The following is a 103,465-nucleotide window of genomic DNA, read 5'->3' as shown; positions in this document are numbered from 1 at the left end:
TTCCGTTTTATTGGCTATTATCGGTAAAAATCAAATACCAGCCGGAGGGGTCGGTTGTCTTTATGTATTTTTGGTAAAATCCGTAAATGCGTGGTGAATTGCAACTGGATTCCTTCATGCTCTTTTTGGTCCGAAACTCGATGTTTACATTGCTGTGCCATCCGTCAATGAAACTGTTGATTTTTTTGAAGACTTTGATGGTTGGGTTTTTTGTAAGTTTTGTATACGTATTTTCGTCCACAACAGGTTAACCATTTTTCGTGATACACACCAGGCTCCATAATTACCTACTGTTTTGCTACCTTTTTCCGATTCCAGGACACAACGGTCCCTGCGAACGAATTTTCTTTTTGTTGAATCTTTTTTTCCGCGTTGGGTATTTTCATTCATCGACCAGTTTTTTGATATTTTGAGACAAATCTTAGTGAAGTGACGAGCATGCTTGGTTTCACTCTTTTGTTCTTTGAATGCTCATTAGGCTGTATTTCGTCAAAAAGGCAGAATTCGAACAAATCATATATGAGGCACTTACTCTATCTCTACGCACTAAGCAACTAAATACTCTAGGGGTCTTCACATCGAGCTCGTATACGAATACCCAGCCGTAAACTGTGTATCTTCCATTACTCGTCAATGGAGGTGAGTATTTTTACGGCTGGGTATTTGTTTACGAGCTTGACATGAATACCCATTCTATCTCTACAATTTGTCCGCACATTGTATTGTTGAAATTGCCATGGGTACAGTGTAAAAGTCAGGCCAAGCTTGTAAAACCGGAAGAGTTGCCCAACAAATAATTGGGCTGAACAAAACAGCTAATAATTTTAAAATAGCTGAATAAAGTCTGCATACAGGTGAAACGGATTGCCACAACGCTCAGGTTGATTTATCAGCTGAACAAGCAATAAATTCAGGTTCAAAAAAAAAACTTATGACATACTCCACGTCATTATTTAATTGTTGGCTGGTTAAGCGCTGTTTCAATTTAAAAAATAGCTATTAGACAACATCAATTAAACACTGAACAAACTGGTTGACACTTCTTGACACTTAAGGCCCAAACACAATGGATACGTTGTGGCTGCATTTGCGGTAATTTGACAGTTAGTCCATACATTTTCTGTCAAATTAATGTCAACGCAACGCAAACGTATCCATTGTGTTTGGGCCTTTAGTGTCTTCTGTCTAAAAGCCTATCATTTTTTATCCGGTGTTCAAAAGTTTATAAGATATTTTAAAAAGCGAAACGTATATGTACTACCAAACGTATATGTAGAACTGCACCGAATGATAAAAAATATACCAAGCAGAAATAAGTCAGTATGTTACTTTAATTTAATTCCTGTTAATTGATTTGAGTACGATGAAAAATTTTAAAATAAAATCAATGGAGCCGATGGGCATTATTTCTGATAGCAGAGCAAATTGGAAATAACTGAATTTACAATGTATTTTCCTCGTCATTCCTCGAGTTTGTAATGATTTATTTATGTACTAAAATATCTATTCAGTATTAATATTGTGTGTTCTGCCACAAATGGTGACATTATTTGTACGCTTTTTTATATTATTAAATGTTATTAGCTTTCGCAGTTAAGTTAATGTAATTGTAGGAAAATTATTAAACCTACTTGTCAAGGAGAAAAAAGGAATAAAACGAAACTTAAAATAAACTTAAAACTATCTTACTGACTATGAATTGAGCTAATCGTTGCAATTGAGGATTGCAACGGTTTTTGTCGGAATTTGTTGATAATTTGGCTTGACATATTCTCTAATGTTTCTACATTAGTGAGCCTATGTAGCTCGTTCGTGCTAAACCAGGGAGGACGCTTCAAAATCATTTTCAAAAGTTTATTCTGAATCCTTTGAAGTGTCTTCTTCCTGATTGCACAACAACTTGTCCAGATGGGAACTGCATATAACATTGCTGGCATAAAAATTTGTTTGTAAATTAACAACTTATCCTTGAGACAAAGTCTAGAATTCCTGTTTATAAGAGGTGTAACCGGTGCGGTTGCAATTTCAGCATCGAGTGGAAATTTACCTAATTTTGGTACTACCGCGGGAGAGTGTATGAGTAAAAATTACCCTCATTTAAACACCCCCGCAGCGTGTACCCAACATGACAACTGTCACCACTTGCGCTGAATATCGTTCACATAAGTTTGTTTATTTTCGTTTAAATTCGTTCGTTTTTCCGTTTGTGAACGATATTGTCGCGTTAGATAGGTTCGATAATTTTTATGTCATGTTTGTAGAATAATTGTTAGGGATAGATAGGCCGGTATTTTCCTCTAGCTGCGAAAAAGTGGTGCTGAATTAAGTCTCGGCGGGTTTGTTGTGGTCGGCAGCCATCGCGGGATAGTTAGTTTAGCCTCGACTACGGGAAGAGACACACGCGGCGTTCGTTTGTTGTGAAGTGCGCGTTTGTAACTGTTGTTTTTGTTACAGTTTGTGTCTCTAGTGAAAATAAAGAGAAGGTTGTTCCGCTTTATAAGACCAACGAAGGTTGTTCCGTTGGCCCGTAGATCGAGTGTTTGTGTACGACTGTGTTTGGTGTTGGCTCGCCGGTTAGGGTAAGCTAAATTTCTCGCTACCCCGGCTAATTGTAAAGGAGCAGAAAAAACATCAGCCCGCCGACGACTGCTGCAGGAGCAGCTTGGAAGCAACACCAGACGACCACAACTGGAGATTCCCGCCACCAACAGCTAGAGGAAAACGGAAAATCGATAAGTTTTTAATTTATTTATTTATTGTTTGGTTTTAGTTCTTGCATTCTAGCAAGAATCTGAAAGTGCATAGAGGTACAACTAATAATTGGCGCACAGCGCAAAAACCACACTGAAAAAAATATTTTTCCTAAAAAAAATATTTTTTTCTTTTCGAATGTGGGGTACCTCTAACAAAAATTGGATTTTTGCTAGAATTTTTGCTACGCAAGTGGTGAGGTTTCTTCCGCAATATTGTTCGCGGTCGTATTGTTTATTTATTTTTCACTGTTATTTATTTTATTTATTAAATATTTATTGTATATATTTATTTATTTTTGCTTTCCGAATCGGTGGGTTTGCGTTGGTTTTGGTGGAACTGCCAGACGAGTTGTAGAAAGCTTGAGTCTTTCCCAGTTAAGGTGGTTGCCAACCCTAAAATTTTCCGATCCGATTCGAAACATTTTTTAATTCAGCTCAAATTCCTGAAATATAAGGGAATCGTTAGTGGGCGGAAAAAATAATACAAAGTTTCTTACCGTGTCGATACTGAATGCTTTGTGCTTTCGAGTTCTTTTCCGGAAAAATCGAGAGAATGGCGATGATCGTGGAAGAGCTTAACAGAGCTTATTGGTTGATGCGGGTCGACCATTTGCATTTCGACGAGCTAGTTTTTGAGTTGAGCTCGCGGAATGTTGTCATCTCGGCTGATTCGGATCCATCTGGGGTTCAGCGGCAGCGTCGTTTACGGGGATTGTTGGCCGAAGAACGGTCTTCTCCGGTGGAACGCTTGCTGAAGAAATGGAGATCTGCCTTGGGAAGTTGAGTTCCATTAAGGAAGATCTCCGTTATAGATGCCCAAACAAGGAGGTTTACCGAACAAGGTTACTCCATCTGGGGTCTCGACTCCAGATAATCCAAAAATATACAGCAGGGGAGGTCAACCAGGAAATTTTGGGTTTGTTGGCGGAAGTTGGTGCTACATATCAAGAACATTTTGATATGTCAGCAGTACTTCCCCCAATTGAAAATACTGGGGAAGGTGGAGCAGGTTTGGGAGATTTGCTGGGCACGATCGTGCCACCAACACAAACGGCACCCATTTCCCCGCAAAGTGTAGGATCTGGTCCGCTCGTAGGAGAAGATGTTGGGTCTGTCTTGAGCGAGTTAAGGGACGAGATTCGACTTTTACGTCAGCAATCCCAACGAGATAAACCTCTAGCGGCTGAGAGGTCTGATAGCCTTTTGGAAGCTACTCAGACGCTAATGGGCGGGATTGCTTCACTGAACACTATTGCTACAGTTTTGCGAAAGACGGTTCAAGAAGTTGTCTCACTTCGTGAATCCGTCAGTGAACTTCGGGCGCTGGTACATCCTAAACCAGCTGGCGTTCCCGGGATTGATCTGCAGACCGATCTGGACGAAAGACGTGAGACGAACGAAATCGACAAGCCAGTAGAACCGGAAGTACATGATCCACCACTGGCGCCCACATTGAACCAAACCGTGGTGGAAAAGTTACTCCTGGACTTGCTGAAAGATCGATGTCCGTCACTTCCGATTGAGAACACGAAACCAGCTTTACCAGTCATTCATTCCCAGGCCCCAAAACACCATGGGAATGGAAGGTCAAGCCCGACAGGTGGACGTTTTCCTTTGCCCAATCATACGGGTAATGAAATACCATCCTGCTCGAGCTACCATTACAATCGTCGACCACAGCGTGTTTCCGATTGGAAAATCGAGAAATACGCTGGGACAGATGATGGGCTAGGACTGAATGAATTTCTGGACTCCGTTGAAAATTATGCTCAGTGCGAGCAAATTTCAGAGGAGGAGCTGTTCAATTCTGCAATGCACCTACTCACTGACAATGCTCTTACTTGGTATCGGGCTATGTGAACGCAGAACAGGCTTTACAACCGGAACCATTTGGTTTGTGAGCTTAAGGCAAATTTCGTTCATCCGGAACTTGACGCCGCTCTCAAATCAAAGGTTTCCCAGCGCCTGCAGATGCGAAACGAGTGTTTCCTGGATTATTTCCAGGAAATGGAAAAAAATATTTCGTGCCATGACGGTTCCCATGACACCGAGCGAATAACTCAACGTGCTCAAGCGGAACCTCAGGCCGGACTATAAGCAAATACTAATTTCGAAGCCAGTTAGTACGCTTGCAGAATTGATGACTTAAGGTAAATCGATTGATGCGTACAAAACACCGATTTACCAAAAAGTGTTCGGTTCTCAAAAAGAAGTCGCTGCTTATTCGGTAAATCCGCCGGTTAACCCCTCGAAAAAGGACCAACCAAACAGAAAGGGAGGTGGTTCGAATAACAGCCACGTTGAAACCAAAACATTTTGGAGCAAAAATTCCCAAAAGGATAATTTTGCTTCCAAAACGCCGTCTGAAAACACGAAGTCAGGTGTTCAGACGGAAAAGAATCTTGTCGAGAGAAATTCGAAACCGGAATCTAAAAAAAACCGGTGATTTGTCTCGACTATCTGGTGGAACAGCATCGACCTCCTAGTCTCGGAGTCTGTTACAACTGCGGTGGTACTGGACACGAACATGAGGCGTGCAGAAATCCAAGACGAGTCTTCTGTATTTTGTGTGGATTCAAGGGTTTCGATGTCTCTCGCCGTCCCTACTGCTTAAAAAACGGGATTCGTACCAACTAAAGTCGCAGTTGTGTAAGGATGTGCGCCCCATAGAACGCCTAAAATTAGACCCCCAAATTTACAACAGTTTTCGACCTGCTCATGATGAGGATTATCGTGATCCGTTGTTTGTTGAAACCATCATCCTCGATGATCCGTCCGATAATCGTCCTTTCGTTTATGTCGGAGTACATGGCCATTCCTTCAAGGCTTTGCTCGACAGTGGTAGTAATGCCACCATTATCACCGAAAAGTTGTACCGAAAGTTTTCCAAAAGTCCATTGAAAGGTTTGGAAAGACCAGTTGAACTTCGTTCAGCAAATGGACAGACCTTACCGATCCTTGGACAAATATATCTTCCGTACACTTTCCAAAACAAGACAAAGGTTATTTGCACTCTTGTAGTGGAGCAATTAACAGTTTCTTCAATACTCGGTATGGACTTTTGGCGCGCCTTTGGAATAATACCCGAGTTGCAAACTTGTGCTCTGTTGAGCTCAGGTTCGGAACGGGACGAAGAAGTAGAGATTGATGCTCCGAGTGAGTCTATACTTACTCCGGAACAGATGGCCTGTATCGAACAGGTTAAGACCTGTTTTCAGGCTGTAGTGCCCGGAAAATTGAATACGACCTCGCTAACAGAGCACAGGATCGTAATTAAGGAAGAATTTCAAAGTGCCGCGCCTGTTTGTCGATATCCTTAATAAATGAGCCCAAGAAAACTGTCTAAAGTCTGGGAAGAAGTCGACCGTTGGCGTTCTATAGGTATTATTGAAGAGTCAGATTCCGATTGGTCTTTGAATATTGTCGCGGTGACCAAACCAGACGACTCTATTCGGCTTTGTCTAGATGCCCGGCCCCTTAATAAGCGTACAGTACGTGATGCATACCCTTTGCCTTATCCCGGGCGCATTTTAGGAAGCCTGCCCAAAGCCAAGTACCTGTCTACAATAGACTTGAAGGAGGCTTTTCTCCAGGTTCCTTTGGCTAAGGGCAGTCGTAAGTTTACTGCTTTCAGTGTGCCCGGCAGGGGTATGTTCCAATTTACTCGTCTACCCTTCGGTCTCGCTAACAGCCCTGCACTCTGGCACGTCTGATGGACCAGGTGTTAGGACGAGGAAAGCTGGAACCGTACGTTTTTGTTTACCTCGATGATATCATCGTGGTAAGCGAAACGTTCGAGCATCACCTGCAGTTACTCAAAGAAGTGGCCAAATGTCTGGCCAGAGCCAATCTGACGATAAACCTGGCTAAACCCCGTTTTGGGGTTTCAGAGTTAAAATTTCTTGGCTATTTGTTGAATCAGGAAGGTCTAAAGGTCAATCCTGACAAAATTCAGCCGATACTCGATTACGAGCGGCCGGTGACGGTTACTAAACTGCACCGATTCCTTGGAATGTGCGGTTACTACCGGCGTTTCATTGATCGGTTTAGTGAGGTAACCGCACCTTTGACAGACCTCTTGAAAACAAAGGCCAAGAATATTGGCTGGAACTCCGAAGCAGAACTCGCTTTCCTGAAGATAAAGGAACTTTTAGTCACTCCTCCAGTGCTTGTCCCGCCAGATTTTTCGAAGGAATTTATTCTGCAGACAGATGCCAGTGACACTGCTGTCGCGGCTGTTCTGGTGCAACAACATCCAGAGGGGGAAAAAGTGGTAGCTTATTTTTCACATAAGCTAACCACTCCCCAACGGAATTACCACGCTACCGAAAAGGAAGGTCTGGCGGTGATCATGGCGATTGAACACTTCCGAGGTTACTTAGAAGGTTATCATTTTCGACTTGTCACTGATTCATCAGCCATTACCTGGATACTGAAGACCAAATGGAAAACCAGTTCGCGCCTGAGTCGGTAGAGTTTGGAACTACAACTCTACGACATGTCCATTGAGCACCGGCCAGGTAAGGACAATGTCGTTCCGGATGCCTCATCCCGGGCTGTAGCAGCCATTTCGGCATTGTCCACTTCAGACTGGTATTGTTCCATGAAGTCTAAAGTTTCAGATAATCCTGATGATTACCCTGACTTTAAAGTTGATGATGGTAAACTTTTCAAATACGTGGCCTCGAAAAGTGTACCATTCGACGGTTTAGTTGGAAATTGGTCCCAACCCCCGAGTGTCGAGAAGAAATCGTGCAGCGTACTCACGATGAATTGCTTCATGTGGGATACGATAAAACGATTCACGAGGTTCAAAAACGCTATTTTTGGCCTCGTATGGGACCAAAAGTTCGCGCATATATTCGCCAATGTGGGACCTGCAAAAAGATAAAAGCACCATTTACCTCAGTCCAACCCGAAATGGGTCAGTCACGCACAACCGGTGCACCGTGGCAGATGATTCCGGTGGACTACATAGGCCCACTTCCTCGAAGCAAACGGGGCAATCAACACTTGCTAGTCGTCCTCGACGTCTTCAGCAAGTACGTAATGTTGACCCCCGTTCGAAAAATTTGCAGCGCCTCACTTTGTGCGATCCTTCGCGAACAATGGTTCAACCGCCATGGAAGTCCGGAAATCTTGTTGAGCGATAATGGTTCGACGTTCATCTCCAGAGAATTCAGCCGATTCCTAAAAGAAACAAATGTTACACATTGGCTGAATTCGAGATATCATTCGCAGGCTAACCCGGTAGAACGAACGAATCGTTCTATAAATACGGCAATACGCGCGTACGCCCGCACGGACCAGCGCAACTGGGATGCCCGCATCTCTGATGTGGAGCGCATCCTAAATACTACGGTTCATTCTTCTACCGGGTTTAGTCCTCATTTCGTCGTCCATGGTTGCGAAATGGCATCAGGGGATGACTACTCCAGGATTTCCGGGGAGGGTGATCTGAAATCAAGACAGGACCAATTAGAGACAATCCGGGGTATTGTGGTTAAAAATCTTAGTAAGGCCTCAGAGGGTGCTCAACAGCAATACAACGGGCGACATCGCAAATTTGCGAACCCATTCGCAGTCGGTAGAACGATAAGATGGATTCGGATTAGAAACTGATCGTTTGTGGTAAGGCAATGTAATGTATATACGGTGCGGCCGAATGTGGATATGTATGAATGTGCGTCATCGGAACCGAATGTTGTGTATTCGGAGTCTTGCATAATACTGGGGTTTCAGATTTTAACCACCAGGGTGATAAAATTGAATTCCTTAGGGAATATTTTTATTACTCACCGCATTATGCGAGACATTCTTTGGTCCCTCTCAAACGTCTCAGTATGAGAGATGCTCTTGAGATAGACAGGGACAGAAAGACATTTCGTCCAGAATGTCGACGATGATGTGGGATGGGTGCCAGAAGGGGTGCGTGAATGTATGATTGGATATGCATGAGTGAACGAATAAAAGTTGACGTGGTTGGGTGAGATACAATGTTCTAGAGTTAATTCAAAAGGTGAGTCGAATTGCAAATGGCAATTGGAATGAAAGGGTATGTATGAAAGAGAGAATAGAATGAGTGGTTCGGAAATTAACTCTAGCTCAGGTATCGAGTGTTGGCACCGTAAGAACACGAAAGTTGGACAGTCGATAAAAAACCGACAACCGTTCCCCTGCAAGTCAGAACCGTACAAAATTAGTACTGGGACTTGCAGTATTTTGGGAAGATGAGTTGTCTTGAAGAATGGATTAGAATTGGATTTCAAGTTCAGGCCTTGATTGGGTCAGATGATAGCTGACTGCTTCTCGCTTTGCGAATGCTTTCAGAATTAGCACTTCACACCAAGACCAAACAATTTCAACGATTCGGAACGCCGGTCGATTAGTTTTTGTAATTGTTTGCTTGTAAATTACGGAAGGAATGATAGGGATAGCAGATTTTGTACATATTTATTTATTTATTTATTTATTTATTTGTTTTTTTATTTATTTATTAATTTATTTATTTATTTGTTCATCAACTTATTCATTCCCCGTTGATTATTGTTATCGGTGTTAGGTGTTAGGTTAGTAAAAAAAAAATTGTTGTCAATTTTTTTTCCGCTCGGTGTGGGCGAGATTGTAACCGGTGCGGTTGCAATTTCAGCATCGAGTGGAAATTTACCTAATTTTGGTACTACCGCGGGAGAGTGTATGAGTAAAAATTACCCTCATTCAAACACCCCCGCAGCAGCGTGTACCCAACATGACAACTGTTCGTTCGTTTTTCCGTGATATTGTCGCGTTAGATAGGTTCGATAATTTTTATGTCATGTTTGTAGAATAATTGTTAGGGATAGATAGGCCGGTATTTTCCTCTAGCTGCGAAAAAGTGGTGCTGAATTAAAAGCGAAGGTTGTGCCGCTTTGTATTGTGTAAGTCCAACGAAGGTTGTTCCGTTGGCCCGTGGATCGTGTGCTGCTGGTGTGTGTTGCTCACCGGATTGGTAAGCAGTGTTCGCTACCCCGGCTAATCGACAAGCAGCGGAAAACCACTTCACCGAAGTCTGCTGTAGGAGCAGCATCCAACACATCAGCCACGCCGAAGTTAGCTGCTGGAGCAGCTTGGACACAAACCACCCCAGGAGTGCTCCCACCACCAACAGCTTGAGGAAGGACGGAATAAACCGATAAGTTTTGTTTTGTTTATTTTGTTTGTTTTTTTAGTGTTCTAGCAAAAGTCCGAAAGTCCGTTAGAGGTATCTGGCCGCCCTGTAAGGGTTTCGCCGGGCAAATTTTCGTGTGTACAGGGTGACCCCCTGTTACAGAGGATATAAACATTTGATATACTTATTGCACTTTGACTGGATACCTTCAATGTGCTACTTGAAAGTAAGATTCTTATCATAAATTAGTCCTAAGTATTTAATTTGATCAGACCAATTTAAGACCACACCGTTCATCTTAATAACGTGGTTATGAGTGGGTTTGAGAAATTAAACTCTTGGCTTATGAGGAAAAATAATAAACTGTGTTTTAGAAGCATTAGGGGAAATCTTCCATCTTTGTAAGTATGAAGAAAATATATCTAAACTTTTTTGAAGCCGACTGCATATAACACGAAGGCTTTTTCCTTTTGGGGAAATGCTTGTATCGTCACAAAACAGAGATTTTTCACAACCTGGTGGTAAATCAGGAAGATCAGAAGTAAAAATGTTATATATGACTGGGCCCAAGATACTCCCCTGAGGCACACCAGCTCTAACAGGCAATCTATTAGATTTACCATTTAGATAGGTAACCTGGAGAGTGCGGTCAGTTAAAAAACTTTGTATCATTTTTGTCAGGTAAAGCGGAAAACTGAAATTTGACATTTTAGCTATTAAACCTTTATGCCAAACACTGTCGAATGCCTTTTCTATATCTAGAAGAGCAGCTCCAGTCGAATAGCTGATTTATTAGTTCGAATCATATTTGTTACTCTAAGTAACTGATGAGTAGTGGAATGTCCATGGCGAAAACCAAACTGCTCATTTGCAAAAATTGAGTTCTCATTAATATGTGTTATCATTCTATTAAGAATTATTCCTTCAAATCGATCGTTGACTTATTTCGATGTTTGTTCAAGCGCTTCAGCATTTGCATCATACCCCTTGAACACGACAACTTGAGGCATTTCATAAAATAATTACACACGGCTCGCACCAGGTCTATTGGTATCACGTTTGTTGGAATGTCAAGACGTTTTTCTCACTTACATGACTCCCGTAATAGAACTATTTTCACTCCACTCTGATTTCACCGTGAAGTGACTTCCGTGATAAGCACCAACTACTTCAGTCAAAAGATCTTTTTTGTTACCTATAGCTGAAGAAGTGACAAACTTTTCCGATATTGACCACGCATGATACAAATTCAATCATTTGCTCTTGTTACATTCTGAATAACTGTCATTCTTCTATTTTAATTCAAGACCCTTACAACTATCTGCAACTCGTTTGAAAAATTTTGTTCGAGCTTTGTAAAAGTTTTTATGTAAAATAATATCATCAATTGAATATCACACAGAGGTTCTCCCAGCAGTTGATGCGTGGTTCGTCCGCCTCATGATCCATCTTCCATCTGCACTCCACCACAGATGATACGCAGCACCTTCCGTTCATAAAACCCCAAGGGCTCGTTGGTTCTCCATGAGCATGGTCCAAGTTTTGTAGCCGTGAAAGACTACCGCTCTGATCAGTGTTTTGTAGATGGTCAACTTCGTGCTGCGGCGGTTTTTATTCGAGCGAAGCGTTCAGAGTCCAAAGTGGGCAGGATTTCCTGCCGTAGGGCATCGACGAAATTCTCGGTTGGTGTTGTTGTCAGTAGTGTGTCTAGCATGAGCATGAGCATGAGCATGATTGACCGCCCGCGGTTGCTACTCCGTTATTGCCAGATCAGCTGTAATTACAAAGAGAACCAATGGATGATGCTTGGGATTAACATTCATCCTCAATGTGTAAAAACTGGTGACCTTAATCTTTATATAAGGCAATACCAGCGCCGGCCGCATCCGAATGCAGGTCAAAGAAGGAGTGTGTATATGAATATGTTGACGTGATACTCGCTTTATTGGAAGCCGAGAACACCTCTGCACTTCCACGAGAAATCACTGGGATGTTGGAGAAAAGGGTAAGGTTTGCAGCAGATTTCGTTTTGGTAAACGATGCGCTGAGTTCTAATACCGGGATATTTGTTATTATCGCGCGTACGAGTTCATTATATCTTTTACGGAAATCATAACGCGATCCGAACTCATTCCGGTTGATGATGTAACACCGCAAAAAAAAGCGCAAAAAAAAGCGCACGCGAGGATACCGGACCTACAACCTAATCAAGACACACTCAAATATTCGAAAATCTGTTTATGAAGTCATTATGCAACTACCGAAACGTATCTCTCATTGATTTATCTCAGCTGACTACACAATGTTACGAAGCAACCAGATATGCATTACCCAAAAATAAGAAAAAAGTAAATATATAGGCCCTCAACACATACTGCAAGCGGTCAGCAAGAGAACTTCAAAAACGGCCTATTTGCTTGGCCATCGCCGTTCGACAGACGAGTCGCGTATAATCCTGATATTAATTGCAAATAATTGCGATATTTGGTGGCGATTAATTACGATGTTTTGTCGCGATTAATAATTTAAGATATTTATCGAACGAACGGAACTTATTCCGAATCACTGCGTGCTGGAAAAGAACCTACGGGTGGACAGTCTGCGAATAAATGGTTTGGTACACCTCGGAAGTCACAACACACCGAAAATCCATAGTTGAGCAAAGCTCACCTGGGCCGAAAACACGTTTACTTCGGAAAGTTATGCGCGACCGCTCTATTTTCTCTTACCGACGCATACGCGCGGAGACACGGTATTTAGCGTTGATTGCCACTTACTTCTTGAACAATAAAGCGAAGATACCTACTGAGTATGAAAAAACTGGCAAAGTTTCATGCATTCATAGCTAGAAAATTTTTAAAAATGCAAATATGCATATCTAACAAGACCGAGTACTAATTAGATTTAACAAAATGCCCAAAACAATTGCAGTCAAAATTTATTTAGCCATGCTCACCGACAAGATTTCTACTTAATTAAATTAAAAGTTGTCTATGTGTTTCAGTATTTACTCAAAAGCTAGAAAAATCATAAAACAAGGGCATAAAACTGCTCAAAATATTCGTAACCGTCCAGTCGGAGCGCGAAAGATAAAATTCTAAATTATGTTGTACTGCTACTCATTCCGTCATGTAAAAACCAGCGTGTTCAAAGGTTTAAAACATCCCTCCTATTGGAGCAATTCTGTCTATTGAGTATAGACTTTGGCAAACAAAGCGACTCCATGAATCACGCTTTAACAAATCTCCATATACTGAGAGCAATGCAACCAGATATGTATCTTCCAAAATAAAAATAAATAAATAAATAACCCAATTGATTCAGAAACGGCTGACAACGCAAGCAGGGTATGTACAGTATCCCTACCGACGTCAGTCCACTGCGCACACAAATAACGAGACAGCTCGATGAACGCGAAAAAAACACTATACTTTACACACACATATATATATATATATATATATATATATATATATATATATATATATATATATTTATATATATATATATATATATATATATATATATATATATATATATATATATATATATATATATATATATATATATATATATATATATATATATATATATATATATATATATATATATATATATATATATATATATATATATATATATATCAACTGCACAAAAACAAAATAAATCACAAACTCACGACAATCCTACAGTCTGCACCCCTCAAGTCTCAGCACGCACTGCAAGGCCGATGCCATACCGGAGAGGATACGAAGCTAACAGCGTCGTGAAAAGCAGAAAAAACAGTGGTTCCCTTTTGCCATGCAAATCAAACAAAAAACACAGGTAAAACGTTACCAACACTAATACTTATCCTTTAATTCCCGCGTCCTCTGTGAATCATCATGCTAGTGCGAGAACGTGCCGCACGCAAGAGCAACGGTCATCCTGCACTTGCACTTCTCGCGCTTTTCCTTGTTCACCTTGCACTTACTCACACACACTTATGGCAAGGCAAGGGCTAGCAGGAAACGTGCTCCGCCACCGAAAAAGAAATGCAGCTCTCACAAATTAGCCACAAAATTGCACGAATCTTTAACGGATTTCAACATTGACGTCACTCTCACCGATAATACGAAACCGCCACAATTCGTATTACCTTTTACTCCACCCTTTGCACTTAAAATATAACGATTACGCGACGGGAAGGCTAAATAAAATACGTCGACATTATTGCACTATCCTCAACCGTACACGACAACCCTCGGAACACTTCATCGCGATTCGAATCAAACACTCGGAATTCACACCGAAACAACAGCGGCCTTCATTCAATAAATGTAGACACATCCCTTTTCCAGATAGAAAATATATAACTTATAAAAACTTGAAAAAACGATGAAAAATTCCGACGAGAAACATTTTCACGTCCGTTTTTGATCACAGCTTGCTTCGATCTCTTTTTTACTAAAATCATACGAAGAGCAAAAACGCGCACATCATCCTGTTGGCCTTGTTGCCAGTCCCATATAGTCACCGTGACTATTGTGAGAAAGTATATGTCAAATGTTGTTTTAAAATAATATGTGATTTAAAAAAAAATATTTGTAATGACATTATCACAGAAATTTTAGGAATCACCCTTTTTCGAGTGAAGTAACATAGAGACAACATTAGTTCAATTTAATTAGGCCTCTCAAACTAATGTTCCATTAGTGTTGTTTCAGGAGTTCCCGTATCAATTGACTTTAATTAAAGAATCTTTAAATGAAGAATGTATCTATTTTACGGAAGTCACCAAGATTAATAATTTTTTTTTTTGGTTCATCAAGATGGGGGTGATGATTATGAAAACCGGTAAAAGTATATGTTTTAAAATTATAAAATAACGATATTATGATATTGATATTATAACAGGAGTTACACATGGATCGACATTTGCTCGAAAAAAAAAATGAATTCAATATTTTGTGTTTCTGAAATATTGAAAATTTTCCGGATACTATTTCGAATCTAATTTTTCTTAAGGTGCATGAAAATTTTATGATGAAGGTTTTGAAGAAGAAACATTTTTTTTAGGTTTTTTGAAGAAGAAACATTTTTTTACTTATAGCGTATTTGTAGAGAAAAACATCAAAACAAGTTGACTAATGCAGTTAATACCATGTTAAAGTAAATAAAACTGAAAGTTAAGTAACCGAAGTGAAGTGAAAAGGCGAATGCTATCGCAAGGTCCAACTGTTAAAATCTCGATGAATAATTCAACTATTTTTTTTAAGTTTTGCACGTTTTTATTTGTATTTTATTTGAATGTAAGATGTATTGTATTTGTATGTAAGATTTTCTCGATTCCCCCTCTCCCCTATCGTGAGCATTCGTAAGAAATTATTTTCCCCCTAAACCTTACCTAATTTGTGAATGGTCCCTCTCCCCCTAAACCCTTACATAAATTGTGGATGATCCCTTTATCCCCAATAGAGCACTCTATGTGGAATATAAATTATTTTCACAGTCAAAACTGTTTGTTTGATTTTTTTTTTTATTCTCGCTTATTTTCCGTCGGTCTAGTTCCGCCACTGTTGTGACCAATCACCGACGCCCAGGGAGGCGACTCCACACCCAGGACCCTAACTCACGACCCGTTTATCAACGGACCGGCGCAAACGGCTTTACTTCCTCATGCGATGGGAGGCGTGATCCCAGAGATTTTTCGCCTCAGAAAATCTCCCGGTGTCGGCTAGGATTGAATCTAGACCAGTTGGGTTGGTTGTGAGTGGATCACGCCACCTCACAACCATCGACACCTATGTCGGCGGTGGGATTCGAACCCAGGCGTCAAGCGTGGTTGGCGGAGACGTTACCAACCACACTAGGCCCCCGCTCAGTGTTGTTGTCAGAAGTGTGTCTAGGTACACAAACTGGTTAATTTTTCCGCCGGACTGCGACCACACGACGGCCATGGGATCGCTCTCGTGGCATGGAGAACTTAAAAAAATCTGTTTTATGTGATTCTAGAGATATATTGCTTAAAATTTTAACGGGCGATACATCTTGACGTTATATGATTGGAATAGCAGTTTTGACAGTAACTATGCTGCCCATAATCGCATATCAGTCCCAGCTTCATTTTCATCAAGTTGACAAAACAGCGCGTAAAGGTATTTTTCTTCCTTAAGTTATTTAAGCTGTTGAGCGTGGTTTTTTCCCATATTTTCGACCTTATATAGTGAGATAGACATTCACCATAACTTCACTAGAAGAACGACAAAAATGCAGGTGGGACTGGTATGCGATTAAACGCAGTATGGGCGATTAAAATGACTGTTCGACTGACAGCTGGCGCTGCAGTAAAAATGATGATGATGATTTGTAGGCAGCTAGTTTCGCTTCATGTATAAAAAGATTTAACGGTTTTTTAGCATGTCGCAATACGCAGTATGGTGGCGCTAAGAACACTTAGTAGTCAACGATTTAATAAAATCGATAGTTTTACAGCTTTTATCGATATTCTCGCAATAAGAAGGGTTGGGGTTTTTAATGTAGAAATTTCGAGCAGTCGTAATTTGTACACAATCGACCATTTTATTCCTTCCCAGCTTATATTTACGATAAATATGTTTGTTTTAATGTTGGTTTGAAAAAAAAACACCCACCTTACAAAATCAGTGTTATATCATTGCAAAAACAGCGACTCTATAACCTGTGATAATGTTCATGCGTCTGGCACAGCTAACTGGCATCCCGCCATGTTTCAAGGACTAACATCTCAGCGTGTGTGTAAACGAGATAGCATATCACCGCCACTTTTCATACGCATAACATAGCATCTGTCAATGGGGCCCGCAAATTACGGATCCGCTGCGATGTTAGCTGCTACGAAACAAAGCAAATAAGATAGAGATGCCAGCTAGCTGGTCTGGCAGCTTTGACTGTAAACCAGCGCTGCCATCACTAAACTGGTTAGAGTCGCAAGTTGCAGAAAGATGTCGTTAGTATTCCAAACGAGTAAAAGTTTGAAATCTTACACACGATTTCTGGAGTTTTTTGTTCTAGCTTGGATGTCTGTTATCTGTGGTAATATGTAAATATTTTAGAGAATAACCAATATTTTATTACACTTGCTCTTGTTTTTTTTTTTTAAATTTGCATGGAACGATGAATAATTGTGACATACAAACAGAGCCGGACTTATGGGGGGCTGAGCAATTTCAGAGTCCAGAGAATATTTCATTTGAATTACATTTATACAATGTGATTAAGAACGAAAATATGCAAAATGCATTTGTATACGATGAAATTTCGTTGCGGATTTATTTGAGTCTAATGATCCCGAACGCAACTGGGGAAAGGTCTTTTTCGAAGATGAAACTGATTGAAAATAGGTTGCGTACGACTACGAAGAATGAAAGGCTGTCAAACTTAGCATTGTTTAGTTGCGAGTACGATATAATGAAGGAGTTGAATGTTGATTATTTAATTATTAAGTTCTCTGCCAAAAAAAACTCGCAAGAAAAAAATTCTAACAAATATTTGGTAACTTTTTAATAAAAAATAAATGTTTTTAACTCGTACGATAAAAAAAAACGGTTTTACTTTGTTTTGTGGCCCTCACTTAAAATTGGGCCCCGGGCCCCCACAATCGTAAATGCGGCTCTGCATACAAAGCTCAGTGTAGTAACGCGTCCTATCTCGTTGCTTGTCGTCTCACGAATCCCTGCTGATTCTGATTCTCCAATCCTCTTCGCTATCCTCTCACTACTACACTCTCATTCATTCAAAGTATATTAATAGGAAAGGTAACTGGTATTTCCCCGAAGCAAAGATCATCGGATAAAGGTATTACTAATATACTACAATCCCCCCCTTGGAATAAAGCTAATTAAACTATAACCCGTTGGTTTATTTATTTCATTATGCGTTTCAATGAGGAATATAATCGTCATATTTGCTTGGGGCCTTCCGTGTTCTCTTCATTAGTCCTTCTGTAGAAGTAGGATCCTCAGTGTCATCGTTTTCCCGAATCTGGCGAATCATCGTTATCATTATCGACAACTTTGTCTGACACCTTCTTCAAATGAGCTGAGTTGCGTCTAAACTCCTTACCCGATATTGTAGATTTGATGATTGTATCAGATCCAACTTTACTCTGCACGATGAACTCCTCGTTACTGAAATTAGTGTCCAGTTTATTACTTTTCCGCATACGTTTCGCTAGTACCGTATCGCCTTCATTTATTTTAGAGCTTTTGGCCCGTCGTTTACTATCTCCATATTCTTTCTCTTTTTGTTTCACTATTGCATCACGCTCACGCACAGCACCGTCCTCGTTAAAAATCATGATTGATGGAACCTTGCTTTTGATTCTCCTTCCAAACATAAGTTCTGCGGGTGATTTTCCTGTTGATGGATGATTCGTCGAATGATACGTTAAGATTTAATCACGCAACTCTTTTCTCCAGTCCTGGCCCAGCTCCTGTGCAATGCGTAATCGTTTCGGAATTGATCTATTCTGCCGCTCCACTTCGCCGTTAGACTGAGGCCAGTAAGGGATAGTATTCAAAATTTTGAATCCAGTACACTTACAAAACTCTTCTATCTCCGTACACTCAGTGCTAAACTGAGGAGCATTATCTGCCTTTATGAACGACGGAATACCAAACCTTCCAAACATAATAGCCAGTTCTCTTACCACATCAGTTGCTGTAGTAGTCTCCATTTCGCAAACCTCGATGAGTCGGGAATAATAATCGATTACCACGAGCAGGCTTTGTCCTTCCGGCAAAGGACCGAGAAAATCAATAGCCAATGTGTGCCAAGGATAGGACGGAAGTTGGCTGCGAGTCATTGCCTCCGGTGGATCCGGTGCTGCTACAAGAGTACAACCTCTACAGACTTTTACGTAGCTCTCGACATCGCCGTCCATTTTCGGCCACCACACGTTTGACCTTAAATGATTCTTCATCATCGTTATTCCCGGGTGACCATCGTGAGCAGCAGACTGCACTCTAGTACGTAAAGATTTCGAAATTACAATCTGATCACCCCTGAGCAGAACGTCTTCAAACTGACACAGTTCATTTCTCACCACCCGATATTCAATAGGCAAGCTATCTACGTCATTGAGCAGAGAATCCAACACGAATTTGATTTTAGAATCCGACACAGAAGCCTCTTTAATCTCTTTCCACGTGAGCGCCGTACAAGAAAGAGCCGACAGGGTTACTTCACGAACTATTATCTCTTCATTAGCGTCAAATGGTTTGGGAACTTGTACCGCTAGACGGGAAAAAGAATCAGCCACATTTTCTTTACCAGCAATATGTATCACCCTATTGTCAAAAGTTTGTAACCTCAAAACCCAGCGTTCGATTCGCGCGCACGGCTTGGAGCGGATTGCAGACAAAAACGCTAATGCTTTGCAATCTGTCAGGATATCGAACGATCTCCCTAGTAAATAAAACTGAAAACGTTCCACTGCCCAGACTATAGCCAGCGCCTCCTTTTCAGTCTGGCAGTATCTACGCTCAGTTTCGGTCAACGATTTGGAGGCGAAACTTACTACACGATGCTCGTTATGTTGGTTGAACTGGACTAGTATTACCCCTAGCCCATGCTAGTATTGCCCTTGCGTCAGCAATGACAGCTGTTCGGTCTGCTAATCTATAGAATCCTAGATTTTGATCATTGCTCAAAGCCGATTTTATCTCGTTGACCATTCGAATTTGACATCTTTTGCTAACAATTTTCGTCGTGGTTGATCTATAGTTGCTAAATTCGGTATGAACTGCACAACGTTACTTCACCGTTTGCCTTTGCAACCACGACGAGTGGAGATACCCAAGTGGTAGGTCCTGTTTTCGGCTCAATGATGTCACGTCGAAGAAGCTCGTCTAACTTCTTGTTGACAGCTTCTTCCAATGGGAGAGGTAGGCGGCGCATAGGTTGGAACACAGGAGCCATATCCGGATTGATGTGAATGAATGCTTTAACACCTTTGATAATCGAGAATGGCTGTGGTTTATTGTCGACCTGATTAATATTCAATCCGACTTTGAGGATTCCCAAGCACTTTGCTGTAGTGTCACCAAGGAGGCAACGCTGTCTACCTTCGACAACTAGAAATTCAGCCCGAGTCGTCTTTTTACTAACCCCTATCTCCGCCACAAAAGTTCCTAAAATCTTCAACGGATCTTTGCTTCCGTATGCCTTGAGAATCTTTTTTTTTTTTTTTTTTTTTTTAAGGGGGGATTTGTTAGTAGCTTAAGTATTTATGATAAATATTAGTAAATAATGAGTATGTGTGTCCAATCACAAATGGTGACTTCTCAACACTGTTAGAAATTTGTAATTCTAATTGTTAGGATTTGTTTGCTTTCGCAATTAGGACTTATCATTCGTAGGGATTTAAACCTACTTGTCAGAAAAGGGGAAGTAAACCTACAACTAACTTATTTGCTAACTTATTGGCTATAAAGAGAGCTTATCGTAGCAATTGAGGATTGCAACGATTTTTGTCGAAAATTGTTAATAATTTTATTTGACATAGTTTCTAATGGTTCAACACCAGTAAGTTTATGTAATTCGAGTGTACCAGACCAAGGAGGACGCTTTAAAATCATTTTCAGAATTTTATTCTGAATCCTTTGGAGCGTTTTCTTCCTTGTTGAACAGCAACTTGACCAGATCGGTACAGCATAAAGCATTGCTGGTCTAAAAATTTGTTTGTAAATCAAAAGTTTGTTTTTTAAACAAAGTTTAGAATTCCTGTTAATGAGAGGATATAAACATCTCGTATATTTGATGCACTTGGCTTGTATACTCTCAATGTGCTCTTTGAAAATAAGTTTTTTATCATAAATTAGTCCCAAGTACTTAACCTTGTCGGACCAACTTAAAATAACCCCATTCATCTTGACAACGTGATTATTGTTTGGCTTGAGGAAAGAAGCCCTAGGCTTATGCGGAAAAATTATCATTTGAGTTTTAGAAGCATTGGGAGAGATTTTCCACTTTTGCAAGTAGGAAGAAAAAATATCTAAACTTTTCTGCAATCGACTGCATATGACACGAAGGCTTTTTCCTTTTGCGGAAATGCTTGTGTCATCGCAGAACAATGACTTTGTGCATCCTGGAGGCAAATCAGGAAGATCTGAAGTGAATATGTTGTACAGGACTGGACCCAAGACTGAACCTTGAGGTACACCTGCTCTGACAGGAAATCTATCAGATTTTGAATTCTGATAGACAACCTGCAGAGTTCGATCAGTAAGATAATTTTCTAAAATTTTGATTAGGAAAATTGGAAAATTAAAAGTTTGCAATTTCGCAATCAAACCTTTATGCCAAACACTGTCGAATGCTTTTTCTATGTCTAAAAGAGCAGCTCCAGTGGAATAACCTTCAGATTTGTTAGCTCGTATCATATTAGTAACTCTGAGCAATTGATGAGTTGTGGAATGCCCATGGCGAAATCCAAACTGTTCATTTGCAAAAATTGAATTTTCGTTGATGTGTGACATCATTCTGTTAAGAATAATTCTCTCAAACAGTTTACTTATTGAAGAAAGCAAACTGATTGGTCGATAACTTGAAACTTCAGCTGGGTTCTTATCCGGTTTTAAAATGGGAGTAATTTTTGCATTTTTCCATAATTTGGGAAAATATGCAATTTTGAAGCAGCAATTGAAAATTTTCACTAAAAATTCCATTGTGCTCTCAGGGAGATGTTTGATTAGTATATTAAAGATTCCATCGTCACCAGGTGCTTTCATATTTTTGAAATTTTTAATAATTGATTTAATCTCATTCAAGTTAGTTTCAATTATTTCTGCAGGTAAAAACATCTGGGAAGAAATTAAATCAAATTGACGTGTGACTTCATTTTCAATTGGACTCACAAAATTCAAATTTGAGTTATGAACATTCTCAAACTGCTGAGCAAGTCTTTGAGCCTTTTGTTCATTGGATACAAGAAAACGTTCACCATCTTTTAAAACTGGAATAGGCTTTGAAGGTTTCTTAAGAATCTTCGACAGCTTCCAAAATGGTTTTGAATATGGTTTCAATTTTTCAACCTCAGTCTCAAAATTTTGATTTCTCAGAAGAGTAAATCTATGTTTAATCTCTTTCTGTAATTCTTTATAAATAGTTTTAATAACAGGGTCACGAGAACGTTGATATTGACGTCTGCGGACATTTTTCAAACGAATTAGAAGTTGAAGATTTTCGTCAATTATTGGTGAATCAAATTTCATTTGAGCCTTTGGAACAGAATAATTCCTGGCATCAACAATTGCACATTTTAATGCTTCCAAAGCGGAATCAATATTCACTTCGTTTTGCAAATCAAGCTCATTATTGAAATTTCTCTCAATATGAGTTTTGTATCTTTCCCAATTAGCCTTGTTATAATTAAAAACAGAGCTCATAGGGTTTAAAACTGATTCATGTGATAAAGAAAAAGTTATTGGAAGATGGTCAGAATCAAAGTCAGCATGTGTGATCAAATCACTACATACATGACTTTGATCTGTTAGCACCAAATCAATAGTTGAAGGGTTTCTTACAGAAGAAAAGCATGTAGGACTATTCGGAGACAAAATAGAATAGTATCCTGAAGAACAATCATTGAATAAAATTTTGCCATTGGAATTACTTTGAGAATTATTCCATGAACGATGTTTAGCGTTAAAATCGCCGATTATGAAAAATTTCGAACGATTTCTAGTGAGTTTTTGTAAATCACCTTCAAAATAGTTTTTGAGCTCGCGTGTGCATTGAAATGGTAAATATGCTGCGGCAATAAATAAAATCCCAAGTTCAGTTTGAACTTCAATTCCCAAAGTTTCAATAACTTTCGTCTCAAGATGGGGAAGAGCACGATGTTTGATTCGGCGATGAATAACAATTGCAACTCCACCGCCGGAACCCTGAATCCTATCATATCTATGAACCACGTAATTGGGATCATATTTTAATTTTATGTTAGGTTTCAAAAATGTTTCAGTAATAATTGCAATATGCACATTATTTACTGTTAAAAAATGAAAAAGCTCATTCTCATTGGCCTTCAATGAGCGAGCATTCCAATATAATATTTTAATTGTTTTATTTAAAATCATTGCTAAATTTTAAATTAGAAACAATTTTAATAGTAAAATTTGTGCCTATTTGAATGGCTTCAAACATTGATTTTGCCTGCAACATGGCGTTCATAAGATCGAACATTGCCTGTTGCAAAAAAGAAAGTTTACCTGCCGTAATAGGCCCCAGGCAGTTGACATTAGAAAAAATATTTTCGGCAGCAATATTAGCTGGAGTTATAGGTGTACAATTATTTTCTAGCGTGTTTTGCTTACCCATATTAACGGTCATTTTCGAACTACCAACACTAGGCGGTATAATGTTCGAACTACCTGTAACCTGTGCATAAGTTAAACGGGTATGCAAAGGAGTAGGTAAACTATGCGTCACTGGTACGCTTGGAGAATTTTGTTTTGAAGTTGGTTTTAATTGAGAAATTGAATTTTGTTTACCTTGCCTTGCCTTAACAATTGCTAAACGGACTGGGCATTGATAAAAATTTGACATATGGTTGCCGTTACAATTCGCACAGCGAAAATTTTTACTCTCTTTCACAGGACATGTGTCCTTTGTGTGAGAAGAGTCTCCACAATTAAGACATTTTTGGTCCATGTTACAGAATTTGGAACCATGGCCATAACGTTGGCAAGTACGGCATTGGGTGATATGCTTTTCACCTCCGCCATACTTCCTATAAATTTCCCACTTTACACGCACATTATACAAAGCATGTGCTTTTTCAAAAAATTTTAAGTTGTTAACCTCATTGCGGTTAAAATGAACTAAATAATTAACAAGGGAAATTCCAGTTCTCTGACTGTTTTCGCCTCGTGATTTTTGTTTCATTAGAATTACTCGGGTAGGGGCTATGCCAAGTAATTCTGTTAAAGTAAGTTTGATCTCATCAACGGTTTGATCGTTGGTGAGACCTTTCAAGACAACCTTGAACGGCTTGGCGTTCTTGGTGTCGTATGTAAAAAATTTATACATCTTGTCAGTTAAATACTGAACAAGACGATCACGACCCTTTACTGAGTCGGCTAATAAGCGGCATTCACCTCTACGGCCAATCTGATAGGTAACTTTAACGTCAGAAACAAACGTTGAAAGTTCCTTTTTAAATATATTAAATTCAGAAGAAATAGTTACCACAATAGGTGGAACTTTCTCCTTTTTTAAAGATTTTATATTTTGTATAGTTTCAATATTAATAACTTCCATTTCACCAGCTTCTTGCTCAGGCAAAATATCAAAAGGATTGTCACTACAGACACTCGATGTGTCAGAAAGAGATGCCTCTCTTTTCCTCCCCGCAGCGATGCGAGGTTTCTTTTTCCGTCCAGCCATTTCAGGTGATACGAAAAAAGTTAAAACAAATGTTAAATTCAAAAGTAGGTAGTCTTGAGAAAGACTGATGGGAAATAACTTTTAGGTAGTCTTTGAAAGACACACTGACAAAACACAAACTTTGAAGCTATAGGCAGTCAAAGACCAGTCCACAAGCAACCGAAAAAACGTCTGATCTGTAGGACAGTTCAAGACGCACTGATGAGAATCTTTGTGCATACTTTCGTGGAGGAGATCAATTTTACTCGTTTTTCCTTTAGGTTTAACCAGGTCACGTTACTAATTAGATTCGCGTCGGCGCCGGAGTCGATCAGCATGTCCACATCAACGCCCCCGATGTTGCACGTCACAACATTGCTCTCGTTGCCGGAATAAAAAGTATAATATACCTTGTCCTGCTTAGTTTCTTCCTTGTTGCTTCCATCGCTCTGATTCGGTTTTTTGGTCCTCTACGGTTCGCACTTGCTTTCTAATACGTTCAGGCAAGAAACGCTGTTTTTGTTTACGGCACATACGCTCGAAGTGGCCATAAATATGGCAGTTTCTACACGGTTTGCCGCGAGCTGGACACAACTTCGAAGCAGCCAGATGGTCAATATTGCCACAGTTGTAGCAGGCTCTATCTGTATTGGACCTCACCGATGAGCCTTTGTGGTTCGCAAATCGTTCCTTCGGTTCCTCGATTTGTTGATTCACGCCCTCCAATGATATTCCAAGAGCATCAATTTCGGCAAATGGCAAGTCTTTGAGCATAATCCTTCTTCTGACCTCGTTAAAATTGCACCCCTCTACAACCGCATCGGTGAGGTAAATCTCCGTTAGTATTTCTTCGATGTCACCTCCGTAGCGCTCGAAACCACATTCCGAAACTTGTTGCTTCAGCCGGATTATAAAATCGGCAAATCTCTCCAGACTTCTGTTTGAGCTGGCGGAGCTGTAAGTTTTCGCTTACCACCCCAGCTTACCGATTTACCCGGCGGGCGGCGAAGCACTGGGGTACTTTCCCAAAAAGAGGTTAGATTGGGTGGATATTTAATGTAAACAAATAAATAATCGCAAAACACTAAATAAAATAAATAAAATAAATAATAAAACAGAAAAAATATATGAAAACAAGATAACCTAACACTAACCTTCCGTCCTCCTCGCCGACTCCTCGCAATGGCGGGTTTGTCAGAGGAAGCCATTGGCAGTGAATTATTCCGGCTACTCGCTGCTGGCGTGGCGATCCAGCACTCTCTGTAGCGGCTTTTTCCGCACTGACGGGGTATATTTCACTGTGGGGGGGGGGGGGGCACACGCACCGTTCGGGTTTCTTCAACACGGCACTTCTCACAGCGTTTCTTATTTTTTTTCGCTCACCCACGCACACTTCACGCTCCCGTCGCGATTCCTTTTCAAGCGGACCAAAAAACGCGTCCTTTCTTGTTGGCGGTTCACTGCGATCTTCTCCCGTAGCATAATCAAACACCCCGCTTGACGTTTTTTCCCATCACTTCGAACCAACACAACCGCACTTGGCTCTCCGTTAATGCATTTTTCTTTTCCGCCGCGGGAGGAGAGACGGGGCCTAATTTTAATTCACACGCGAGACAATTCACACCGATAATTTATAACCTATCTACTAAAACACCTATCACAAACTGCTAAATAAAATCTAACGTGAAAACAACGAATTTAAATTACACATGCAACATGCAGCGGCGAGTATGTTGCTTGTCACTACAACCAAAATCAAAACAAAAACAACTCCTACACACAACTGACAAGCAACATATATTTACACGCTCGGCGTTTTTTACACAAATTTGGGTTAATTGCAACCTCGAGGGTTGCAATCTCGCCCACACCGAGGAGAAAAAAATGTCTACATTTTTTTTAACTAATCCTTATATCTTTATCACCGATACAATAATAAATAACGAGTTAAAATTAATAAATAAAATAAATAAATTAATTAACATGCAAAATAAAATTAAACTACACTACAAACTCTTCCCACAATTCCAATTAAACATGTCACAATCAGGTATATGAATCGACGCGACATATTATAAATCGGTGCTTCGGCTTCAAATCTGTCTACAGGTCAAGAGCTGGGCCTTGCCAACGAGTGGCAACAGCTCACCATTCTCCCATTCAGGTGTCAATAGGTGAACTAAGGTATCCATCCTTGACCACGACTTATCAGGTTCAGCATTCCGCCTCTAAAATTCTGCGAATCACCTTGGGCCATTCGCAGCGGAACGCGTGTTATTATCTTTTTGATCCAGTTTCAGTATTCATACCAACTCTACAATTACGGTTTCAATCCATTCCCAAATTCATCTTAAGTGAATCACACATCCATTAACATTTCGGCCCGCGTGGACAAAACATTTGTATCTTCCCGCAAGCGGTCGAACTTAAACCAACTCCCTCCAAATACTAAAACAACTGGACAACACAGGACGCTAAGGTTGGTCTTTATCGCATCAAGAATGACTCGGAAAGAGTCGTTTGAGCAAGACCTTGGGAATCAGTCTATTTCGTTCTGATTCCTCTCGGAATCAGAAGAATGATCCTGACGCCAACACATTGGAATAGACGTAAAAACAGGTTAAAATTGGACAATTAATAATAATAAATAATTAAAATCGCATTAAAGCATTATATTTCATGCGGTGTTGTGATTTTGATATGAAGTTAACGTAAAGATTTTGCCCAGTGTCTTCTCACTAAGCACTACGCGCAACAACAGCATGTGGGCTAACTTCACGCACTCCCTCAATGAGAAGTGTCACAAGGAACAGAATGGAAATGATTCCCTTGATGACGTTACTCAGTCGGGAGGAGAAAAAAAATGACAGAAAACAGTAAATAAAAACAAATCGGTCGCGACGTCGCGATTCGCCCGTCGGTGGGATTGGTGTGGGTTTATTAAGATTCCCATCGAACGCCATCTGTCTACCTCGGCCCATACATTGAACAGTTTTTCTGGACTCATCTTATACGGATAGCGGATTACTGGATCCTTACCTCGGAACTCCTCTTTTATTACAATCCTGTGCTCAGTCAAGGTGGTTGTGTTCAGTTTACTTGGAACAACGCCCTGGAAGAGAGACTTTACCTCATCTACCCGCTACGCTTGTTCTGGAGTGAGTGTCGATTCATTCGAGCACTCATTGGCCTCCAAAACCCGCATCTGACCAGTGTTAACCACAGCACATTCATGTAATTCCGGAGTAATTCCAAAGGTTCTCCAAAAATCCATTCCCAGCAGACAGTCCACACTCAAATTTTCGACGATGAGGGTACAAACGACTCTGGTCTTCTTTTCGAAGTTGAAAGGAAGGTAGCACTGGCCTTGAACCGGCATGATCTGACCACCAGCCGAGCGTAATTCGCATGGCTGATCCAAATCCTCCAAAGAGGTGGGGGAAATTCTCTGTAGAAGTCGCATGCTCATGATTGTGGCATTACTGCCACTGTCGAGCAGGGCTGCGAACTTCGAACCATGAACTTCAACCCAGGCAAATGGTCGATTATCCTAAGGCAGATTAAAACTGATCGTTTGTACGGAAAGCGGATCGCAATAGTCCTCATCGCCGGCAGTTCGAAAGTTTTGGTGCACTTCGGGAGGTATGACTAGCTGTTCGATGGTGCGCTGGTCGGAGTAGATTGGGGTTCTTGAAGCATCGAGAGATTTGCCGACAGTCAGAAGCTCAGCAAGCGTATTCACCGGCCTCAAGATGAGATACTGTTTGTAATCTGGCTTGAGATTTCTCTTAAGCAGATCGAGTTTCTCACTTGGGGACAATGACGTGGTCATGGCTCGGAAAATTGACTCCATTTCCAGGTAATACTGCTGGAAGGATTCATTTCGCTGCTATCGCCGATGAGATGCTTTCATGCTCAATGTAGCGTCGAGCTCAGGGTGAACGAAATTCGCCCTCAACTCGCAAACTAAATGATTCCAATTACACAACCGCTTTTTGGGTCATTTCATGGCCCAGGACCTCTACAGATCGTGAAGAGAACTACACGCGCATCGTTGTGAGTCTCATTCTTCGCCATTTGATCCTGCACACCCCGAATCTCCGCCCGTATTTCCAGTAAGACACTCAACAGTTCTTGTCTGAATGCCCTGTCGCTGACATCATTATCATTTCTGGCCGGAGCGGGTTTCGGAATGGGATTTTGACCCGAAGAACTCTCCCCGGTTTTCCCATCCACATCTTCGTGGGAAGGAATAGGTGGAATAGGATTTTCACCGAAATGATAATCGTACAGCGCCATGACATCCAGGAAAATGTTTTTAATTTCCGTAAAAATCTCCCCAATGGTATATTTTTGTAAAAGTTGAAGTCGGAATCCCAGATGGAGCAGTCTGCTCCGATAAATCTCTTTGTTTGGGCACCTGTACTGTAGATCTTCCCTCATGGACTCAAACTTCCCACGACACAAAGCGATTTCTTCCTGAACATCTCCATTAAATGACCGAACAGCTTCCGCTGTTTGTTCCATTTCGATGTGCAGTAACCCTCTCAAACGCCGACGTCACCGCGAACCCGATTTGTCACTCTCCGAAGGGATCACAACACCGCGGGAGATAAGTTCAAAATCGACCTCATCAGGGTGCAAATGGTCAACACGCATTTGAAGATACGCTGCGTTGAATTCCTCAACGGACAGTGCTCTGTCGGCCATGTTAAGGAATAAGTGTGTAATCCACAAATTCAAAACCGGGAGAAGAATTGAAACTTTGTAATTGTAGGGTATGGTATGATTACAGTAGGATTACGTTCTTTTTTTTATTTATTTTAGGAATTTCGCCGCGAATGCTAACCTAAGTCGGCAATAGTCGCAAGAACCTTCGTTGCACGAACAAATTCACGCTGAAAAAGCAAGAAAAACGCGACTATTGCGGAAAAAGTCCTCGCCACTGTGTTTATTCCACCCAAAACTAACTTTTGGTGGAAGTACCCCACGCTCGGGAGGAAAAATATTCCTTCAGAATATTTTTCCGAAAAAATTCTATTTCAGTTGGGCGCCAATTGTAAGTTTTCGCTTACCACCCCAGCTCTCGCGGGGCCGATTTACCCGGCGGGCGGCGAAGCACTGGGGTAGTTTCCCAAAAAGAGGTTAGATTGGGTGGATATTTAATGTAAACAAATAAATAATCGCAAAACACTCAATAAAATAAATAATAAAACAGTAAAAATAAATGAAAACAAGATAACCTAACACTAACCTTCCGTCCTCCTTGCCGACTCCTCGCAATGGTGGGTTTGTCAGAGGAAGCCGTTGGCAGTGAATTATTTCGGCTACTCGCTGCTGGTGTGGCGATCCAGCACTCTCTGTAGCGGCTTTTCCCGCACTGACGGGGTATATTTCACTGTGGGGGGGGCACACGCACCGTTCGGGTTTCTTCAACACGGCACTTCTCACAGCGTTTTTTTTTCGCTCGCCCACGCACACTTCACGCTCCCGTCGCGATTCCTTCTCAAGCGAACCAAAAAACGCGTCCTTTCTTGTTGGCGGTTCACTGCGATCTTGTCCCGTAGCATAATCAAACACCCCGCTTGACGTTTTTTCCCATCACTTCGAACCAACAAACCGCACTTGGCTCGCCGTTAATGCATTTTTCTTTTCCGCCGCGGGAGGAGAGACGGGGCCTAATTTTAATTCACACGCGAGACAATTCACACCGATAATTTATAACCTATCTACTAAAACACCTATCACAAACTGCTAAATGAAATCTAACGTGAAAACAACGAATTAAAATTACACATGCAACATGCAGCGGCGAGTATGCAGACCGATGTCATGGCAACAGTTTCCTAAAGCCGCCGCCGATGATGATGGCGCTATTGTTGGAAATATGGTAATAAGCTCCGTTCATTGTGCCGCATGTGTTACTGTACAGATATTTTGCGTGCTTCTAACTATATTGAATGTAGGGCTATCCGGAACATGTTGAAACATGTTTGAACGTGACCATTTATGTCCTACCCAAAATCCATGAAACGTTCAAAACAAAACAATCGTTTTTCGCTTTCTGCATTTCTTCACACCACATGCAGCAACAGTTTTTCTGGCATGGACGGTGCTTAATCGGCTATTTCGCAAGCACTGACAGCCTTTTGACGTATAATCGAGCCAAAGAGCCAGAGAAAAACGGCTTCAAGCGAAATGTATGGGGATGACGTTCGTGACAGGGATGTGCGAGTATGTTGCTCGTCACTACAACCAAAATCAAAACGAAAACAACTCCTACACACAACTGACAAGCAACATGTATTTACACGCTCGGCGTTTTTACACAAATTTGGGTTAATTGCAACCTCGAGGGTTGCAGAGCTTGCGACGTTCTGATGTTGTTTGATGCCGGGGCTCAAAGAATTCATCCAGTTTGTCGATCGCGGCATCGTACCATTTTGGCATCAGGGAAACTACCGGCATATGGTCACGATCTTTCAAGTTCTTGAACACGGTTTGAAGCGCTGGGCCACCTAGATGCAATAGTTTCGCCTTCATAACCTGCTGATCCGTTATGCCATAAGCCGCGAAATAGCATCCCAAAGATTCCTTCCATGATCTCCACTCTTTTGCCAACTTGCCTGTCTCTATCTGGTTGCATCTGAAAGGTGGTACCGGGCGTGAATCTTCCATCTGAAAGTGGAATATACACCAACACCTTTTAGCAAACCCTTTCAACTTGTTAACTACGCATCAATATCGTTTCAAAACAACAACGAAACCATCCCGTTTTCGTTTTCTCGTGGAAAATTCTGCTAATTTTCGCATTTTCTACTTCTTTAAAAAAATAAAGCCGTCTTGGAAAATCCTTTTGATTTTCGCCATTTTTAATCAAACTTTCCGATACCACATGGAAAATCCTGTTGATTTTCGCCATTTTTAATCAAACGTTCCGATACCACATGGAAAATCCCTAGGATTTTCGCCCATTCTAAAACGATCACTAAATTCCCGGAAAGCCCTTTTCGACTTTCGCAACAACTCGGCGCAATACTTCTTATTCCCGCTTTGTTCCAGAAAGAAAAACATCCGACATTACGGCCCGCATGTTTCAAGAATTTTCAGAATTCGACCAACGCCACTGCCGTTATGTCGTGCTAGAAATTATCACGCCAAAAAAAAACTCTAGCCAGAGGAAATTTTCCTCATAACTTAAACGCTGAACATTCTCACAAAAGGCATTTGCCGCCTTTTCTAGATTTTCACAAATCCGTTATGCTTACCATGTTATTTTTCGCAAAAGAATCCCATCCTCGTCGCCAGATTGTAGTAACGCGTCCTATCTCGTTGCTTGTCGTCTCACGAATCCCTGCTGATTCTGATTCTCCAATCCTCTTCGCTATCCTCTCACTACTACACTCTCATTCATTCAAAGTATATTAATAGGAAAGGTAACTGGTGGTTTCCCGAAGCAAAGATCATCGGATAAAGGTATGACTAATATACTACACTCAGAATGAGATATGCCTCAACATGTTTCGGTGGACCACTGGAGAAAGCCAATACCAATAACGTTGAAAGTTGATCGGCGTGCGACCAGACCGAACCAAGCGCCATTTTTTTAAAATTCGGTTTTTAACACCAGTGGATGTTAAATTTGATAATCTATCTTTCATGATAAAACGAAATTATTTGTACAGTTTACAATGGTATTATAACAAAATTTCTTTGCAGCAGTTTGCAGGAAACATACGGGGTGGTTAAACTTTGATCGCCGATTATTCGAAATAAAGTTTTTGGCGCTTGGTTCGGTCTGGTCGCACGCCGACCAGTTGTACATTGGGCCCCATCCTGTTGATGAGCTTTATGCTTCCGACGCAGAACCCAATCGCGAAACAAAAGAAAGTGTTCGATTTGAATACATACATACTTTTAATTTCCGGGTTTTTCTAAACCATTCTTGTCATATGAAATACAAATCTTTTTTCGATAAAAAATTAAGGACGCCAATGTAGAACGCAGCAAGTTGAAGAATCCGAAACGCCTAGTGTCCATATTTCTGGAACTCCCATTCCCTGTTATCTAATGGACAGACCTGTCTTGTTTTGAGCCATCTAGAGATGCAATGGAAATGGAATGCGTGCTGTAGTAACGAAAAAAAAAGTTAATAGTAAAAGAGAAAGAAAATAGTCAAACTTTTGACTTACGTTGCAAACTCCCCATGCGACCGTACACTCCTCACTAGTGGCGGAGGCCTGATTCGCTTGACACTCAATACACAGATCCATGATGTGATTACGGCAAATAGCGCAGTTGTCTACCACAATGTCTACAAATAAAAACAATTGAGCAAATATCCAAATATGTAATCACAGAACATTTCGATTTATATCATTTTAAAATTTTATTCCTCACTACAAAAGTTAATTGATAAACAAAAAACTCGCAACACAATAATGCTTAATAGCAGGGTATTAACATTTTTGACCTGAAAAAATAGTTACGAAATTGATGTTGTAGTGTGAGACAACTCAAAGGGACTTTTTCAAATCTCTCAAACCTGTTTAACCACTTAAGGACGATCATTTTTACCAACAAGGAAATAGCGCTTTTCTAGGTTAAACATCACGGTCATTGTTTGACGCACGCAATGGATGCCAATGACATGTTCGTAGATGCTATGCACTTACCCCAAGCCCATAAAGCAACGGCGTTCCACTGGAATAAAAGAAGTGAATCTGTATAATATTGATTTTAATAAACAGAACCAATGCACAATTCTTACCTTTTTCACCTCGAACCGTTTTCGTTCTCCCCGACTGCTACTGGATGTAGGTTGCTCGAATTCTTCCTCATCGATTTCCATCTTGATTTTTTTTGTCTTCTCTATAAAAACTTATATTAGTAAACATGTACACAATGAGTATAAGTTTTGCTTGAATGAATAACTAGAAATTTATCAGCATTAAATGTACCTTAGAATGAATTACAACTGAATTAGTATCGTTTATTGTACAATTAAACCAAGAGATCCAAAATGACGAGCAGAACCAGGAACAAGGGACAAATTGACAGCGAGAATGACAGCTAGAACCCAACTTAACGAAATATATTCAACACTGAAAATAATTCACTTTTACGATTTCGAGACACACACAACGCTCACAGCGAACAAATATTCTCTTCTGTTGAATCTGTTGAATCTTCTGTTCAGTGAAGTGACGTCTGACGAGAGAAATCTTCTAGGTGTTGAATTCGTTAAACATATAGTAATTGGGTTGTTTAGCTATGTCAGTTTTTTATATCATCTGAAAGAGCTATACTTTCTTAGCAAAACGTGATATTCGAAAATTTTCATCGTGGTTCTTTAGTTTTTAAATCACGGATTGGATTGTTTAGCTATTCACGGATTTCTGATTTCTATATATCAGCTAAAAGAGTTTAATTTTCTGAACAAAATGTGATTTTTTAAAATTTTTGATCATTGTCCTTCAATTTTTGAATGAAGAATAAAATTCGCTCTACACGCTCGTAAATAATAACTCTAAAATGAGTAACATTTGACGCATTTGCGTAAAAAGTGGAACAACTCTTAAATTAAGTAATTCCACAAATACTCAAAACTGAGTAACACTAGGCGTCTTTACAATGAGTCATTATTACTCAAAAATTGAGTACAACATTACTCATTTTTTTGGGTACAGTTCAGTTCCATTACTGGCTAGAAATCCACCACGGCCAATAAACGACACCACATGTTCATCAATAATTACCTTGTAATAAAAGTAAACAGTTATAATGCCATCTGAGGCGCACACAATTGTGAGTCAAAGTTACTCAAAATCAAAAAGGACTTCTACTCATTTTTTGACGTCTACGAACATCGTTCTAAACTGAGTCAGAGTTGCTCAGTTCATGAGTTATTATTTACGAGCGTGTAAGTCGCTACAATGACAGTTGGGCAAACTCATTTCGATTTCGAGCAATTTTAATTCGTGATTTAAAAATTAACGGACAACGATAGAAAATTTTATAAAATCACGTTTTGCGTAGCAAATGCAACTCTTTCAGATGATATAAGAATACTGATATTGCGAAACAACCTCGTAAACAACCCAATTAAAACTGCTCGCAATCTGCACGAGAGAGATGATTTTTCTTAGCAATACTCAGAGGGAGAGATATGCGAAGAGAATGTTGTGACCCAAACGAACATGTCAAAATCCGAGCCAAACGAACAAGAAAGGTAAGACCAGACGTACCGTTTTGAACGAGACAGTACCGTTTTTTCGACTGTTATTGTCCGTCCCGTCTTTCTGCCATTTTGTACCATTTTCGGATACTCCTCGAAAAATCTTAAATGGAGCTTTGCATTGAAATTTCGCCCAAATGGAAAATAAGTTTCCAAGCAGCCAGGATTTCCTAATTTTACTAAGTACGTTTTGTGCTTCCCTGACAGTTCCGCACCACTTGAAGGACATCCCCTATCGTGAATTGATGAAAAAGTCGCGTTTGAAAGTTGAAATCATTGCAAAAAATCACACTCTTCAGTATCGGGCAAGATCATCAAAGCAATGAATAGTTGTTTGTATGCTTTGGTTGGTAAACATTTTCATGAATCAATGTTATCATGTGTCCCGTTTTTTGAACCCAATTGTTCCGTTTTTATCTCGAGAAAATCTAGTCAGCCTACCAAAATTGGTTTATCACAGTGATTTTTAACTGGTGGTTTGATCAACGAAATATATAACATTAAACATAAACATAAAATTTAACAAATTCACGGTTTTTGTGATGCACTTTATTATTCCCCAGGATTTCCACCGTCATTATCAGTTATACGAGTCGAATAAAAAAGTTAGTCAACATTGCGCTTTGAGAAGAGATCTGGCACCTCTGACATGTGAAACCTAGTTGCCAAATTGGCGGTTTTATTCATCGCTTATCTCTCTCTCTCTCTCTCTCTCTCTCTCTCTCTCTCTCTCTCTCTCTCTCTCTCTCTCTCTCTCTCTCTCTCTGAGTATCTTTGTCGTTAATCAAACCAAAATGATTTCCACAATGTTTTTGCAGTGTACATGGATCATCATGAACGACGCACTCATTCCCGCGAATCATAAGAATATGTAACGCCAATCGTGCGTGATGCACACTCAAGTGATTTTCAAAAATTTTCTATCGTTGTCCTTTAATTTTGAATCACGAATTAAAACTGCTCGAAATCGCTACAATGACAGTTCGCCCATGTACCAACTGTCATTGTAGCGATTTAAAGCGATTTTAATTCTTCATTTAAAAATCGAAGGACAATGATATAAAACTTGAAAAAAAACACATTTACTCAGAAAAGAAAATAATTAAATGAAATAATTAATTAAACAACCCAATTGTGGAGTGACGATACAGTTCCGCGTCTTTCACGATTTTGAAATGCCCCGCTGTTTGAATAAAATAAACCACCCGATGTTATATTTTTTCACATTTCGCTGTTGAAAATTGACCTTTCTGTTCATTGGACACAGGATAATTTCGGGACTAGCGCTGCGATTTTTTAATACTAACAGTCTCTGCCAGGGTGGGTTTTGATGCTGTGACAACTGGCTTGTTAGGCCATCATTGTACCTCGACAAGCTAGGAAGTCTTAGGTTTAGATCAAATTTGTACCGAAGAAAGGGTGTCCTGATTTCTAGCTCCGACCAGATGGTAGCCCCATCTTTAAATATACTTTAATCAATAGCCAATACACCCGAACACTTCACTTTGCTCTAAACATTCGAAAAAAATCACGAAAATTCAATATTTTCCGACTTTCCAGAGTAGGGTCCCTTCTTTATGAGAATGCAATGAAGCAATGATTATAAGTTCAATTTATTTCAGTCAATAAACAACTTGTTTAAAATAAACCGAATACATTTCGTTTCGTGGATTTTTCCTACAGTATCGTTTGAAACCCTGTACAAAACTCAACGAAAAAAATCAACGCACTTTGCCCTGCTTTACTCTTTGTCGGCGCTGAAAAACGAACTGTCAAACCCGAAAATTTCGCTGTGGCATCGATCGGTATTCCAAAGTTTTCGATAGCATAAAATAATTACTGAAAAGTTGAAAAAGAGTTGATTAAATCTTTTATTACTCAGAAAAGTGTTTCCGACGGAGGCTAACATTCTGATGCAAGGAGTACTAGTGGGAAAACAATTTTAAATACGATTTAATTTGTTCGAGTTTTCTCCCATTGACCGCAGAAGAGAAGTGCAAAATATGTGCGTTTCAGAGCGACGGGTGTCGAAAATAAGATGTCTACACCTGTAAAGCGTAAAATTACACTCGATCTTAACCCTAACAAGAAAGTGCTTCCGAAGGATCGTCCCAGCGTATTCCAGCGGCTCGGTACGAAAAAGTTTCCCTTGACTGCGTCAGCGTCGTCCACCGGCGGAAGTGGGTTATCAAAGCAGCGGGAAGATCAAGAACCGGTCAGTAATATCGATAAATCTCTTAGAAACAAATTCATAATTAACGTTACTCTTTTACAGCAAGAGATCAACAAAGAGGAGATAGTCAAAAGAATTGTTGGCTGTGACGAACCCAAACCGGTTCCTCCGCCGAAGATTGTTCCGGAAAGTGTATCGGTACACGCCAGGTTAATCGAGGCCCAATTAGCGGCGAAGCTTGGCAAAGTTATAGTTAGTCGAGGTGAAACTATCGGTGCGAATAATCCTATTCCGCCAACGGGGCCATCCTCTAAGAAGAACGCGGAAACGGACCGCGGGACCGCAGGCCATAGCACTTCTACGGCCGGCGAACGTGGAGGAGGAGGCAGCAACAGAGAAGCAAACAGTTCCGTTCCATCTGCAAGTGCAGGTGGCGGCTGGGATCAGTCCACCCTGGAGAATGCTGATCAAGACATCCTAGAGCGTAAACGCAAAGAACTGCAACACGAGCTGAAATTGGAGATGGATGCCAGCGGAGGCGGAAGCAGTAGCCATCATCATCACCATCACCGCCACACATCCTCGGCTACGGCGGCCATGAAGGCAAAATCTGCAAAAGAAACTTTGGTGGTGAAAAAAGTCCGTAAAGTACCGCCTCCTCGAAGATCCTCGTCCAGTTCGGACAGTTCTAGTAGCAGTGGTTCGGATTCTTCTGATTCCGATTCGAGCTCTAGTTCAAGTAGCTCCAGCCGTGATTCGCGTAGGGTAAAGAAGCGAGCTATACGCCATCGGCGAGATTCTAGTTCTAGTTCTGAGCGAGGGGGCAACAAGAAGATTGTGAAAAAGCACGCTAAAAAAATTGGCGTTGATGGAACTAAACGAATTGTCACTAAGAAAGTTGGCACGCATTTAACTACAAAGATACGAGTTAAAAAAGTAACCAGTCCAGGTGGAACCAGTCATCTGCGGAAGGTTGCTCGAGAAGTTTCACCAAGTGGAAAAACTCCAGTAAAATATGCGATGAAAAAAGTTGTTGCTTTGAAAAAAGATAAACATTCTGTAACTATGATCGACGCTCGGGAACGTGTCCGTGAGAAAGAACGTGAAGTGGCAATTCGAGAAAAGGAACGGGAAAGAGAAAAAGAACGGCTTCGTTTGCGTGAGAGAGAAAGAGATCGTGCGGAACACGTGAAAAGTCGATCACCGCCACGTTCGCACATACGTTCCCGTTCACCGCGTTCCCGTGTTTCCCCAGCCGCTATGTCTTCTTCATCCCGTGGGGGACGAGAATTGAGCAAGAAATCCCCAGAACCTTCACGGTATCGTGATCAGCCCGTGGCAGTTGCAAGACGTCCTGAACGTTCTCCAGAGCGTATTGATGATCGCAGACGACACGAATCTCTAAAAGAACGCGAACGCCGAGAGCGACAAGAGCGAGAAGTGGCCCGAAATAAGGAACGCGAAGAAGCACTGGCCCGTTGCCAGGAACGACAACGGGAAAGAGAGAGACTGGCTGCAGTGAAAGAGAAATCCAGACGTCCAATGATTTCCACTGTGATGGACAAATCAGTGGACGATGGTGGACTAGAGAAACCTGATCGGCATCGTCCAGTCGAGCGCTTGTTGCCTCGTCCAGCTGAACGTGCACGTGCCTTGGCAGCCGCTCGATCACCCGGTAAGCTTGATCACGACCGTAGCCGCACTCCGAATTCACCGCGAAGCCGTGATAGGATTGCACCAAGAGAAAGATCTTATGATCGCGGTGGTGTAGAGAGAGGTGAGTTTTCTTGGTCGTCAATCAAACTAAGGTGATTTTTACAATATTTTTTGCAGGGTACATGGATCATCATGAACGACGCAGTCGCTCCCGCGAACCACGAGAATATGTAACGCCAATCGTGCGTGGTGCGCGCTCACGTGACAGTCCATTCGAGCGGCATGCCCCACCAATGCGAGAAACTCGCGACTACCGTGACAGCGAGCAACGCGGATACGAAAAAGAACGCCGTGGTCTAGACTATACACGTACAGAATACCCCGACGATCCGCTACCGCGTAGGGAACATGAGCGAGAATGGGAACGTGAGAGAGATCGAGAGCCAGATCGTGGAAATCGTGGCTTTGACAGACGTGGGACAGAAGATCATAGTAGAGAATGGGATAGAGATCCCATACAGGCATCTTCACATGGTCACAGCCACAGCCAAGAGCCGTATCAAACAACATCCAGAAGCTGGGATGATCCCCACTGGAAAAAGAATGATGGGTGGAACAGCGGCGAAAAAGAACGTGGCGATTGGAAGTACCAGCAAGACCGCCAATGGGACCGTGATGATCATTCGGCTACCGGACCCCCATCGCATTCGCATGCTCATGGTGGTGGCGGACGTTGGCAATCGGGACATCCGGACCAGAATCAAGGCACGAATTGGCACGGCAAGGCAAAAGAAGATATGGAGTTTACTCCACGACACAAACTGGCCGGAAGATTGGGAGATGGTGGTGGCGAGCGGGGAGGTACCAACGATCGTGGAATGTTTCGGCGACATCATCCAGGGCATCAACCAATGTTTCTACATGGTCGCAAAAGTCATGTAGGAATGGGTCAAGGTCGGTTTGGTAACCAAGCCAAATATAGTATTACCCGCACTCCGCAGAATATTGGTATGCAGCACCAGCAACCTCATCAATCATCATCTGGATCAGGTAATACACATCAGCAATGCGGGATGCCAGATGATCGGGAAACTTCCAAAAGTGTCACGAAAGACACCGGAAGACACGAGAGTGGATTTGGAAACAGACCAACTGAAAAGGTGTCTTCGTTGGCGGATTCTGTTGCTCCTGTAGCTGCTGTCGCAGAATGGGACGAGGAAGCCGACGCGGTACCAATCCCGATCAGTGCTGCACCAGTTCCCGCAGCCGCTGTGGCGGTTACTACTGAAGCTATCAATGTTACTGCCGCGCAAGGCGAATCCGTAGCTGAGAGTGTTCCTGCCGTTGAAAAGGTACAGGAATCAGCGGCTGAACCGATTCTGGACGAGGATAACCTTAGTGAAATCAGTGACGATCCTGATGATATATTAACAAGAGAAGAGGTAAGCTCTTTTACTGTACCTATACTCTCTAATATGAACAGTATTTATAAATGCAGAGTTGTTACTTTTAGGGAATCTTTCAACCTTTTAGTGTACATTTTCTTTTCGTGTACGAAAAGTGATGCAACTCAATTTACCATTCTAATTGAATATGCTTTTTTCAATTTGTCAAATCTAATTTCAAATTATTGGCGTAGTTGCTCTGTTTAGATAAAGATGCCGTCTCATGATATCTGTAAATCAATTAAGATCATTTGTTTGACAAATCATACGTTAGATTGATATGACGTGTCCAAAAAGTTGTACAATATTGTGTTATCTGATTAAAAATGTATTCTAGAATAAAATATTGTTGATCAAAATGTGAAAAAACACAATTATTTGCATATAAATTGTATTTTTCATGTTATCAAGTTTTAATCGATGATATCAAAAGTTATTAGATTTATTGTGCAATCATTAAAAAATCAAGTAAGCACGTTATGGTATTGCATTTTTATAACTAATTTTATATATTTGAGGGCCATTATTTTCATCCAAGCCAAACAACTATGCAAGCAAACATGCAACTAAAACGGGAAAAGGTCGATCCAGATCGATTCCAATGGCTCTCATATGACTACGATTGCTAGAATTACCTACGAAGGGATATCGTCTATCTTATGCGTCCTCTCACTATTACATTATACTATTTTTCTTGTGCCGCTCCGGATAAATCATATAATACCCGCACTAGGACGAGGATATCAACACAACCGCCGCGTCAACAAAAAACGGTAGCCCTCAAACTGGCACGGCCGACTCAGCGTCTTTCACCACGGTGGCAAGTTTGAGTTCTTCCTCATCCTCGATGATGATCCCATCGCAGGTTCTGCAGCAGCAACAACAGTCTCGTCCCCCTCCAAGGCGTCCTTTTTTATCTAAAGCTCGCTACAAGTCGTACGATGGCTGTATCGGGGGTCCCGCTGGCTCGTTGCTCGATCTCTATACCGACGTCGACGATTCCGATGCCCCATCTTTTCAAATAAGTGGCCTAGTAAGCGATAGGCATAGTGCCATTCTCGATTTACGTTGTTTGTCATTTTATTTGTGTGATTAGTTGTTGCTCAATGTGTTCCCCTATCTTTGTTTATGCAACTCCAGAAGTTCTACAAACGGCAGAAGCAGTCGACGCGTTTAGAACATAGAAATGAACTTCAGGATTTGCACTGAATGTTTCCTTCAATAGGAGTTTTTTTTTTTAAGATAACAATGTGAATTTCAGTGATGTTGCTTTCCAAATCCAACACCTATTACAATATATTTAGTTAATATAAATTTTTTTTATCCTGCATGTGCTTCAGTGCTATGCGCCAAAATTAAAAATTATCGAAATTATATCTCACTACGAACTCCATATCCAGCCCCTAGTTTATATGCTTCAGCCTTTACGTAATTTCTACTCTATACACTTATATTTTGACGTAGATTTTACCAGATCCTCTGAAATAACTCCTTTTTTTCATAAGGATGTAAGCAGCCAGCTACACGAATCGAGCAGCGGCGATAAACTGTCGTCGACAGAGCAAGATCCTTCCAGTGGAGGCGGAACTCATCTGGGCAACACCAACTCAGAGGAAGCACAGCTTAGTATACCACAGCCGGCCGGAGTACATCAAACGGAAACACAAGCGTCCAGTGTTGCTGTGAATCAACAGGAACTAAAAGACGCAAAAGAGGCAGGAAAATTGCACGCCAATAAAGAATTAAAAGAAGAAATGGATCTCGATTTTGAGGAAATATCCGATGGTGAACTGGAGGAGGAAAACAAAGTTAAAGGTAAACTTAACGTTGTTCATTCAAATTTGCAATCACACTATCTGCCTATTCAACAGGTCTAGGAGACGCTTTAGGTGTAGACTGGGCTAGTTTGGCTCACGAGACGCGTGCCAAATTGAAACCGGAGCAAACAATTCCAGTTTCCGCAAGAAACCGTTGGAAATCACATCACATTCTTTTGGACATCGGCATTTCTGTTCGTCTTGCTGGAGAAGCTTATGCACAGCGAGTTTTAACTGGGTCCAAAGAAAAGTTACGCGAGGAAATAGAAGAATTCAAAGCGGCAGCTGCAGCTGCTGAACAACAGAAGGTTGCAGCCGTGAAAAAGGAGCAGGAGGAACAATTATTCAATGGTATCAAAATTAAGAAAGAAGTTCTCGACGAAGACGAGCAAGAAGCGCAGAAAGAGCTCGAGCGCAAACAAGCAACGAAAATGAAGAGTGAGAACGAACCTGCCGAAAGCAGGGAAACAAGCGAACAGGAAGCAAATTTAGCCGGAATTGATAAGATTCTTCACCCAGTAGCATCGGTACATGTAGCTATGCGAGAACGAGCTCGGGCCCGTCGAGATCTTATTCTCTGTTCATCTGGACCTCACAGCCGTGCTTTGAGCGCCCGGCGCGATCTGGAAATCCGTCGCCAACTGTGTGGTTTTCCTCCGCAGGAATGTAATGAGAGAATAAGCGAACACCAATCGCTACCTACCAATCCCGAATTACACGAAACGGTGCTGAAGCTCTTTCAAGCAACGATGCAACCGAACAAGATAGAAGTGCAGTAGAGTGATTTTCCAATTTAATGCGCATTACATTGTGTGTCAAGAGACGCAGATTTATTTTTACTTTTTCTTAGTATTTCTAGGGCTTCTACGAACATATTTACACATGCACACATATATTATTACATGTTTCTTGTGGGCAGTTCTGCAGACATTCGGCTGATTATAGGCACAAACATAAATGCTGTTTTCTTCCCTCTGCCGCAATTTAACCAAACTGATAGCGTACCGATTATTTTTCCTGTTGTGTATCCTGAACCTGTAACGTAAAATACATAAATAAAGTGATAGAAGTTTTAACATCCGATGGAAATGATTGGTGTATTCGATATTCCAATATCACGTCCTTGCGTGTATTTCTCAGGGTTCTCCAGTTTAGGAACTTTACAAACGCAAACCCAGTTATATTTTCAGCACTGTCTTGTGCTGGAAAGTGGAACAGTTTTGATTTTTTTGTAAGTACCTGCAACCTTTGATTAGTATTAATAGTCCACCATGATTCTCTGCCCCACCCGTTGTCATATTTACGGTCATTCAACCGCATTTCGAATTAAACTATAGTGAATTACTGCTAACTGTTCAAAACAGAAGCTAACAAACAAGTCATGTCGCACATCTTTAATAAACCTGGGTTTCATATTCTAGTAGGAGTCAAGCAGCAATACGATTGAATGCCATTCCTGACTTACGCCGATCTGTGGACGAACGTAGTTACCCTTCGCAATGACATTTTTACAAAGCCATGACCTCTGCTTCAGCATAGGGAACCGTGAAACCACAAGGTAAATGCTCTAGGCTGAAAGCGGGACATAATCAAAATGAGCGCGAATAAAACTTTTCCGTCGAACCTTAAGGGATTGTAAGACCCGTTTGCGCAAATGAGTGGCATCCCGCGGTTTTTTCCAAGAACGGCAAAGACGAGTGCATCAAAAGCAGGGCTTTGAAAAATCCTTTTCTATAAAGACGCTTGAACGTTTTCTCGGTCAGTTACAAGCTTTCCTTTTTGTGCGATCCTTCGCTCAATTTCAACTTGTACCTGCAGCATGTTCAATTTCAACGAACGGTTCAAAACAGAGCGAATAAGAAACGAGCTGCGTGCAACGTTGCTTTCCGCAAAAGGACCGCCGCTTCGGCGTTCAAGTCCGCCGTACAATCTTCTGTCGGCAGTCACGTACCATTTTTCGTTTGCGTTCATGATCGACCGAAAAACAGTCAATCAGTTTGAAGCATTCTTACGTTTGAGGCTCATGTGCTGGTGGTATGCTGTTGCACCTACAGTGCCAATTTTTACTAACCGGGACCTCATTCGTAATGAATTAACCAACGCTTACTTCAATTCAATCATCTGCGTCGAATATCGCTTAGCAGTAGGGTTTGTGAGTGATATTCAATATAGTCATCATTCAAGCCACGTGGTAATGGCTTTATGAGTAAGATAGTTTTTCTCACAACATCGGCGAGGCAGAAGATAGGGTACAACAGGGCTAGTTGGTTACGGGGTTAGTTGGTCAATGAGGATTACATCAAACCAACGCATCGAAAAACTGTTTTTTTTTTTTCACATATCATTTATATAAAAAGTTGTGTTATATGGGTGATATAATCAGATAGGCAAAGAAACTAAATGACAAAACAAAGTGCAGTTGTGCAAATTGTGATTTTAAAAAAATTTTTATCGTTGTCCGTCGGTTTTTAAATGAAGAATAATAAACACCCGTTTTCAAATGACAATTCGCTCAACAGATTTTGAGCAGGTTTGAGCAAGAACTCAATTAAAAATACGAAGGACAACGATAAAAATTTCTCAAAAACCACGTTTTGCTCAGAAAATTACTCTCTTTCGGCTGATCTATAACAATCAGAAAACCATAAAAACTTTAGAATTGCGGAATTCGGTTCGAGTTTTCAATTTAACACGTGTTTTCTTTGATCAAGTGTCCATTCAAACCATCAATGTAATTTCAACGTATACACCAAAGTCGCTTTTTACGCGGGGGATACGTGCCGCGTAAAAGGAAACCGCGTAAATTCCTGAATCTACGTGAAAAAACGCGTAAATTCCGGATTCCGAAATGAAAAAATACGAAATCCGCGTAAGAAAAAAACACCGCGTAAATTCCGGAATCTGCGTAAAAAACCGCGTAATTTCCGGAATCCGCGTAAAAATGACCACATAAAAAAAATGCGTAAAAAACTGTAAAAAAGGCGACCTTAGGTGCTTATTACGGGAGTCACTTCACGGTGAAATCAGAGTGAAGTGAACAAAACCCTATTACGGGACTCACGTAAGTGAGAAAAACGTCGCAAAGTGACATCTACCGTGGAAACTGGGTTATTATGAGTGTCATATCAGTGAAGTGAGAACGGAAAAACGCGACGTTTCGCGTGGAATTATTTCACGACCATTTTGAACGGTGGAATGATTCCACGAAGATGCCATAAGTCTAAAAGTTGATTGATTTGTGATCTAATGGTAAATATTGGATTTATTCTTTAATAACAAAGCGAATCAAAATTTGATCCGTGCCTTAAAGCGGTCAAATTTCCATTTTTTTGCCCGATGAAAAAAATGCAAACTAGTTCAGGAAATTTACGATACCGAAAAAAACATTTTTTTTGATGCCGAATGTCTTAGAAATGCAGAACACGTCAAGATCTGGTGTTATCTGAAAAAACGGGAAAAAACAACTTTCTGGGACTTGGACATTTTTGAGCTGGGAAACAATCTCATTTCACTTGTCCTATTCTCAATTTCACTTCACTGTCAATCTCACTCTACGGAGGTGATTTTTGTCACCTCACTTGAGGTGGAATCGGGAATAGGTCTGAAAAAGTGAAGTGAGCGTGAGAGTGAGAGTGAAATATATTTCACCGTGAAGTAACTCCCGTTATAAGCACCTTAGTGAACTTTTCGTCAAGCAAGGGAGAGTAACACTTTTTCATCCAATAATGAGTAGCTTTTGCGAACGTCTAAGCGAAAAACTGAAAACGATTTGACTTCCGCCTAAATGCTACAGACTGCCGTTTATGCATTGGTGGAGGAAAACTGAATTGTCCTTCCGAAATAAAAGTTGTCACTTTACCCCACTCGCTGATCAACTTCTACCCTACCTGAGGAGCTAACTGGCCAATCTGTCAACCGCTCAATAAAGATAAAATACCCTGAAGCCTTTTAACGCGTATTACGGAATTCACGCAGATTTCAGAAATTACGCTGTTTTTTATGCAAATTTCAGAATTTACGCGTTTTTAACGCGGATTTCGGAATTTACACGTTTTTTTTACCCCAATTTACGATTTCAGAGTTTTCACGGTTTTTTTACCCGAATTTCGGTATTAATCCACGCGGTTTTTTACTCGGATTTCGGAATTTACGCGGTTTTCAGAAATTTCTCGTTTTTTACGCGAATTTCGGAAATCACCAGTTTATTTACTCAGAATTCAGAATTCACGTGAAGTTTTACGCAGATCTAACAATTAACGCCATTTTTTACCTGGATTTTGGAACTTACGCGTTTTTCACACGAATTTTTTCCGCGCTACTTGTCTCCTCGTAAAAAAAAACTTTAGTGTATCCGCAAAATTGCGAGCTGTTTAATGTAGTTCATATTTTCGCATAATACAGCCATACCTCGATAGAAGGCAACCTCGATTTAACGTAACTCGATATAATGTAACTTTTTAAGATGTATTGATATTGAATATAAATGATATAGCAACTGTTTTTGGGGTTTAAATTGCTTCGAAAATATGTAGTAAGTTTTGAAACCAATGAAACCAATGCGAAAGTTGTCCCAAATGGGCATAAGAAAGGTTTTGAAATACCAATGGATTATGGGATTAGGTTTCCACGCATCCTTCAGTAACAATCCACAGTCTTGCATCAAGTTTTTTTTTGTTTGTTGAAATTTTCTCTAAAGAAAAGCATAAGAAAGGTTTCAAATTACTGATAGGTGATGGGAAATAGGTTTCCGCACATTTTTGCATTCAAACAGTCTTGCATCAATTAAAAAACTTTCTTTTGCTTGTTGAAAAATTGTCCTAAATGGGCTTAAGAATGGTTAAAAATTACTGATAGGTGATGAAAAATAGGTTTTCGCACATCTTTGAGTAATCATTAACATTCTTGCATGAATTTAAAAAAAAAAAATTTGCTTCGATATAATGTAACTCGATATAACGTAGCGGAAATGAAAATAAAGTTGCCTTATATCGAGGTATGACTGTATTACCGGTATAAAGTGATGGAACATTTTTACCAAAAATGACCAACTTTTCCCGCTCTACCCAAGTACCGATTTATGCATTAGTCATATGTTACACAAATTTCAAAGTTCTATTCCAATCAAATCCGACATACAAAAACAAATACGAAAACAAACGCAAAACGAAACAGTAAGAATGATACCAACCGCCCTCATTCACTTCGTGTCTTGCACGTACACATAATCGAAGAGTGAACGTAATGAACGAGCGCTGCCATAGCGAATGACCGCCACCTAGAAACTAAAAAAACGATCAACTTTAATTTGACTGTTTTTTCTCTGGGCGATCGCTTGACTATATCGAGCAGTCAAGTTGACTGCAGAAGGCGTTCGCATTCGTGTTTTAACGGTTTTAACAGTCAACTTGCGATCTTTTGAAAAGCACTGTCGTGGATATCATGTTCGAAAACCAATAATAACCACATTTCAAGCAGTTGGCAACACGGCCAACAGACATTTGACGCTACAAATTTCGCACTTCGCGTTGCATGCGAGAAAAAAGGAAGGAAATATTTTTGCTATTTTCATCCCGCACATGTTGACAATTGCATATGAGAGTTCGCGTTGGTACGAGCCAACTCACTGACATCTCTATCCTAATCCCATTGCTCTTGTTGTCTTGTTTTAGCTTTGACCGGTTTTTGTTTTCTCCTCTTTTCAATTACCAAAGCAAATGTCAAATCATATCAGCTCAATTCACTGTGAACGCTCGAGGTGATATCCGATATCATCTGGCGATATCAGGTGATATCCGGCGTAGTCTGAACAAGGCATTACACACAAAACACACCGTCTACGATTACGTTTTTCTAGCTGCGACTATGACACTGTAGTTTTGACAGAAATCTGGTTTCAGAATTGCGAGCTTTCCACAGATTATCAAATCTTCCGATGTGTGTTAGTTGCATACTCGATTTACAATAGAATTTTGACGAGGATATAAACGAATGTCTACCTTCAAATGCATCAACCGAGCAAGAGATAACATTCGCAGAAGATATGCTTGCAAATGGCTTGAGTCAGGTCAAACCGAGCTCACCGAACCCAGCAGTTCTATTACTCAACGTCGATATTGTAATCCTTAACTTCGACGTCGACTCATGCGTACCCCACCATTGGTTTGTCCCTATTATGTAGGCCTTCATGAACTGCTATCTTTTATATGCTACGTTTTATACAACGTATAATTCCCAAATGGTGTTTCCTCAACTCTTGAGAGACGGGAAATAGTTTTTAGAAATTGTCGACATATGTTGCTTGATAAATCGCACGGCCATGCAAAATCACCGATTCGTAAATGAACATAAAACTGACAAATATTACAACATTTGCCGGCGATAACTTTCGTCAGCTGCAGCTGTTGTACTGTATGTACAGGTAACTGCTCGACCTTTGAACTGAATCCGTGCGAAACCTATGAGCTCAAGACTCGATGTCGAATTCGTACGGCTTTTCAAAACCTAAGTTATCGGCAAACCGTCGAGAAATTCTTTGTTCATTATCAGAGATTGAATCAGACAACAGCTTCGCCATTTTGATGCCTGCACATTTCCACACAAAGTGTTCACACGATATTGCTTCTATAACATTCTGTTTGACGTTGCTAAGTTCACGTAGATGCTACATGATTCACGTAGATGTTATGTAGATGTAGATGTTATGCTATAGCATTACACTCGAAAATCCGTATCCTGTCATGGTATGGTTTTGCTAAAGCCACTGTAGGGCAGGCGTTCAAGAGGTACGTTGCCGTCGGAGTCGCTTTCACAACATCTTCGCTGCTTTTGAATTAGGTAGCTTTTCAACCAGCGTCTGATTAGGCGTTCTGCTACCCTGTATTGCTGTAGAATTCTTTGATTCCTATAGTAGTAGAATTGCGGCCTTGGTCCACGGTCAGACTTTTATCTGCCACTATAGATTTGGTTTAATTGTCCTTGAAATAGCGTAACACCCTTGACTTGCGCTCGATATAATAGATTACAACGATGTGTGTTCAATCGTGAACGATACGAAATAACGTTATACATTCAATGCCAGCGATCCCAGTAAATACTCTTCAACGAACTTGTGGCTCGTTCTCTAACACTCTCAAACGGCTCCCAGCGCTGCTTTGTCATAGCACATTAGTCGCAGAATCCAATCGAATCCAGTTCTTTACAAAACCAAGGGTCATCTCGTGTTTCGCAAGGTTTTTTTTGTTCACACAACATTTATTTGACACGGCACAATACAAATTAATATCTCGTGTTTCGCAAGGTTGTTCAGTGCTTGTTGACCCATACATACAAATTACTACGCTGATATTGGCTTGCCCAGAAGAAACGACATCAAAAGTCAGCACCGACATATTTCATCATAGGTACACCACACCGATCAGTTCACCGTCCTTCTTGAACTCTTCTCAGTCCTGACCATCGCGAGCAGTGAATATTACATCAATATCATCCTGTGTTGTGAGAGCTTCTTGGCCAAGAGTAAATTTTCCCGAAGATACTCCTTTGTTAGACATACCTTGAATTACTCCATCATACTTTCCCACCAGTGTCACGGCATTCTTGGCTACATCGGTAATGAAAGCATCTTTCGTTTTTCGCATAGACAGCAGATGATTTGCATCCTTCACGAGATGATCACTGCATCCTGTGTCTAGGCAGAGCTGGATCTTCCCAGTTTTAGATTACCGTTTACCATGAACGCTACTGCCTTCTTATCGACTGCCGCTATAGCATTTCTTTCTTGTTTCTTAAAACGACAGTTCTTCTGCATGTGCTCGACCTTGCCATAACGATGGCACTTGTCGGCAAACTGCTGCTTCTTCCTACCTCCGGCGTGTCCCGCACCACTCAAGTCATCCTGGCGGTCTGCCCTTTTTCTCTCTTCGGTCAACAGCCGCTGTTTTTTCATCTAAATTATCGAGTGCCGTCACCCGGGGATCATAGCTGCCGCGCAAGGTTAAGAATAGTTAAGCTATCAAGTTACCTTCTTCCATTTCCACTACTGCGGTCTTGAATTGCCGGACAAGATCATCAAATGCAATGAAATGAGCCCGCATGAAGATTCCTTCGAAAATTGGAAAAAATGTCATTACTCAAAAAGCAATGTCGCGAATTGACTTTGTGCAAGCACCTAAAAAATCGCCAACGCTTTCAGGAGGACATCGGAAAATTGAAATCGTGCAGTCAACTGTGAGTCGTGTGATTGAACGTCAATACGAAACTCTGAGCATCGAACGGAAAGAGAAATACGGTCAAAATGGATGCTTCATTAGTGATCAGAATCACAAGCGTGTTGTGCAAGCGTTAACGCGAAATCCCAATGCTACAATCCAGAGAGCCAAGGACCGGGAGAGACTGCAAACGTACAAAGGCTCCAAATTATGTTGAAAATACGGTGAGGAGGTCACAGGCCCGGAAACTGTACACCCAGATGCTGACGAAGCCTTATTGTCTTATCATGGATGATGAGACTTACGTCAAGGTGGACCTCCGGCTAGGCTTTGCAATCCCGGGAACGATTTCCCGGGAAATAGCTTTTCCCGGGATTCCCGGAAACAAAAATATTGATTCCCGGGATCCCGGGATTCCCGAGTTCCGCGAAAAATTTTGTATGATTCACTATAGTTTCTTTTGCAATATTGCAATAAAATTAAATAAACTAAAGTCGCTTTTTACGCGGGGGATGCGTGCCGCGGTAAAAACCGCGTAAAAAACCGCGTAAATTCCGGAATCCGCGTAAAAAAAACCGCGTATATTCCGGAATCCGCGTAAAAAAACCATCGTTAATTTTGCATTTTGAGTGAAGGGGAACCGAAATCCGGGCAAAACAAAAATACCGCGTAAATTCCGGAATCCGCGTAAATAAAAACCGCGTAAATTCCGGAATCCGCGTAAAAAAAACCGCGTGAATTCCGGAATCCGCGAAAAAAAACGCGTAAATTCCGGAATCCGCGTAAAAAGCGACCTTAGTGCACGTCAAACTGGTGCGACCTGAAATAAATCATTTTATAAAACTTGAAGTCAGTATAGTATTTCAACGTAAAAATCATCTTTGCATGTTAATTAGAAAGCCTTCAAATGTTTTAAGCCTGACTCATTTTGACACGTATTGAACTGATTATTTAGTATTCTATCGTTTCCTTCCGGTTCGTCTCGGTCACAGAAAACCACCGAACGGCGTAATAACAAAATAACGTAGTTAATTAACCAAAATTCTTCCTTGAAATCTTACGTTCTAATCAATAATGACATAAATATTATTTTATATATTTAATATATATTTATATATTTAATTTTCCTCTTCTGCAAAAATATGCTACAAAAATCGATCACGATTTTTTATGTTACCTTGAATGTGTTTTGTATTTCATTTGTTTTTCATGCGAATTGAGAATAAAATTTTAACAATTTTTTGTTACCTTTTACTGATCAACCTCATTAAAAATCTCATATTGCTAAAAAAATTGTCTGTTCCCGGTTCCCGGGAATTCCCGGGAAATGCAATTTTTTATTCCCGTTTCCCTTGAAATCGAATCCCGGGAATATTGCAAACCCTACTTCCGGCAGCTTCCGGGGCTACTGTATTCACTGCCCAACACAAGTTGGATGTCCGGAGAAAGTAAGAAAACAGAAACTTTCGAAGTTTACCTAGAAATAGCTGATTTGGCAAGCGATCTGCTCATGTGGTAAAAGGAGTGCGCCGTTCGTGACTACCGCGACTCTAAACGGGGAGATCTACCTGAAAGTGTCTAAAAAAGCGTCTGCTTTCTCTGACCTACGATCATCTGGCCGGATCTAGCTTCGTGCCACCATTCAAATCATGTCCTGTCCAGTGGTCACTATCGTACCCAAGGGCATGAACCCTTCCACCCTCCCCAACCAACGCACTACGAAAGCATTCCAAGGAGGTCAAATCTGAAGGGGACCTGAAGATAAAGTGGGTTTTCGTACAGAAAAAGCTGCAACCAGATGTTGTACGAAACCTAATCGTTGGAGTTAAGCGTAAGGTGCGTGCCTACGGTTATGGCGTTGAATGAAGTAAATATACCAAAAGCTTACTAATGGGTTATATTTCATTGTGTGACAGTTTGAAAAGGATCGGTCAACTAGGTAATTACATCGTTTCTTCATGATGCAATTTGATGTGAGACACCCTTTATACTGCATCAGTAAGACCTTCGAAACGCTCATTCATGGAGCACTGTATGATGCTGTGTGTTGTTGGTCTCGTAATTTCCACACGGATTGGTCCATCATCACTCCCTAACCACGAACTTGCTACATAAATACATTGATTTGAGAGATTGAGCTACGCAAATCAAGTTAACTCCATCTACATCGACTTTGCAAAAATATTCGACACGGTACTCACGTGCGTGCCTGCGACAAACTAAGGGCGTTGGGTCTCCCAGATTGGCTGGCTGAATTGATCCGTTCTTACTTAACCAATCGATAAGCTTTCGTGAAATTACATTCAACTTTTTCGGAGTGTTTCAATCACCTCGGGCGTTCCACAAGGCAGTGTCGCTGATCTTCGTTATGTTCGCAGACGACCTGAAAATGTTTGTTTGGCTCTCCAGCGTGACATAGACAATCTACTACAGTGGTGTAACGAAAATGTAATAAGAGTAAATGTCAAGAAATCTTGTCGCTGTACCACCATTGATCACCCTGTAATCAACTCCAATAGAATATGTTTCCTCCATCACCGATTTAGAGGTTACGCTAGAGTCCAAACTGAGGTTCAACGACCATCTAGAATTAATTTCATGAGCACATGCTGTTCTTAAATTCATCCGTCAATGCGCTTGGCATTTCATTTTGACAGTCCATCACCATCTAACGTCACGAAACCGGCTACCCTGAGGCGTGATGTTAACCTTCAAGGACGGAACGTGTAATTAGATTCGCTGGAAGACCATGTTCAGACATAAACCGCCATAACTCTTTTCTCTTAACTGAATCGTACGCTACCCTAAAGTCTATGACAGATGGTCAGTCTGCAAGTTGAATTCTCAAAATTTATCGAGAATTGGACGGAAAGGGGTAACATTCAGTCCGTAGTGACCTTCTCGAAAATCACACGGCCTATCTGTGAAAAAGGATTTTTTATACGGTATTGAGAAGATTTATACCTTGATAGTTGCTTCAGTCGAAGCAGTTTTTTTTTCTTTTGTTAAATCGGACATATGAGACGATCCAACCAGTTCGAGAGGACAGGGCACAAACACTACCTCATGGTTCTTTTGATTCCATCTAGATCAAACACAAGTCTGTGTAATGTTGAATCGCATTATTTTATTAATAATTTTACCGCCGGTTCCATTACAGTTAGGTAGATCATAAATAACGTTTGCATGTTCTGTGTTGTTAGCTTTTTTTGCTAGATTGTTGCGACTGCTTTCAATGTTTTGTTCTTATACTTGTATTTGTTCATATCAAATGGCTGTCCCTATAGAAAAATGTATAGAAACAGTCCCCTTCATTAGGAAGCTGTTTAAAACTTTACCGACCTTGAAATTACTTTTTAGCGTTGTGTGTTTTACTTCTATATTATTTTGCTGAAGAGTGTTTTTTTTTTTGCTATAACCAATAGTATAATTTTAAATATTTTCTAATTTAAATGCTGCTTACTTTTTGAAGATTTTTGTTTGGTTTTCCGTTTTTCTTATTATTTTAATCATTCATCTGCCATTACTAGTTTTATCTTGTTAATAGGTAGTGAACAACGTTTGTGGACGTGGATGTTTATTCTGTTCATGATTTCGTTCTAATATGAGTAATTTGTTCTGTTATCATCGTTCTAAATAAAAAGCTACGTTCTCGGCGCCTAATCTGAACAAGCGTTCTATCTTAATAAATTGTGATCCAAGTTGTGATTTCTACGAAACAGTAACAGTTTGTGATAATCCCTTCCATCATGCTTTTGACGATTGAAATTATTGCAAAACAACAACTGATTGTTCAGTTTTTTTTTGTTACGTTTAGTTATTTAGGGGTTCCTGATAAACCCACAATGATTTAGTTTTAATTTGCGGAAAATTGCAATACAAACGAAAAGCTTTATAATGTACATCTCTGTAATGCTAATATTTTCACACGTTCAGAGAACACAGTTCTCAAATATAATGTACACTTAAAATGCTAATTATGGTAAACAGTTATACACGAAATAAACAGTTAAAATAAATTACAAACCTTGAAAATCTCATTAGCGTTTTCTCCCTCCAGCATATCGCATTATCCCTAAACATTACAATACTCTACATTGAAAAAAGGGAAAGTCACTCATCACGGATGTGTGCTAAACTTGGTCCATATTTGTGATTAAGTCGAAAATCACTGGTAGTATCAACGAACTGAAGTTTTTCAATGCGTTTGACCTATACAACGGAAACGTACCTTTTAAACGGGTCTACTACGAAAGGCTGAAACTCAAAAGGCTGAAACACGAAAGGCTGAAATTCGAAAGGCTGAAATCACGAAAGGCTGAAAACTACATAAGGCTGAAAACACGAAAGGCTGAATCACGAAAAGCTGAAAATCATAAGGCTGAAATTCACAAAGTTTATTTCTAAAAGAACACTCGCGGCCTACGGCCGACTCGATTGTCCGAGATGTATGCTGTCCTTACTCGCTATCGCTCGTTCGGACTAAACTAGAGGATCACCCCTACGAGTCAGTAGACCTAGGAAAACGAACGAACCTATACAGAGGTGATTTCTGCGGGGGCTGCCCCCCCGCAGTGGCCGGCGCTTCCGACGGCGGATCGCCGGCGCACACTCGCGGCCTTCGGCCGTCTCGCCTTGAATCATCTAGGAAACGTGTACAAGAGTCAAGTGTGTATAGATTCAAATGTTGCCGAAAATTAATTTTCCATTGCACAAACCAATTAATACTCAAACATTGAACTCTGTCACTTAATAAAGGTTTGTTATCCATGTCTCCGAATTTTTCAACGATTATGATTCAAGTTACAAAAGTTTCAGCCTTCCATGTTTCAGCCTTTCGTTCATTCAGCCTTTTGTGGTTTCAGCCTTTTGTGCATTCAGCCTTTCGTTATGAAACATACTTTTCAGCCTTTCGAGTTTCAGCCTTTCGGGTTTCAGTCTTTCGTTACTAACCCCTTTTAAACCACGTTGAGGATGAAATTATGATTCCTACCGTTTTTGTAAGTTGAAAAAGAAGAACTTATATCTGATCAGAACGTTCACGCACTCAGCGTTTAGCAGTAAAATTGGTAAATCATAACAAAAAAATAAATCGTTGAACATAAATAGTTATATTCTTGAAACTTTTCATCTATCGGATGCTTTTCTACGTACTTTTCTGTGTAAATAACTTGAAAATGTAAACTACAAGACATGTTACACGAATATAAACTCGAGAGCTAGCATTAGAACACCTTGATGAGTAACGCACCCTTATTATCAGCAAGTTGCATGCAAACAAACACTTGATCGCGCATATAACATAAACTTGTAGGTTCGATGAGCGTATACCAGGCGCCCTAATTCTGCGCGGCTCTTAATTCTTCGCACTTAGTATCAAAATGTTTATGCTGTTTACTAAAAAAGGAAACATAAGCAGAAAGTTAACAGTTAATACATAGAAAATCACTTCCAAACATCATTTTTGAAAATCTGCTTTTAATTGATATTTTTTTAACATTTTAATATGAAGTGCGCAGAAGTAAGAACCGCGCAAAAATAGGGCGCTTCACGGTACAACAAACAAAATTACAAGAGTTCCCTATGAACGCGCACGCAATACTACTAAACTTTTACCACGGTAATTCAGAGAAAATACTGAATCATATCAAATTTACAGGTAATAATAACAACAGCTAACCTGCCAAACTTACCACTAAGACGAAAGAAAAACTGTAAAGCCTAGGTTTTGAAAATAATACAGCTAGCTCCTATCGTCAGATAGTGAATAAAGTATTTCGTCGGCTTTTTCCTAAAACCTGACCAGAAATAATGGAGGCAGAACAGCATCGCCAGAGTCTCGTTAAACGGTAACGAGTGCACGAACATCTTTTTGCACCACGTAGAACTTGTGCTTTTTTCCAACGAGGCCCCAGATGACGGCAACATTCTCGATGATAACATTGATCGGGATCGTGCACAGTGCCCCCAGGACGCACGCAAGGAACTTAACCACTCCGAAACGGTAAAGGGAGAACGATTTTATCACTCCGAAGACGTACATATAGATGTTGAACCCGGCGATAAAAGCACACAGAAAGTCCACCGTATTCGGGCATGGAATCGGATACAAACCGGCGAAAATCATGTTCGAAGTGGACAGTGGCATCGTGACCCACGAGTACACACTAATGCCGAGCAGCAGCTTGTTCCGCACTGGGATCGTGTTCGAATGCACTACTAACAAAATCCCCTGGAGCCAACGCTTCCGCTGTTGCAGGAAGTCTAGCAACGTAAATGGTGACTTTTCGTACATTTCACCCTCGATGAAATTGAAGCTATATCCCTTGGCGAACGCTCGCATAGCAAAGAAGCAATCCTCGGCAACTGAACCATCGATTCCGTTGTCAAATGAAACCTCCTTCTCGGCGTGGACCTGTAATGTAAGCACAGAACAAAGATCGATTCGGTTTTCTAGAATGATATCTATCAACAGCCGCAACAAACCTGAGTAACGACGTAACTGCCCTTCCAGCTGAAGAACGGCTTGTGAAACATTTTGAACTGCAGTCGCAGTTTACCCATGTCATCAGAAACGCGGAAGCTGTCAGCTAGCGTCGTCAGCCAATTGACCACATTCTCATTGGCGTACGTAATCAAACCCTGGCCGAAAGGATGCTTTCCATCTAGAACGAAATTGATGATGCCTCGCACGCTATTCTCGGTAAGCAATGTTTCCTCGTCTAGATGCACCACCCAGTCATTGTTGTTAAGTACATTCACTGTATCCTCCAGGCAGTACTGCAGGGCGCGCGATTTAAACATGGCACCGGTTTTAGTTTTGTAATCCTTCGGGACTACGATCTCCCGAGTGCGGCGATGTTTGACCAGATTCACTGCCTTATCAGTAACAACTTCGATCAGGAAGTTTTCCAGTCCGGTATCCAAACATGTATTCATGTTACGCATCACATTCGATTTGACTAGATCTGGATAGTCGCCTCGGGTTACAACCCGAATGCAGATGAAGGGTGCCAACAAAGGCGACCCTTTCAGCACTACCTTTTCAGGGAAGGCATTATAAAACACTAGTCCGAAGAAATTGAATAACACCTGTGGTAACGTCAGGAACGTGAGCAACCGTAGTGTGTATAACAGCAGCGTTGGTATCGTGCCATATTCCTCCCAAGGGTCGACCGACACAAAGCTATTTTCGTTTACTTTGATACCTCCCGAAAATACTTCAAACAGAACAAGTAACGTGATAAGCAGCACACAATGCAGCAAATGCTTGGAGGTAGAGTTCAGCATCTTATGTTCTACGGTATCCGGTAACCTGCAGTGTTGTCGCTTGACCACGTCCTTGCTATACTTCTAATCACTTTTACGCTACCTAAATGTATTTCGTCACGAGCAACTTTGCTGAGATTTCACCTGTTATCACTTATCAGTTCGTTTCACTATTAACCTAAAGCTAGCTTTTCATTCTATATCTATAACGACACCGGTTGCACCAAGGTAATCGAAATTGCTCGAGAGTAGTACTCAGGTTTTGTACGCAGTCATATCCGCTGGTGGAGTACGCTGCGATGATGGCTCCTTCCACTGAAGCATTGCGTCCTGTCACGTTACCTATCGCCACATTGCGCGCTCGATGGACGCTATTGTCTATCTATAAGTGGGCTGTGTAGATTCACCTGTGGGTAAATAAGAAAAAAAAGAAAACACTCAATTAAATAAACGTTGGGTAAAGAACAATCAGCTGATAAGATAGATCAAATATATTTTTTTTTATATTAGATTTGACTTGAGATGACGACCGCTTTGATTATTATTGCATCCTACGTCTTGGGTAATTTCATCAGTGATAAGAACGAAGTGTCAGCTGAAACCAGTTGCAATGAAGTCATCGCTAAAGCTGCAGCAATGAATGGTATTACTAGGAATGTTAGATTGTAGTACGATTACAGTTTATCAAGTTACATGTGAATCACTCAAGCCGGGCCTGCGTTGTGACATACTGGAATGAATGAAAAAGCGTAGCAATAAACACTCGGTGTACAATCGTTGTTCTTTTGCGTTCCACAAATTTGCAGAGCACGTTAATCGTACTTTAGCGCAGAAAAATAATCTTGGTTTGAATAAATTTTATCGCAGCTGTGTTCAACCTGCTGCAATGGCAAAAATAATCAATCGACCTTGCTAATTAGAAGTGCTTATCGAACAGGGTTTAGAAGAGCTTTCTATTGAGATACTGAAATAATTTAGGACCAAAACAATTTGTATAGACCAAAAATTTCGATGCTAAGCATTTTCACTCGCTTTATGAGCTAATTGCGCTTCATTTAGCCTCACATTTTTCAGTACTCGTTCATTTTCGCATTTCAAAAATACTACCTTACTTCAAAAAATTGAAAAAGCAATGGCGGCATCCATAAATTACGTAACGCTTACAGGGGGAGGGGTATCCACAAGGGTGCAGAAGGAATTGTGCATGATTTTAAAAATAAACATAAAAATAATCAAATATTTTTCGTGTAAATAAAATCACAATCAATAAAATCATCAATACAACAGGGATCATGGAGGCAGGAGCTGAAAAAGAGTAGGAAGCCAGTGGTCTCGCCTTAGGTGTCTGGCAAACTAGGCTGATAAAGACTCCGATGCAGACCATCTAGGAAACAACGCGGTGGACAACTTGTTTCCGGTAATCATAATTGACGAAAACTGGATGCCAATTTTTCATGATTCATAAAATCTAATTTTGATATCTTGATTTGAACAAAAAATAACTTTCGAATAAAGAAATGAACTCAACAACCTAAGTTAAATAACAGTCCGAATTTTAAATTTTACCGATTGGCAGTGTTACGTATTTTTTATGGGTGAGGTAGGGTTCAAAAAAATGTTTTTTTTTGCATTACGTAATTAATGGATGTCTTATCTTATCTAGTGTTCTACAACTAAGCTATAGGTAACTAGTAAAAATGGAAAGCTCCGAACCGCTATAAAAGTATGATAAAGGGTGTCCCATATCGAATTGCATCTCGGTAAAAACGCTGTTGAAAGTTACCTATTGGGTATTTTGTCTTGAAAATTTGGGTAGAAGTGGTTTGGATCGGTTTTTATCGCTGTTAGTTTTCTGAAAATTGGAGAAATGCCGTTCCAGAAAAGTAACATCACCGTTGAATGCACAATTCCGAGTTGTTTTTCGATGTCCCGATGAGAGCGTTGACGATTTTACAGGAGCTTGCGTGGTAAGTAATATGAGAATGACTTCTTACTAGGGTTACCATTTGGTCGGAGTTAAAAATCAGGACAACTTTTTCCGGTACAAATTTGATCAGAGGTGTCTTCTATTTTTGAGGTATCATTAAATAAAACACGTGATTTGAGGTTACATTCCAAAATACGCCACTCATTTATTTATTTGAAGTATTTCTCGGACGATACAATTTTGTAACTTTGATTCATTAGGCGTTAGCAGATACCTAAACAGTGCAATAGCGTAAACTGTTTAAAATCGGGTCCTGAAGTTTTACACGGTTTTTTGATTTTTATATATCAGTAGAAAGAGCGCAATTTTCTGAACAAAACATGATTTTTAAAATATGTTTATCGTTGTCCTTCGATTTTTAAATGAAGAATAACAAACTGCTCGAAATACCTTAAATGTCAATTCTCCCATATACCGTACGTGTGCGAAATGTCATTTAAGACATTTCGAGCAGTTTTTTATTCTTCATTTTAAAATCGAAGGAAAACGATAAATATTTTTTATTTAAATCACGTTTTTCTCAGAAAACGCGGCTTTTTCAAATGATATATAAAAACTGATATCCAGCCTTTTACGCGCCATAATGGCGGACGCTGAAATGCAAAGTTCGTATTAAATCATCCACCCTTTTGACAACTCTGCTCATGTCAATTTGAAGTCTTCACGTATTTTATCAAAAGAGAAATAAATCTGGTAAGATTTGTATTGCCAATTCCTCAGAAATCCCCAAAAGTGACGTAAGCAGAGAGGTTCGCATATTACGAACACGCATCATAGCCATTATGGTGCGAAAAAAGCTGGATTGCTTTAGAACCCAAAAGTCAGATAGTTGAGGGTTGTAATAACTAGACAATTTTTCTCGACAAAATTCAACCAAAGAAAAAAAATCGTTCAAAATGAGTCCGTTCCGTTCCGGAGTCAAAGTAAAAGTACTAAACAATCTTCAACATTTCTGAACATCCGGCATCATACAGAAAAATCAGGACAAATGCTAAAATATGAAAAATAAATCAGGACGCTTCAGGATCTCAAAATCAGGACATGTCCTGCTAAATCAGGACGGATGGTATCCATACTTCTTACAAACCGAAGGAAATTGTAAATGTGATGCGATGTTGGCGTGTTGTCCACTAACGAAGAGCCTAGAGCTGTGGCCCTCCTATAATTCTTACAGTTTCTTACAAGATCTTCCAGTTTTTCTTAATGACTATGAAGCCAATACAATCGAAGAAATGTGCAACTTATTCACGAAGTTTTTTGCCGGTGTTTTTCTCCAAGAATCGATTTCCACTCAGCTGATCGATACTGCTTTGGCTGACGTCCCGCCTGATATTTTGGACATTGGCAACAGATTCTCTGAACGTGACATTATTGAGGCAATCAAAAAAATTAAACTCTCAAGTGCTGTTGAACCAGATGGCATTCCGTCTGATTTTAATAAAGTGCGCCGAATCACTCAGTTTCCCACTCACCGTTATCTACAATCGTTCGATAAAAGAATCTATATTTCCTACACTGTGGCAAGAGTTGTTTATGTTTCCTGTCCACAAAAAAGGAGACAAACGTAATGTGGCCAATTACCGCGAAACTACATCGCTTTGCACAGGTTCCAAACTACTTGAGATTCTGGTAGGAGACATCATATTTTCTGCTTTCGAATCATACATATCACCGGATCAACATGGATTCTTTCCTGGGTGTTCTATTGACACGAATCTTGTTCAGTTTACGTCATATTGCCCGAAGAACTTCGAAAATGGTGATCAAATCGACACAGTATATACTGATTTAAAGGCCGCCTTGACCGTGTTGACCATCGAATACTGATTGCAAAACTGGACCGCTTAGGAGCCCCATCATTTCTCATACGTTGGCTTGAATCATATCTGGTTAACCGTCGCCTTTGCGTGAAGCTTCCTGCGGCGAAATTCGATTATTTCACAAACAGCTCTGGCGTTCCCCAAGGTCCCACCTTGGTCCTTTATTATTCTCGTTATTTTTCAACGACATATCCCGCTTGCTTCCACCTGGAGCTAGTTTAGTGTACACTGACGACTTGAAAATACACTAAAGTCGCTTTCTACGCGGGGGATACGTGCCGCGTAAAAAAACCGCGTAAATTTCGGAATCCGCGTAAAAAAACCGCGTAAATTCCGGAATCCGCGTAAAAAACCGCGTAAATTCCGGAATCCGCGTAAATTCCGGAATCCGCGTAAAAAAAATCATCGTTAATTTTGCATTCCGAGTGAAGGGAAACCGAAATCCGGGCAAAAAAAATACCGCGTAAATTCCGGAATCCGCGTAAAAAAAACCGCGTAAATTCCGGAATCCGCGTAAAAAACCGCGTAAATTCCGGAATCCGCGTAAACAAAAAACCGCGTAAATTCCGGAATCCGCGTAAAAAAAGCGTAAATTACGGCATCCGCGTAAAAAAAACGCGTAAAAAGCGACCTTAGTGTATATCTAATAATATGGAACATTGAAGACTGCAAGGAACTTCAGCGGGTGATCGATCTCTTTCAAGACTGGTGCCTGAGAAACCGCATGACTATCAGCGCGCAAAAATGTTGTATTATATCGTTTACCCGTAAAAATGCACCAATCATATGGAATTACCAAATCTGTGGCACTACACTTGAGGGTGTAGATTCAGTGAAGGATTCGGGGGGTCATCCTGGACACAAGTCTCACTTTTCGCGATCATTATTCAAACGTAATTGCAGAAGCAAATCGCAATCTAGGATTTATCATGCGGACTACGAAAGATTTAACCGACCCATACAGTTTGCGATCACTGTACTATTTATTTGTACCATCATCCCTCGAGACAGCACGTGTAGTATGGAGTCCTTATACGGATCTTTGGATCTCCCGGTTCGAAGCTGCCCAGAAAAAATTCACGAGATTTGCCCTTAGACTGCTTCCGTGGAACAATGCAGCCCACATACCGCATTACGACATCCGGTGCAGGCTTCTTGGAATGGAAACACTTTGCGGCAGGCGTGACTCCATCAAAGCTATATTCGCGGCAGAACTGTTACTAGGTGTTGTTGACGCTCCTATAATTTTGGACCAATTAAATTTGTATGTGCCATCAATTCCCCTACGCCGGAGAGACCCGCTAAGGTTGGAATTCCGGAGAACCGAATACGAACGAAATAACCGATAGTTTCGATATGTCGACAGTTCAACGAAGTCCACGAACTATTCGATTACACTATATCAGTACCGGTGTTCAAAAACAAAGTGAAACGTCGCCGGTTGGAATCTATTGTCAGAAATAGTACACACTGCAACATAACCGAGAAAATCGCCTAGCTACGTATTTTCCAGACGGCAACCCAAGGGTTATGAGCGTAATTTCATCACCCGACAAAACTGTTTATGTATTTGATTGTAAATGTGTTATGTAATTCTGTGACAGTAATTTTCTGTAAAATCGTGTAAAAGCCCATATTTTTACGCGTTTGTTAGTGAATGTGGAAACCCCAGATTTATACACAAAGGCATTTCCCCATCACCCCTCATTAAGACTGTGAAGTTAGATGAGGCTGAAGAAAATAAACAATAAACAATAAAACTGGTCTGAGTAACGTTTAATAGTTCTCTTCAGGGAATTGTGATGATGGCGCGGTATTGACTGGAGGAACGAAGTTTCGATAAAATCTTCTCACTTGATAAAATATAAGTCCTGCTCATAATAAAACTGACCAGAGGAATATTGATTCTCTCCAGCGAATTGTAATTGGCGATATTAGCAATGGGAATGAGGATTCGATAAGACTTTTTCCACTTGACATAGTAATTTCCTCTTAGAATAAACCAGACCAAAGTGGAACGTAAGGTGAAGTCTCACTCCAGAAAATTGTAATTTGGCGATCTTGGTAGGAAAGCTAGAGGCTCGGTATAGTAGAACAGTAAGCTTGAAACAAGAGGGTATCACCTTACGGGTTCGACCACAGCGAAACAAGGGGAGAGCTCGGACACTTTGCGTACGATCCTAGTTCTGGTGAACTATACAAAATCGGTCGTCGATTAAATGGAGGTGGTCGATGCAGTAACGAGCTGTCTTTTGGTCGAGTTCGAAATGATAGACGTTAGCGAAGTCAAGAATTTCCTCGGTATGCGGATCGACCGGGATCAGCAACAGAATATGATACGTATCAGTCAACGGCGCTACTTGAAGAACTTGCTCGACCGGTTCCAAATGCAGAATTGCCGTCAATCGCGCCAGCTGAAACTATCGAAAATGCTAGAATCGAAGACAACCGACAAACCGTACCGCGAGCTGGTTGGCTGCTTCATATATGTCGCATTAACGTCTCGATCGGACCTAACGGTTACCACGAGCTTCTTGAGTCAGTTTCAAGCATACTCTAGCGATGAACAATAGGTACAACTTCAGCGAGTCCTCCGTTACATGCATCAAGCCGGTAACATATTCTGAGTAAACTATTCGCATAAAAATGTATTTAATCAGGTAATCAGTCTTCTCCAGATAAGTAGACTCTATACCAGAGAAACAAGCCTAAAATAACTTCGAATTTTCATTTTGATTTATTTCAAATTTCGATCCACATTCTTTCCCAAATGTGAAAGAAGAATATCAAAACTAAAAAAAAACATTTTGATTGTGATATGAAATTTCTTCTTAAAGTTTTTTTTTCTAAAGTTTAAAGTCTAATTATGTATTTAAACCATTTTTGTTCTAAACATTTGGTTACACTAAGTTGAAATCCAGGGACACTGCTCTTCGCACATTAGAAAATGATAAGCCGAGATTCTTTTTATCAATAGGTTTCATCCAGAAAAAAATGCGTGATAGATATTAGAATCGGCTAACGTTCAAAATAACAGTTTTAACAGACGATAATAGAATCTGCTAACGTTCAAAATAACAGTTTTGGATAAACTTTAAATCACGTTTTAACCCTCTGATGCCCCAATTTTTTTTTTCACTTGAAAAAATTCTAGCCGCTTTGTTTTGTGATTCGTAACACATGTCTGATAACAAGAAAACTCCTTTGAAGAAACGATGTGAAACAAAAATGGCAATGTGCGTCACACAGGACAAACAATTTTATGTCCCATTTATGTGGTTTGTCTGGCATACATTGTTTCATTGGTTTTCATTCCGGGTGGAGCACAACTGCTAATCAACGCATAGTGCTGCTTCATTGGAACTGACTGCAAGATTTGATTGAAATAGTTAATTATTGGTCGAATTTTTTATAGCTTATCGTATCCAGAAAATCCTTCACGAGGAACTGCACTGTATGTTGTCGTTAAAGTGGATATTTAAGTATATTGCTCGAAACGATATTTCGGCATGGTTTCTTTGATTGCTTCTAATGCATACTCAATCCAATTTTAACGAATGCTAGGATAACTATAAACAAACATAGAATACAAAATTGCTACAAATTTGCAATTTTTTTGCGGTGTAGTGTTTTAAGTTGATCCAATATCTTTCTGGAAAGCGTAGAGATTCGTCTAAATAGTTGAAGTATTTAAATTTTTCAGCTATTTAAAATTTTCAGCTATTTGAATTTTTCAGGTAAGGGTTCATACCTATAAAAAAAAATGAAAGACTTTGGTAGTACAAGTTTTTTGTCTTGTTAATGATTTCTTTGAATGCGCCTAACTTCGACTCACAATTTATGACTCTAAAAATGTAGAACGCGACGGCCGAGCTTTTGGCTCAACATTTTTTGGGGCAGTTGGCTAAATGCGCTTCGCATGTGTAGGATAATTAAATCTTTTTCGTCACTATCAAAATTATCCAAAATATCACAGTCCAAGTCAAGCTGTCAAGCTTCTGCACCATCAGCTCAGTAATTTGTCGGTCAGGCAACGATGAAAGATTAGATGAAGAAAACGATGAGTTTCGATTCCTGTCATCTTTTCATGACCGAAAAAGAAACAGATCAAAAAACCATGCTTTGACATCAGCAAAAATTTCAGGAAAAAGGAAAAAGTGATGTCAGTTCATTTTATGAGAAAAAAGTATTAACAGAGGTTTTAATAAATAGATATTAAGTTTCCAATGAAGGCCGTCTAAAGGCAGCACAGAGTGTTGAGCATTTCAAAGCACAAATTTTTTTTTTTTTTTTGAAAAAAACTTCAATTGTAGAAATCGATTTTAATCTTTTACAACCGGAACAAAAAAACACGAAAAGATAAAAGAAGAAAAATAAATTAATGACGATTGCTAGTTCCCTATCAAAACGCACTCGAAACAGCCATACATTGATCACTTTATACACTTTCATTAAATCATTACTTTCCCCGGTTGATAAGAAAACAGCAAAGTACGATAAAAATGCGCCAATATTTACTCATACTGCACCAGAGTTTAATACGAAACTGCCGCTCCATTGACACTGGCTTTTAGCAATCTCAGTAGGTTTCTAGCACAAACGGGCATTAATATTTATGACACTCGGGAATCCTTTCCAGCACTCCAAAACTCGGTGGGGACATCCTGCTGACACACTGATCTGATGCTTCCCGGCTGGGTGGAATACAAAATCTGCAAGGACACTCCCAACCAAGCAAAGCGGAGTGTTATTTCACTTTCATAGCCCGACTACAAGTTTTGTAGTCCTTCTATGGCACTAATTGCGAACGAAAAGTCCTGTCGAGACGGACGGCACAAAGGAAAAACGGCAACAAGAATAAACACGACTGCAATTCTCGCGCACGCGTGTACCTGCTCTGTAGGTTATGCAACAAACGATGTTGTCGCAGTTGTTGTCGGCGCCGGTGAATCGTATCAACTAACGGGGCTGCTAGAGTACTCGATATCGATGTCGACGACGGCCTTCTCCGCTGCTGAAGTACCTGTCCCACTAGGTCAAGACGGTTCCAGCGGTTTATACACACCGGCAACGATGACGACGTCGTACACTCGGGGCCTACTGCATGAGCGCGTATGACTCTGTCTAGGCAGTGTCAACCAGCGACTGTGTCAACCCTGACCAACGTAACGAGAAACACTAAACCCGGCATTCCGTGCGGCAGTCTACTGTATACGTTCGCAGCAGTTTTATTGTTATCAGCTGTGCACTTTACGTCTCCGCCTCCCTTTTTTTCGTTCCCAGCGGAAAAACACCAATGGACTTCTAAATATGCAATAAATCCATGCACGTGGTACATGCGGAGAAAAAAACCTAACGTTTGTCGTTAGTTTTTAGTGCTGTTAGATTGTACATAAAAACACAGTTTACGGCAACCATCATATCACATAGTAGCAACGCATAATAGTGGTCGCTACTTTATGTGGAAAACAGAATTTGACGAATTTAACTATAATTTTATTCAGTTTCGATGACGTCCAAAATTCTCGTGAACCGAAAACCGCTATCAAACGGAAACATTAATCTGTATTGAAACATACAATCCGATACACCACCATTAGCGTATGCATTCTTATCAAATTGAGCTCATCCTACCCGCGTTTCACATTTCCCATCCTTCAACTTGAAATCTTTGCCATACACAGACTATCAGCTGGTGGTAGCTCCAGTCGGAAGGTCGTGTTCATAGTCACAAGTTGTTTTTTCTGACTTTTTTTTTTATTTTTAAGTACAAGCTGATTACGCTTGTGCTCTTTCAACCAGAAAAAAAACGTGTGACTCATCGCCAGCCGTGCGACCGTACCGAGTACATTGTGTTTCATGTTAGCAACAAGTGATTGGCTATCAGGCAGGAGTTCCTGGAATCTATCCTAGTGTGGGCAGAGAGTGTGGTAAATCGACGATCGATCAACGAGTTATCGAGTGAGGTTATCGCAATCAATCGGGAGCAAGTTACCATTCTTTGTGCAACGATTTATAAATCATCGTATAATTCAAACTTCAATGCGTAACGTGAGCATAGTTTGATGCGGCATCCACTTGATACATTTGACGTCATTTGGGAGTTGACACAGTCTGAGCTGGACTTGGCAGATAGTCATCACTGCTTACCATGATCGTTCCCATACTTAGCTGAGAATGAGGGTGACAGATTTGTTTGAAAATTATCTCATACTTCTTGAAAACCTAAAAAATATATTTGAAATTCAATGAGTAGCTCGTACAAGCAAAAGTCGGTCAAAATCTGCCGATATTTTGGAAACGCCTGCACAAAATCTTATAGACTCCGATCTGTCTTTCTGGCAGAGCTCGAATCCCTTTGCGAAAAAAGTGTCGAGGCTATCTATGGCTATCAAAAGACGAGGCTATCTATGAATCAAATCGTGTTTTGATGTCCCGTCGCAATGCAATAATTAAACTCCTGCCAAAGGAGCAGGATAAAAATGACACTAAGTTCCTTGCTGTTGAATAATTCTCAAAGCATGCAATCGCTTAGAAATGACCTGGCGTGTATCTTCTAATACCGAAGCAAGCTGTCCCTGCGTTTGGCATGCAATTCCTCCAAATCAGCGTCTTTGAAGGTTTTTGGCGTTCCTTCAAACGTACATGTACGATGTTGATAACCATCGAAATTACCGTCTTATAAGCGACCTAACTAACCGCGGCACATTGTTTCACTGAGAGTAGCATTCTCGTATTAGTTTAACTGTCGATACGCTTCACCATTTTTGTTTAATGAAATGAGAAAAGCAACACTCGTGAATGACGATTTTTTGCACATAATCAGACATTTCCAGGCAACCAAAAGTATATTACGCCATAATAAAATCACTAACGCGTCAAAGCGGTTTGTTCGCCATATGTCTCGGCTTGACTCATTAAGTTTTAGAGATGTCAAAATCGACCAGCACTTACTGCTGGCGCCATTCGTTTGCTTACAATGAAAGAGTAGACATCGTAGTAAAGTTGCTAGCGAGAGGTGAGCGACCTTAGAATTCCACGGAATGAAGCGGAATCACATCTGTACCACCATTTGTTGGCACTAGAAGACGGTGAATGCAATTCCTCTCCGTCACTAAAACGGCTGAGGTTGCAATCCAACGTAAAAGGAGGGGCATCGTTATTGCGCGATCGTCACGCTCGACGTAAAGAACGCGTTTAACAGTGCCAGCTGGGACTCCATAGCCTTAGCACTACAGAGCCTCAGAGTGCCGGCGCCGTTGTACAAGATTCTGGGTAACTACTTTCTGAATCCAGTGCTAGTGTACAACACAAACGAGGGTCAGAAAATCGTCCCAGTTACCACAGGTGTACCGCAAGGTTCCATCCTGGGTCCGGTATTGTGGAATGCCATGTATGACGACGTGTTAAAACTAACACTCCCTCCAAGGGTGGTGATTGTAGGCTTCGCCGACGATATAACTCTTGAGGTCTATGGCGAGTCAATTAGAGAGGTGGAGTTAAAGGCCGCGCTATCCATACGCGTAGTGGAAGATTGGATGCACTCCAGGAAACTGGAGTTAGCGCACCATGAGACAGAGGTTATTGTTGTAAATCACAGAAAGTCGGAGCAGGATGCATCGATCAGTGCTGGTGCATTCACTATCGTCTCAAAACGCTCCTTGAAGCTTCTGGGGGTTATGATCGATGACAAGCTCACATTCGGGAGCCACGTCGATTACACCTGCAGGAAAGCTTCCATGGCTGTAGCGGCACTATCCCGCATGATGGCAAACAGCTCAGCGGTCCGTAGCAGCAGGCGCAAAGTCCTTGCTAGCGTGACCACGTCCATACTCAGGTATGGAGGGCGAGTGTGGTCCAAGGTTTTGGGTACCTCGTGCCATCGTGGCAAACTCGAGAGTACGTACAGGCTAATGTGCCTACGGGTCGCGTGCGCATACTGAACAGTATCGTACGAGGCGGTTTGTGTCTTGGCCCATCGGCATCATCGTCAAAGAGGATGTAGAGTGCTTCGACCAACGCGACACGAGGGGTATACGCAACACTATACGGTCATCTTCAATGGCTAGGTGGCAGCGGGAGTGGTCCAACACTACAAAAGGTAGATGGACACACCGACTCATTCCAGAGTTAGCAGCCTGGATTAATAGGCGCCATGGGGAAGTAACCTTCCATCTGACACAGATCCTGTCAGGCCATGGCTGCTTTAGGCAGTACCATAGGTTCGGGTACGCCGAGTCCCCTATGTGCCCCGCATGCACGGGTGCGGGAGAAAACGCGGAGCATGTGTTCTTCACATGTCCGCGTTTCGAGCGGATAAGAGACGAAATGCTGGCAATAAGTGGGACGGACACCACGCCAGAGAATATTGTGCGTAGGATGTGCGAGAATAGGGAAATCTGAGATTCATCAAGGCCGCATCGCAGATCGTTAATATTTTGCAGGGCACCAATCGACAGGAAACCATCGACGTGCCCCAGTTAGTTAGTAGTTAACTAACTGGCCTGAATAGGCTGCTCTGCTACCCGTAGAGGTAAGTGCTAAAAAGCATGACTGGTCCTCTCCCTGAAGTAATGCCTAACGGCGGTCCCGGGGAGACCAAGGGCTTTGGCTGTCCAGCTTAAGGTTGCTCAGCATGAGTAAAAGCAGAAGACGGGCTTGGCTAAGGGCCGTGCGAAACCCAGGCGGCCGCGTTCGGCGAGGACCGCAGTATCCATCAAGACGGTCGGGGAACGGATCCGTCGAAAATTAACCGCTCCAAACAGTGAAAAAGTACCTGGCGAATATGGGCATACATGTCAGGAAGCGACAGTCTCGTCCACTGGTCTCGGAGCTGCAGGCAATGACGCAGCGGCTGCAGCTGAATAAGATGGTCCAGTCGGTTTTCCCGGCTAATCGCGATTAGGCTATGGTGATGGACGACGAGACCAATCTCACCCTGGATGGCAACGACTGGCAGGGCACTTCGTATTTTACTTTCCCCACGAGGGAGTGAGCTCCGAGGTGAAGTTCATTCCACACAGAAAGTTTACGAAAAAGGTGCTGCTGTGGCAGGCAATCAGCTAAAAGGGCCGCGTTCCTGTCGTTCCGGACTAACCGTGAATAGGGAAATTTATAGTACAAATTACATGCCGCAAGTTGTGTCGTTCATCAATAAATATCATAAGGGCGAAGGCGCGATACTCTGGCCGGATCTGGCGTCGCCCTACTACTCGAAGCGATCGTTCGAGAAGATAGAGCGGCTAAATATATAGATGTGGTACCCAAATCGGTGAACCCGCCCAACATCCCCCAGCTGCGTCCTATCGATTAGTGGATCGGATATGAAACCAAAAGTAGAGGCAATCCTCATTTCCCTGAGAGTTTTTCAGATTTCCCTGATGTTTCCTGATTTCATTATTCGAAAAATAAATTCCTGGTTTTCGCCACCCTGCAAAGATAAGGTCATTTGAATCTGAATTTGTCCTTATTTTCCATGATTTTCTGTAATACTCTTAATCTGACTATTCGGATCTTGATTTGTTGATTCGCAGATGCAAAAATCTTCGCTCCTCAATTATTTTCAAAAGTATTTGTCACATTTTACAAATGAAGTTTTTTCGCGAATTTCAAAATTTACACATTTTTTTACCGCGGTCTCTTCCGGAATCACATGCAAAATAAGATAACGTAGAACGAGAAGAATGAAATTCACAATTTAAATGTGAGACATTCAATTGAACATCTTCGTCATGAAGTTCATTGTTGTTAAAGAGGAAGTCATGGAAAATTCACTAAAGTCCACAAGGGAAAAGTTCATGATCTTTCATCCTGTACAAAATGATGGATTAAATGGATACGAGGGTGTTTGTGGAGCTAGAGAAAAATCTCTATGATGCACAATGATTTGACTCATAATCCAAAAATTTGATTTTTTGCTTTGTTTTGACAATTATGAAAACTCATTTTTTTTTTTGACTATTCCAGGGTGTTTGAGATGTTGAACTATTGTCGTAGTTAGTCGTAAAAGCGAACGTAGTTTTATAAGTAAGTAGTGCTAACATGACTAAAAGTTATATAATCAATCTCAGTGGCGTTGCCAAGGGGGAGGGTTACCCTAGTAACAATATTGGTTTTGTCAGAGTTTCAAAGCGCTTAATACAGCCAAAACAGCGCTATAAAACTTTGATAAAACCAGTTCTGTTACTTGGGTATGATTGAGCTCCGTTTGTGCGGAGAAAATAACGACCACCCGGAATTTTTATTGAACAAATGTAAACCTAAAATACTTCAAACCCGAAAAACACAGTTTTCTTTTCCGATTTTGTTTCCCGTTTTTTTTTTCAAGTTCTTTAGTTCTTGGCTTTGTGTCTGTCGCCTAGAGTTATCAAGAAAGAAAAACTTTATCGCTACTCATTTTTGTTGTTGCCATGCGGCCGTCGTTGTTTCTTTCATGAGAAACAAGGTGTCCAGTATCAACACCGCATTTCTACGCCGGAGTATCGGGAAAATATACTATTTCAGATTATGCATCGGAAGGCTGCATCAAATGTGTGTGTGTCTATGGGAATGGAATTTTGTGGTTTTACCTTGTTCCAGGAAAGAGGTTTTAATACGATAGAGCTGAAGCTGAAATTTACAATGGAGACTTTTTTCGAGAAGATAAAATATTTGAAACCTACCGCTGAACGAATAATGACCATGCGATAAAAAACAATTCGAATGTTGATCTTGAATTGAGCATTGACTAAGCCACGCAAGGATTCACTTAAAACAGCACGTGCGTTGCACGGAATGCTGGTATCACTAAAGATAACAGGAAAATACTTTTTTTTCTACGTTGTTACCCCTATTTTTCTAATCTCGTTTTGCTACGTTTTGCTCTCATCAGTCATCAGTATTCTCAAAATTTACATTTTATTTTATCAAACATGAATGTGCAGTCTTATGCAAAAGCCTGCCGAAACAACCACTGCCAAAGATGTTCGATAGCCTGTTTAAGAGTCGTGCGTCAATTTAACACATGATTATTTTTTTACGCACATCAAAATATGATGATCTTTTCAGGGTCAATGAGCCGTGTCGAATGAACATATTCATAAAAAAATATTAAGCCTTTTCTAGCAGCAACAGGTTTTTCACGCAAAACAAGCAATTCTTCGTAGGCTAATAATTTGAATGGCATGACCTTTTTCATTAGAGTTTCAGGTTCGTTAGAATTTTTAATTGGATCAATTTATTAGCAATTTCTTCTTAGAGTTACAGAACCATATTCAAATAGATAGGTAGATTTTTTAGTATTGTTCTATAACTATTTCTCTACCACGTCATAAAAAATATACCATGCTGGCAAGCAACGTGGTGTCGTCCCACACTGAACTATGAACTAACTCGTTTCCCTGAATCGGTGCGAGCACACGAGTTATCAAAGTAATAAATCAAGAATAAAGAGCTTTCTTTCTCACAATGAAAAAACTTTTTAATTTAGAATGAAGTTTCGATTGACGTTCAGAAAACTATATCTGTGGGTTTGGAATTTTTGCTGCCAGCTAAATTTATTTTCGGATGAGTGATAACTTGATTTTTATAAAATTAGGATAAAATATCGACACGATAATTTCTAATAATACTAATTATTTGCTCCTCTGATCTTGAAATTCTTACATTCAATTCTATCAAATATACCATAAAATAATTTGTGTTGATAATAATAGTCATTAGTTGTTTGTTTTTTTTTTTTTTTGTACTTCGTAATGACCGACGTTGCGATAGGTGGTACAAACTGATAGTCTGCTGAACTTTCGACCTACAAATGATGGCTTTAAATAACTCAAGTGCAGCACTAGATCACGGCGTGTGATTCATATTCATAGCTTTATCAGCGCCAGAGATTCCGTCTCGGTTGCATCATCGGAGTATTATTAAACTACACTAATAACACTAATTATCTGTATCCGTCTTGCCTCTTGACTGAGGAACGGTTATAATTTTACTCCAGAAGTTAACTTTTTAATTGGGTCGCATAGGGCGGTGTCACAAATACCAATCAAATTAGGTACAAAAACTGAGTAAATATCTGTTCTGTGCTTCTATCACGAATAATCTAGACACATTTTAACAGCTGAACTGATCTGAACACTTTTAGTTGTATTCGAGCGGGTGAAAACCTAGTTGATGACTATCGAATATTTCTAGTTCAAAATGTATGTATAAAAATGTGTTTGCCATATGTGGTAAACTTCACTTGATTATCTCGGTAACGACTCAGAAATTCAAAAACTTCAATCAAATTTTCGGTTACTGTGGACAGAATAAAGTGTATTCCTAGGTATGTTGTTCAACTTTTCCAGAGCACAAAACAAATTTACATTTGCGTCACAACATGACATCTTAAAATTGCATGAGCGTTAGAGCTTACGGAAAATGTGGCAAAACCCGCCACATTTGTTTATCTGTAGCTGCTAGAAACCATACCAGAAAATTTGACACTTTTACCGTTGCATTTGTATATTTTTGTAAATAATAAACAATTGATCAGCAGAAAATTGCGGGCTCTGGATAACTTCCAATGGTGTTTAGACGACTTAAGGATCTTTTCAGAACACAGTTTTTTAAGATGTTTAGTTTATTTTCGCATTAATAAAATATAATAGTCCCCGATTATGTGAACAAATTCATTTACCGTCTGGTAGCCGCCTTACTGAACAACTCAACTTTTATTTCATTTTAATAATTGTTCAAAAAATTAATAACAATACATTGATTTCCAATTTGAAACACAGTTTGTACCGATTGTTCAAGTTCTTCAAGAAATAATCGATGTTCGCCAAACAACATCAAAAATTATAAATGCTCTCGGTGATATCGACGCTGAAGTTGTTGCTAAATTAAACTTTTTAACGATACTCTATCTGTTTTTAGTTCCAATTTTCATTACGACTTATCGTGATTTCTAAACTATCCATTTCAAATTAGGCTAAATGTCATAAACCAGCCCAATTGGGGGGATTGGATCACGCAAGTTTCCCTATCACATAATTGTGTTAAAATGAAGATAGACCTTCTGACAGTAATACTAATGTACAGTGTAATTGAACTTAAATAGCTATAAAAGTATGGACCACATGTTATTACCTACACGGTTCAATAGGTAGGGTAATAAAATTCGCAATGAGAAGGGGTTTCCGTAAAAGGCACCACCACTCCAGCGACCCCACTACAATCAAATTCACGCTCACCTCCACATGAAAAACACAGAATAACCGGTGCTTACTGTGAACTATTCTAGCTACTGCCGTTTATCTGTGGCTTGATATCATTGTTTCGATCATCGTTTTTCATTTCGCGGCTATATGAATGCTATTAAACCATTGATGACAGAAATAAAGATTACAGGCTCACAACGACCAACTGATATGGGTTGTTACGTAACACAACCAAATGGGTTAAAACTTTTCCACAAAAACGCCTCTTTGTTCCGAAGTGCGTCTGTAGATGACAAATCTTTTATGATTGTTGAAAAGTACTCCAATGACAACCACAGCAGATTACTCAGTGAACGTCCATACAATGTTTCAACTAATCTTTGTTTTGTTTTATTGGTAGGCTACAAGCTGCCAAGAGTTTTGTCACATTTATCAAGAGTGACATAACCGGAGAGAAAATCGAAATCAATAGAACTGATTGTCCTATCAGAGCCCAGTTGAGTACATTACGATAGAATAAGGTCGAAAGCAGCGGCACCATCATCAAAACAGTAGGCACAATCAGTTGTTTTTTTCCCCTTAGTAGTACGTGACTTTTGGCGTTTGTTCGAGTTTGCTCTGTGGTAAAGATTTTATTATTTAATCTTTTTATTCTCTTCTTTTTTATTCAGTAACAGCGACATGCACCCATTGTCGACCATATGTAAAATATTTTTATTTCTCTAGGAACTACTTGACCATCAATTTGCGTTACTTACTGATACTTAAGTGAATTTTTGGGAGAAATTTACACTAGTCGACGAACGTCTTTAACATGGACACTACCTTTAAAATTACTAGGGATTCCACTCTGGTTACGCATGGCCTATAGCCGCCATAGCTTTTATTTCTCGTTGTTTCGTGTCAGTGGAAACATTTATTTTAATAACGTGAATTATGCCAACATACAGGCATTGGTTGGGGGATTTTAGTATTTATTCAGCGTGTCATTCTAATGAGGTACGTTCAGAAACCGGACAACAACACAGGTAATGATAATAGAGATGTATAAAAAAGATTCATATACGATAACTTTTACGTAGAGTTTGAAATTACAAATATTTAACAGGTAGAAGCCAAGTTACTCCGCCGATACCTTACAGTATCGTATCCAAAAACGGCGTTATAATACCAAGGTTATTTATAACATTGAATCATTATGTTGACAATGATTAAATTTAAGAATTGCGCACCACTCGATTCGAAACAAAAATATACATGTTTATGTTATGCACAATTAACAAAAAATCTGGAATATATTATCTATGTTGTGTAGAAGTACCATAATCTGAATCCCAGCACATCGAAACATTAATCACTGAACTAATCTTAACAAAGGCTACGCAAATTACTTTGTGACAAGTGAAACTCTCGTTTGCAACTGGTTGGTATGGTCTTTTTGAGACATACGAGCTAAAATACTGGCAATACTGTATAAATATAACCCATGTAAAGTTCCGCGAAGGTAAGGTCATTCTCAAAAATCAACAGTTGAGGACCTTTTGGCTCCATATATTTGAAGGAATCTTATGAGTTGCGAAGAATCTCTCAGTACATGCATCAGTAAACGCTGAATATTTAATCCAAATCCGCAACGCAACCTGAATGTAAAACAGAGTTGAGTCTTTCAAGTATTGGGCTTGAAATAAGCCGCTTTCCTTCAAAAAAAAAAGTATACATTATAAATCCAATTTTATATCATTGGCTTACTTTCAAATTGAAGCATAAAAATATTGAAGTAAACAAAATTTGAAATGTTTCGACAGTGCTTCTAACTAATAAGTTGTAATTTTTCTAACAAATCTTTTTCATAACTGCAACTGAATAGCTACATCATTGTTGATTGATGAAAGCTGGCAAAAGAGTTCAATGCGACAGAAAATCGAAAATGATTCTTCGAGTAAGTCGGTTTTCATTTACTGCATTCAGTGAGTACTGAGTAGCAACCAGTCGCAAGACACCCGTTTTTATCTCTTATCACTTACATGTGTTTTTTTTTCAGAATCAAGGCTATCTTTCAGTAACATATGATTGTGCGAGACATGCTTGAGAATTCTAATTATAAATTAGGTCAATTGATTGTTTCGTTATTCCTTTGAGTGGTTTGAGCTCTTGAATTAATATGACTATGGACAGATTTTTAAGGATTGGACCAATTTAAAAAGCCTATTTCCATGATCTGGGGCGAGATCCCGACGGACCACGTGCGTGCCGCGAGCGATTTTTTTGAAAAACGTCACCAGCTCGTTATACACCACAATAGGGGATGTGCTCCCAGCTAATTCTTGTAAAGGTATTCAATAAACACTGATTCAATGAAAAATATTTCTTGCATTTTTATTTTTTGAACCCCTTTCAAAAGTGTATTTGAACTTATTGAACACCCTGTGGAATAAAATTTGTTCAGTGTGCGCGAGATTAGGAAATATTTAACTTCATCGCCTAACACGATTTCACATGACCGGATTATTACGGACATTTTGTTCGGTTTTGCGCTTTTATTGATGACTAGCTGACCCGGCAAATTTCGTCCCGCCCATTTTTGTCTTGATTTAAATAATTTTAAACATTCTAAATTGATTGATTCCTCGCGATTTGCTTATAGTCTGCAAATGCACGACGAATCGGCCATGGAATACGATCGAAGTCAAAATATAAATCGTTTGGAATGATTTCTTTTGTCAGAATGACAACATCCTCGACTTTTGGCTTCTGTACATCACCTCAATTCTGGTAATACCCATATTGAGTGGTATTCGGTCATCTTCAACTGTTTTTCTGTCATCTGAACATCAATCTGATTCCGGAAATACCCATAATGGGTGGTATTTAGATATTTTCGCTGTTTTCCAGAAACCGAAAGTGGTCATCTTTGAATTCAAAATGGTGTCCAGAGTTAACGCTTGGCTTGCATCATCTATGCATCATCTCAATTACGGAAATATCAATATTGAGTAGTAGTGTCTGAGCTCGATTTTTAGCTTCTGTGCACCATATTGGATCCGGAGATACTCATATTGAACGGTATTGGGTCATTTTCAGCTGTTTTCCAGAAAGTCCCCATCTTGGAATTCAAAATGGCATGTGAAAGCAATTTTTGGCCTCTGGGCGTCATTCTGATTCCGGAAATATTCATATTGGATGATATTTGGTCACTTTTAGCTGTTTTTTAGAAACCAGCGGTTGCCATGTTACAATTCAAAATTATGTTTGAGGTCGATTTGAGGCTTCAGTGCATCGTTACGATTCCGGAAATACCCATATTGGGTGGTATTTGGTCATTTTCCGCTGTTTTGCAGTTCTTGGATTTCAAAATGGCATTTGGAGACAATTTTTGGCCGCTGAGCGCCATTCTGGTTCCGGAAACACCCATATTGGGTGGTGTTCGGCCATGTTCAAATGTTTTTCAGAACCATTTCATTTGTGTGAGAGCCCCCTTTTCTAGAACTACACCATTCTTGCTCCTAAAAACCTTAACATATCAAATTTACAAATTTACAATTACAGAAATTTGTGTTACATTTGTATGGAACCCCTCCTTTACAGAAGAGAGAGGGGTATAAAACCATCATGGACACATTCGTTACCCCTAAAAACACTCACATATTAATTTGGTTGTGTTTTTTTTATGAGGCCCTCCTTTGCGGAAGAGGGAGGGGTGTCGAACCATCACGGACATATTTGTTACCCCTAAAAACCCTCTCATGCTAAATTTAGTTCCATTTGCTTGGTTAGTTGTCGAAATGTGTAGAAATTCGTTTCATTTGTATGGAACCGCTCCCTTTCAGAATAGGGAGGGGTCTCGAACTATCTTAGTCACCTTTCTCGGACCCTGAAACCCCTATATACAAAATTTCACGCCGATCGGTTCAGTAGTTTCAGAGTTTATATTGGTCAGACAGACAGACAGAGCTGCATTTTTTTATGTTTAGTTTCTCTTAGCTCAGAGATCGCAGAATACCCATATCGTGCGCGAATTTGTATAAGCAGCGGGACTAAATTCGTGTTACATTTTCCATTAAATTTTCCATTAAACGTGCTACGAAGAGGCTGTTTGTGTGTGTGGCTTTGTTCTCATCGTTGTAGCCGTTATGTGTGTTGCTCACGACAGCTCATTCTTGCGCATGTATTTTGTTCGTTAGGACATAACAGCCTAGTTTTGTTCATTTTGAGGATGTCCTGTTTATATGGGTTTGTTTGGATTGGCTTTGTCTTTTTCCTTTTGCCATGATGAACACGAAGCAAACCGTTTCATATATTTTCCCATTGTTGATAATGTTGTTTCGCACTATCTCGCTTGCATTATAGCATCGGCCTTACTCTCGTGAATCATAATCACTTGACAGCCCGCTCGGATTTGTGCCGTAGGATTTCGCACTGTAAAGACTGTCATTAGCGACAGCTTGGAAGAACCAACAGACATAAGGAGATGGAAAATAACAGCCCGTTTGGCATTGCGTGTGTGTGCAGCCGTCAGTCGCTGTCGGACAGTTTACCGAACGTATGGGAAGCAGGGCGAGCTATGCAATACAATGAGAACCGAATTAGTTTCAAATTTCCTGGCACGGAAATACAGTCATTTTCAGAAGCCTGCCCTAGCAATTTCGATACAAATCCTTTGGATTGTTTTATGTTTTATGTCGTCGAGACCACCAACAGAATGTCTCACATCACACTTATGTCGCATTAAACTAAGATCATGGAGGTGATGACATCTGTGGCAGTTTCCGGAAGCGTCTATCAACAGCAATCGAAGAGGGACGCGATTTTTTTGAATGAAAATAAAATAGTTTACAATTCCCGTATGTTACGAAAGAAAATAAACCACAAAACATTCATCGCTTATATGACTAACTGTAAATTAAATGTAAATTTTCTAATCAATGTCGTTTACTGCAAAAATTTGTCACGCTCGTCATGTAACTAAAGTAGGTACAGAGTAAGTTGAAAACTTAGTGATCATTCGATGCCCATAAACTCTAGAAAGCTAGTCTGCGTCAATTTGACTCCTCGCTTTCAGCAATATTTCCCATTTTTTTACTGACAGTTTTTACTGACGTTGGTTTTCTCTTGTTTTCTCTTAATTAAAAAGAAATATTCTGTTTTTTTGTTGTTTAACGATGTGTTAACACCGTAATGACCATTCATTGATAATTTGTAAAGAATAGTTAGCGATTTCAATTGTTTAAAAGTCAGGAGTCAATTTGACGCATGATTATCCTTTTACGCATATCAAAATATGATTATCCTTTCAGAGTTAAATTGTTTCCAGAGTTTTTCTAGAGAATTTACTGAGCACTAAATTTTTGATCGTTATACAACTGTTTGTTAGCTGAAAATGCTATTTTTTATATTGTTCTGCTAGCTATTTTCCTAGGGTAGCAGAGCAGAGCCTTTTTCAATGAAATGATGGAGCATTAAGTTCAGTGATCAGCATCGAGTAATCAGCATCGAATTTCATACGATAAACTATTTATTTTGCTGACTTTGTATTTCCAGCTTTAGAGCTAAATATCACAAACTCGCTTCAGATATGCAAAAACAGCATATGCGTACTGTTTTGGAGGCGATATAAGCATTGAGGAAAAAAATATTATTGTGCAATTTATTGATATAACTATCGATATACGATAATATCCGACTTAAAACGATTTATTTCATATTGTCTTAAGATTCTCTAAGCCTAGGATCGTAAATCTGTCAGGCTTCGGCATGAAATGCGATTGAAAATCAATTTCTGCGGCTGATAATAAGTATTATATACGATTTCGATTTTGTTGAAATATATTTACGATAATTTAAATGATGGACATTATCGTAAATATACACGAATAAGTTATAAGGAGTTATATACCTTTTTGCTCGAGAAAAAAGAGCAAAGTTTGGATTGTTTTTAAGCGTGTAGCACCTTTTTTGTTGCATAAAAGTTGTAATTTTCTGAGAGTTCAGTTATTCAACATCAACAAAACACGATTGTTCATAAGAAATACCAATTATTTGGGGAGTAATGGCCGTTTCCCAAAAATGCTTTTTTGCTGACAGAGGTTTGCGGTGTTTACGATAGCGACGCAGCAAATCAATTGAAACTAAAAAACTCTTTATTTCAGTTTAGAAGTGTGCGGGGTATCTGAACTATCGTTTTTATTAGGTATTTCATTTTCGGTGCAAACTGGAACGTTTCTTCCGGAAAAAAACATGTTTTCATTTCAGCGTTCAAATTGCAATAGAATTATATTTTCGGCAAACTTAAACTTAATGTATAAAAAATCGATCGTTCAACGACCGGGGAATTTAATAACGAACATTTAAAAAAAATGAAGAAAATCGGTTATATACACAAAAATTTCAAATGAATATGGAATGACAATCCCATTTGTATACTAAACTTCGAAGAAATAATATATATAAGTATTGAAAAAATTTCTCAATCTTTTATAATTGTGAATTTAGAATCATATTTGTTCATTGAAACTCGAAAAATTAAATATTATGTCTTCAATTTAACGATTCTAGCTTAATTATTAAGCACAGCTGTCCTGTGGGTTGCCAAATTCATTAACTAAATGCTTTAAGTAATTCATTTTTTCATGCGATCAATTAAATGATTTAGAAGCAAAAATAAATACCGCGAGAAAACAAAGAGAGCGTTGATGCAAAGATAGTTTTTTGGGAAAAATTTAAATAGATGTTGTTGATAAACAACTGGAAAATATATGAGATCATCACTGGCGTATCTGTTTATAACGTGCTGCGAATAAATAGTGCTTTGCCCAGCTGGAGCCTTGTTTAAATAAAGGGTCATGATAACCAAACATTCTTGACCGTTTTTTTTTTTTCATTTTGTGTTCAGTGGGTGGAACTGCTGGTCAATCTAAGGCTGGAAACCATCAACGGCGTCGCGTCTGCCTCCTTAATAAAGGCAGAACATTGGCCGGCGAACGTGCCAGCAGTAGTTTCCTCGCAGGCGGCAATGATAATCAAATCAAAACACGGACCCACTTTTATATACCATGCAAAATAACGCAAACCACGCTTGGCTTGCTAATTAGCATAATCATTTCCTTCCGTGCTATACCGACGTTCAACGATGGCTGCAAATTAAAACTAGCTGTATAATAGGAACACAGACGGTTTTTAGTACCGGCGAATTTACGCAATTGAATATCGCCACTACCAGCTACATCTAACAAGCAGAGGCGACACAATTATATTGTTCTACAGACATGTAGCGTCGTTGAACCCTGTGAATGGGTCATATGCAGGCTTGTAAACGGTCACCATTTTCATTTGATCTCGCTTCTTTAGCGTGCGTCACAGTCGGCTTTCGCTCGTAAATGTAAAACAACCAAACCATCGCCGCTCTGCTCACAGAAAGAAAAGGATAGTCAAACGACACTCGCGTATCAAAGAGATGCACACTGTCAATTGTTTAGCGATGTTATTTCGGCCTATTTCTGTCTACTTCGTTCATTTATGTTGAGAAATATTATTACAAGATCAATGATATAATTTCCAGAATACACGCACTCAACGTGCGTAATTCTCATTTATAGAAAAAATGTCAAAATACGTTTTAGAAAAATAACGTCGTGATGGCGATACTCATTTGACATGTTTGTTTAAGAATGTATTCAGACAGCGAGCGTTGGTAGCGTCAGAGGAAGAAGACGATTATCGCAGTGAAAAGTGGTTCTACCGTGACTATTTCGAAGCCTGGTCATATGAAATCATTAATAATAACTACTTTCCACATAGTTGTTTCGTAAAGAAAATGTAAGGAATGCTTACGACGTTTAGCATGCTGCGCACACCAATGGAACAATCGCCTGATTTCCAGAAAATGATTTTTGTAAATAAATAGTTTAAAATGCAATATATGTTAATGTAAACAAAATTGAACTCTCACAAACAGTTACTCACGCCATGTGCTTCTACAGCATTTTCATCCTCTTGATAAACAAGGAATTTATGTTATGATGATTCTTCGTTTAATCGCAACCGAGCTGCTGGCGGCGTTGGAAAAGTCATGATGACATCCTTTTAGAAAAAGCGTTGGGATGCGTGTAGCAAAAAAGCTAATCATGCTTTCTTTTGTATATTTGCAAAATGCATGAACGGTTCTATCTGCGTAGTCATACTTGCGATATAAAAAGCGTTCAGTTGCCGGGAACCACAAAGCCACAACACAACGACACAACGATAACGAATTTTGAAGAAATGGCTTTGGCGCGGAACACTGCTTAAGTGAAACTATCGCTCGCCAAATATCGAAAAAAAAATTCGCGAATGAAGCTTCGATAATTTGAAGGTCACAATCTAACGTCGGAGACATATGCTCCAGCTGCCGGGTTTACATCACAGTTTCAATAAATCTGTCCCGGGGTGTGAATTATCGAGTTCTAAACTGCTTCTGATGGCTTAACTATAGAGCAATAAATTTGATCAAATGTTCTAATTAATTAGAGTAATTTGGTCACTCGCGGGGAATTCACAATCAATTAGAAACGGTTTATTGCATCGAAGAAATGCCTCTATCAGGTGCAATCATGATTGGATTGGATAGCAACTAACGATTTCTGGTTTATCGCTGCAATGGACTTTCGGATAAAGACTATAGTTATTGACGCATTGATAGATATGCAGTGTTGTGATAATTTTTCGACCACATGCCGACGACAACGAACTGGCACCAGCCACGTTTATAGATATACCGGATGGAGATTTTAAAATGGCCGATAACGAGAGTATCGTACAGGTATCTGTTTCTACTATCACTATGATCTATCTTAGAGCAAGTCGGTCAGCTGTATTTGAGGATAGAAAATAAATTACATATTACTTTGCTTTAAAGGGGCTCGATAGAGCAAATTTTTGCGACAATGGTTTGGGTAGTTAGCGTCACTAGCCATTAAGTGAAATATCATTTAGAAACTGTTTCTCATTTTTCAAGGCTCTATGATCATCTCAAATGTTGTTTGCTAGCAACCGTTTCAAGAACTCTTTAACGAAAGAAGCATTTTTGATACTTTTGATTTCACCAGGTTATTCAGAGTGATGAAACGAAGTTCAAGCTTTTATCCAGAATTTTGATGAAAGTGATTTGGTTGGGATTTTGCGCAACATGGAAGCCAAATGAAAAGTACGGACTGAATACAGAAGCTAGAGAGCTCTTTGCTATTGTTTTTTTTTTTTTTCAAAAATAAATAAAACAAACAATGATAGATAAAATATTCGGCATAGTCAAATTACAATTCTTCAAAACTAACAGTTTTGAGTAAATTTGTTCTTTGAAACATAGCGCTTGTAAGCTTGTAACCCAAGTTTATAGTTCAATAACTCGAAATGTAACCAGATTGCCGTCAGTACTCATCGAATCAACAGTTCAAACCCCGAATGATTGCGGTTTTAACATAATTGGTGGTTGATAGTTCAACTGAAGCACTTAGACCTCACATTTTTTAGAAATAATAAAACTTTTGAAAATCATGCGGATTGTGCAAATACATTCGTTTTGGATTAAAAAAGATGTTTAACACATGTCACCGTTTGTTTCCTATGTCAAAGGTTGCTTCTAGCCCTACGTCGTGTGATAATACATGTTTTGGTGCCCTTTTCTTTTCCTGTCAGAGATTTAAGTCCATGCCGTGAATAATTCATGATTCATTAATAATTCATTTCGTTCATTATAGCACACAAAGAACAAGTAAACCTGTACGTTTTGTAGTGGTTCAATAATTACATTCTTTGACCTACAACAAGAGAAAGTATATGGACCTTGAAGCTACGATAGCGTGTTGTGTAAAATCAATAACTCCAAGAAAAAATATCAATCATAGAAATTCTTGTTCGTAAATACAAAAAAAAAAAAAAACAACTTTACTCTGACCCCAATGACAAACAGGAAAAGCTATACACGCTGACTGGTCACGTACGCGACCAATTAAATCCGAGAATTGGATGTGTCGACGGCCGGAAACAACCCCAAACTAATTCACTGCCCGTGTCGAAACTGCCGATCACGGTCCCAGACGTTTTCGGTACTCAGTCACAGAAAGAAACGTTTCGTAACACTCCGGGTGAGTGATTAATGCACCCTGCGAAATTGGTAACCAGCAAAGCCGAACCGTTGGATGGTGAAAATTCGCACAAACTGACGAAACACACGACCAACTAATCCAATTTCAACGGCTATTACATGCAGTAGTAGTGGCCCGAAATCGTCGAAATCCAATAACGCGATGTAGAATTGCAGCAACTTACCCCCAGTCGATCAATGATATGAACCTCGAAAAATCGAACAAAGGTTGTACAAACGTTGAATAATTTTCTAAAGCTAGGTTACTCTGCGCTAAGACGGCTGCAGTCACTTTTCCCAATTCCCGACAAAAAAATTTTTGCTTATGAAGTATAGAAAAATATTAAGATACAAGCGATCACCGCGACTTTCCATTCCAGAACTTATTGTTCTTTGCAGAATCTAGCTTGAGTGCATTGTAAACTACATGCATTCGCAGAGCAAATTTGCATAATATTTCGCGTGTGCGCGATTTTTACGGTGTAAAATCGCCGGCCCGGCGCTGTGATGACTTGAGCTGAAGCAAATTGTACGGAGGAAAGTGTAGGAGAAAAACACAAAATTGACATAATCGAACAGTTGGTGTCGTGCTGGTCGGCGGTACATGCTTCTACGGGCCTATGATGCAAATTCGAATCGATCCAATAGATTGCCTCCGTGCTGAGGGAAATTGTATGTCATGCGCGACAGGTAACATTTTTTCACATCCGTCAGCTAGTGAGAAGCATGCAGTTTTTTTTGCAATTTCGGCATGAACGATTCGTATATTTAGCTTCGTTCGAATCATTAAAACAAGTGATCAAGATGTTTTTTTTTTGTTGTTGTTATGATCTCCGCAAAAAGTAAACAATACTCATTCAGTGCTAGAACCTGTTTGCTGACGGTGTAGGGATCTCCAGCTTAACACCCAACCACACAAGGAAATCTTACGCGGAACTGATTGCAGTTTATCTGTCTATGTATGGTGGGTCGCTTATTGGTCGTATTCGGCTATTCGCGTCCCATCAAACATGAAATATTGAATTATCTCAGCTCGAAAATATAAATGATCCCACACTTTAGCGAAGCAGTCTCTATCCACTCTTTTTGCTCGTATCAATGCGGCAAAAAATCGATTCGTTTCCCACTATTCTTATTTCATGACTATTCACTTATATAAAGCACAAATCAACGAGAAAAACTTTCCGGTCTTATGAGAATGTTTATTCATGATCTCACAGATTGTCCTCTATTATTTCGTGCTAAAATTATTTACAGCGCTCGAATATTAGCCAAATTTTGCACCGAAGATTGTTTTCAAGCAAAATACATGTGGATTCGTTGCGCGAATAATTAAATTATACTAAACATCCTGACAAGAAACAATCATTATGTTATATTAAACCAACACTGTATTGTTGTCTTAATCATAATCAGCGGTTTTGATTAAAATTTCGACAATTCGTCATGAAAACAGTTAATGAAAAAATGTATGTCCTTTAATGAAACTCATACTTGTTCTTTTCTCCACTTAAGAAAATATAATTTTTTCACGAGTATTTGGATCATTTTAAAACATGCGTTACTTTTTCAATTTTCAATAATTCCATAAGAACTAGCAAACTATTTGGAGCCCTTTAAAACTTGTTTTAAGGATTTGCAATTTTTAAATGAACAACGTAATTTGGTTGTAATTAACGATATCTGATGTACCCAATCAAAAACAAAAACGCCTTAGCAAACTCAATACCAACTGGAACCGTTTTAGGTATTGAAAAACATATTTCGAATTCTACAAAACAAAGAGTGTATTATGTAGTAAGAAATGCGAAAACGGGAGCATCGTCTATTCGTCTATTTATTTTCTGGTGCGTAGCAGTTAAAAAAGTTAGAAGAATTAGATACCAAAAGATAGCGAAGTCGGAAATAATTGAAATTCAAACTTCAGAAAATGTTGTTTTTTTGTTGAAGATAAGTGTAAATTGAAAAGCTCTATTTTCTTATTTTGAGATTGATTGATTGCGTAATTTCGAATTTTGCGTTGTTAGAGGAAATTTTCCAGTCCATAATTTAAAAAAATGTAAGCCCGAAACAAAACAGTTCTGATTAAAATGAGTAATTTTGTGCGAAAAGTAATTTTTTTAGTTGCTGTATTCAAAACTGATACTGGATTCAGTCCCCATAACGAAAAAGCTCTCTCACAATCATTTTTTTTCTTTTTTACAAATTTATTTGGAATCCAGTTTTTTCCAGTTTTTTCTTCAGCCTTTTTCCAGTGAAATTGAAAATTTTATTGGCAACTCTGTGTACCTGTGTATGGACTGTTGCAAGTTGTTTTTTTGCATGCTCTTGTGGCTGGTTGGTGGCTGGGTGATGAGAAATGCAGGTCATGTATATCAGGGCAGACGTTTGGTGGCAGCTTGTTTCTGGGAGTTCTATTGTGATTTTGCGCGCGACCTTGCGCTTGGCAAATCGGGTGTAAAGCTTTCACCTGGCTCTCGCTTGCGGTGTCTGATAATTAGCTACACTGATAAAAACCAAAAATTATGTAGGAAAGAAAAGAGAGAGTCAGATGTTAAAAAGACCTAGTTCATCTTAGAGAGCGAAACCGCTCTGTTCCGCTCACTATAGTGAACCATTTTTCCCACCTCTAATCACCTGATATCAGGCGATTCGTGCTATCGAGGCCATATATCCATCTTTATCACCTAATATTTCATACAGAGGCGTCGCGTGGCCAGGGTGGCCACTCATTTTACATTTTCGAGTTCCCGCATTTTTCCCGACTTTTTCCCGCATGATTCCAAGAAATTCCCGATTGTCAGAAACGGTAACTAGGTTATGTTCTATCGACAGCTGAACGTCAATTTTTAGACCCTAAATTGGAAGTAACAGGTCATATCATTTCTACCGAATTTGCTCGGGACATTCTACACAAACAGTTGATTAGTTACATAAAATGCAACTTTTGCCTTTTCATGGTAGACAGGTTAAATATAATTTTTGCGATTTTCCCAAATTTGCAAATCATTAAGCAGTCAATAATCGTGTTAGCTATTTTGTGCATTCATTATGTTTGTCTGTCTTCTTAAAATATGATATAAGCACCGTTTTTATTCAACGCATAACAACCTATTAGGGCAACAACAACAAACAAAACAGTACTTTGCGTACAATTTTTTTTTTTGTTCAAATTATCGGATGAAGTCATGGGAAGTTAAATGTGAACATAAAACTACTTAACCTAAGAGTAAAAAATATTTTGATTGAATTGATTATTTAGGAAACAAAACTTGTGACATGGATTTGCGTTTTTTTTTCTCAAATTAAAGATAATGATATTTTACGTTCAGGAAAAATACTGCGATTTAACTGTATTTCGTTTATCACGCGTTACATAGATTCAAAACTTTTCAGAAGTGAATTCACAACTTTTTCAGCATTTTGATTTGTTAGTCCATCAAAGTTGCATCTCTATGGTCATCTGCCAACATTTTCAACTTGTTTGCATCCAGCGCTCAAAATGGTCAAGCTGATAGAAAAAATGATATTGGGGACCAACAATTCAAAATAAGTGATTTCGAAACTTAAAAAGATAACCTGGAAATCAGAAAAAAGATCTTAAATTATTATTTTTCAAATTAAAAGTCCTTTACTGCACGAACATGTCTTGCAGAAACCGTTGAAAAGGAAACAAATTTATTTTTAATTTCTTTTGAACTTTTCAAGAAAAAAATGTTTCCTGAAACTTTCCTAAATCCTTTTTATTAGGATTTTTTCTAAGGAATTTTTAGTTTTTATTTCTCCATGATCTTCAATGTTCAGTTTACATTATGCAGTTTTTGTAAAATACAATATGATTTTTCAAAAATCAGCTCTTAAAAATGTTCAATTTAGAATATTTTTAATATTCAACTACTGCCAACAACTTTGCCGAAAACATCGCATCAATCAAACAAATCGTTCTGGTTTCGAAAAAAAATCTTCAGAAATTTTAACTTCTTCGGTGTTCAAACAATCCACGTTGTAACATTTGGCAACTTAGAATTCAGAAAATAAGCCTTTCGAGATATCCAAACAATTTTTTAAATAGAACTACCAACTACATCTACCATCTTTGCGGAAACATCACACCAATCAAGCTAATTATTTTGGCTTTTAGAATATTTATGGTATTTTTGTTTATTGGCCACAGATTGAGCAGCCTACTGTTTAGTGCACGGGGCGATTGCAGGGCTAGCGCTTCGATCCTGCAGACACTAACAGTCTCTCTCGAGCCGAGACACGAACCTACGACGACTGACTAGTTAGGCCAGCGTCGTACCCTAAGATCAGTTGAAAACATGATCTTGAAAAACCTCGCAAACAATTATGCTGTTTTCTAAGAACATTTCTGATTGTATTTACATCGAAAATAGTTTTTTACATTAATATTGTATAATTTACAGAAAAAAATACGAAATTGAAATATGTACAAAAATTAGTTTTTCTAAAAATTCCAAAATAATGTTTGCTTTATTTTGTGTCGAGTTTGTAATGTTTTTTCAATTAACTGCTCCGCATAGTAAATTCGTCCCAAACCCAAATTTACACCAGCATTCAGTTTCTAAGCGGAAATGGTAGGTAGTTTCGCTAGAGTTTGCCAAATATTTCTTCAAAAAGACAAGCTGAAATAAAAATCTATTTGGAAAACTGGAGAATCAGAACTGTGTGTCACTTATTTAATCCTCAATTTGTTTATTCAAATAACTACTAGTAACTAGTAATGTTAGTAAGATTGTACAGTGAATCTTATTTCGCATTGCTCTTAGAAATTGAAACAGTTTCTATTGTACATATGAGAATTTATGATTGATTCTCTCACTAAAAACGTTTCTCGATAAACTGGCAACTTCCATTCCCAGACTCCGCACCGGTTTTCGACCCTGGTTTCAATTCGCTTTACCATCTTGAGAAGTCCCACAGAGTCCATTCAGTTTATATAGATAACACGTTTTATGCTATTCTAAGACATTTGGTGTCAACATTTATTTCATTTGAAAAGCAGGACTGAAAAGCTGGTCAGCGGGTCAAAAAAAAGTAAGTTTAGTGACTTTTTGGTTAAAAAATTGACTGCTGAAGAAAAATGTGACTTTTGAGGGACCAACTTGCAGTCCTGCACTTCCAACTTCTCCATCATTTGTAATTGCATCATACACAATACTTTGAAAAAATCTTGGTAAAAAAATCCCGATTAAATAAAAAAATCCCGACTTTTTCCCGCATTTTTCCCGATGTAATTCAATTCCCGACTTTTTCCCGCATTTCCCGTTTTCCCGATTGAGTGGCCACCCTGCGTGGCTGATTTCCTCACATGTGCACCAAACATTTATATAAGTTTTTTATCTCCTAGAACAAAACAAGAAACTCAAACCAAAGTGTTTGATGTTTCAAATTGGAGGGTTTCGCTAGTAGGCTTACTTGATTTTAGGGTTATTATATTTCTATAATCGCATATGCCCGGGTGTTAGGGAGCAGGGTACATGTGCAGTGCACATGTTGCACAGGTGGACCCGACGCCACTGATTTCATACAATCGAGCTGTCATCGGATATCACCTTGGCTACATGATATCGCTGGTATCATGTTCGAAAACCATAAAAATCAGATTTGCAGTAGTTGGCAACACGGCCAAAGGATATTTGACGCAACCCTCCAAATTTATTAATTCGCGTCAGCGGCTTAGATTATCAATGTTTATTCACGAGTAGATGAATTCAATTGTTCTCATAAGCACATTTATTTTCTAATGCAACTCAGTAACCGATGCTCACAGCCACGATGCATGAATTTCGTTTACCATATTCAATGACAGAACAATGGAATGAATATAAAAGGCCTCGTAATGATATTCAGAAAATTTTCGGTGATTATCGGTGATTATCCAAGTAGTAAAAGTCTGTTCAGACACTGTACACCGCACGGTACAGTCTAAATTGTCGAATGAGGTAGTATTGATAATCACTATCTTGAAATGATTTTCATTTTTGACGATCAAAATATTAACACGAGTGTTAAAGTTTATCCAGTCGGTGTTCATCGGTTGTTTGGTATCATGAATATCAACGTTCGCATAGGTAGTATGATTATCAACATGTAGAAGACTGAAAATCGTTGCTTTTGAATGTCATGACAGTGAATATTCTGAGCACTTATTCGCGTTGCATGTGAAAAAGAAGAAAGGAATTATTTTTACTTCTGTAATCCCGCACATTTTGACAATTGCATATGGGGCCATCCACATTCCACGTGGACAGATTTTCGCGTTGGTGCGAGCCAACTAGCTGACATCTCTATCCTGATTGCATTGCTCTTGTTGTCTTCTTTTTGCTCTGACCTGTTTTTGTTTTCTTCTCTTTTCAATTACCAAAGCAATCATGGGATACCAAGGGATCATGGACTGCTGTCGGTTGACAGAAATTTAGATTTGAAGGCAGCTTTTCAGGATTCGTCGTTTCAACATGGGCTCTAGATAACCGACATGATTCATACATTTTTGAGGATGTATTCAATGGAATTGGTATACATCCAGATGACTTACGTTTTTAGATTAACTGTATCGTTAAACGTTTTTCATATTTTCTCAACATCTTATTGATGCTACATGCTAATGACGAAGCTTGAGCTTCTGTTTATTGAACACAAATTTAACGTCGAACTGTAAGTGTACAGGAGGCTAGTGCTAAAATCCTACTGACGTTAACAGTCTCTCTCGAACCAGAAATCGTACATACGACGACTGGCTTATCAAATGAAACCAGATGCACTTGCTGGGTCTTCATCATCTGAGGAATGTTTGAAGCATTGTCATCTACCTATAGTCACAGTATAGCAATAATTTTCACACCAATCACTTACGATTAAATCTAAATGACTATAAATATAGACGATATTTCATAATGTGGGCCTTACTGTGGGCCGGCCTAAGCAAGTTTGCATACTTCATTTTTTAAAAATCTATCTAGACTAACATTTGAAAAGAGCTAGCGAAAAGTTGTTGTAGATAACTTTTAAACAATTGTCTGGATTCTCATTCAAAAATTTTAGAAACAAAAAAAATTGTGAATACGAATGTGGTTTTCGAGGAGAACGCTTCACTACGGATCAAATGTTCACCTAGCAACAAATTCTCTATAAATTTCGAGAGTTCAACTTGCAGATCTTTCACTCGGGGCAGTGTACGATTCAGTTCAGAGAAATTAGTTATGGTGGATTATATTCGAACATGGTTTCCAAACAAGACTGATTTGACTGATTCGTGCCACTCTTGACGGTTCCACATCATGCGTCATGGTAGCCAGTGTTATCGGATGCTTTCCTGAATTTAGAAGGTTTGAAACAGAAAACGAACTGTCAAATTTATTGTTCAACATCGCATTTGAAGGTGCTGTACGGAGGTCTGGCTTGCAGAGAAGTAGCACCATCACTAGGAAGTCTCCCAGGTTTTGCAGACGATATCGACATCATTGGTATTAACAACTCAACGGCTTGAAAAAAATCTGATTTCTGTTTGGTTTATGAAATCTGTCTCCAATCAGAACACCATCGTAAGACGATTGGGTGCGGGTAAAAAAAGAAAACCTATTATTGTTTGTTTTTTTCAGACATTTCCAACAATAAATGTTGCGTGTTCCAAGTCTCGGAAAATCATGAAACAAAAGATTAAAGCTCGACGCATATGCACTTATTCACCCGTCATATCGCCCTGGCCTGGGAATAAAACACATAATTGACGCGTAACGTACAACAGAACGTACGGACCGTGATCCGCGCTGCTATTCAGCAGTGTCGAATGTCGATGGAAACTGTAGCGCCTCCGCTGTGGCTCTAAGTGGCACCACTTGAGCTAATAGTTTCACACAAATTGCGTTTGCCTAACTCGATTGATGCCCCCATCGGAGCTCGAATGGGTGCACTTTGCTGCATTGAACTATGCACAACGCAGGCCCCTATGACTATGACTGAACCCTAGTGAGCACTATTTTGTCACGAGTGTCAATCTGTCATGGTTCGGATGCTGCCCCTTCTCGTCAAACTGTCACTTATTTTGCTCAGCTTCATTTTAACAAACCAGCACCAAGTGCGAATGTATCTGCTTTATAGTTTTGTTTATACCTGTCCATTATCGTGCATGGCTGCTGTGTAAAACACTATCTATAAAGTTGTTACATCTGTCATCAAATGAAAAAATCTAATAAAAATCCGCACCGATGGAAAAGACACATGGGGGGTTATTTCGACTGTTTCAATATAGTTCCGTGTTGTAGTCTACGTGTCATATATGTGAGAATGGAGCCGCAACCGAGTGGCATCACCGTAACGTTGGGATCTACATTCGCGGTGAAATAGCTCACCGCCCGTACAACAAAGTCAGCTACTGTTGTTTTTACCCATCTTGTGCGCACGAGATTATTCTCAGAAACTGGTATGTATCTGCAAGTTAAAATTAACATCTTTCTGGGGGCTTTTTATTCGTTTAAATGTGTAATTTAGATAGAGAAAAAAGGGATGTATTTCGATGCTTGGTATTGAACAATTCAAAATCTATTGCAGTAATTTCGAACAGTCAGATTAATAGTGCTCTCAGGTAACATGTTCGCAGCATTTTGTGGAAATCAACCAGCAGCGAACACCCAACCTCCCCTCGTAATAATAACATGTGTCGCAAGACGTACAATTAAAAACGACAAGAAACATGCTCTGTCAGAGTTTTAAATAACATTACACCAGGCTTGAAGGTGCCACATTTCCTTGGTCACGAAGGTCAGTCACAGGTTGCGGCGTGTACTCATCTCGTATAGGTGATAATTTATTTTGTCAGCCATTGTGCGGTCGGATGTTTTAGGATTATTTTGACCCGCCAGTTGACCAACAGCAAGCTTCTCGTCACCATAATTTTCGCCCAAGGTTTCGCGGTAAATTTTCGAGCGTTTGTTTGCACATACCTGCAGAATCCACTTACTCAAAGCAGGAACGTGTGATAAATGTGCATTATTGTGTACATTTCAGTTCTCATTAACCAACAGATTACGTTACGCATTGAAAACTAAACAGAATTCTCCGTTCAAATTAAGAAAAAAAAAAAGCGGAATGAAAATAAAACTGCGGAGCAAAAAAAGTGATACAATTGAATTGAATATTTCAGCTGACAGATCGGCGACACTATATATCTCATTACTGCAAGATCACAACTCAAACAGTGAAATTCGCCACATCGTCGGTTGGCCAGCAAAAACTGGTTCCCAGAATACAGTTTGCATAACTAATAACACAGTATGGGTATTCATGTCGAGCTCGTAAACAAATACCCAGCCGTAAAAATACTCACCTCCATTGACGAGTAATGGAAGATACACAGTTTACGGCTGGGTATTCGTATACGAGCTCGATGTGAAGACCCCTAGTGACTATTCGATCATCAGGAAGACGTATGTAAAGCAACAAGCGGCTGGGTGTGTCAGCGGGGCTACGAAAAGAAGCTTTGATAATGTTCATTGAAATATTGAATTTCAGAAACAAATTGAATGCTGCATAGTTTCCAACTAAAGGTTTAAATTTAGTTTCAAACTTTTATGTTGTATGTAGGACATTTTTTTTATGTTTGAGGTTTGCACAGTGAACAATAGTAATAAGTTCCCTCGGTTAAATAATATCTAGATGCATATCACGGCGGGCGGTGGTCAAATAATCATCCATGACAAATTCTAAATTTACTTGACAATTAGAGTTCTGCTATTGGTTTACATCGTTCAGTGTAATTGTTAACAGTTAAAAAAAGTTTTCGCGATTCGCTCTCAACGCTAGTTTTCTTTCATCTTCAAAACTAATAGAAAATCATTACAAAAAAAATATCTTAATAATAAAAACATAAAGTTTCCAAATCACCGTCAACCTGTTCAAAGCTATGTTCCAGTCGAGAAGCACATTTCTCTTCATTAAAATGTATCACGTTTCCGAGGGAAAACGCTATGAAACATCTCTTGTTCGAATTAACCTCTCGTATGTGAAAAACGAATTGAAAACAAAATCATCTTCCAAATACGTTCGAGGCCATAGTGTAGTATATATAAAATTCAAAATCAATGACGTTAAGATCATTGAGAATAATAAATTTGTCATTAAAAAAATACTGTCGTAAATCGTAACAATACACAGAAAAAAAAAACACATAAACAACTTTGCATAAATGACCTCTACATCCTGCCCAATATGGTAAAATCACAACAAAACGATTTGATCGTTTTCCCAATAGATAACTTCCAATAATTGCAACTATACGCACACATACCCATTCTAGCACGCGTGCAAGCCAACAAGTAGGCGTAAATTTTGGAAAATTTTCCGCGGCCAAAGTTCGCTTTGCGGATCACTGCGCTCGCATACATTTATACCATCCTTCTACCGTACTCGCTGCGAACGCTGCTTTCCCCCTATTCCGAAATTCGGTATTACATCGCATCGATAACGACGACTGGTCAAAGTCAGATGCGAGATAGGAAAAGGCGAACGCCGCAAAGGTCGATGAACACTTGACGGCGTTTGTACTGTGGATCGAATGAAAGATTTGAGCCCTGACCGGCCACGCTGAACCATTGTCTATTGGTTGTACTCAGTTTTCAAAATAAATATTGGTCCGATTTCTAAGTCAATTCATTGAGTCATCATGCTAGGCACTGGTAAATGGATACCGACCAGAGCCAATAAGCTTGAAAAACAGTCGCGTTGATTACTTTCGCTTTCGCAAAAAGATCAGGTGCGGGAAATGATCCTTTTAACGTTTGTTTCTGCCAGCTGAGAAGATTGGAACCAAAAATAGATTACTCCACTAATAGAAATGTACGCGAAGAGTGGTTCGATATCGCCCGAGCGCCAGCAAAGTAGGTGCATGATGAGATTTGCATTATTTCCACCACCCGGATCTGTGCCAAAAGAGCTAATTGTAGTGTATTTATCTGGGATAGGCCTACAGCTTAGTATAGGGCAATAGATGTTACCGCGTATGAAACGCAACGATTGTATAAATAGCTGTTTAGATTTCGTACAGAGCCCTTAGATTGAAAACGAGGAAATCCCGCAAGCATCACCACTAATGTTTATTTTACAGCCTCAAATAGCTAATCCAAGTTATCGGATAAACTACATTGAAATTAATTACTTGAAGCGGAAGCGGATAATTTTTTTATTAAATTTTTACAACCCTCAATAAACAAACATTAACTATTAAATAAAATTTCTATATGCTGACTTACCGTTTTATAATCAATTCACCTGCAGGTCGAGATGAGGATAATTAGTTCCCTAATGACCGGTTGTTCAAGTCAGTAACTACTCTTTGAGGCGTTGTTCTCTTCGTCAAAAACCAGTGCATTCCACCGAATAATTTGTTATCTATTTGCACTTTGGTAATCACACTTTCACCTACTACAATAGATTCAGCAGCCCGATATTGTCATTCTACTGACGATATTTTGAAAGCATTCCAAAATTTTCGCTCGGCCCCTCCCGTGACTGTGGCTGTTGTGCGATGCACGGTGCGAATAATCGATCGATAAAATGTTACTCTTCGAAATTATCACTTCTTTTCAAGCGGTAGTACGGTCACTGCCATTTTAGTCTTTCGAGTTTTCCGCAAACATAAATATCACTTACAACCAGAAGTTTCTGTAAAGATTTTTCGGTTGTTTTCAGGTATGAACAATATTATAATCAATGGCGAACACAGGAAAAAAAGGACGCGATCGAAGAGAATTCACGGTTTTTATTTTAGTTTTTTACTGCAAAGCAACACTCGCACAGCCAAACAGCGAAACGCAACGGGTACGGGAGTGACACTCGAACTGCCAGTCGCTTCCACTGTTTCTGCCAATGTTCATTCCGGTCTGCCGAGAATCACTGGCATCACAAATACATGAACAAATCCTTGACACAAACGTGTATACTTGACGTTACGGACCCAGTGCAATACAGCATGAAGGCTTTGAACAGCCATTCGCATACTACGGCACAAAATGTTTAGAATTTCGACAGAAATAAAACTTTGAGAGCATCTTCAGCGGTGGTCCATTTTTGAAACAACTTTATTCTAGATTTACACCAGAAAACCCTTGATAGAACCAGCTGATATGAACCAACAATACATTTTCCGCACTGGTGTTGTATATCTTGTTGTTTTAAAGCGCTGACATCTGTCAACCTGTCAACAATTCCATAATCAGTTTCCTATGAGACTTCCCAAGAAACAATTTTGTTGATTAATGGACAGGTATTCTGGACTCGAAGTGTGTCGATACACGATTCACACATACACTTTCAACTATGACGTGTTAACTTTGATGGAGTTCGGCAAATGCATAGCATTTCATGGTGAAAGTATTTTTTGCTGCAAATACTACTTGCTTTGCTACTGTTTCCTCGATGGTACCGCAGTGAAACGTAGTATATTGAGTCTAGTATACCTTTAAAACTAAAACAAACAGCGTGTCTGAACTGATCCTGCGACGGATTATCCATAGGCTAAAGTATGATACTAACATTTCAGATGAAAATAAGAAACATAGATTTATGTTATTGTTAGCATTGGGCGGTACGACGGAGAGTATCGATACTTCAGTATCGATACCGGAAGAACCAAAAGTATCGAGATATCCAAAATATCGTTCAACAAGTATCGATACCAGAAGTATCGATACAATGGCCGAGATTATTTTTTGAATTTTTGATATTATTGTTCCAGTTGAAAATCGAAATATCGACTCGCGACTTTCGATTTTTTTACCTTATGCACAATGCGCATAGTGTCGCATCTAGTGCGCTGTATTGCGCGTCAGATGCGCTATACAGCGCACTATATACGACATTATGCGCATTGTGTATAAGGTTAAAAAATCGAAAGTCGCGAGTCATTATTTCGGTTTTCAACTGAAACAATAATACATCTACTGAAAACCAGTAATCGATTCAGTGATTCGCGAAAATACAGCAAAACTATTTGCTGAACAGAAAACAGTAAATGAATGTTTGCTGGAATCCAGCAAAAGAATTGATATGTCAAAAAAATTACGTCGAGCTGTCATTAGTAAAACGCGCCAAATCGCTGTGCAGCTGGTACGGAATCATCGCTAAGCTCCTGATAGCGAATATGAGACATCTCTAGTTCAACAGTAATTTGCCTATGATCCGATGGGCGGATGGAATCTGGTGCCTGACGGAAACATGGTTCCCTTGAACTAACTGGTTAACCAGCAAATTGATTTATGCTTTGCTGAATGAACAGCAAATTGTCATAGCTGTCAACCAGCAAGTTGTATTTTGTTTTACTGAACATGCAGCAAACGATCTGTCACTTTTATGCAATTGAGCATTACTGAATAATTAGCAAATTTCATTTTGCTGAACAGATTGCTGGAAGCACAGCACACCAAAAATCAGCAAAATTTTGGTGGTTTCAAGCAAAGAAAATTTGATGTGCCGACTTTTTGTTGTTTTTCTGGTATCTATCCGCATTCTCTAGAGCAGCATGAATCAAATGACTTTACAAACAAATACATACAGGTAATGCAGAAATTCTGAGCATTGGCAAACAAATGAATTAACCCTTTCCCGCTCATGGTGACTCTAAAGCACCAAGATTTATAATCATCATATCTTGACATAAAATAGTTTGTTGTGCTTACGATTGTTCCATAATCTTCATATGCTGCCTCAGAGCATCACTGGGTATTTTCTTCAAAATACTACAGTTGACAGTAATTTTAGTTAGTCTTGAAAGTGTTCAGCTTTAATTTTCTCGTGAAGCTATAAATTTGAATGATAAATTTTGTGAGCGTTAGAGGGTTAAACAACTTATATCTTCAAGATTTGTATTCACTGGCCCAATGGGCTGTGAAGCTTCCGTCTTATTTTTATAAATTATTGACACACTTCCATATTAATTGATGAGGAAGTTGATGACATAAAAAAGTTAGATATGTCAGCGAAAATAAGATAGTGAAGTCTACCGCTGAATTTTTCTAACTAATGAATATTGCAATTTTATTTTTCACTTGTACTCTAACTTGTGTCGACGGAAAGCATGAGTTAGTTTCCGCTTGCCAATATTCGATCTGAACAGTGTAACCAGAAAACTTATATTTGTTTTTAAAATTTCGCTCGTTGGGCTATGTTTAGTTGGGCTACATTTTAGTTGGGCTCCCGCTCGTTGGGTTATAGCCCAACTAAATCGAAGCCAAACATCATTTCTGATAACGTTGAATTTCGTTTGAGGGGTCTGTGGATGCATTTTAACGCAGAAAGTAGAATTAATTCAAATAAAAACAAATGAAGCTGAGTATAAATGTAAACAAACAATATTTCAATCAATTGTCAGAGAAACAATATAAGTTTTGTGGCTTAATAATGCAACGTAGAGCTATGCCTATTTTTGAAAGTATTTGAGAACACGTTATTATTGAGCACTCCTTTTTGGCTTTAAATGTGTGGCTTAAGCAAAACAAATTTCGAATTTGGCCCTATGCTGCGTTTGGCTCAGATTAAGTTTTGCTAATGCAAATAGACTTGTGCGATATTTATACTGACAGTGGCAGCTTTTCAGTGGTTCCAGCTCGTACCAACTAGCTGGCTTCTCTATCCGATTTGCTTTGCTTTATCGCAGCTAACATCGCAGCGGTTCTACCACATACATAAGACATACGTAACACTGGCGTTTTTTTCTGGTACACGTTGCCCCATAGTACTCCGTACCTCGCCCTGTCAAACTGCTCGATAAATAATGAACAAAATGAATTTTCTTTTTCTCGGCCTTATCGAGCCCCAAAGAAAATCCCATAAGGAACTGTCAAAAAGTTATTTACAAAATCAATGCAGCATTTTTCGAGTAGGAACGAGAAAAATGCAGGGCTGCGCAGGTACACTGCCATCAAAAACAACTCAAACAGAGGTTTTTTTCACAGAGGTTGGTACTTTCGAGTAGTTCATTTTGTACCAACTTATTTGGAAGATTTCTTCCTGAGTGTTACGTATGTCTTAGGGCTCATTCAAATAATACATAACGCGCTCAGGGGTGGGGGGGTATTCAGCGAAGCGTTACATTGCGTGTGGCAAACATGTAAAATTGCGTTACGTGGGGGTGGGTGGGTATTGAAAATTGCCAAATTCCGCGTTATGTAATATTTGAATGGTTCCTTATGTATGTGGTTCTACGATGTGTGGGCTCCACTGACACTGACAGACAGCATAACATAGGGTATGACAAGTGGCGGTGATCTCGTGTACACATTGAGATGTTAGCCCTTGTAACATGGCGCGATGTCAGCTAGCTGGTCCGTATGCATAAAAGAATATCGATACAAATATCGCGGCTCCGGTATCGATGCGGTCGAGTATCGGACGCTTGTGTATCGATCCAAAAAATCGGATCATCGTCTCAAAAGTATCGATATTTCAGATACCGATACAATATCGCCCATTGCTATTATTGTATATTAGGTAAATTTATGAGATAATGTTTCCGTAAACGTTGACATATAAAAAGTTGGAGAGGTTAAGACCAGAATATAAGTTCCAAACTAATTTTCAAAAAAGTTTATGGGCTAAGGTCCATGAAGATAGGGCAGGTCAAGTCTGTGTGTTTTGTGTACACATACATACCAGCATTGCTTAAAACTAAAATAACTTCATCGAATTCTTCAAATAAATAGTGCACACGAGACTTAAGTAAAATTAACCAGAATTAGTGACGGTTTCTGGGAGATTTATATTATGTTTATTCATACTGGCAATCTAAATAACCCAAGGTTTTGATGAAGAAGAAGCCCAAGATAAAATTCCTTTACACTGCCATGTAGAAACTAAAATAGAACGAAAATAATCCAATTTAGTCAAATTTTCAATACAACTCTATGCTACTTGCAAAGCTAACACGTCACAGCCTTTCAAGTTCAGAAAAAGTACACGCGTAACGCAATGTGAACTTAAGTCTGACAATTCTCTAGTTTGTTTTGATTTTGCTGCAGTTTGTTGGTAATGTTATTGAAAAAGGTTGTGTACGCAATATTTTCCTTCCAAACGTTTATTGAAAATTTATTCTGGTAAGCAGTAGGCATATACAAAATATGATGTTCAAAATCGATAAAATCTTTTTCGACCAATAGATATGCTGTTAGCCGTAGTCGAAACGACCAACGGCTTGAGACATAGCAAAGATAACTAGAACAAGATACCTAACTTCCATATTTTTCATACATTTTGAACACGACCGATTTCCGACGGTTAGTGCTGCCATCTGATGACTTAAATTCTCATAAAATTGTCACTATGAGCAAAACCGATTTATCGTGCAGAGTCTGTCGTTCGTTGAGCTACTCAAGATTGTATATGAAAAAGGTGTAGCAGTTTGGTCAGCTCGACGCTTAAGATAACTTAATGCTATTGCAATATTTTTTGCACTTCGAAGTACGGAAGAGAAGTGTGAAGTTGACTGTCAGAGTGGGGGTTTATATTGAGGAATTTCATCTATTTTTAGGTCGCATTCTACTAAAACTTAAAGTTCGTTATGTCGCAAACCAGGTTTTAGAACCATTAAGCAGGTTCACCGGGGCACCCGATTTTTGCTTTATTAACTTCGGTAAGAGTGAAAAACTTGGCTGTGGAGCATGCTCATAGCGGTTATCAGGAAGTTCTGATGGTACGTTTAATTTTTAATGGTGCGCCAACAATTCATTATTCTTCTGGAAAGTTCCATGTTTGAGAACTAAACATTCGAACACATTATTATCATTTATCGGATGGCAGCACCGTACAGTCGTCCACATGGATACTGGAAAAAATGTTTCACCTTTCAGCAATTATGTCTTGGCCTTGTCGTCAGTTGAATTTGAAAGTTAGTATCCAGCTTTTTACGAGTCATTATGGCGGACGCTATAATGCAAAGTACGTAATAAATCACTCACCTTTTTGACAACTCTGCCCACGTCAGTTTGAAGTCTTCATACAATTTTTAAAAGAAAAATATATCTGGCAACATTTGTGTTGCCAATGTTTCAGAAATCGGAAATCTGACGTAAGCAGAGAGGTTCGCATATTACGAACACGCATCATGGTGCGTAAAAAGCTGGATACATCATATTAACAGTGTATAAATCAGTTCGACTTTTGCTCACGCGCAGCGACAATCATGTCCGATGAATTCTGTAAGAGTCAGGTATTTCGTTCTAGTCATCTTTGCCCTCACTATTATAATGAGCCATTGCAAAAAAATCATGCATTGTACCTAAAGGCCTAGAGTTAAAGTTTGGCCGACTGTCATAAAAAGCTCCAATCGAACTGTCAAAACTCGTTTCTTCTCGAACATCAGCAATGTTGAAACAATGATGAAAAAACTGTTGACTGTTCGATTGGAACTTTTTAGTGACAGTCGGCCAAACTTTAACTCTAGGGCTTCAATAGTACCCATGCAAAGCAGTGCATGGTTCCTATAATACAACGAAAACAACGATCAGAATCGAAACATCAGGTGTTTAGGATGCAACCAACTTGGACATTATCGTAATAAACCAACTAGCTGGCATCCCGCCATGTTTCGTGGGCTAACATCTCAGCGTGTGTGTAAACGTGATAGCGTATCACTGCCACTTCTTATTCGCATAACATAGCATCTGTCATTGGGGCCCGCAAATCGCGGATCCGCTGCGATGTTAGCTGCGATGAAGCAAAGCAAATAAGCTAGAGATGCCAGCTAGCTGTAATAAACGCTCAATCGAAAAACGTAAACGCGAACGCAAAGAAAACAAAGGAATAGATTCTCAATATGAACGTAGCATGTCTTTTAAGGGCTGGTATTCGTCGACATCGCTCACGTCCTTCAATGGTGCTTCTTATCATATGTTCGACGTTAACATAATGCGGGAATAAGGGACCTCAACAAAAATAATTTGGTTTAATGGCACAAATAATTAGACCATCTTTGAAAACCAATCTTGGAGTAGCTTTTCAAAAAGAATATGATTAAGGGTTCAAATTACAGTTGAACGAATTTAACCAAGATAGACAGATATGTGAGTCATGTCTGTATAGAAAGCAAACACGCGAAAATTTCAAACAAATAGTTCTGCCTAGGTCTACCAGACCTCATGAGATTATACATTCTGATGTATGTGGTTTCTTCAAGCAAACGACCTATGATGGAAGTTACTTCGTCACATTCATTGACGATTACACACATTTTACAACAGCTTATGTACCTATTTAGCCAAAGTGATGTGTTTTATCGATTCAGGGAATATGAAGCAATGGCTTCTGTTCATTTTGGATTAAGCATTGAAAATTTAACAATACACACCGGACCGGAAATTAGGAAGAACTATTCATGAGCTGCTGTATAATCAAAAGAATTTAAATAATAACAGCTGTGCCACATCTTAGCAAAATTGTGTAAGTGAATAGTTAACAGAACGTTGCTCAGGTTGGCGAAAAGGTTTTCACAGTTAAATTCTCTGATTTTCCCGAGGGGTAAGACAGTGAGTAAATTTGAGGTTTCCCGAGTTTTTGTGAGGAAACCTGAAAAATAAAGAGCAAATCTGAGTAACTCTCGTGTCTCTGAATATCCATCCTTAAACATTTTTCCCACCGCAAATATAGACATGAATGTTGCTCGGTCCCACCGTTCATATATATTACTTGCTCTCAAGGTATTCAAAGATGTGAATCAGCTGAGAATTAGAGTAAATTAGAGTTACTCCCAAGCATAAGAGTAACTCAGATAAAAGTGAGTAAATTTGAGTTTCCTTGAGAAAACGTGAAAAATAAAGAGCAAATCTGAGTTTGTCTCGTGTCTCTGAATATCTATCCTTAAACCTTTTCCCCACCGCGAATATAAATATGAATGTTACTCGGTCTCACCGCTCCTATATTTTTCTTGTTCTCAAGGTAATCGAAGATGTGAATCATCTGGATATTTCAGAGTAATATTGAGTAAATTAGAATAACTCCCAAGCATAAGAGTAACTCAGATAAAAGCTGTCTCGCCCCTCGGATTTTCCCTGATATTCCCTTAAATATAACAATACTTTCCCTGATATTTTTCAGCATTCAACACAAAATGGGCAACGTAAATGAACGCAGCTCTGAAATCCCAGTGAAACATGACTTAGATCGGATATAAAACCAATCAGTGAAGGTCCCGCATTAGCCTTTATGCTAAATAAATTTGTTTTAGCCTTTCGAAAAAAATCGCGTCTCGGTTGGGAAATTTTCCC

The 103,465-nt window shown here is 39.6% G+C and overlaps 3 protein-coding genes and 2 long non-coding RNA genes across 12 annotated transcripts; 2 read left to right on the top strand and 3 right to left on the bottom strand.

The window, feature by feature from the left end:
- Nucleotides 1-32,181: 32,181 nt before the first annotated feature.
- On the bottom strand, nt 32,182-33,382 carry LOC129730930 (RING-box protein 1A). 3 transcript variants are annotated; one of them, XM_055690583.1, is made up of 5 exons: nt 33,249-33,382; nt 33,059-33,159; nt 32,964-32,991; nt 32,481-32,602; nt 32,182-32,416 (listed from the first exon to the last, which is right to left on the bottom strand). In XM_055690583.1, the coding sequence occupies exons 2-5, from the start codon at nt 33,137-33,139 to the stop codon at nt 32,318-32,320; spliced, it is 330 nt and encodes a 109-aa protein (XP_055546558.1). In that variant the 5' UTR covers nt 33,140-33,159; nt 33,249-33,382; the 3' UTR covers nt 32,182-32,317. The 3 variants fall into 3 exon arrangements, with proteins under 3 accessions (XP_055546558.1, XP_055546567.1, XP_055546577.1); XM_055690592.1 differs by having other exon boundaries at nt 33,059-33,154; nt 33,249-33,372; XM_055690602.1 differs by having other exon boundaries at nt 33,059-33,168; nt 33,249-33,356.
- On the bottom strand, nt 32,659-32,969 carry LOC129730942 (uncharacterized). The gene is made up of 2 exons (XR_008728942.1): nt 32,834-32,969; nt 32,659-32,761 (listed from the first exon to the last, which is right to left on the bottom strand). It is a non-coding gene; the product is annotated as an uncharacterized LOC129730942 (long non-coding RNA).
- Nucleotides 33,383-36,283: 2,901 nt separating the features above from the next.
- On the top strand, nt 36,284-42,705 carry LOC129733849 (fl(2)d-associated complex component). Of its 2 annotated transcripts, XM_055695393.1 has the most exons (6): nt 36,284-36,740; nt 36,801-38,475; nt 38,532-39,796; nt 40,533-40,832; nt 41,305-41,614; nt 41,671-42,705. In XM_055695393.1, exons 1-6 carry the CDS (start codon nt 36,564-36,566, stop codon nt 42,393-42,395), a joined length of 4,452 nt encoding a protein of 1,483 aa, XP_055551368.1. In that variant the 5' UTR covers nt 36,284-36,563; the 3' UTR covers nt 42,396-42,705. The 2 variants fall into 2 exon arrangements, with proteins under 2 accessions (XP_055551368.1, XP_055551369.1); XM_055695394.1 differs by lacking the exon at nt 40,533-40,832 and having other exon boundaries at nt 36,285-36,740.
- Nucleotides 42,706-52,930: 10,225 nt separating this feature from the next.
- LOC129730860 (beta-1,4-mannosyltransferase egh) lies at nt 52,931-96,086 on the bottom strand. 5 transcript variants are annotated; one of them, XM_055690454.1, is made up of 3 exons: nt 95,465-96,086; nt 56,310-57,499; nt 52,931-56,238 (listed from the first exon to the last, which is right to left on the bottom strand). In XM_055690454.1, the coding sequence occupies exons 2-3, from the start codon at nt 57,111-57,113 to the stop codon at nt 55,666-55,668; spliced, it is 1,377 nt and encodes a 458-aa protein (XP_055546429.1). In that variant the 5' UTR covers nt 57,114-57,499; nt 95,465-96,086; the 3' UTR covers nt 52,931-55,665. The 5 variants fall into 5 exon arrangements, with proteins under 5 accessions (XP_055546429.1, XP_055546450.1, XP_055546442.1 ...); XM_055690475.1 differs by lacking the exon at nt 95,465-96,086 and adding an exon at nt 65,792-66,071; XM_055690467.1 differs by lacking the exon at nt 95,465-96,086 and adding an exon at nt 65,864-66,071.
- On the top strand, nt 74,900-76,330 carry LOC129730889 (uncharacterized). The gene is made up of 3 exons (XR_008728939.1): nt 74,900-75,111; nt 75,951-76,022; nt 76,125-76,330. It is a non-coding gene; the product is annotated as an uncharacterized LOC129730889 (long non-coding RNA).
- Nucleotides 96,087-103,465: the final 7,379 nt, after the last annotated feature.

This window comes from Wyeomyia smithii, chromosome 1, assembly GCF_029784165.1.
Source record: "Wyeomyia smithii strain HCP4-BCI-WySm-NY-G18 chromosome 1, ASM2978416v1, whole genome shotgun sequence".
NCBI classification, from domain to species: domain Eukaryota; kingdom Metazoa; phylum Arthropoda; class Insecta; order Diptera; family Culicidae; genus Wyeomyia; species Wyeomyia smithii.
The sequence above is the reverse complement of the archived record's forward strand: the minus strand, read 5'-3'. Positions and strand labels throughout refer to the sequence as shown.

Coding starts and splice junctions, on each gene's coding strand:
- LOC129730860 (XM_055690454.1), bottom strand. CDS start 57,113: ATGCTGAACTCTACCTCCAAGCATTTGCTGCATTGTGTGCTGCTTATC. Junction 56,239..56,309: donor GCAGTTACGTCGTTACTCAG/GTTTGTTGCGGC, acceptor CTTACATTACAG/GTCCACGCCGAGAAGGAGGT.
- LOC129733849 (XM_055695393.1), top strand. CDS start 36,564: ATGTCTACACCTGTAAAGCGTAAAATTACACTCGATCTTAACCCTAAC. Junction 36,741..36,800: donor AGCGGGAAGATCAAGAACCG/GTCAGTAATATC, acceptor ACTCTTTTACAG/CAAGAGATCAACAAAGAGGA. Junction 40,833..41,304: donor CTTTTCAAATAAGTGGCCTA/GTAAGCGATAGG, acceptor TTTTTTCATAAG/GATGTAAGCAGCCAGCTACA.
- LOC129730930 (XM_055690583.1), bottom strand. CDS start 33,139: ATGGAAATCGATGAGGAAGAATTCGAGCAACCTACATCCAGTAGCAGT. Junction 32,992..33,058: donor AACGGTTCGAGGTGAAAAAG/GTAAGAATTGTG, acceptor CTTTTATTCCAG/TGGAACGCCGTTGCTTTATG. Junction 32,603..32,963: donor CGTTGCTTTATGGGCTTGGG/GTAAGTGCATAG, acceptor TTTTATTTGTAG/ACATTGTGGTAGACAACTGC.